General features: G+C 37.1%; 5 protein-coding genes across 5 annotated transcripts; 4 read left to right on the forward strand and 1 right to left on the reverse strand.

The window, feature by feature from the left end:
* Positions 1-12,729: 12,729 nt before the first annotated feature.
* LOC121423832 lies at positions 12,730-33,379 on the reverse strand. Its single transcript, XM_041619338.1, has 14 exons — positions 32,957-33,379; positions 29,429-29,556; positions 28,450-28,594; positions 26,941-27,044; positions 25,339-25,478; positions 23,057-24,173; positions 22,434-22,601; positions 20,841-21,103; positions 19,739-19,827; positions 18,582-18,710; positions 16,920-17,029; positions 16,269-16,324; positions 14,652-14,822; positions 12,730-14,066 (listed from the first exon to the last, which is right to left on the reverse strand). Exons 1-14 carry the CDS (start codon positions 33,065-33,067, stop codon positions 14,008-14,010), a joined length of 2,790 nt encoding a protein of 929 aa, XP_041475272.1. The 5' UTR covers positions 33,068-33,379; the 3' UTR covers positions 12,730-14,007.
* A 2,243-nt stretch (positions 33,380-35,622) lies between these two features.
* LOC121423967 (RNA exonuclease 1 homolog) lies at positions 35,623-56,763 on the forward strand. The gene is made up of 15 exons (XM_041619522.1): positions 35,623-35,853; positions 37,912-40,796; positions 41,238-41,324; positions 42,644-42,827; positions 43,165-43,280; positions 44,025-44,156; positions 44,580-44,829; positions 45,636-45,779; positions 46,333-46,446; positions 47,212-47,285; positions 48,492-48,602; positions 49,381-49,496; positions 50,341-50,479; positions 51,298-51,418; positions 56,168-56,763. Exons 1-15 carry the CDS (start codon positions 35,748-35,750, stop codon positions 56,260-56,262), a joined length of 4,674 nt encoding a protein of 1,557 aa, XP_041475456.1. The 5' UTR covers positions 35,623-35,747; the 3' UTR covers positions 56,263-56,763.
* Positions 56,764-67,886: 11,123 nt separating this feature from the next.
* LOC121423507 lies at positions 67,887-75,707 on the forward strand. The gene is made up of 3 exons (XM_041618857.1): positions 67,887-67,898; positions 72,507-74,053; positions 75,103-75,707. The coding sequence occupies exons 1-3, from the start codon at positions 67,887-67,889 to the stop codon at positions 75,392-75,394; spliced, it is 1,851 nt and encodes a 616-aa protein (XP_041474791.1). The 3' UTR covers positions 75,395-75,707.
* Positions 75,708-103,428: 27,721 nt separating this feature from the next.
* Positions 103,429-113,235, forward strand: LOC121424481. Its single transcript, XM_041620178.1, has 4 exons — positions 103,429-103,660; positions 108,182-108,383; positions 109,906-110,102; positions 111,253-113,235. Exons 2-4 carry the CDS (start codon positions 108,220-108,222, stop codon positions 111,327-111,329), a joined length of 438 nt encoding a protein of 145 aa, XP_041476112.1. The 5' UTR covers positions 103,429-103,660; positions 108,182-108,219; the 3' UTR covers positions 111,330-113,235.
* A 5,853-nt stretch (positions 113,236-119,088) lies between these two features.
* Positions 119,089-125,857, forward strand: LOC121424563. The gene is made up of 4 exons (XM_041620292.1): positions 119,089-119,412; positions 122,583-122,819; positions 124,402-124,598; positions 125,201-125,857. Exons 2-4 carry the CDS (start codon positions 122,632-122,634, stop codon positions 125,257-125,259), a joined length of 444 nt encoding a protein of 147 aa, XP_041476226.1. The 5' UTR covers positions 119,089-119,412; positions 122,583-122,631; the 3' UTR covers positions 125,260-125,857.
* The last annotated feature ends 18,322 nt before the right edge of the window (positions 125,858-144,179 follow it).

Raw genomic sequence — 144,179 nt, forward strand, 5'->3', positions numbered from 1 at the left:
CTTCTGACATTTTCTGAGTTCGAATTCAATTTTGCTCTGGGTCGAGCCGGAACTATAGATGCATGGAAATTCAGTGTACCGTCAAATATTCGAAGGTTTACTTCATTTTTTCACCTTATGGGATTGTTTTTTAATCTAAATTCTTCGGTTTGATGTTAAATAAAGTAATGAAAACTGAAAGCTCGCCCGCCCTCGGTCAAAATGGTGAAAAATCAGGCAAGGATATGCCGGCTTTCAGTTTGTTTTGTTCCCCTCTTTTTTAGTACCCGGGTTTAGTACTATCAGTAGTCCATTAGCCCTGCACTGCGACTACTGAATCAAATACAATAATGAATCATTTGTACCCATTCACGTGGGTAATTTATTAGTATCTAAGTAATGAATTGAATTGCATTGCATTACAAAAAAGAGTATCAATTCGGTGGAAATGAATTCGTTTTAAACATCCCTTTTCACATTTTCCTTTACGATACGGGAGCGTTCGGGAGGCAGTATGTGACATGTCCTAAAGATTTTGCGCAATAGAGAACCGTTGTCATGATATGTGAAATCCTTTAGTAATGCATCTCATTTCCCCAATCTTAAAAGCATTAAGATCAGCAAGAAAGGGCGATAATCGGAGGGGGGAGGGGGGGGTGGGTCAGGCTTTGTCCATGCTAAGTTTTAAAGACTGGAAAAGGAATTTTATATTGAATATTGATTGAGTTATGCTATAGCATCCCATTAAGGCTTTACAGGCTGTGAACTTACATTTCAACGATTCGAGTTTGAAAAAAATCCATATTCGGTTGTGATCAGTCGCTGTAAGTCCCTTCCATAAAATGCAGGCCTAAAATGTCACGAGTATTTCTTGAGATCTCTTATACCGTGCTTTCGTAGTATGGATGAAATATTCTGGTATATAGGCTATAATTACGTAATTTCCTTGGGAAAGCATTGTTGGAGTTGGATACATGGGGGGAATTTTTTTTTGAAAGTTTGCAACTTACTGAAAAATTGAAAATTGAGATGTACATTTGGAATTAAGAGTAATCATGGTATGATTGAGAAATAGTTCGTAATCTCTGTTCATGATGTTATCCCGTCACTTTCTGTCTTTGTATGATTAGGCCTATTTGGCATGTTAATTCTTGATTGACTCATAAAAATGCAGAATTCAACCTGCAAGGAACGTTTGTATGTCTGTCTCTTCATCTTGGAAACTGCCGATAAGTGATGTTTGGAAAGTTTTTAGGGTTATAAATGCGAAATAAAGAAATTTGAAATCAAATATGCAAAATAGCCAGATTTCCCGCTTAATTATTGGTTTCGACGCCCCCGACGCTGTCCTGTGCGCTAACAATATAAGAATGAAATGGATTTTTCAGTTATACCACTTATAACCTCTAATACTAAAACTGGTAATAGGCAAAAACCTTCTAAAATGCTCTTAGTGGAGCCTGGCAATTAGATAGAAGATGTAAAAAATGATATAGTATGTGTGGGAGTGGGGGGGGGGGGGCGTATTTGAAGAAATATTGACCCTTTAAATGAGTTCATAGCAAAGCTTACATGAATACGACAAGGGTAAACACAATTCATGCCATTGACACTGAACTTGAAGGCCTGCTTCGTTTGTGGATAATGTTTCCTCTGCATATCGAGTATATAGACCAAACGTCGAGCGGCACCAGGGTAATTTGATAGGAGGGGGGGGGGGATATGAACCCATGATGATCTTAAAATGGCGCTTGTTTTTTCTCAGTGACATAGTGGTTTATTATGAGTAGACCCGGACTTGCCTTCTCATTACCTACCCTCCCCACTGTGTTATATAATATTACTTCAAATGTCATAGTGGGGGTCGTCTCAACCCACCCCTCCCCTTTGATGCCGGTCCTGGATTCAATGCCGCTTTTGAATAACCCATAACCATGAAGACTTTCCAAAAATAAAATGTGTTATCATCTCAACACTGCTTAATGTATAGCTTTCTGGATCCCTACGAAATATTGATTTTTCAACCTGAAATTACATGTCACGTCTATGAATAATGTTACCCGGCCTAGCTGAAACGACATGTCATTTCCTTTTCCATAAGGACGAATCCTTTCAGAAAATTCTCTATTTAATAAAACATACTCCAAGGCCGTCGAACGATTTTTACGTCTCTCATGTTTTTTTTTTTAAATAAGAATTGCAAATTTTAAATCTAGAACCTCTGCCTTTTAGGCACTGCACCTAGCGCACTATATTCACCCACATAAATTATTGCTTAAAGAAATGAATTCTCAAATAACTGTCAACGAATATCAGAAGATACATTTGTAGGCGATGCCTCGAAATGGAGTTAATTTTCTGTCATGAATATATACATGGTTTCGGGCGCGATATACAAACAAGCCCCCGGGTATATATCGTAACAAGCTTATCTGTAGGCCTATTCATTTCTTTTTCTAATCCGTCATGCCGAAATGATCCACTATTGCAGGGCTCGATGATTAGAGTTTGATCCAGAAAAGACGCAATTTACAGAGGCAGTGAATAACTAGCCGTCCTTCTTTTTCAACGGAATCATAAATAAATTATGTAGGTTGCAAGAAAATTGCCATACTTTTCTGATTACGTTGTAATCGCTGTGTATCTCGCTCATCCCGAAAAGCTACAATGCGTGACATGATCATAATAATGAAATTCATGTCCATGGAACAATGTATTTTTCTCTTGAGGCAATATTGACATTAGAATGCCTTATACCTCTTGGAATTAAACCATATTGATGTCATTAATTGAGCTCCTATTTATGTGGGGGTTATTGACTCTGAAAACTCTGTTTGAGTTCACCACAATGAGAGAATGCGGTGTTTTTTTTTAATCAACGGTGAATAAAATGTGTCTTTATATATCTATCTCTGCTACATACTATTCTATAATGCATAGCAGAGAGAAATATGTAATAGGGATCAAGCATGGACCGCGAAACCAGTTAGGGGAGGAGTATTTTTTTCAATAAACATAAAAAACGGAAAAGTGATCAAGTTGTGAATTTCACCATCGTCGGTCCCCTCCTTTTTCGAATCCTTAATTTCAAACACGTTCCGCAGCTGGTAAGGCGTATGACCAACCCGGACGGGGCAGTTGCTCTCCGCGCTTTTTCATTTTTGTTTGTAAAGTTTCATTAAGTTTTATAAAGTATTTTGGAAAATAACGAAACATGGTGGGCAGAATACTCCAGGGTCGATTTTTGATATCTTTCAAACACGCCACTTCAGTCGCTTCGTCCACTCGCTTTTTAACTATGAGCATTTTAAGTTTTCAAGCAATATAGAAATCTTTAGGGTATTATTGTGTTCATGTATGAGGGAGAAATACATTGCGAAAATTCATTATCTTTTTTTAAAGTGCGTTAAAATGCCCCATTTTGTTTTGCTTATGACGAATATATTTTACATTGGCATAATGATTTGTATACACAGACCGGGGTCTAAAATGGGGAAAAAAAATCATGATTCTGTAGTCAAGCATTTTATTCATACAGCAGGTTATTATTTCTGTTTTCAAGGAGAGGCTTGAAGCTGATAAGATTAAAATCGATTCATTTTGTGAATATTCCTATTTTTCTTGCGGATGGGGAGGCGGGGTGGGAGACAAGAACATCCTTTACATATTATGTAGGTTGTAGGTAAAAACTTACATTTAGTGCGGTTGAATTTTATTTTGTTGATAAGAAGAATATATGCCATGCTTTGTTTCATCGTGTTCTATTGTTTATTCGTGTGCCAAACGGAAGCTAAGAGTTAATTTAGTAAATATATCATTCTATACCAACTGTGTGTTTTGATATTGATGCTTGTACTTAACTGTAAGTGTATACCTCCTTTAACTTTCATCTCCAATAATATATAAAACAAGATCGGCTCAGGTCGGTTTCCTTACAAACCGGCTTGCCCAGATTCCGGTTAGAACCGAGGAGCCACCATCCCTTTTTATTGGTAGTGAGAGTTCGTTACGAGACAGAAGGACGGTATACTTGAGAGGACGGCGCAAATCCACGCGCATAATCCCTCTGCGCATGGGTGAGCATAAAGCATTCCATATTCCCGTATAGTAAATAGTGGTAGTAAAATACGAGCTGTGATTGGCTGGATTTGTACCACGTGACCTCCCTTCAAAAAGTTATATTGTACATATGTACAATATAACTTTCGATTTTTGGATGGCAAAATCCATGATGGGGGGCTTAGATTGAGGGATCTATTTACTATAATAAATAGTGAACGTTCTATCATACAATATTACTGGACTATATGAACTCCAAATATAAAATTATCCCTCGTGCAAGCCTATTTCACCTCGGCCTTCGGCCTCGGTGAAATAAACCTGCACTCGGGATGATTTTATATTTGTCGTACATATAATCCAGTATATTGTACAATAGATTGTACACTATTTATATAATATGTGTTCATGACATTATCTATGTGAGATGGCGCACCAGCATTCACTCATGGGTTACAAAATAATGTTCTCAGAGTTACCGCCTTCAAGCTTCCGTTCAGAAAACTCTCTAGTGAAACTCCCAAGATCGAATAGTTCGATTTTTTTTATTGATAAAACATCCAACATAAATATTATGTCACACAGGGTAAATGGCTCATAAAAGTCAACCTAGTGCTTATTCTGCATAAATTAAGACAACTACAGATTGGCGACCCAACGTACTGTGACGCGCTTGTTTGACAGCAAATCTCTAAGTCTCGCACATGCTCACAACAACATTTTTGCGAAAATGACCACGTCGCAGAAGTTGCGTCTTACATCTAAAGCTCTCTAACATTAGGTAACGCAATTAACGCAACCAATATAAAATATTGGGTGAAATAAAACCACATGAATAATCTGAACAACTATGAAAGTGAGAATCGTCCCGACAATATTATACTTGTTCCATAATGGAAAAATTTATTCCTTAATGGAAAAAAAAACACCATGTAGTTTGTCAATGTATAAAGAAGAGGGGAGTCATGTTTCTGTAAAAAATAACAATCTGTTCTTGTAAAGCAGATTCAACTGATATCTATTGACGTGCCTTCTCCGGACAAAATAAAATTCATTGGAGCTCCAGAAATGTTATCTATTTTGTCGTTTGTTATAGTTCGTGTTACTGTGCTATTATTTAAGCCCTCCCATGGTAATAACATAATGAATTTTTTCTTTTTTTCGATTTATTCAAGATTGGCATGTTCACATAAAAGGACAAATGTCTCTTCTGCATATGCTAAAGTCACCGGAGGAACTAGACCGACCAAGCGGTTTATTTCCAATTAGTCTAATGCCAATTCGTCCAATTACCAACTCGTCTACTATCATTTGGTCTACCATCAGTTCATCCACAATCCACATGGTCTAAATGCCATTTCGTCCACTCATAATTTCGTCTAATAACCAGTTGGTCCAATAGCCATTTAGTCCGTACAGCATGTCTAATTGGACTAAGTGTTGATTGGGCGAAATGAATGAAACGTAATGGTCATAGACGAACTGGTGATTAGGCAAAGTGATTATTGGACCAAACCAAAAGGCTGTTAAACGAAATTTTGATGGATGGAATGGTATTCGACTAAAAAATGAAGGTAGACCATGTGATGAGTGGACGAGTTGGCAGTAGATGAATCGGTAGTTACTGAGCAGCATACGATAGCTGATGATCGGCCAGTTTTTAATCGATTTCGTTGTTGTGACTGCAGTATATTACCCATGCCATTTAGTTTAAATACCGTCCTATTGATCTTGAAATTGTGTTGAAATTTTTCTTTAAATTGTATATTATTCAGATTTCAGATTCTATCTTTTATTGATGAATATCTAAACCACAGAAATTTGCACTCCCTGGTATAATTATAAAGATATTACGAACAGAGAGATAATTAAAAGTAAACGAAAGACATATTTTTTGTGTAAACATAAATAATGATAATAATTACATGACTATGATGACGGCGGCGGCGATGAAGATAATGACGATGGTGAGGATGATAAAAATCATGAAAATTATAAGTTTCTAACATTTTCTGGAAACATATCTTTCCAATTTCTATGATTATCTATTGCTTTGCAGCATACAACTGTTCCGTGAAATTAAGAGAAACATTAAAAATGTCATAATTTTCCTATTCTACATCCGATACTGTTGAACATCATCTCATCAACACGACAGTGATGATATTTAACTTGATATTAGATGATGCTACCATACACACAAAAAATGTGCTAATCTAGCAATTAATGTGGTCAACCCTGGACCCTTTTAAATTGTGACTAACATTTTGTTAACAGAGTATATATGTAACGGGAGGCCGCGGTGAGATTTAACTCCGACAACCAACGAGCCATTCTATCTAAAGGCGACCGCCCACCTTACGACTGGTCTGCGACCCGATTTCAGAATAAAATGTAGTAGAATTTGATGCTAATAGGCCTATTGAGACTTGGAATATCTTCCTGTGTAATGTTATAAATCATCGTACGAATACATATGATCAAATTTGTGACTATGCTATCATCCTTCTTAGAATAAAAGCGTGATTAATATCCAGTCGAAGTGACGTCATAGCAGTCGTACGATTGGCTACGATTTGAAACTAATTTTGCCTTTACTCCAAAATAAGGGCTTGCAATTTTTCAAAATGGTTATAATACCATTCTTTTCATTAATGTTAACCTCGAGTAAAATGATATGTTCCATTGATATCTTCAGAAAATGAGTAAAATTCGATTTGTTCCAAAATCGGATCGCGAACAGTCGTTAGGTGTACGTTGGCCTTTAAATGCCCCCCAAAACACGAGGTATAGGGACCATATAAATATTCATCCAATTAATTGGAGTTTCTCCACCCAATTATCAAGTGCAGGTTCTCGAATTTGAACGGATTCATTACTAATCAAAGATGGCATTAATGGAGGTAATATTGAGGATAACAACAGTGACTACACAAAATGAACAAGGACAATAGAAGAAAAGGCGTAGATAACACACCGAGTCATATTCATATAATTTAAAGCTTGTATTCCATCAATCCAATATTTGAAATATTTTGGTTTCTTTTGTAAGAAATCCACAATAAAGTGACAATTTTGACATCTAATAAGGAATACAAGGCAAAATCACACTTCCCCCATAATACGGTATTCAGATCACTCGTGTAATTATGGTAATGCGGTGAACTTTTTGTTACTATAATCATTACTATTATTTTGTTTATCAGCGCAAAATATTGTATCATTTTAAAACTGATGGACGACGCCGGTGTATTATCCATTCCAACTTACAAAAGTTTGACCTCACAGAATATCATCTACGGTATTTGTTATAAATTTCAGTTCGATATCAAAACAAAATACGCTGAATTATCTGAAATATCTAAATCGCTTTTTCTGATTTAATAAGAAATGGGGGAGGAATACATACAATTTGATCAGTGTCTAATTCAAAGTTAGATAATAAGTATTATGCATTCATATTACTATTTTTATTCATACTAATTTTTGTTTCAGATGAGTCGAAGACTTCTTTAAGTCTTCAAGTAATCAAAAGATTTTTGGGAAAAAAGGACACAATAACAAAAAGTGGAACTTAAAGACAAATTAGAAATATTATTGAGTGTTCTCGCCTGCAACTCTTACCATCCTACATATATATATATATATAATTATAAACAAACTGTAGCTTTACAATAAGGGATGTCAATGAATATAGAATTTTCATTGTAGTTAAAAAAAAAACACAATTACTATTTTCAAGCTTTAAAATGAGATATTGCTTGAAATTTGGGGAGGCATTTAAAGAAAAAAAAACAGGGTTTGAAGTTTGAGATCTATTCAAGTCTGAGATCTATAGTACTTTTCAAGATCTGTTGGAAAACTTGGTAATTTGAAAGAATTGTTAAAGTAATTCTTGCTACGATAAATTTCAGAACTTTAAAATATTTTCACAACAGAAAGAAGAGGCAGCCAACTTTCATTTTGTTATTTTTTACTTTTGAAGCCTAAATGATTATTTTTATTCAATTTTATTACTATTATTTTTTTTTACAAAGAACCTTACCTGGTGACTTATAGTGGCTTTTAAGCTAAGAGTTCACATGATTTTTATGTTTGATATCAATGTTGAATTTAATACAAGTGGGGCAGATGGATAGATGCTGAAAATCGGGATATTTTCAGAATTTCCTATACATAGAACAGTGAAATATTTCTAAAATAGGGACACTGTGGTTGAAGTGGCTTTCTGTCTCACTCCAAATTCAGGGTCCCGTCTTACGAAGAGTTATACGATTGATCAGATCGACCTCAACTATATGGAAATCCATCAATGTCATAATTTTGTCTCCAGGAATTTTGCACAATGTACTTTGTAAACAAAGAGAAGCACACTGAATTTTCAAGAAAAAAATGAATGTATGAATATACATCATAGTAAGAATATATTTTGAACAAACACGCATTTTAGATGTTGGTGTTGCTGGCTTTCCATAGTTGCGATTGATCGGATCAATCACAACTCTTTGTAAGACGTGATCCAGGACTGAACCTGTTGACAGGTATGTATTTCATAAAAAAAGGCAATATAAAAGCCATGAACGCCATACAAGACTTCAACACACAACTCTAACGAATGCGAAATACCAAGTTCCCACTCTCACAATTTGCGCCAGTGGTCTAAATAGTGGAGCATGGCCCCGGGAAGCAGGTGAAGCACCCCAAGATTTACCGGCGGGGAAGGGGGATGTTATTCCCAATCGGCAACACCCCCTAGAAATGTGGTAGGTATGATATATAGCAGAAATGTAACCAAAATTGTGTGCATTTTGTGGTGAAATTTGCTTTTTTTTGCTTGTCCAATTTTTCCTGGACAAAAATCACCTTCATTTTGTAACAAACCCTTTATTTTTTTTGCTTTTCAAATCTAAACCAGCATCCCCTGTTAAAAAATCGCTTCCAGGCCCCCTGTCGTGGAGTAATCGTATTGATCATGTCAGATCTTATCCAATCTTAATGTCAGTCGTGACAATTGTGATTGAAAAAAAACGGAGAGCTCAATGTTTTTTCAATTAATAGTTCGTTCTTACTGCCATGCGATCCTTTACAAAAGCCACGATTGCCTTTTCATAACTGATCGCAAAATTTTTTTAGCCATTCAAAATTTTCCTGCGGTCAATATAATTGCAATGACTGATCTGATACAATCTGACAACCAGATCACTACGATTACTCCACGAATAAGTACATGTACACCGTTTAAATCGTGGCACTAGTTGTGACGGTGGTAGCTAGGTATTAGCTACAAAAGGCCAATCATAACAGATCGCACGAGAGTGACCTGGATATCTCCACTCGATCATGACACCACCTCACTCTAATGCACACACGCTCCCATACAGTTATATCCCAATGCCACCCACATGCTTACACAATAAAATACATTGGATACTGATAGTTCATGTGAGTATCAAGTAAATAAATTCATTGTCAAAACTTCAACATCAAGAATATTAAAACACACCTCATCTGCCAATGCCAAACCATTCTTTCCAGGTAGGCGTTTCATAAAGCTTTACCCACGCCTGGAACCAGTTCTTAGCTTAGGTCATAACTCAATTACATAGGGATGTCGCATAGCACAAGAAAGGATCACCAGTTGTGCGTAAAGTCATTCGTATCTTACGAACAGCTTTATGAAACACCAGGTATTATGAAATTATTTTCATAAGCTTGGGGTCCATTTTGTAAAGACTAAACAGTAATGGTGAATTTGCCATTATGGTAACTACTATGGAAACCTTGATTATGATTGGGTGCTGTGACCTGTTACCATGGTAATTGACATAATGGCAGACTGACAATGAAGTAAACTTTAAGAAACAGGTCCCTGGATGGTGTAATCTGTATTGAAAGTGAACCTTATAAAGCACACTGACAAAATACTAAAACTTTCAATGACAGTTTGGGCCATATCTGACTGATCTCACCATAAAAGAAGAAATAAATTGTGTTTTAAAAATCATATTGCAATTCTTCTCATGGGACATGAGTTGTGGGCTATGCTTTGGACTAAAAATGCCCTTGTTTGATTTCTTTTCCCCCTTTCATTCAAACCAACTTGTTAGGGTAGATTGGACCTCTTAAAACCAATATTGGTACCTCCTGGATCTATCACATTCCAGCATTTGAAGAAATTTAAATTATTTAATACTCTTTGGATACGAAAGGCTTAAGAACTGCACTCAACGCGCATGCTGCAAATGATATACCAGACCAATATCCAAGGGCAATAGTTTCATATATGGCATTAAAATATTAAGTTAACATAGAATCAATAATATAGTGCGAACAATTAGAATTACTCATGACATCAAATTCATAGTGCAAGGATGAAATCGAATTAAAAAAGCGTTCAGGTAATAAATAAAATATAGTTAAATAATTTATAATCTACATCAATTTCTGACAAATTCTGAAATCAAGATTAAAAGGACAATAATGAATACAGTTAAAACCTGTGCTTCTAAATTTCCACCACAGCAATAAATAATCAGTTTAAGTAATTTGGAGTGTAATCTTAAATAAGCAATGATTGGAAATGTCATAAGGAAAGATAGCACAATGGCACTTAGTTTACCTTTCCTTGATTACAGAGTGAAAAATTACAGTGTGACCCATACCTTGGAAACTTGGGGACTGTTTCATGAAAGCTGTCAGCACTGACAAGTTGATTTTCTCTAACAGTTACTACGGGAACAGTCAGAGGTAAATGCCCCTCAGCCAATAAAAATCAAGGATTTCACTGATACTGTCAGCTCTGGGGTCCGTTGCTGAAAGAGTTGCGTTTAAACGCAAGTCCCAAATGCGCGCTGTTGATTGGTTGAAAACCAAGTTGCGCTTGATTTTTAGAGTTGCGGATTGATTGCAACTCTTTCTGCAACGGGCCCCGCTGCGTTTAAACGCAAGTAAAAAAATCAATCGCAAGTCCCAAATGCGCGCTGTTGATTGGTTGAAAACCAAGTTGCGCTTGATTTTTAGAGTTGCGGATTGATTGCAACTCTTTCTGCAACGGGCCCCGTGCATATTATTCAGTGCTGACAATTTTTATGAAATAACCCACCTCCTTTTATGATAACTATCACAATCTCTAAATATTTCTTTATTTCAAATTAATAATGATGACACTAATGATGGGAAAAAATCTCTTCACTGATTTGTTCTTTTTTTGTAGGATGCAATGTGAACTTTTGATAACATTAACAATTATATTTCTATCACAAGCATCATTTCAAAACACGTTGTGCAGGAAAGGATTTACAGATGTCATACATAGACAGAGGCATATATGGACATTATGTCTCCTGGGGCAAATTCATGAAGTTGGGCTCATCTCAACTAGCCAATATCAGATTGAGGGTTTCACTCAAGTGCCAATTTTCGTTCAGAAAAAAGCATGATGCATTTTTACACATGATATTCTGTTGGTTCAAATGGTTCTTTAGTTATCACAAGATCAAGACATTTGAATTTAGGCAACAACCACCTTACACCTTTCAAATTGTAGCCCAGATCATTCTCACTTGTGCACACACACAAATAAAGTTTGAAGATGATCCCTCAAAAGGGTTCCAATGTATCTTTCTTGCAATAAATTACAGTAATCATGAAAAAGATATATTTTCAGGTATATTAAAATATAATGACCTTTGCAATTTTTTAACTTGACACCTTCTCAGATCATTGTCAGTCCAACACGCACACATGAAGCAAGTTTGAAGTTGTTCGCTCATGGCTCTTAGCAATAGCAAGAAATGTGAGAATGTGTGAATGGACAGATGACCTGAAAACATAATGCCCCTGGCATCCATCTACGGTGGGCAAGGCAATATAACATCAAAGTTCCCTTCAATACTTAATTGAAGATTTCCGTACTAAAACCAATGAAGAGAGAGCCTCATCATTCATTAAAAAAACAAAATAAAACAAGAAAAACACAGCAAATTAGTTGCCTAATCAAACTCACTCATAGACAAGAAAGCAGTTAAAAGAATTTGCAAACTTTGAAATACCCAAATAGTCTTCTTGACTGGCATTATGTGATATGTCAAAATATTTTGACACAATATTCTGCGTGTCTAATAAAGTCTTTACAGACGTACATCAATCAGATACGATTATTTACGTCTGGGACGGTCCTTTAACATCACCATCCGAGAGACATGATCAAGGCTCAAACCTGGAACTTCTGCGTCAATCTGTAACGTTCCCCAGGGATGTTGACGATTGAAAAACGCGACCTAATATGAATGCTTTATCTTCAATAGTTTAAAAACTAGATACCTTCTCTTGTCCACTATTAAATTTTTCAAGATTCAATAATGTCCATAACATTGGACTATTATTCCAGCATTCAAATCTTACAAAAGTGTGGTGGCATTACATTTTTTTGTCATCCAATGATTTTTAGTGCAAATTTAAAGTAATCAATAAGCAGATAAAGAGATAAAAAGTAGCAATATCAGTCAAGACAATGAATAAATCAACCTCAGGGGCCCGTCTTACGAAGACTTGCAATTGATCTGATCAATTGGAAAGTCATTATGTAAAATGCAAAGTTTTTTCTAGATATGAATGTATATCCATAACTTCATTGATTTCTTGACAGTTCGGTGTGTTCTCCTTCGTTTACAAAGGACATTTTGTATATTTCTTGGAGAAAAAAATTATGACAATGATGGATTTCCATAGAGTTACGATGATTGATTGGATCAATCGTAACTCTTTTTAAGACGGGGCCTTGATATTACACACAATGTTATATGTGTAAATTGCCGATTGGTATACCTGCTCCATACTTATTTTTTTTGGTCTCATTCCACATGGCCCAACTGCCATTAAGCCCATTTATAACTCTTTGTCTAATCTCCACTACGACTTTGCCCAGTTTGTCTATTATCCACTTGGGCTATTAAGCAGATCAAGCTCTGTTCTTGTAACATCACTAGCAAGTGTAAAAAGCGGAGCAGTTAAGAGATGGCACCCTACCCATCAGGGGTCAAAATGTTAAAATATTTGCTGTAATAAACTGTTTTGGTGACTGGATCAGGTTCAGCTAAATCCTAAAACCAGCGGAGTGTTTCATGATGCATATTGTCAGTGATTTTCACTGATAAATTTGCTCTGAGCCAATCAGATGCAAGGATTTCAGTAGCTTATAACGGGTGTCAATGAAAATCGATGATTATTTGTTTCATGAGATGCTCCCCTGGAATCCCTGATTCGTTTAAATGCAATGGGCAGGTCTGTTCAGTTTAATAACTTGATTCCGTGCAAGACTTTCAATCAGACTACTATCTAGACTCTCCTCAAAATTGACATTCTGATAAAAGAAGGCTGCTCAAGGAGCCTTCAAGAAATACCCTGCAGATGTTACAAGAGAATCAGATGATTTACTTTAATATCTTTGAAGATGCATTGGGAGGGCCACAAAAGCAAATCTTCATATAGTTCTAAAGACAACCTTAAAAATCCTACAGGCTCTTATACAGAATATAGTGAAGATGGTCTTGAAGAACATCTCTATGACTTTCTTGATGATCGTTTTGAATGCAATATTGTAGAGTCTGAGGATATTCTTAAAAAACATTGATATATGCTGCAAGCCCTTCTTACAGAATATTGTGAAGATACTCTTAAAAAATACCTCCTCAAGTTACTTGACGATCCTTCTGAACAAATCTTGAAGGGTCTGAAGAAATTCTTACCAACCTCTGTAGATTTCTTCAATGCTAACCCAAAGGCATTCTCCTCAAGAAAAACCTGATCTCTGATGACAGTTGAAAGGTCTTCCGAACATCCTGTGCCAGTCATCTGAAGGAATCTCTCATCCCAAACTTTAGATTCCTTCAGTGCTGTCCTGAGGACTTTCCAATAGAGATTCAGATGATAATCATTCATAAGACAGTTCTGAAGCATGCCTCCAGGACTTCACGTCAGGACAATAGCAACATAATGGAGAGGATCTAAAAGCTTGGTCAGTGAACGATCTGAAATCAAGTAAAGAAATAGTTACAATAAACATAAATAACACATGTAGAAACAATCTAAAATTGAGCTCGAATGAAATCCATTAAAATGACTACTCAAGTCTCTGTATTATATTGCAAGAAGGTAGAGAAATTTATATTTTTTCTGTATTTCTTTCTTCTAAACTTGGTTGGCACAGATGTCTCCTCACAACAAAAATCAGACAAGAGACAAGCAAAGAAGAAAGAAAATAGGGGGGGGGGAATCATCAAAATTTGTGACTTCTATTTCTTATTTTACAATTAAAATGATTAAACAAGTCCAAAGAAATCCTAAAGAATCAGCAAATAACAAATTTTAATGACTCATGAAAGAATGTTTTCCAGAATAAATTTTGAATTCAAGTATGCTTCATAATGATAAAATGCAGGTCGGACTTGCAAGCATTCTTCAAGTATTTTTCAGTATTCCTCACCCCTGCAAAGTTTGAAGGCAAACATCTCAAAACAGTAAAACACCAACAATGAGGTATATATCCAATTGCTTGAGAAATGGGGAATCGAATATGCTTTTAAAACAAAAAAGGTCACAGCATTTAGACTTACTCTTGAAGACTGCCTCATTGGTAAGTACATGTACCCCCTTGGTGTGGGCTTGAGGTATGGCCCATCTCCTCTGTATCCTTTGACATAGAGCTCTTCCAGGATTCCAGACCTTGCACAGCTGGGCCTGGTCAAACTCCTGCAGGGATTCCACCTCAAATGTCTGGTACTGACCTACACAGATGAAGGAAAAGAGATAGTAATTGAATTCAAGGGGTAAATTATGGTCCATTTGGTCTAAAGCCTTTGGCATGGTGCTCTGTCAATGGTCACTCTGCCAAGGGTCAAGACCTTGCACAGCTGGGCTTGGTAAAATGCCTGCAAGGATTCCACCTCAAATGTCTGGTACTGACCTACACAGATGAAGGAAAAGACATAGAAATTGAATTCAAGGGGTAAATTATGGTCATTTCATCAAAGCTGTTGACATGGTGTTCTGTCAAGGTCAAGACCTTACACAGCTGGGCTTGGTAAAATGCCTGCAAGGATTCCACCTCAAATGTCTGGTACTGACCTATACAGATGAAGGAAAAGACATAGAAATTGAATTCAAGGGGTAAATTATGGTCATTTCATCAAAAGCTGTTGACATGGTGTTCTGTCAAGGGTCAAGACCTTACACAGCTGGGCGGGGTCAAGACCTTTCACAGCTGGGCTGGGTAAAATGCCTGCAAGGATTCCACCTCAAATGTCTGGTACTGACCTACACAGATGAAGGAAAAGACGTAGTAAATGACTTCAAGGGGGTATAGTATGGTCCATTTCATCAAAAGCTGTTGGCATGGAGCTCTGCCAAGGGTCAAAACCTTGCACCGCTGCGCTTGCTCAAACTTATGCAAGTTTTGATAATCTCCCCTCCCATCACAAATTCAGCACAGTATGTGACCATCCACCACTAGATATACAATCAGTCAATAAAATAAATTGTGAGAATTTTATTATTTATTAACTCTTTGCACGCTGAATTAATTTTGGGTGATAATGACAATTGTTTCCATGTTATTTTCTTTAATTCAAGATATCCATACTGCATCATTGATACTTATTATTATCATATAGATGTCATCCAAGAACTGTTGTCTTTTATTAGCTTATCTAATTTGAAGGTAAGGGAGAAAACCACTTATTACGATTGTTAAATTCAATTGTATGAATCAGCAAAATTGCAGCATCAGCGCGCAAAGTGTTCAAAGTTTCAAACGATACCTAGGTTGTCAAATTTGATATACAATAACCTGTACAAGTCAAGTACTTGATTTAATGAAGATTTTCACTGAGAACTGTAAAGAATGAGACAAAGTGGTTTGAAGCTTGGGGCTCACTCCAAATAGCAATGTGCGTACTGTGCAATCCAGCTCAATCTTCCAGTAGTACAGAAAAAATGAGGGGAAAGATATCTTTTCATCTTGACATTGGTTCAATTAACTTCAAATTCAGACAGATTTAAGGGAGACATCATATCTCTTTTATATGAGCTTACTTGATAATAATGTTATGTTTGGATACCAAATTACCATTTCAGTTAATTACAGAAAAATAAAATGCCTGGTAACTTATTGCTGGTTTTGAGGTTACGGATCACACATGTACAGTACTTCGGACTGAGATATATAGCCATACCTGTTTTGAGGTTCCATGCAAACTTGAATCCAGTCTGGTACATCTGTGGAGTGTCACTGTGGAAAGATAAATTACAGCAGTATATAACATGTAGTTGAGCATGATTATTTATACATCGATTAGTAGTATTACAAACAGACGAATGCAATTATCACTTGTAATGACAATAGTCATGACAAATTTCAAAATTCAATTGATAAACTTCGAACTTAAACTTTCACTTGTAGTGACAATAATCACTACAAATTTGTTGATATCAGAGCAATGATGTCATCAAATCAGCCTAGAAAGTTTAAGTATTGTACAAAAGGCAGCATTGTGAACTGGTAACATAGAAAACAAGTACATTATCACTACTCCAGTACAGGTATACCAGTAATAAAGCCTTCCTACAAGAACCACCCAATAAAGGACAAGAAAAAAAGGTGTTCATGAACAGGTTCCTGTCTTACATGTTTCAATGTAGAATAACATTTAGGGGAAACCAAAATTATGGTCTTTATACAGGTAGGTGGCCATTAAATGGGTTTTATAATATAAATGCCTACCATTATCAATATAAGCAAGGAATTTCTTCTAGTCAATTCAAGAGTGGCATTTCTTCAAGAATATCTATTTTGTCAGGCAATACAAAACACAAAGATAACTTACTTTGCGGGGTCATCTTCAAACTCGAAGACATCTTTGGGCTTCTTGGGCTCCGGCCAGGCACGCACAAGGCACTTGATCATCACTACAACATTGCAGGAATCAGCACACACCTGGGGAGCATTTCACAAAACATATGGTCAGTGAATTTCACAGACTAATTGTTACAAGCTACTGTTAATCCTTGCATCTGATTGGTTGAGAGAAAGAAATATTCAGTGAAAGTCACTGATAAACTTTTCATGACACACTCCCATGGGAGAGCATTTCACAAAACATATATGGTCAGTGAATTTCATAGACTCATTGTTACAAGCTACTGTAAATCCTTGCATCTGGTTGGTTGAGAGAAAGAAATATTCAGTGAAAGTCACTGATAAACTTTTCATGACACCCTCCCTTGGGAGCATTTCACAAAACATATATGGTCAGTGAATTTCATAGACTCATTGTTACAAGCTACTGTAAATCCATGCATCTGGTTGGTTGAGAGAAAGAAATATTCAGTGAAAGTCACTGATAAACTTTTCATGACACACTCCCTTGGGAGCATTTCACAAAACATATATGGTCAGTGAATTTCACAGACTAATTGGTACAAGCTACTGTAAATCCTTACAACTGGTTGGTTGAGAGAAAGAAATAGTCAGTGAAAGTCACTGATAAAACTCTTTATGACACACTCCCTTGGGAGCATTTCACAAAACCTATATGGTCAGTATATTTCACAGACTAATTGTTACAAGCTACTGTAAATCCTTGCATCTGATTGGTTGAAAGCAAATTAGTCAGTGAAAATCATACACTTTTCAATAAAAAAATTCATGAAATACTTCACTACCAAGTAAGTAGTACAGACAAGAAGCCGAGTCTGGTAAATTGCCATTTAGGTTGAAAATGAATGTGACACATGACTCTGAAAAGACGTCTCCTAGAGCATAGCACTCCTAGAAGAGATCTTCCTGGAGGACAAGTCTTCCGGTAAACAAATTCAATTCAATTTAAATATAACAAAGACTATATAAAACAAGTTTAAAGATTTAGCATGGGAGCAACAGGTAATTCTTGCTATCAACAATAATAGAAAATTCTCGGATGTACATGTAGCTCATACTGTCCACTTGTATGACCCAGTAACTTCCGTTACCTTGAAGGTAAGACTAGTATACATCAAGACGGATAACACAAGTAGCAATATAATAAGAGATTGAGAATGCAGTCAAAAACTAGACTAGCTACGGTACAAATAAACTGTAAGTTGTTGGGTCACACATCACTGAACAAGAAATGGAATTTCTAGTTCAGTGCACAAAGTGAATGGCAAATTCAAGCCATGCACTTCGTCCGGGAACTTTTTGGTTATTGCTGGAAAGGAGAATGGGCAGCATGTCATTCAGAAATCACCATCACTTGCAAGAGGCAACAACTTTCCTCATCACATACCTCATCAGTATGGACGTTAATCCATGACGTCAGAGTATACTATTCAAGGGGAGGGGTCGAACCACTGTCCACCCCCTCCTCCCCCCTTGAATAGGTTCACCCACTTGGATTTGTGTTAGTGCTCATTAAAATTCAGCACCATTGTGACATCAGAAATGGGGAGGGGGAGGGGGGGTGGGGGTATTGTAACTTGAAGTAGGCACAGCCTTTTCTTTTACTTACATCTAGTACTTGCATATCATAGTCTGTGAAAGCAATGTAGCGTCGACCCCAAGGGGCCACTGTTCGGATAGCTTCACACATGTAATGCTCAGCATCCATCGTCAGCTGCTTTACCTCCACAAATGGACCCTGCGGAGGGGAAAAAAAGTCGGTCATGAAAGGTTGTCTTTGTATCTCTCTGATGAGGTATGTAAAATGAGTACACTTTAAAGCCTGTGTATAGCTTTGGTAAAGGGTCAATAATGTGATTGATAATCGAATATCATCTAATATGACAGTCTTACTGAAGCGTAGAGACCGTTAGATAGTTTTCCAACTGCACTTCTCTGAGAAAATTTCAAATATTCAAATCTTGGATATATAGCACCCTCTCTCGGCAATGCTTGTTTTAAATTAAAAAATGGGCATTCAAGCACTTATCATATAAATTTAGTGATTAGATATCCAAAAGTTACAGACAAAGAACATATCTTGAAAGTTTCAGCCCATTCTATGATTTGGAATAGGATTTAATTGAAAGACAAAAACACACATATTTTAATTTGATCGGGTGACCCGATCAAGTTAAATTTCCATGTAAAATCGCAAAATTTATCCTGTAAAACACATTTTCATTTCATATCCTCCACATCATAAGTGTTATAGGGCATATCCATTCATATTAGCTAGCAATGAATTGGAACAGTGATAGGTGCATTTTGGTGGATGTACCAAAACTATACACAAGCTTTAATCATGTGTAAATATCGGTGTTGAATAAGGAGAAAACATACATTATCAGCAGTAATCATCATCAAGCCATTACTGAAATAATATATTCAAGTCCAATTCAGAATCATTACAATGATATAATTATCAATCATCTGAATCATCTTTACGAACATCATTATTAACATGTAAATTCTTCTCCTCCCCTTAATCATCATCATCATCAAGCATTATCATCATCCTCATCATCATCATCCATCAATCATCATCACCAAAACCGCCACCACCACCATCACAACCATCATCATCACTATCACCATCATAATTATCACATTCAGCATTATCATCATAACCATACCACCACCACCAACATCATCACCTTTATCATCATCATTATCGTCATCCTCCTCCTCAACTTTACAGCCCTTATACCATAAGGCTCATCTTACCTCTTGTGGAAGGTTCCGATTGGCTGGTAACATTCTCATATTGTTGGACCCAACTACAGTCAAAGGTAGCATACTGTGATAATCAAAACCTGTAACAAAAAGAGAAATCAAACTTAGAATCTAGATATATTTATAAGCAAGTTTTCGTCTCGGAATAGCAGTATCAAATCAAACTAATATAAAGACCAATACGTGCATTCAAGACAATATGCATGCTGCCACACTGTTCAAATATAAACAAAGTCTGAAGAGAGTAATCCTTCTACTTAAAACATCCAAGAAAGGAAAAAAAGCATTTTCAGAGGAGAAAATCACTTGGACACTGTTTCATGAAAGCATGTGATTGTTACGACTCTGCAAATAGCATAGAAACCATGATTTTGACTGCTTTTCCTCTCTCGAAATGGTAGTTAACCAGAATCTGGAGGTGAATGAACACGAAATGGTTTTTAGTTTCAACTTCCTATGATTTTATATGGGTTTCTCATTCATGAACAACTGGGCCCCCGTCTTACAAAGAGTTACGACTGATCCAATCAATCGTAACTCTATGGAAATCCATCAGTGTCATAATTTTGTCTATAGGAACAAAGAGAAGCACAGTGAATTTTTAAAGAAAATAATGAATGCATGAATATACATCATAGTTTGAAAATATTTGGAACAAACACGCATAATACATGTTGACGCTGCTGGCTGTCCATAGTTGCGATTGATTAGATCAATCAAACTCTTTGTAGAACATGGCCCTGCTCTCCATCTAGCAACAGACAGGATAAGTGAACCTTTAGAGCTGGGCTGATGGTACTTCATCCATGGAGTAGTGGTAATCACCATCATTATTTTGCTCCCTCTCCTTTTCTTCTTCCTTCTCCTGATCTTCCTCCTCAATGTAATCAACATTTTTATCACCATTATCCTCCTTCTTCTTCACTTCCATCGTTCTCAATATCATCACCCTGCTCCTACTCAATTATTTTCTCCCCTTCTTCCATATCCCTCCTTGTCCTCCTGTCATCAACTACTTTCATCATCAAATCCCTCCTTTCTTCATCACCACATATCCATGCATTAAATGCATAAAATTCATTTCCAAACTTACTATCACTTTCAATAGGTTCCTCGATCGGGAACAACCTCTCCATGTAGCGGCGGACGGAATAGGTGAACCTTTGGAGCTTGCAGGTGCATTCTCTGATGGTGCTGCGGCCGCTGCCCTGGGAGTGGTAGTCAAAGATCCCATGATGGTACGGGCAGGTGTGGTCGATCTCGCTGCCGATGTCGTCCTTGTCGTTGACATCGTTGAGACGATGGAAGGAGATGGAGCTGCAGGTGCTCCAGTTGTCACCAGGGAGCCGACTGTGCCTGAAAAACAATGAAATAGAAGAGAGTCAGGAGATCATGGTGGCGTGCCAACTTTCAAGGAAGCATGTCATGGACTGAGTAATGCAGCTATTTACACGCGACTCTTGACCCCGGACATGGTGCGCCATGGGCGAGCCATGTCCTGCTCACTGATGACTCACAGTACTCTAAAGGAAGCAAAAAGTCAGTCATGTTTAGGACCTTCGTCGATGGTCAGTCAAGTACTCTGTATAAGGTGCATCGGAGGTGTGTCCATGTTGATATATCAGTCATTTTCACTGACTGAGGGTGCTTCATGTACCATAAATGTCCTACTCGCATTGCGACAATGGAGCACCATTCCACCACATTCCGAGGGGTTCTACCCTATACTTGGTATAATAGTATAATTCTCTTTTACTCCAATGCCCAGATGGGGCCCCGTTTCATAGTGAGTTACAACTGTTGTACCTCTGCCATTATGGCATCTACCATAGCAATAGGGCTCAGCAGCCAATCAAAATCAAGGTTACCATGGCAGTTGCCACAATGGCAATCTTTATGAAACGGGTTCCTTGTCTCATATCCATGTTGTCTACTTACATTTTACGACAAATTTTGATTCATAAAAAATTCATTTTACCGTACAGACAAGTGGTGTTAGGGCAAATGGATGTAGACAAAATGGCTAATGCCCAAATGGGAATTGCTTGAAATGGAACATAGGCCAGAACTTGTTGTAGAGAAAATGGGATTAGACCATTTGGGATGAGACCAAACAGATAGTGGCCAAAATTCTCAAGTCAGGTTTAACTTAGACCATGGTCTAACTCTGTGCCAAAATTTATGGAAAGCCTAAAATATCAAACTTAACCTTATAACGTATGTTTCTTTTGTTTACTGCACTCATTCCTATCTCTTGAATAGTGAAGAAAGCTATCTAATTTATCCTTCGGAAACAATTAAGAATGATTTGAGAGAAAAAGTGGGCTGACACACTGAAGTTATACCCTTTGAAGCTTTCAGTTTAAATCTACTTTGAATACATACTTTTTAAAGACTTTTAAATTAGTGCCACGATTTCCAGCAAATTTATCATTTTTTCTTTGCCTTTTCTGTCTCCTTCAAAAGCGCATAAAGATGCATTTGGCAGAGATATGCGCTATATAAGCATGTTGGTAATATTATTATTACTATTAGAGATTTATGCCACTATTGGCTATCCATAGTTAAACCACAACTTTAAACCAAAGTTGAAATTAAACTGGTCCCCACAATAGGGGCCAGTGAATGTAGACTAATCAGCAATTTTTTTGGTCATTAGAAAAGTAAAGCAACAGGTCAGCCTTACCGACTTAATGGAGTTTGACTCCATCGACTAGGAGTGGGGCAATTGCTGGTAGGCGGGCTGAAGTCATCACTTTCTAGACTCCGAGGTGAGAGACCATGGCAGCCTAGATGTGCATCATACAGACCAGCCATGTGCTTGGAGCTGCTCTCTGCCATCTGGTGATGATACCTGGCACAGAATTGGGACAGAATGAAATGATAATGATGGGTTGTTCCTTGGATTAAGGCACAAGATTACAAGATAACAATGCAACAATGTATAGCAATGTATCAACCCTTTCATTTCACAATGAAGATAAGATGTGGCTAAGTTTTGATGTGTTAATGTAAGAAAGGACTCTTATCATAGCAAGTTTTACTTGGACATTTTGCAAGGATTTTTTGCAGTTCACACTACTTTTTACCTCTGTTACATGTTCATCATGTTATATTAGAGGCAATAGACTCTCAGGACTGAAATTGCCTTTTAACTTGTTTGAAAAGTAAGATAGCTTGGGACTTCCTAGGATGAAATAAACCTACCTGTGGGCAAAGGATTGCAACGCGATAAACTGTACCTAAAACTAAATGTAATAAGCTATAACTGAAAGCAATAATCTGTTGTGCACATGTAATGGAATGTACCTGGATTCTGGGTCCAATCCGTATGAGTGAGGGACATGCCTAGGACTGCCCTGCAGAGGATGAGGGTTGCCAATCTTGGGTATTGCATTTGTAGAAGATGAGGTTAAGGTGATGCATATTTCTGAAGGATTTGGAGCACACTTGGATTGCACAGTTTTACTATGGTCACTTGGTGAGACAAGCTTCTCAGATGAAGTTGATGCTTCATGCTCAGGTGAAGCCAAAAGAGTTCTGTTTGATGCATTAGGTGTCAAGGATAAGCGTACGCTAGAAGAGTCTGAAACTTTGGAATGTGTGCCTTCCTTGTGTGGCACAGGGATCTTTGGTAATCTGCTGCCATCAGTAACGTCCACATCAGCCGATGATGTACTCTCGCAGTCTGTCTCCTGTGTAGTCGGCAGGTCGACTGTTTTTGTCGTAAGTTCCTGAGGGGATGGACTGAATAGACTTTTTCCTGAATGTCCCTGAAGTACTTTGGTTTGTTTTGCAAATTCGCAGAGGTCTGCTCCTTCAAATTCCTCTTCATCAAGGATGTCAAGGAAATCTCTTGAGCTGATAACCGAAGGGGAACTGCTCCTAGGAGCTTGAAGACCACTCGCAAGACGTATGCCCAGGAGGAGGTCCTCTGAGTCCGAGCTCTCGTCATCTAGGCCGAAGTTGCAGAAGTCTGTGATGGCAGTGGAAGACTGTGAATAAATAGGCACTGTACTGATGTCGTGTCTCCGGTCCGAGCTGTTGCGCTCGTCCCCTGGAGCAAATCCCTGAGAGTTGGTGGAGGAAGAGTGTAACCAGTCTCTACAGCGACTTCCTCCACCACGTATCGAGCCCACATCCGATGCCCGCGTTGCAAAGGATCTTGCTGAACTGTTTCCTGGAGAGTACAGGCTGCTGCAAGGTGATCCTTTGCCAAGGCCGACAGCAAGGGCTATGATGGAATAACCTGTATTGAGTACTGTGACTCCGTCCTTGGAAAGGCTGTGTTTTGGGGAGAAGGACGGAAAGGGTGGGGCAAGTTCATATTTGGTGTGGACCGCGAAGCCATGCTTCAAGCATGTCGGTGCTGCTGGAGTAGGAAGTTCCTCCTGGAATTCTGGAGGCAACCAACCTGGGTTGAAACCTGTGCAAAAAAAGATAGTAAAGCAACAGGCATAAACTAATATTGTATGCATGACAACTCAAAGTGGTGAGCTATATAAAATACTACAGACCTTTCAAACAGCCCCCATGCAGGGAGTATTGTTTATTTGGACATATAAAAGTTTGATTTGTTTATTTTGAATAATTTATTCATTGATTGATTGATTTATCTATTCATTCACTTATTTGTTTCGTAGCTATTATTATTATTTGTCATCATCATCAAGTTATAATCGTCTTTAATACATGTACATCCTGCATTGCATTGTCTTCATTTAAGACTGGTTGGAAGTAAAGTGCAATAGATCCAAACGACAATATAACAACAGTCAACAGTAAACAAAGAGTTTACAAGAGAAAACCTCATTGTATAGAATTAAATAGGGTAATGGGGAGGGAAGACATGTTCATGGGGGGGGGGGGGAATAGTAACAACTTGCCGCTGTGTTGGAGTGAAGGTGAATTTGAGGTAGAAAAAGATTGCATAATAACCAGGGGGGCGTTTCATGAAAGGACTTGTCGGACATTTTATCCGACAGTTACCATAGGAACAGTGCCTCTCAGCCAATCAAAATCAAGGAAAGATGTCAGATCTGACAACTTGTCAGATGAAAATATTGATGAAACGCTCCCCAGAGGTGGCATTTGACTGGAGATGGGGAGACAACTATGCAAGAGGTAATAGTGGTGAGTGGAGATCAGGCAAAAAAATTATTTCTTTCATTTCGCAGTCACACAACTAATTGCCTAAATCTGCGATATTGGATAAACTTAAAATCAGAAAGTTTGTGTACAAAACAAATAGAGAGTTGTCCACAAAATCAGCCATCTTGAAGCAAGTTTGCCAATTTGAGGATCCCCACAGAATGTATAACAAGACTTTTTAAACGTCCCTAACTGGCTTATTGCTTAACCGATTTTGATGAAACTTGTCTTAAATTGTTCCTCTCATTTTACTCTTTCAAACAATGTTGCTACTTCTCGTTGGTTTTGGTTTCCTTTAAACAATGCAGTGTTTGGGGGTATTTTGCAGGTTCTTTTCTATTTTCAAGGGCTCTTTGGGGCATTTTGGGGACAGAACTGCACCAAGATTCCATTTTTTTTCTTTTCTCTGGTTATGATGGCAAGTAAGAACATGTATTTACCTGAAGAGAAACCAGTTGCCATGTCTGATGTGTACTTGAGGTGGAGACAGTGCGGACAAGGTTCCATGGATGGCACTGCCGTGATGGTCACATAACATAGCAGCTTCTCCTCGTCTAACAGAGGTTTGGTCGAGGTGGAACTGGTATAAGACAAAAATGGAAAAAAGGGTTTAATGTGTCGATTACTTACCTTCTTAATCATACACTTCATCAAATTCTACTTCCAGGGCTCCGTAACATGAATATTAGTGATCAATCGCTAAATGAACTGACCAATCAATATCAATGTTACACGCTCATTTGGTTTAGAATACTGACCAGGGACCAATAAGTGCGGTTCTTTAACATTTGCAATGTATTGCAAACCTTTGTGTTATGGAGCCCAGGTGAGTATATCATAAGGCTGTGAAGTTACAAGCGACTTTATGAATGACCGAGATCCTTTCTTGTGGTCATAATGATGTACACTACATGCTCAGAGGTATCGATTTAGTTCGTAAGGAAGGGTCACCAGTAGTATGGGCAGTCGCTCCCAACTTACAAACAGCTTTTTGAGACACCCACCAGCTGTGGTAACAATCACAGAATGAGTTAGAAAAGATTCCAACAAAATTACCAACCAAGTGTTTGTAAAAGAAAATTATATAATCAATGGATTCAGGTACAAATAATTACTTGCTTAATAGTCTAGTCATTATTTGAAGTAAAAAAAAAAACCCTCAGAGATACTCCTGCAGAAGTCAATTTAGTAGTTTTGGCCCTATACATAACAGCATTGCAACATAAAAAAAATAAAAAAGTTAAAAGAAATATATACATGTATAGTGGAAAGAGTTATAGTACAGAAAAATGCCCCCAAATCACATGTATAGTATAAGTATCATTACTGAATTTGTAGATTAGTGCGAATGAATGTAAACTCAATTGGAGAAATGGCAAGCAAATATATATTGCATAACCATGGATTCGCAGGCTGATATATTGCAAAATTGGTGTCAAAAAATGATTGAAACTTGTACAAATATGAAATAAGCTTTCAAGTCTCCTGCTTTGCCTGTTGCTGGCATATCACATGAAACGTAAAGACTCTGTAAGGTTTGTGTGCCACTGCAGCAATAAATGTACAAAAAAATTGCAGCACATAGTATACAAATATACCAGGCTTTGAGTATGTATAGCAGGAATTATTTGTCAGAGGTTGGACTGGCATTATTTATTAATTTTGACAGTACATCTGAGGAAATAAAGGCTTGGTATATTATATCCTACATTTAATCAGTTAGAACAGCAGGCCTTGATTGTCTAGTTCATGTACTCGTAGTTCATACGCTCATTGGAATGTGCTTGCACCATCCCTTCATGGGACCTCGCTAACCAGTGCGCCCAAGAGATGATCTGTGAAATCAATGATGGAATAGTGCACCATTCCATCACTGACGTCACGGAATAGTAAATTTTCTTCAGTGGGCGTTTCATCTTCAACATCATCGCAAAATAGTGGGGATATGTTTGGTCACATGATGCTACTTAAACCAATCAGCATGCAGGATGTACTTATGTAGGATGTAAGAAGAATCATTCCAATCACACCACAATACTTACCACCCATACACCATGACTTTAGTACTGTCACTGGGCCAACTACATATAGCTATGTAGAGATCTTGTTGGATTTCTTCCTCTCCAAACAGCCCAACCTCAGAAACCTTACAAACAAAGAAATCATACAACACTTCAATGAAAAGGCAAATATAAACATAAATTTTCATACAAATACACTGGACTCTTTTGTCTGGCTACGACACTAAGGGTCTTTTCACGCGAGAATCTTGAATCACTATTGTGATGATGATTGCAATTCGTCTCAATGTACCATTCACACGTTCACTAAAAGAAAACTGTGATTTGAATTCGGATTCCTGACCGAAGGCGGAATTGTGTCCTTGTTGACTTGTCAATCAAAGCACGATGAGTGCATGACAATTGTATTATCAACGGAAGTGCTTGAAAGGTCACGTAAGCTCCACCCCAAAAAGATATTTTAGAGGTCAACCCTTTCAGACGTAAAATTTGTGCCATAATTTGAGTGGAACTTAACTGGAATTCACCTCCAGAGTAGAATTTGTAATTAGCATTCTTGATTCTAGTTTCAAACGTGCTAAAAATTTGTCATTAGAATAATTTTTTACAGGGATCATCATTCAAATTACGATGTTGGTACCGTGTGACAGGGCGGTAAGATATGGATGAGGCCTAGCTGATGTGGCTGTAGAAAGGGTGTTGAAATATACTCTTCAAAATATACTACTGGTACTAGTGTAAAAATGAAAATTGATTTTGTGAGGGTGCTAAGAAGTCTATTGTGTCAAGAGATATGGGAAGAAATAATATTTTTCACTTACATTGGCTATTTCAAGGGTTTCAGGAGCTAATCAACCTAAGCATCCACTTTTGTTTTACTGGCACTGAGTGGCTGAGAAGTAGTTTTTGCTCAAACACAATTTAGTCATATCCTTGATTATTCTATCATCAATTGATCCAACAGGATCTTGTCCAGAAGAGGGTTTATTTATTTATTTATCTATTTATTTATTTATTCATTCACATTTCACCAGGTTAGCTCATTCAACAAAAGTTGATCTTTCATGAGGCCCTGGATAACAAACAATACAACTATATACAATTAAAAACAGTCAATTGTGAAAATACATATACAATCATCAGTCCATATGATATTGTTAAAAATACAGACGTATAAAGCATGATATAGTGACTAAAGTAATAAAGTGATTATTATAAAGTAATACATAAAAAAAAGAGATGATAGTTAATAGCATCAGTCCTAAAAAAAGGGAATGGTATTGCATCCCAGTTGATCGGCCTAAGCAAGATTGAAGAAATGTCTTTTAACAGAGAGTTTGAAGTTGTTGAGGGTTTTAAACATTTATTGTCATGCAGTGTCCGCTATTGTTTGTCTATTTGTTTCCCAGCTGCTGTCAATCATCTCCTTAACTACAAAACCCCAATACCAACACTTATTCCTTACTATACCACATAAAGCCCACAGATTTTTGTACCCCAAAATGGAACACTTTTCAAAACAATACCCACCTTTTCCATAGTTTGGTAATGGTTGAATCTCCACCAGTGGAGTTGATAGATGTAGACAGGGAAGGCTGTGTGTTCGTCTGTGTCTACATTGAGTGTGTAAGAGAGGACAAAGTTGCCATCCTTGCTGAACCCCAAGAAGACATGTCTGCAATGACATACACATCAAGGATCATTATGAAAATAATAATAAAAGAATAGTTGAAGTAGACAAAATGGTTAAAGATAAATGCCATTTATCCAACAGGATCAAATAAAATGACCACCAGATTGTTTGACTATATGAATACAAAATATGTGCCAAAAGGCTCCAGGGAAAAACTATGTAATTACTGAGAAAAGAGCAAAATAAGCACGGAATTCCATAGAATGATGGGTATATTTCCAAGCAATATTAATCCATTGCCCCATGCATACATTTTTGTGTTAGTGATCATCAGAATTATCGGTTTACAGCTAAAATTTCATGATTTCACAAAGACGAGTTCGTTCAATGTACCAGATCTGGGTCTACGGTGGCAATTAACCTTGATCTTTTCACAATGAGATTTATGATCCCAAGGAAACAACTGCTTGTGTGTAATATGAGGTACATTCATACCAACTCAAGTCAGTAAATGAGGATAAGACTTTGTGGGTATTAGATCAATTGTAGTGATGACCAAAAGGTAATCAGACCAAATTGCTAATCAACCAAATGAGTTTATCACATGTGGTATGACACTACCTGAAAAGGAGACTCAAGGGAGTATAAACTTATGGGTGTAAATGTGCATGTGATTTTTTATGTAGGCCTATATTTATTTGTAGGCCTTTTGTTGATGCTTTCTAGCAGTAATTTAATTTGATATCTGTACTTCATTTTCAAGCATGTGCTGCTTTTAACATGTCTTGTGTCATTTATCTGTATTTACTGTGCATTTCTTGATTGTTAGGTTTGCCATATAAATTGAATTGAATTGCATTGAAAATGAAAACTCACCCTTCCTCAGTAAGATAGCGATCATCGATGATGGCTTTGAGGGGTATACCAAGACGGCCGGGGATCTTTCCGAAGAGAGACCGGCATACTGGGTAGGTCTGTCTGGTGGGTTGCAAACATCCTCTTAGCTGAATTGGGAATTAAAAACAATTTTTTCTTTGTTAGTTTGTTTATTTGAAAAAAAAAATTCAAGAGGGTGCCTGTGTAGTAATAATGTCAGAAAGGCATTAATAAGGGCCCTCGAGCTTGTCATAAAGCTATACAATGTACAGCGCGTCCCAGAAAAAACGAAACCGAGATTTAGCGATCATTTATCATTACTTAATCATAAATAAAATAGACAAATGACCTACCAATTTAAAGCTTAGAATCTCCCCTTTCATCTGATATTACTTATATTATTTTTCATTCACGCATGAGTGAGCAAATACAATTTGAAGAAAGGATATCAAAAACTCATTTGGCGGGGGGTATCTGGGTTTCAAAAAGAAAACCACATTTTTGAAAAGTTCAGTATCTCCTCTTTAATTTGATACCTGAATTACAGAAAATGGTCAAGAAATAACAAAGTTCTAGTCATTTGAAATAAGGCTTGAATTTCAATAATTTCATAAAATGAAGAGCTGGCTTTCAAACTCACTCGACACTCCGTTTTGTTGGCGATCAGCCATGCATTAAATCTTTTGTTCACCATCGAAAGCTTCTGTGGGAAACCGGTGAAAACACGTTTATCTCGTGAAATTATGGAAATACAAGCCTTATTTCAAATGACCAGAACTTTTTTATTTCTTGACCATTTTCTGTAATTGAGGTACCAAATTAAAGAGCAGATATTGAACTTTTCAGAAATGTGGTTTTCTTTTTGAAACCCAGATACCCCCCGCCAAATGAGTTTTTGGTATCCTTTCTTCAAATTGTTTTTGCTCACTCATGCGTGAATAAGAAATAACCTAGGTAATATCAGATGAAAGAGGAGATTCTAAGCTTTAAATTGGTAGGTCATTTGTCTATTCTATTTATGATTAAGTTATGATAAATGATCGCTAAATCTCGGTTTCGTTTATTCTGGGACGCACTGTATATTTTGTTACACAGTAAACAAAGATATCTCAGAGTGCTACAATGCAGAAAGTGGCATTAGTGGTTGTTAAAAATCTAAAATGAAAATTGTTGAGGAAGGCTCAGAAAAAGCTTTTTCCTTTTTTTTTTCAAAGTAAAGAAATTGGTTAACATTGATTTGATTTGACCTAAAAACATGTGAGCAGCAAGATCTAATTTGACACTCTTGCAGCCTTGTCTGAGATATGTTATAAAATCCTAAGTCCTAAAAACATGGGCCTCCGTTTAAAATGAGTTTATTTCACTTAGGCCTAGATCTAGTAAAATGCTTAAAATCTAGACATAACATCAATAGGCCCATATTGGGGATGCGTGTACCCATCAGCGATAACACTTAATGCCGTAATGAGGTACCATCGGGGAATGGGGATAATAGTCATAGTCAGAAACTGTCTGATAAATCTCAAGATATGATGGATATTCCTACCGGTACTAAGTTACAGGGGAACACGTAGAGGATGTTGTTAGATCATAAGACCAACACTTCTTCACTGCGAAAATTTCAAATATTCATTTTTTTAAGTGGGTCTGTGAGCACTTGTCTCATAAATTTACTGCTTGGATATTCATAAACTCAAGAATATATCTTGAAAATTTCAAACCACAGAAAACAAAAAGATGCAAGTACTTTGAGCAGTCAACTGGTTGAATGATTTCTTTTTTACGAAATCATGAAATTCATCCTGTATAACACTTTTTCTAGTCATAATCACATCTTTAACATTTAGGCCTATTTAAGTTAGGGCGTAATCATTCATAATACTTATAGTATGATGGTGGTCCCCAAGTTTGCGCACCTAACGATTCGAGTTAAGATTTAACATAAATTTATTTTTATTTCACAAAACCTTTCAGTTGATCTTGTCTTGTCTTTCCATTGATGCCCACAATCATTATATTGATTAATATGGCATATGAATGTCAAGATTGACTTGACCTGAATTTTGCCGGGACCGGCAGGTGCAATACACTGGGTGAACACCCTACTCTTTGATGAATAGTGTATTTGTTTTAACGTGCATAGGTTGTGACTCTCCTATAGTATACAAGGGACCAACATTTGCGTCCTTTCTGATGGACGGGAGTGTTTTCCAACTGCATTCACACCTGCACTGAATACAGAGGTGAGGCACGCTAACAGGTGCTATAGCACCTGATTTTTTTGTTAGACGCGTTTCGGCATGAGCGGGACTCAAACCCCTCACGTTGAGATCTACGATCTTATCCGAAACATGCGCTCTAACCGACTGAGCTACGCTGCCTCCCAATAATGTTGATAATGTTCTTTAATATCATTACGAGTTGGAGTGCCAAATATCTCATAAAAATATGAAAGAAATGTATGATTTTCTTGGAAAAAACCTCGGGCAGTCATTTTCAGATTGAAAAAAAATGGAGCCCCATGTCTGCCACCCATTCACTTTGCAAGCGATTCAGGGATTTTGATGAGAAAGGCTGCATTTTGAGGCCATCACAATGCCCAAATTTCATTACTTTTCGACCATTGTGATTGTGAATCGGATTTTGTAATAAACATCTACATGTATCTATTTGCATTAGATGTGTAAAGTTTGTGTTTGTTTTACTACAAATTAGAATCGTGCAGATACGCAGACAAGGGGGACTGCGCAGACCTACGGGAACTTGCCATACAATGGCTAGTATATCATAACCTTGTTCATTAATAAGTGGTAAGTACTTCAGAATAGGCCTAACGCGAGATAGGGCCTAATCCTTGGGCTATAAAGCTTGGGGCATTTTTATTTATTTTTTTTTTTGGGGGGGACTACCACTACCAGTACTGTACCAAGTCAAAACAAGATTAGAAATTAAACAAACGTAAACTTAGACTCTTAAATTTCAAAATCTTTTCTTATTCAACTTCAAGTATCAATCAGTTTTGAACTATAAAATATGAATAAATTTTGGTTACATATAGACCAAAAGCTTCGGTCTCTGTTATGTTGGTTGTTCAGCTGAACTCTGTTGGCTTCACTCACCAAATACAGAGACCGAAGTTCTAGCGCGATCTGTACAGGGGACTCAATGGCCATATGTTTATGTACTTAAGATCGGATAAAACGGGGAAGTGAATTTGCGCGACAGCCTAAGGTAAGTCACAGTTTTAGTTTCTTTTGACTTGATTTTTCTGTTTTTTGGAAATTAATGCCAAGAGGGAATATTAATTTGCATTTTGGTAGCGTTAATTTTCAAAATTTTTATTAAAGACAAAAATTGAAGAGCCCCGACAGGGGGATTTTGCATTGCAAGTCCCCTTATTATTATTATTAATGGTGGCTGCACGATAGCGAGCCGTCTGTGTATGAGAAATTAAAAAAAATTTTAAAAAACTCCTCGAAACAGACGGCTGCCAGCTGTCTAGGTTAAATAGTACTATTAGTAGTATACCTCACGCATACGAAGCCTTTGAGTGACATTGAAAGATGGTCGAACCACTTTCCGAGTGTTCGTCAAACACGGAAAACCCTTCACTTTGCGACCTGTCATTTTCTGCGACATGGTTTCAGCGAGACGACTGTAGCTGTCGGCACAAGCCGGACCTTTTGGCGTACAAGTCAGACAATTCCCGCTCAGGCCCTTCCCTGTTCACCGGGCGTTTGCACAAGACGATTTAGTGATGAGTATTTTAGGAATCCTGAATGCTCTCTCCTGAATAACTAGGTCAGAACTAAAGCGTTAGATCATCTTGAATCTTCCGATGAATAAAAGTATATTTTTATTCAGCGCAAAGTCATATTTCTATCTAAATTTATACCACAACCGACTGGTTTGGGTCGTCGAGCTCGAGTGAATTGTCAATCGCAGAAGAAAATTCTCGAGATTCTCGAGAAATTTGCTCCATAAGACCCCCTAGCTATGCTAAAAATAAGTTGCCTATTTCAACGGGGGGGGTCCGGGGTTGGGGCCTGCGAGGAAAGACTTTCAAAACCTCCCAATTTTTACCCATTTCCCCATGTTCGCATTAGACCCCCTAAACACGAGTATCTAGGCAAAAAAAAACGGGGAAAAGGAGAAAAAGAGGGAGAAAGAAAGAAAAACATAATGGGGAGGAAGAAATTATTGTTTATCATATTAATTATACTATGTTATATTACATTACATTTTATTACATAAGAAATATTTGTCATAACTTTATGAAAAATAATTTGCTTAGGGATTATGTGTTTATCATTCTAGGTGCTCACATTGTCTGTTTAGTTCCTGCTGTACTGGAACATTCAGTTTTCAAGTCAACATACACCAAATAGGACTATATAGTTCCAGGTATTATTTTTTATGTAGTGGCATTATGCTTTTTTCCATGATTACCTAAAGAGATTGCCCCCCTTCAAGGTCTGAATAATAATATTTCCAATCCGTACTTACATTCGCGTTACTAGTAGTGGATATGTATGCTCTTTATAAATTCCTAAAAACGATTTTAAGATGTCCCAGTTTCTAATCTGAATATCGAAAAATTTCAGTTCGCGCTTCGCTCTCGCATTATTTGTGTAGTGAAATATTTATGGTCTTAAAGGAAACCAAAACCCAAGAAGAGAAGCAATCTTATTGGAAAGAGTAAACTTTAAAACAAGTTTCATCAAAATCGGTTATGAAATAAGCAAGTTATGGGAGTTTGAAAACTTTTTTTGTATTTTTTATGGGGATCCTCAAATTGGCAAACGTGCTTCAAAATGGCTGATTTTGTGGACAACTCTCCATTTGTTTTGTACACTTATTTTTAGATTTTCGTCATTATCTTTCAAATTGCATCTTGCCTCCTTCTGAGCACAGCATATATCATGGGGGACAAGATAATTCACACCACGTATGTCAAGGTCGGGAGGAGATAATGTAAAATGTGTAAAATAATGGGGAAAATCAGAAAATTTGTGTACAAAACAAATGGAGAGTTGTCTACAAAATCAGCCATTTTGAAGCACGTTTGCCAATTTAAGGATCCCCATAGAAAGTACAAGACTTTTTAAGCGTCCATAACTTGCTTATTTCATAACCGATTTTGATAAAACTTTTTTAAATTGTTCCTCTCATTTTACTCTTCAGTCCAAAAAGATTGCTTCTCTTCTTGGGTTTTGGTTTCCTTTAATGAATTTCTACGAATAAGCATTAGAATGCTCCTCTTCGGGTTTGAATTTCATTAATTTTCAGCTCGCGCTTCGCGCTCGCAATATTTTATTAGTGTTATACATATCATGTTCATGATTACAATGTCTACAAAAAGTTTTTTTTTTTCATGGTATCCGCACCCCACCCGCCAATGTAAGTGCCCCCCCCCGGGCTAGGGACAAAAATTTGTGAATAAAGCCAGCGAAAAACTTGTTTAGGTTTTTTTTGGAAAATCCTTTGTTATGCGTGTGTACAGCGATATATTTGACCCCCCCGGGGTTAATCCCAGCCAATTAAAGTCGGGGAAAGATCCGACAATTTTGTCTACAGGACAAAACGTTGATAAAACCTCTCCTATTTTATTTTTGGTTCGGTAGGCGGTCATTTCGGCATGAAAAATCTCGTAATCAGCGTTGTTACAAGTTATTAAAGGTCTGTGGCGTAATCGGCTGCAGCGGTGTGCCGAACGAGCGTCAAATATGATTATTTTGACAAATGTTAATGCCTTCCATGATATTCTATTTAATAGGTTACCATCAATACTATACTGATCATTTCACATTTGTTGTATGACATGAAAATATCGTAAGAGTGAGCCTTTATCGCTCAGTTAAAGTTTAGAACTGCCGATGTCACTGCCTTCACCAGGCCCGGTGTTAGAGGGAGAGTCGGCCACATCATCAGTGCAAGGCACGGGGGAGCTCCGGCCACCTGAACAGGAAGAAGTCTGTTGGCGTGGAAGGCCTGAATACCGTGTGTGGGAATGACAATTTACATGATTGACAAAGACTGAGTCAGTGAATGAGTGAGTGCCTTTACAAAATACCAAATTGCCTGGTTTGGGTCTGGTAAACTCTTTGAAGATGCCACAAGAACTTTTATAGCCATGAACGGCATAGCTGGCTGGTTTTGCATTGATGCTAGTTGCTAGCACTTTAGCAGTACAGTCATGACAGTTAAACAACAACCGTCCATGACAACTGAGCTGACCTGGTTCTTCTGAGTTTGCTTTGTCCTTTGACTTCAACCTCATTCATCAACAGGATCAAGTTTACTTCTACTAGTTATAAAAATGTTTCCAACTGCGGGCCTTTTTCGAGGTGTTCTTTGCCCAGAGAATGATGAAAGTAAAGGAAGATGCAAAAGACCATACTGTCACTTCAGACATGTTCGCAGAGGTAACTTACTATTTTTTTCAATTCTAGATTTTAGCTTGTTGTGTCACAGAGGAATTTCTCAAATTCTTAGACAAGTCACGGTAGCCCAAATCCAGTCTCCTTTCTCATGTTTTCCTTGGGCACTTTAAAAAAAGCATAGATTAATAAAATTATGTCTATTTGCCCTGAAACTCAGTTATGATGTGGAGAATGTGTTTTATATGATAATTTTTGTGATTTCATATGAAAATTTAATTTCATCGGGTAGCAGATCCAAATGTTTTGGACCTCGTCCCCTACACAGTATTTTCATTTTCATAATCAAACGCCTTTTAAAGTAGACAACCGAAGAATCAAAAGTATTTTATAATGACTTTTTTTGGTCATCATTGTAAAGGGGAAGTATTACTAATCAGATATATAACTTAACCTTTTAAAATAGTGATTAGAGTTCGCAGAAATCAGCTCTCAAAAATGACTTATTTTCATGGCATATTTCTGCCTTCGTCCGTCCTCTGGCGAGCTCCAGCTGAGTGACGTCACACCACGAGCAGTGAGCAGCTGAGCTGACAGCAGCCCATTGAAGACGATCTTTCCAATCAGCGTTTTTTGCTCTTAGAATAGTTTATTCCTCTCGAGATTGGTCTTATTACATAGATAAAAGTTTGAATTTTCTGAACAGTAAAATGAAATGCACATTTAACATATTTTGGTAACCGATATTTAGCTTAGAAAAAATTATTTGTTTTCAAGAAATATACGTGAATAAACAAAGCATATTTTCACTTAGAAATCATGCTTGCACCACATTGATATTATTATCAATATAAAGCATAGACATTCGTCTTCACAACTGAATAAAAATTATGAAATTTAATTACGTAGCAAGTTCAGGAACCACAAAAAAACACGGCAATATATGATCGCGAAATGATTGGAATTGCACTTGGATTGCCGAAGCATTGCGAGGCAACTGCAGCGAACGCACTTTGTTCATATATCGTTATGAACACGGTCCATATTAAAACATGGTCTGTGGACAAATCTGTACGCACGAAGATTTTTTTGAGTGCGGGGATCCTGGTTCGAAACTCTGATTTTTTTTTGGTTCTGGATTTTTTTTTTTAATTATGTTCCTTCCCCATTCCTATCAGCTCTTTTTTCTCTTTTTATTTTCATGTGAGATTCAGTCCTGTATTTATTAAATCTTACTTCTTAATTGCTGCTTTTGATTTTCAAGTTCTTGATTAGATTCTCTACTTATATTATTTGGGCAGCGACTCACTCACTCACTGACTGGAGTGGAGCAACACAATGACGACTGCAGTGGACAAAATTGGTCTTTACAGTCCACAATTCAATAAAAACGGGCAAAGGAACACAGTTCTGAATCACGTTTGGTCTGAAGTTGTCGAAAACAGAAATTGAATATCACATTACATGAAGAAAACGGTAAATTCGGAAGATATTGAACAGGTCAGTAAGGTGATTCAGTGCATGATGCACAGAGAGATGATGAGCACGTCGATTGTGTGACGTCATAATTCTCGACCGTTTTCGGCTGCGTGATTGTCGGTCTGGGGGGCTGAGAAGGGTGTCTAATAATTTCATTTCTTGCATTTCCACGGCATCTATAAGACTTTTTAGTGACATATTTGTGTATAAAAAGACAATACCTTTCCATCCATATATAATTTGTCTATAATCATCACTTTCGTGAAATTTTCTTCGTGTGTCTCCTTTAAGCTTAGGTTGGCTGGAAGTTTGTACCACTTCATCTTTCTGTATCCAATTACAGAATCAGTCTGCAAGATAAAAACTCCAAGTACCATTTAACATGTTAATGAAAAATTAAGACCTTGGCCAAAAATGGCTCTACATGTATAAAAAAAAGAAAAGAAATAAACTGGATTCAGTTTGAATTTTTAACTAATGGCCACTGTGAGTCTACAAAAATAGCACATAGTTATCTAAGTAGTAGAGAAGAGGGCTGAATATTAGAGAGAATACTGCATGCATGCAAATCTGTGTGCTCTTAGGCGTTTTTAAATATGAATTTTCTTTCTTTTTCTTTTGCAGTTCCACCTGTGGAAGCTGCAACTGAGTCAAAGAACACTGAGGAACAGAAGGCGGCAAAAACCAGGCCCGCCATTGAAAGCAGCAGCCTTCCATCCCACAGGAGACATAGAGACAGAACTCCAGCCACCAAACCTATCCAGTATGTCCCAACACCGTTGTTCCTCTGCAAGAAACCTTCGAAGGATGCCTTCTTGGAAGAATCAACGGAAGAAGAGGAGCAGGGTAGTAAAGATGAAGAGGTTGGTTCAGGTGAAGGGGTTTCCGCTTACACCCCAACCCCCCTGGCAGAACTGGAGGCTATGGACAACCCTGATGAAGCAATTGTTCCTGGAGGTGATGATATGCTATTAATGGAAGCTGAAGCAGAAGATTGTAGTGAGGATCAGTCAACAAATACCACTAAAGATGATTTCCAAGAAATGCCATCTACTGATGAAAAGAACTTGAAAACAGAACAGCCTTCTGTTACTGAAGAAGTGGAAGATATGGTCATAGAAACCCATACATATGGTGGAGTTACTGTGACAACAAGAACTCCCAGGAGTTTATGTCAACCTGACCAAGCATTTGTGGAGGAAGACGAGGAGTACAACCCATTTTCTTCCAACTTTGATTCTGATGAAAAGATTAAGGTTGTAATGAAAGGAAATGTTTGTGAAAAGGGTAATGAAAGTTACAAAACGACATCACAGTCACTTCATAAAAACAAAGAGGTCATCCCAGAAACGTATCTCCCAGAAGCCAACTTTGATCCACTTTCAAAGAATGATGCATACCCTTCTTACGGAATCTCAAATGACTTGGCGAATGATTTTGATGCAAATGAAAAGGACTTCAAAGGATATTCAAACACTGCTTCATATTCCTACAGTGATATTCCTCCCATGACAGGTGTGGATTTCCATCCTTACAGCTACACTTCTTCAGACAGTCATTGCATAAATGATGTTCCTCCAACATATTCAACATCAGGGCATGTTGATGACGACTCGGGTCTTTCATTGGATATTGAAGGGAGCTATGATATGGAAAACCTTGAGCAATATCATGAAGAAGAAACAACCAAATTGGAGTTGAAAAAGAAATTTGATAAGACAAATGCAAATGACAAACTGTCTCAGGTTAAACGCCATAAAGTTCCTGAGGAAAGTGAGAGTAAGACAAAATCCATTGTAGCCAAGAAAGTAGTTTTGAACAAAAAGAAAGAACTTTTGAGCAAAAAGAAAGAAGTTTCTGGCTCATCTAGCAAATCAATGACCCCATCCATAGGAAAAACCAGTGCTGCATCAGGGAAATCTGTTAAAGTGACTTCAAAAGCAAAGCCTAGTCAAGAGAAAACTGACCCTAAGAAGTTGACGCCGAGCAACAAGAAAATTACGGAAAGCAAAAGTGGAGTGAAGACCCAGCGAAGAGAGGATGATGCTAAGAGCGGAAGCAAGACGGTCAAGACAGATAATAACATTAAACCTTCAGAGAATACGTGTATGTCTGATGTGAAGATTTCAGAGAAAGAGAAGGTCACAGAAAAGTCCAAACCAAAAGTATCAGCTGAGCAACTGGCAAACTTTTTCAAAAAGCACCAGGAAGTGAAAGGATTGAAATCAAAGGGTAAACAAAAAATTGGGGAGCTTAAAAGAACTACTGAAGATAACAGCACCACCATAAAAATAACAAAAGAAAGCAAGTCTTTGAAAAGCACTTCTAAGGGATCAAGCAGCCACATGAAAGAAATAAATCATAAAGAAAAGGTCCACAGTGCTGATGCCAAAGTTGGCACCAAGGGAAAGCAAGAGTCTCCAAAGACGACTGGAAGGGATCGTAGTCTTTTTCAATCACTTGGAAAACCACCAACAAAAGTTTTGCCAAAAAAGCCAACTATCAAAGAATGCAACTTTGACATGTTTGCCATAGCCAATGACTCTAGTTCTGATGAAGAAGGTGCAAGATCAAAAACATCTTCTAAACAAAAAGCTCCTGTATGTAGTCCTCCAAGAAAAAGATCAGTGTCACTTGATAAGAACAGACATGCTAGTGGAAGTGATAGTGCTGGACAGAAGAAAAGATCTGCTTCCCCTTCCAAAACAAATGATCCAAAGCGTTTGAAGAAATTGTCCACTTCACAATCAAAGAAAGAAAGCACCAAAATCATAGAGCTGGATCTGTTTGGGGACGATAGTGATGGGGAGTCGGATGAAGTCACTTTGATATCTAGTGATTCTCCCAAAAAGATTCTGAAAAAGTCAGCAGAGGTTCCTAGGATCAAGAAGCAAAGCTCTTCCTCAACGTCTGATCTCCCAAGGAAAGTGGTTCGTTCTGGTTCAGGAGAGGTACTGTCAGCTGGAAATTTCCTTCCTACCACCAGCAAAGTCAAGTCTTCAAGTGTAAAGACTTCTAAGGTTGGCCCTTCCAAGAAACCATCAAGTTCTGTAACACAAAAAACTCCAGCAAGTGGACAGAATCAAGTGTCAAAAGGTCCCCTGCTCAAGATTAAAAACTCCATTGAGAAGCAAAGTAAATTTGGGTCAAGTCTCGATTCCAAAATCACCACCCAGGAGAATCGAAAGCACCAACTGGTAAAAATTCCGTCACGTGAGCAAATGCACGTCTATTCTCTCTCTGATGATAGTTCAGATCTACCCAATGGTCTTGTATCAAGTGATGACGATGAGAGCGGTGATGACGATGCTGGGTACGATATGGGAGGAAGCAGTAATGACACTGGTAACCAAGAGGACGGAGAGGGAGATGAAGGTGACAATGAATACATGGCAGAGATGAGGAGGTTCATGGAGGAAAGCTCTTCAGAAGATGACATATCCGATGAGTGTTATCGCATTTTCCAGGAGGAGCAGGCGAAGGCAAGGTCAAGGGGTCAGTCGTCAAAGGTGAGATCATTCTTGCACACTTCAAAATCACTCAAGTTGGGTTGTTTTAGTAAGATTTTGGATGTTTTTAAATTATGTACATGTATGGGTGTAATAATGATGATTATGATGATGATGATGATAAGATTTAAAATCAGCTATATCCGATCTGCAGAGTCCTTAAAGTGCAATGAAAGAAAGAAGAAAACATTGTATGTACAGGATAGTGACTCGAGGACAATGAAGAATTCAAGAAAAGGAAATATTGAATAGGTTCATCTTTGCATCATAAGGCAACATATTATGTCACCCCCTCCTGATGTGTTACTTGGAACATGAATGTGTAATACTGTTAGACTTCAAGTATTATTCAGCATAATGATTCAAAATTCCTTTTAAACGAATAATTGATAATGTTTGTTTTCACTGAAGAATCGAATATGGTTACGTTTATCTCCCTAGCTTCCAAAACGAGCAGAAGAGCGAAGTTCCAATTCAGCTCCAGTTTCTTCTGGAAAGCAGCGGGTGGCTCATTCTTCCAAGTTTGGAGTAAGTTTTATTCTTGATGTAGGTGTCAGGCGCGTAAAACATTCCCCGTAGACTTGTGTGTTCAAATGGCACGTAAAAAACTTCATAAAAAATAAATGTGAAATTAGAGGGTTGAATGTTTACTACCTTTGGATAGGATATATATCTGACATTCCATTTCTGACCAGAGAAGGGTATCGTAGCCAGCTCATTTTAAAAAATAAATTGCCATTTATGAAGATAACTATGATGGGATCGAATTCATCAACTGAAACCGTAAAATGGCCCCAAATTACTCCGCCAGTCACAAAGTAGTTCCAAATCATTGATATTTTTTTCCAATTTAGGCAAAGGAATTTCAGTAGTTACCATTCTAGAATCAGTGTTAGATTTTGAATCATATATATACACTTATGTCAATAAGCAATATCAAATTGAAAAAATTCGAATGGGTCGGGTCGAACGAATATCTTTAGCCCTCCTGATGTAATTAGAGTCGTGGCACCTGTAATCATTAATTTCTCAAGTGCCAGGGAATTTGGCTCTTTGAAAAGATTTACCAAATCCTACTTAAAATTTTTTTTTTACCAAACCCCGAATCGTGTTTACTTAAGAAATGCCAACAGTTCCCTATGATAAATTGTAGTTCTTGTAGCAAATTCAATGGACGATAGGGCTCAAAGTGATTGCGAAAGGCTCTGATAATGCACCTAAAAACTGGTAATGGTGTATGGTTCCTTTGCCAAAAGTCTTTGCTGAGTCGTTTAGCAGGGATTCCACTACATTTATAATGGCACGGTGCATCTTTTTATATTTAGCTTCCTGCACTGCATTCCTCATTACTTTGCCTATTTGGATGATTGGTAATGAAAAGCCGTTAAGCTGGCCACTTGTGGGAAAGACACTGCTGATTTTTTTTGACAAGGTGTCGTGTGGTCCGGTGGTTACAGCATTGGACTCATAATTGCAAGGATGTGAGTTCGAATCCCAACTCTGCCATTGTCTCCATCTTGATAAATGGCCCGAGAGTAATATTTGTCGTCTATAACGTCAGCCAATATGACTGATAAACCAAGAAGCGTTATGTTTCCCAGGTAATTTGGTTACAAATACCGGTATTTACCAGCTTGGTGTTTACCAACAAAAATCCATTGTGCTGAGTACCTATGGCTACGGGAGTAATAAACAGAATCAGAAATCCTTGGAATAACCATGATGATTACAAATTGATCTGATTGTTCTAATAATCTTTGCATGATATACATGTAGACATAGAGTGAACCAACTGAGAGATGTTCTGAAATTCTTAGACCAGATTTTATTCATTTGCCTTCCAACAGGATGTGAAACGAAAGCCGACCCCCAAGAAGCCCGCTAACTCTAGGCTCAGCGCAGCTCAGATGTGCCACAATCGGTATCTCATGATGGAGCGTAGGCTAGAGAGGGCGTCCCAGGAGCAGGATGATGGGGAGACCACCGCTGGTGCTTCAATCACAGGGAAGAAGAGAGTAGCTCATCAGCCAGGTTTGTTCCAACGATGTAAATTTCTGGGGGTGGGGGGAATTGTGTGACAGTTGTCACCACTGACTAAATTTTCAACTTTGATAAGATAGTGAGTCTTTGGTTTCATTGGCTGAGAAGCTTTATAGGGCTTTTAGGTTGGAAATAGGATAGAAATAAAGAATAGGATTTTGTTTACAATTCAGGTTGGCGGTCTGCTTTGTAGATTGTATTCAAGAGGCCTCATTGGCACTTGCAATATATGACTTGTAGTTATCTTTGAATTTGAAAAAGCAAAGCAAACCTGACATTTCATTTCAACTGTTTCCCCACGATTCTATCTATGTTTGTCATCGTATAGTCTCGACCAACAACACTCTCAAGCACCTCACATTAGGGGAGTCCTCCTCTGAGAAGAAAACCACTACTGTCATGACCTCAAAGATGGGTAAAAGGACAGCTCACATGCCCAGGATGGTAAGATGATGATGGTGATGCAAGTAGTGATGATGATGAAGACGATGATGATGGTGATGATGATGGTGGTGGTGCTTTTGGTGATGGAAATGATAATGATGAATGATGACAATGGTGATAACGAGGGTGATGGCAACAACGATGATGATGATGCTGCTGATGATGTTGATGATGCTGCTGATGATGTTGATGATGATGATGATCATAATGTTAATGATGATGGTGATGATGATGTTGATGATGATAATGATAATGATGTAAATGATGGTGATGATGATGATAAAGATGATGGTGATGATGATGATGGTGGTGATGATGGTGATGATGATGGTGATGATGGTGATGATGATGATGATGGTGGTGATGATGATGGTGATGTTAATGGTGATGATAATGATGGTCATGGTGATGATGATGACGCTGCTGCTGCTGATGATGATGAGATAATATGATTGGGATGATTAAAATGATGGTAAGGATGATGATGGTGGTGACAATGTTAGTAATGGTTATCATAGTGATGGATAGTATTATTGATGATAATGAGGGTAATGACATTGATGATGATGATGCTGCTGCTTCTTATGATGATAGTCTGGATAATTTGATCTTGATGGTGATGATATGGTGATGATCATGGTGATCTAGGTGATATTGATGATGCAGTTGCAAGTGTCTTGCAGCACCCCGTTCAGTGATATTCCCCGCCTTGATTCATCTTCTGAAACTCTCCTTGGTTATCAGGTTTCCAAGAGGCCAGTGATTCCTACAGATTATGGCAGCAAGGTTCCTATGAACATCAGACAGCGATACCTCAACGTATTCATTGATGAACTCCTAAAGACTTCAGAGGATGATAAAGATGCCTTTGATAAAGTAAGTTCTCGTGCATTCCTCACACCTTGAGGTAGCAAAATATGGATGATTCTCATACAGAGAGTAGGTCTTATAAAGGAAACCTATGAATTTTTTTATTGAAAATCAAAAACTGGGTGGGAAATTTCATCCTTGAAACAAAACAGAATACACATTTACACTTGCAATTTTCTGTCCCCTCTGGATAGAACATGTTGCATTTTGATCCTTGAAGGAGAAGTAAGTTTACCAGAGATAGGTTGCCTAGAGCATCTACCTGAACCTGTGCACTCTTCTTCAAGTTGCATTTTGTTTTATCCATGTACTGTTGTGTCTTTACACCTTGGAAGAGCAGAAGCTAGTGTGTCATATGTCTTACACATATGTGTCAGTACTCTTCTTCTTACAGTTCTTTACTTTGTCCATGTTCTGTTTTTTCTGTAGGCCTTGGAAGAAGAGAAGTTAGTTTATCAGAGATCTTCCACCAAGAACATCTACCTGAACCTCTGTGTGAATGCTCTGAAGAAGCTCAAGAACCAGACAGATAGCAGGATGCAATCCCCTCCATCCACCCCGTCTGTGCTCTTCCCCTCGAAGGTTGTCTCCCATGAGGCTGTCCTAGGTGGCAAGCTGGCCGCACAGACCTCGTACAGCATCCACAAGCACTCGAACCTTGACAGTGAGAGCTTTGAAGGTAAGTTTCCATGAAATATTTGTTTTGAGAGTATGTGGCAAGCTGGCCGCACAGACCTCCTACAGCATCCACAAGCACTCGAACCTTGACAGTGAGAGCTTTGAAGGTAAGTTTCCATGAAATATTTGTTCTGAGAGTATGGAAGCGTCGTGGTGTAGTGGTTCTGACTGTCGTCTTATAATCAGAGGGTCTGGGGAGCGTTTCATGAAAGGACTTGTCAGAGGTTTTGTCCGACAAGTCCTGTTTTATCTGACTGTTCCCATGAGAACAGTGCCTCTCAACCAATCAAAATCAAGGAAAGCTGTCAGATCTGATAGCTTGTCAGACAAAACCGTTGATGAAACGCTCCCCTGGTGTTCGAATCCCACCATGGCCTAGCATCCTTTAGCAAGGCATCAATCCATGCTTTGCCAACCTCCGCCCATTTGTCAAATGGGTTCCCATAGGATGCAAAAACCTACATGTATGTAGAATGCAAAACAATTTAATTTGGAAACTCTTGTTGGAATGCTCATAAGGGAAGTGAGCAAGATCATTGTGTGCATGCAATCGAGGATCCAATGACACTGGACAAGGGTAATAATATATCTGTGAAGTGCTAGAGAAGACATTCAGATGTACTGTGTGTTTTATAGAAGTGGAATGTTATGATTATTATCACTGAAAAATATTCATCAAATTTTATAACCTGTCAAGACCTAATTTTAGTTTATTAAATGCTGTTCAATAGAATCATATAGTATTTCTACAATTTAGGCATGGAGGTCTTGGTCACATTTTTTTCCCCCATTATTTTTGTCTCATAGGGATTCATTTGTATGATAAGCTCCAGCGTTACATCCTGACAGAAGTTCAACTGCGGGAGAACGGTTACCCCAGACCATCGGACATCTCGGGTCAAGCAATCCTGTTCAAGGAAGAAGCAAACAAGAAAGTTGCCAGCAGTGATCGTAAGTTTCTTACTTTCTTCTTCTTTCATAAAGTTAGCCTTGTGTTAGCGACTACCTTTCTATAGCAGCTGCCTGCCTATAGTGACCACTAAAACTGATTCCCTCGACACATGGTGTAAGAACCTGTCTATAGCGTTCACCTGCCTATTAAGGCTTGGATTGTCACTGTAGACAGGTGCCAGTGTATATGATCTGGTAGTATAAAGTAAAAGAAATGAGGGAGTAATAGATATAAGAAGGCAAGGGTAGAAAATATACATAGCTGGAAAAACATAAAGTGAGGAGGGGGGGGGGGGGTTTATTAAAGCTGTTTATACGTTTGTAAGTTATACACTGCCTTATGACAACCGGTAAAATTTTCAGTGATCAAAATCAAGTTTTCAATCGTTTCAATCGTGGGTACCCAATGGATTAATTCCTTGAACGTACTGAATCCTAGAAAGATCTGCTCGAGTAAAGCAGGGGTAGCAGTGTGCCCCTGAAAGGATTATGACCCTATACAAATACCTATTTTTCATTATTATCAATTACGATTGTTTGTTCTCAATTGTAGCAAATCAACAAGTGTGCTGTCGATGTGGGGCGACGTACCTGAGACTTCCCAACGGAAAGTACATCACCAGGGAATCTTGCACCTATCATTGGGGCAGACCATGGACAAGAAGGAGTAAGTACAGATTCTCATCAGGAGGAGGATGAAGAAGGAGATCGCGATGATGGTGGTGGTGATAATGGTGATGGTGGCGGTTGTGATGGCAAGAGATGATAATGATAGTAGTGGAGATGATGATGATGATGGTGGTGGAGATGATGATGATGGTGATGATGGTGATGATGATGATGATGTGATGATGATGATGGTGATGGTGATGATAATGGTGATGATGATGATGATAATGGTGGTGGTGGTGGTTGTTATGGCAAGAGATAATAATGAGGATGATGATGGTGGAGATGATAATGATGATGCTGCTAATGATGATGATGATGGAGATACTGTGAATGATGTTGATTATGATTATAATAATGACGAACACCCTCATGATGATGGTGATGATTGCAATGTTGTAATGATGAGTTGGTTAGGCTTATGCTGATGATAAAGCTAACAAGAAGTAAGTTGATATACAATGTATTTCAGTAGAAAAACAGTTAAAAATTTGGCATTTATGTTGGTATGGGATGGTATGACAACACAATCTTGAATGTCTTTTCTTCCCTAGCTTCAAAACCTACAGTAAGTTAAAAAATTAATCTAAGTCACATCAGCGCTACATGTAGCACGACACCAAGTGAGATTTGTCCCAGCACCTGCTTCAGTTTAAAAAGACCAATACAGAAATTAACCAGTACTTGTGCAAAGAATGTGTTTTTATGATGACAGATACTTGGATGTAACTAATGCTACTCACGATTTGTTACTTTTTTTCAGTTGCTGGGATGATTGAAAGTCGTTTCTCATGCTGTTCTGGTGATATGGAGACCAAAGGATGCTGTATTGCAAAGGTATGCCATTTACATTATCTTGTTAGGAGGAAATTGACAAATTCTGTCTATGTTGATCATTTTATTAGATATTATAATTTAATGATAATTTGATACAGCTGGGGAGCTTATTTATGCCCCCTCAGACCTTGGCTGTTGATGCACGATTGTGACAGAATTTTGCATGCAGATCACCAATGATGTAATCTCCAACATTACATTACTAAGTTTTGGCTACATACAGAATTGCATTGGATTTGTAAATGAGACCATGTTTTAGAGCAATTATGGGTCTGACATGCACTTACAAAATGTTCTTTATCCACTGTCACCTTTATAATTTTGATTCTTGTTTTCCCACATATAATGTATTCACATACTCCCCTCCCTGGGGAGCATTCTAGCAATTGGCAGCCAGGGAATATTTTTCATTTGTTTCTGCTCTTTATTCACCACCACGTTCACAGTTTGGATTCTGGTTTTTCCCATATACAAAGTATTGACATATTCCACTCCCTGTGGAGCTTTCTAACAATCAGGAGTTACTACCTTCCCTCTGTTCTGTTGTTAATTAACCATCACCTTTACAATTTAAATTTTGGATTCTGGCTTTCCCATATATAATGTATATCGTACACATATTCCACTCCCTGGGGAGCTTTCTAACAATCGTCAGTTACTACTTTCCCTCTGTTCTGTTCTTAATTAACCACCACCTTTACAATTTGGATTCTGGCTTTCCCATATATAATGTATATCGTACACATATTCCACTCCCTGGGGAGCTTTCTAACAATCGTCAGTTACTACCTTCCCTCTGTTCTGTTCTTAATTAACCACCACCTTTACAATTTGGATTCTGGCTTCCCCACACATAATGTATACCATACACATATTCCACTCCCTGTGGAGCTTTCTAACAATCATCAGTTACTACCTTCCCTCTGTTCTGTTCTTAATTAACCATCTCCTTTACAATTTGGATTCTGGCTTTCCCATATATAATGTATATCGTACACATATTCCACTCCCTGGGGAGCTTTCTAACAATCAGCAGTTACTACTTTCCCTCTGTTTTATTCTTAAACAACCACCACCTTTACAATTTGGATTCTGGCTTCCCCACACATAATGTATACCATACACATATTCCACTCCCTGGGGAGCTTCCTTACAAGCAGCAGTTATCACCTTCCCTCTGTTTCTGTTCTTTATCTACCTTTACAGTACCATGTAACTAATAACAAGGAAGGGAACCTCTTGGGCTACATGAAGACGATCCCCAAGGACATCCCACGGAATGGTCATCCGGGCATGTACTCCCTTGATTGTGAAATGGTAGGTTTCACTTGAGTTGATCCAAAAAGGCATCGACCAATCGAGATGACTGTTGCATGCACAATTTGCTAGAAGAACCTACCAAGAACCAATCAAAAGGGTTCAAATAAAGTTGTACCACACCTGGGGGCCGTTTCATAGAGCTGTTTGTAAGTTAAGATCGACTTTAAGAATGACTGGTAATCCTTTCTTGTGGTGAGCAGTATACATCAAAATGTTCATTGTTGAATATTTAGCACATAAGAAAGGATTACCAGTCGTTCTTAACTTACGAACAGCTTTATGAAACACCACTTGCTTGATATTCACTTCAAGCTTTTATTATGAGTAGTGGTGACTTTAGGATAATTGGCATAAAACTATTTAAAAGTAGTCTCCTAAATGTCTGGTTTTCATCTTGTGAGGATTACTGATTTTCTACTTACATTTCCGTTGATTATTCAGTGACATATGCAGGTGATCAAGTATTAACAATCACTTGGCAATGGCCATAGCTATGGCCATTCATATTGCAGCACTCCATTACAATGCACACAACTCTGTCTATATGCATGGTTCTATATGGAAATGGTATCTCAAACACTTCTTACTTAGTTTTTGTGTCTGTTATATTCAATGTCTAAGCCAGTTCTGCTCAAACAAATATCACCTACAATAAAAACTACTATTAAAATTTAAAATCCAGGTTTTTTTTTCGTGCTGATGAGAACCAAGGTCCCCACTATTTAAGGTTTATTATAGCTGTTTTGATTCACCTTCTTCAATTTTTATGTTGTAGTGTTACACATCAATGGGTCTTGAGCTAACCAGAGTGACGGTAATCGATGAACATCTCAATGAAGTATACGATACCCTGGTCCAGCCTGACAATGAAGTGGTCGATTACAACACGAGGTATGTAAATCACGATCTTTGCTCTGCCTTTCTCTCTATATCTGTAATTCAACAGTTTCATATTCTATATTGTACAAGTTGATCTTTGTTCATTGTGCACCTTGAGTGCCATTTTCAACAGATGCGAACGCTATATGAATCTTAAATTGTCATTATTATCTTTGACGAGAGTTAGGTAATAAATGATGTCTTAAACATATTTGACATGAAATTGATTCAAAATGGCCTTGTATATTCTTACTTCCATGAAAGTATCCATGCGAGACATCTGATAAATCACACATTTTCTGATGCCGTGAAGTCCTATCACTTTGTTCCATTCAAACCTTGTGTGTGACTTGCGAATGACCACTTTTGCTACCTGCAGGTCCCTCGCATTGACAGTATCTTGCACGCAGTTGCCCTCGGGTGTGCACCCAAGTCTGCTTTGCCCGAAGAAAAGTTTTGAACATGATGAAAACTTTCTCGCGGATGATTGCCCCAACTCCCCCGCATGGCTTGCATGGAACGATGTGACAGGGTCCTTAAATAATTGAAAAAATATCACATATCTGGGGCCCGTTTCATAGAGGACTTGCAACTGTTGTAACTTTGCCATTATGGCAACTACCATGGTAACAGGGCTCAGCAGCCAATCAGAATCAAGGTTGCCATGGTAGTTGCCATAATGGCAAAGTTACAACAGTTTCAAGTCCTTTATGAAACAGGACCCTGCTGTCACATGCAATGCCATGGCCATACTGCATTGCAGTGGTGCATGCATCTTACCGGCGCCAACCACCTTAGTGACAACACTGCCTGTGCCCAAGTTACTAGTAACTTGATAATGTTTTTTCCTCTACAGATTCAGCGGTATAACAGAGGATGATCTGAAGCATGTCCGGACCAAGCTACGGGATGTGCAAGCAGTCTTGCTCAATATGTTCTCTGCTCAGACCATCCTAATAGGGCACAGCCTAGAGAGCGACTTTCTAGCACTGAAGGTAAGAATGAATTACTTTTAAGACGTGATGACTTCAAGGACTGGCTAGAGCAGAAGGGCGGTAGGATGCTAGTGAGGGGTGATTTTTTTAAGTCGGTGCAGCCAGCATATTGACTTCAGCTCAAGCACATGTTGTGGGAAATTTACATAGCTCATGAGAGTTGATGCTCTCCAGGAACGGGAATGGACAAATATATAAATTTGAATGCCCTTATGCCAGTCAGATGACAACCTTGTTAACAGAAGGAGCTTTTTTTAATGGATTGAGGGTTATACATACCATAACTCTTTTTAGTGTATTAATCAATAAACATGGAAAATGTTTAGAGGAAATGGACATCATGAACCATCTAAGAAAGGCAACAAATTGAGTTCCTAGAGCACCCAGTTGGCAGACTTCTTGAATAGTCCACGGTAGTTGCATGTGTTACACAGAGGCCATGCCTGCTAGAAGAATTCTTAATTTGTATAGAGGTTCCCTTATTACAATATTCATGATTTATATCATGAATTTTTATTTCTGCATATGAATCAAAGCTGCCAAGAAGTACAGATTTTCAGTAATTAGTACTGAGAAATGAGAAGAATGGTGATGGTTTCATGCAAAATTTTTAAAATTTCAGTTTTATGTGCTGTCCCATGGTATTTTTTACAGCTTTTAACGTAACGTAAATGTTCTTGTTCAGGTTGGCAGCCCTGCTGTGGACAAAGTAATTCTCTTTCCCGATCATAGTGCCCCTCCCCCTCTTGGTTGCGATATATTTTTTAAAAATGATTGATTTGATGAATTTCTGAACCATGATTTCCTTTGTTTTTCAGCTGATGCATAGCACAGTTATCGACACCGCGATCGTCTTTCCCCATCGCCGAGGGCCTCCCCTCAAGAGGGCGCTAAAGACTTTAATGGCGGAATACCTCAATAGACTCATTCAAGATGATGGTAAGTATACATAGTGGCCTGTATTCTGAAATCCATTTTAATATGGATGGCCAAATGTGACTCTTGTCTTAACAGTAGAGACTTGACTTATCCTCACATATGACACTCAAAATGTTAATAACTGTTCGAGAATAAAATGGTTTTCTTCACCATTCAAACACTGGGAAATAACAAAGAAAGCATAGGAAATGTACAATGTAAACAAAGTTTTAACTTTTTAGGTTACCATATTTTTAGTACAGACTTAGACCGTGGCCAAAGTTTTCCCGGTATGTGTTTCATAAAGCTGTTCATGAAGTTACACATGACTTCACGCATGACTGGAACATGTTCTTAGGTCATAAATCAATTAATACTGGAATATTACATACCACAAGAAAAGATCACCAGTCATGTGTAAAGTCATTCGTATCTTACAGACAGCTTTATGAAACACCCACCAGACTTCAGACCATGGGCAAGTGACTGTGCTATGCTGTATGGTAATTGATATTTTCAACCTTTCTTTTTGTAATTTTTGTGGATTTTTATTGATAAAATTTGAATCTGAACATAATTCTGTCCCTTTATCAAACAGTGAGTGGTCATTAGAGGCAGAGCCCAGATATTTTGATGCAGGGGGTGGGGGAAGTGACCTCACAAGGAGTTTTGAAAAAAAAAAATTGATCCCCACCTCTGCACACCCCCTCCCACTGTGGTGCTGCCAATGAGATATGATGAATAATTTTGTGACTTCTGCTAACATCATGTCACCACTATTTTAAAGAGAAATTCCAGTAGTTGCAGTAAACACTGATTTCATGAGAAAGTCTGTAAAACAAGGCTTAATTGTCAGTATATCATCGAGGATCTAGATCTGGTACAGTTACATTAACTGAACTTTGTGAAATCTTGAAATCTATGCTGAAAAATGTTCACACCGAAGATCCCCAACACAGATAAGCCCACGTGGGACAATGTATAATTATTGCTTAGGGCGTCGGGCCCGACGCCCTACCCGATTCCTGTGCTTATTTGCTGATTTCTCAGCAATTACACAATTTCTTCCAGAATTCTTTGGCACATGTGTTTTATTTATACAAACAGACACTTTGGTGGTCATTTCATTGGATTCTGTACGAACTCATTTTGATATCGTTACCAAAACTAGCATTTACCTTTAACAGTCTTGCCCTGATGCGCGCACAATGGACAGCACCCCTGATATTTGTGGACGCACAAGCGATTGATTTTCTGTCTTGCCTACTCCACTCCATCCCATGCTTTATAAATGGGTTTCATACCCCTAATATGATTATAAGCAACAATATTCGTGCCCTGGCAATGAACATTAACTGAGACTTGAGTATTGTAAGATAAGTTTCTTTTGATCTGTTTTTAAATGTTTTTATGTCCTCGCTATGGAGTTCCCTCCCATGAAAAATCAGGGGCTTGTCTTACAAAGAGTTACGATTGATCCGACCAATCGCAACTATGGAAAGCCAGCAAAGTCAACATATAAAATGCATGTTTGTTTAAAAAAATTCTACTTCTGAATGTATATCCATAAATTCATTGATTTCGTAACAATATGTTGTTTTCTCTTTTGTTTACAAAGGACATTTTGCAAATTTCCTGTAGACAAAATTATGACACTGATGGATTTCCATAGAGTGAAAATTGATTGGATCAGTCGTAAATCTTTGTAAGACGGGGCCCTGGGATAGCAAGTGTGTCGAAACATTTAAGATTACGCTAAGAACTTACCCAACGAACGTAGAGGGCAGCAACACACAAGCGTGTTGCTCTAAGGAAGGTCAACTCGATCATGCATGCAACTGAGCTGCGCGCATATTTTATTCATGACAACGAAATCAAATGCCGATCAAATACAACAACAAATTAGTAGTGATCAAGAAACGAATATGAAAGAATATGACTACAACGACATCAAAGATAACATTAAAAAATATGTTGAGGGATATACATAAATATGAAAACATACTTTGATATTTAAAACTTTACAAATGCAAGTTATAGGAAACTAAAATCATTACCAAATCGGTGATTGTTGTTATCAGCGATTTCACCAGACGGCTGAATTAGGTGATTTGCGCCGAGACGATTTTGTGACCACTCGCAAAGCATTTCGGGATTGAATATGTCCCCCTTATTTTCTCTGGGCTCTTCGCTGAACCCATCATCATTCTATGCTTAAGCTACATTATGCTCCGTCGTCTGCTTAGATTTCAACCCCCTAGTCTAGCACTGGTACTTGTTCTGCTAGCTAGGCGTCGATCAGCTTTTATCTGCAGTCCATATAGGCCGTGACTCATTTATTTATTTATTAGAGCAGGCAGCAATGCCAATGGGTATTAAAAAAATAATTCACGTATCTATCAGTAGTATGTTATTTCTTTTCACCATTTTCCCCAAAACTTATAAATTTAGAAATACATTCCAATCAGTAATAAGTGAAGTCTACATCTAACCTAGATCTTGATCATGTTGATCGATAGACCAAAAGCTTCAGTCTCTGTATTTTGGTTGCTCTGCTGAACTGCCCTGGCTCACTCACCGATGGAGATTATAGTAAAATGTCAGAAATTGTTGAATAAATCCCCAGAAACGACGGTTATTCCTGTCTAGTTGATCGATAGACCCAAGTCTAAAGATCTAACTTTATTTGTCTAACTAGACAAATGCTCTGACCAGTCTCGATCTGTTTGTTGAAGATGTTGTTCCACACTGGATATCTAAGTAGATCTAGAATATATATAGATCTAGCATGACTTATAGTCTATGCAACAATAAAAAAATACTAAAATAATAATAAACTCAAAACAGATGAATTCCACATTGTCTTTATAGTATAGGACGCCTAAATCTAGACCATTTGAGGGTTGGTCCATGCAAGCTAAGTTTGGTTCAATTAAGGCCAGCCTGCATGGGCTAGCCGCTAGGAGGTTATGATTTTTTTAGTCCGTTAAATGCCTACACAATAGGCTACAGGGTAAAGTCTAGATCTAGAACTAGAAGATTTAATGGTTGACAAGTTACCGTTAGGCCTTACCGTTAGGCATGAAATCTTTAAAATTCAGTTAGAAAATGCATAAAAATAAAATCACGACGAGCTCAGTCACTTTGCTCTTTCACTTTCGAAATTTCTCCAAAAAAATACGCGTTCTGCCAGCCAAGCCAAGGCCATGCAGGCCCAGGAAAATTTACCAATTCTTGCAATATGGCAAACAAATTATGTAAAAGTCTTTGATTGCACAGAATCAATGGTCAAATTAAGATATGGATGCTGTCTATCAAATCTACTTTCTGCCCAAAATCATAAATTAAGATGGTGTAAAATCTATCTAGCTCCCATTTCTTCTAGTCTAGGCCTAGATCTAAGTATAACTAAGACGTCTAAGTAAGGTTAAGTCTAACGCAAAACGATGATGGCACTCTGCAAACGATTTAACATTGCAATCAATTTCCCAGAATTGGCTGATTTTTCTTAGAAATTATTGAAGAAAACCAGGGAAAATGTGAATAGGTGGCCGTTTATTCAAGCTTTAATTTGGCTTTGGAAGTTTGGTTGCTCAATGATTATCGACCTTCGACGCGACGCAGCGCCTGGCTACGCAGCTCAGCTGCAGCGCGCAGCCAATGCATTGCATCCGATGCATGGGTTTTTTTTCGACGTCCATAGTCTAGGACTCAAAGTTGAAATTTAGACCCGGATTTCGGGGATTCGGCGACTTGTATTAAGATTTATAGACTTAAAAGTCAAATGCAATTTAAAATTTGAAATCTGACCTTGAACAATCATCGTTGATAAACATCAGCCCTGAAGCAATTGCACTTCAAATCAGACCAGGCAAATTAGACGTCATTGTGTATGTTGCTAGAAGATCTATGACGAGTCGACTGAAGCCCCAGCGCATCATCAACGTTACTAGTAGCTACGCGACCGGCCCAGACTCGGCGCACCCAGGCCAGAAAAATGACCTCGATTATTACGGTGGTTGTCTATGCATTTATTAGTGGTGCAGCGAAATTCAGCAGAGGAAAATAAGAGATAAGAGGTATCCTCGTCATAGACTTAATATTCCAAAATGAGAAAAAATGTCAAAATCATGATTATTTAAGCTAAATAATTTCTTTAAAAATAAAAATATTTTTGATATTTCTCCTTAGAATAACCGACCTAATAATTGTTCATTAAAATATTTAAAATTAACAAATGAAAAAAAATCAACTCGACAAAATTCCGAAAAGTCCCCCTTATTTTTTAGAGTGGTCACAAAATTCGAGCGGAGTTGACCTTCCTTAGAGCAACACGCTTGTGTGTTGCTGCCCTCTACGTTCGTTGAACTTACCTCTATATCAATGATGGTTTTTTTGTCATTATTTTGGTTTGCTCCCCCTTCACTTCTGCACCTTGAGCATCTCTTACGAGATGAATATGGGGCCTAATAAATTGCATTATTAAATCATGTTTTTCACACAACAGGGGCCGTTGCAGAAGGAGTTGCAATCAATCGCAGCTCTAAAAATTCACGCGCAACTTGATTTTCAGCCAATCAACAGCGCGCATTTGGGACTTGCGTGTAAACGCAACTCTTTCTGCAACAGTCCCCAGTTGTTTTATGATATATTATTCTGTTCCATCCGTCATTGAATTCAAACATTCCAACTGAATGAATTTTAGATATACCCTAATTTACGGGCATTATATTTCAATCTAAATATCAAATTTTGTTCTCTCTGTAACAGTTGGTGGGCATGACAGTACAGAGGATGCCAGGAGCTGCATGGAACTCATGATCTACAAAGCCAAAGAAGATGCCAAGGTCAAGAGGAAGAGGTGACACCAATCGCTCCTCTCCGAGATACCGTCTTCTGGATGCAACCTCCTATTCTCTTTCTCAACTGCTGTATTGTCAAGGTCTACTCTCTCCACCTAGGTGTTAAGTGGGCACCCAGTATGAGGATTCAAAAGCAAATGCTGTAAGCCTATAGAACATTTTGAGCTTTGAAGCTCAAGCCAATGTTGTATGCCTAATTTATTTGAGCTTAGAAGCTCTTGCTTGATTACTCCACAGGGAGTGGAGTAAGTGAGTAAGACCATGCAAGCCAGAATCTGATGCTGGGTGTATTCTGTGAAGCACCATGAGATATCATCCAAATGTATGTAGCACTTTCTTGTAAGTGGAATATCATTATGTAACATTATCCACCTACATCACCAAAGGTCACAAATTTCAGTCCCCTTTTTTATCGTAGGCCTGTTGCACAACAGAAAAACTTGTAATTTTTTTGCTGGAGTTCTTCAATATGTTGTCGATGGCATAATTTTGTTTGTTTTTGGTTTTTGTCTCACCTGCGAAGCAAAGTGAGACTATAGGCGCCGCTTTTCCGACGGCGTCAACATCAAATCTTAACCTGAGGTTAAGTTTTTGAAATGACGTCATAACTTAGAAAGTATATGGACCTAGTTAATAAAACTTGGCCATAAGGTTAATCAAGTATTACTGAAAATCCTATTAGAGTTTCATGTCACATGACCAAGGTCAAAGGTCATTTAGGGTCAATGAACTTAGACCATGTTGGAGGAATCAGCATCGAAATCTTAACCTGAGGTTAAGTTTTTGAAATGTCATCATAACTTAGAAAATATATGGACCTAGTTCATGAAACTTGGACATAAGGTTAATAAAGTATCACTGAACATCCTGCATGAGTTTCACGTCACATGACCAAGGTCAAAGGTCATTTAGGGTCAATGAACTTTGGCCTAATTGGGGATATCTGTTGAATTCCCATCATAACTTTGAAAGTTTATGGATCTGATTCATGAAACTTGGACATAATAGTAATCAAGCATCGCTGAACATTTTGTGCAAGTTTCAGGTCTCATGATTAAGGTCAAAGGTCATTTAGGGTCAATGAACTTTGGCCGAATCGGGGGTATCTGTTGAATTACCATCATAACTTTGAAAGTTTATTGGTCTAGTTCATTAAACTTGGACATTAGAGTAATTAAGTATCACTGAACATCCTGTGCGCGTTTCAGGTCACATGACCAAGGTCAAAAGTCAATGAACTTTGGCCGAATTGGGTGTATCTGTTGAATTACCATCATAACTTTGAAAGTTTATGGATCTCATTCATGAAACTTGTACATAAGAGTAATCAAGTATCACTGAACATCCTGTGCGAGTTTCAGGTCACATGATCAAGGTCAAAGGTCATGTAAGGTCAATGAACTTTGGCCATGTTGGGTTTTTTGTTGAATAACCATCATATCTCTGTAAGTTTATTGGTCTAGTTCATAAAAAGTGGACATAAGAGTAACCATGTATCACTGAACATCTTGTGCGAGTTAGAGTAGTATTCAAAGTCAGCACTGCTGCTATATTGAACCGCGTGATGCAGGTGAGACGGCCAGAGGCATTCCACTTGTTGTTTATTTGCCACATTTTTTTCAATGGCGAAAGTTTAATGCACCAGACCCTAGGGTGCAAGGCAAAGGGTTGTAAAAGGAAGAAGTATTGATATATTTTTTCTCCCCATTAATTGCACCTGGTTTGTGTGTCATCTTGAGGCCAAGAAATGCACTATTGAATGTGTATTTGTACCCCCCCCGCTAAGCAAAGTTTGAAGGGGTATGGGAACTCGTCAATGGTTAGGCAGTTGATTGTTCCATCCATTGCAAATCTTGTGTCTCAAACTACTTCCTCAGTTTTCACCCAGTGCTCACGAGACTTGACCAACTGCATTACCATGGTGCATGTAGTTTCATGTATTTTATTGTATTTTAGTGCGTACAAAATTGAGTTGCCAATTGCAAGGCAATGGCATATCACAGTGCTGCCATTTTTACCAACATAAGTCCATTTGATTTTAAGGCAGAAGTATTCAGTGATAATTCTAGTTTTATTTTGGCACATTCATACTTCAGCTTTACAATATTTGCTCATTAAAAAAGTAAAAGATATTCTTCATTCGATGTGAGATGAATGGATGGTTCCAGAACCATAAGTCAGCTACAATGAATTGTATGCAAAGCAAATGATCTTTCATAGTAGGCTTCAACCTTTTTTCACGATTATGTGATCATTTACTCATTATTAAGCTTGACTTATGCATGAAAATTGCAAACATAGTAATGCACATTTGTGTGTAAAATCAATTTTGACTATGCATTTTAAAGATGTCAACTGTATATATGTATATGTATCACTGAGAAAGGTGTGAAAAGGAAAGAAAGCGATTAGTTTGTTGTATTACCATCTTGTTTTGTTTAAGAAGGTAGGGGCATTCATTGACTTCCTAGTGGCTGATTGATTTATTATAAGATAGTGATTATATGTAAAAGGCTTTCAAAGAGCCTTGTAAAGAGAATCATGGAAACAAAAAATTACTAGAGATTAAAAGTGCAATGGAAAGAAATCAGAGATATTCCTGGGGGAATCACACAGGTATATTGCTGTTCACTTGTGCGATGAGGGCCACGTCTTACAAAGAGTTATGATTGATCCGATCGATCACAACTATGGACGGCCAGCAACGTCAACATCTATTATGCATGTTTGTTCATAATATTTTCTAGCTATGATGTATATTCATGCATTCAATGTTTTTTTTGAAAATTTACTGCGCTTCTCTTTGCATACGAAGGACATTGTGCACTTTTTTCATAGAAAAAAATTATACGACTGATGGATGTCCATAGAGTTACGATTTGATTGATCAGATCAGTTGTAACTCTCTGTAAGACGGGGCCCAGGAGAGCATTTCATGAAACAAATTGGTCAGTGATTTTCACTGACAACCGTGATAAGCTACTAAAATCCTTGCCTCTGATTGGCTCGTAACAAATTAGTCAGTGAAATCACTCTCTGTTTGCTTCATGAAACACTTCCAAATGTTGTGGACTCCTTGCTGCAACAATTGGTCATTGACTTTCACTGACAATCTTAAGCTCTGATCTACTGGCCCCATCTTACAAAGAGTTATGATTGATCCCATCAATCGTAACTGTATGGAAATCCATCAGTGTCATAATTGTTTCTACAAAACATATGCACAATGTCCTTTTTAAACAAAGGAGAACACACCAAATTGTCAAGAAATCAATAAATTTATGGATATAAATTCATAACTAGAATTGTTTTTGGAACACACATGCATTCAATATGTTGTTTTTGCTGGCTTTCCATAGTTGTGATTGATTGAATCAATCACAACTCTTTGTAAGACAGGGCCCTTGATCTAATCAGATGTATGGACATTGATAGCTTATCGCACTTGTCAGTGAAAATCACATGCTATTTGTTACATGACATGGTGTGGTGGTTCAGTTGGTAGAGCATCCGTCTCACAACCGGGAGGTTGAGGGTTCAAACCCCGGCTGCGTCAGAGCATAAGACGTTAAAAGATGGGAGTAGCTGCTACCCTGCTTGGCGTTCAAGAAATAAAGGGATAGAGCCTCGTCGATCTGGCGCTGCAAAGCGGCTGCTGGGTCCACGATCAATTGGGCAAAGCAAATTTTCAGAGTATTTCATTCTATGTCTATTTCAAATAATAAAATATTTATTTTCATCATTTTTTTCATTATTTTTTTCATGAAATGCTCAACTGTATTTTCATGAGATTAAAAAAAATCAAGATTATGTTTTGTTTACAAGTTGAACACTTGTGTACTGTAGCTTATACCTGTGGAAGGCCACCCTTATATACATGAGTGGTGTCTGGACTGTGGGTTACAGCATAATTAGGCGTTTGGTCACCCTTGGAAAGCAATGAAATTGATAGATAAAAATTCTGTATTTTTTTATTGAAGCACTTACAGAGGAAATAAACTCTATGGAGCTCTAGCATACAATTATTCCCCTTCCATATGAAAGTGTGCATGGAGAGAGTCCCGATAGTCCAAACTTTTCATTAAACAATCAGAAATATGATTGTTGAATTTTGTTTTAAAAAAAAAGTATGAAAGAACAAGAATGCTTGGAAGTATACAATGCACATTGAGTTTCTTTGCAAACATTGTGGTATGAATGTTATTGTAAAGACTATCAAGAATTATCTATAATTTTATTGGGTGTATACATTATTGTATGACTGATTGAGAGCAGATTATGGCATAAGTTGGCCTGCCATAGTTATCCATTTGTAGTCTATTCTGAGCTTTGTGAACCCCATCCCCCTCTCGCAATCGTTGGAGCTTCTTGGTGTAGTTGATCCGTCCCTTGTCTTCTGATTAGAGGGTCGTGTGTTTAAAGCAGATACGAACCAATAGCGCCATCTTGAGTCCTCAACTCCTCATACCTGGCCAGTTTCTTGACCCGTAATGCTAGTGTAGTCTCGTAATATAGACCCACTTGAATGAGGACATGCTACATAATTAACTACTCAATACATTTATACCGCGATAATTATGTTACCAAGTAGAAAAAATTACTTTTCCTCTCAAAGCATTTTAATTTCTCTATACAAATATAATGATAGGTCAATATATTCTATGAAGTATTAGTCGATATCTGAAAACTTCTATTTGAAGACTATGTATTTATAACGCAAAGTCGATGAGACAACACACAGTTCACTCCCCCTTTAAATCCCACATTTGCAACAACATCCTTTATCCTTTGGTGAGATGTCAATCTACACTTTGACACTTTCCACCCAGGCGTGAAACTGGATACTCAGCGGGCCAATTTAGTATGCCTACTATTTGAACTCGGAAAATTTTGCTGGAATGCTCCCAGGGAGCGGAGAATGTGCATTTATGTACTTTGTGTCTGGCAAGCCAGAAACCAATGGATTGGGTAAAAATATGTCTGTAAAGCTTTTGAATACATCCCGATGTATTGATTTGAAAAAATATTGTCATTATTAATATAAGAATGACTTAACTTGCGTGATAAAATTAATATGGATTTTCGCCCACCTCTTAATACACAGTTTAGGTCTTGGCAAAAAATGGGCATTTATTACAGACATATTATTTATGTACACAAAGTATATGTTTACTCATCATTGTGAAAAAAGTTGGTCTACTTTTAATTATGTTTTTATGTTTGATTTGATCATACATTAATGCTTTTATTTTATTTTTTCACTTCTCTCATGATTATAATTTGATCAGTAAACAACTCTACTTGTAATTTTCTTGATTCATTTCAACTTGCCATGTGATTATTTATTTTCAAAACTGAAAAAAATAAATGCAAATGCACACCATAATGTCTTATTTATTCATTCCAATATTGGTGTTTTAAGGACAAGGATAATGTTTATAAAGGGTCATTTTGGCTATAAAATGTGTGTCGAAGTATACAAGTTGCATTCATGGGGAAAAGTAGAAGTTCTATGCCTGTTCTCGTGGATGAATGCAAGACGAGTGATGGAACTCTGCTGGAAGTGTAGCGGTTTGGGGGTCTTTAGGGGCGTGGAAGTGGCGTGATGAGCCCCAAAATTGAGGGTGCGCGATGTTGTATGTGTGGCAAAATTACTTAAAAGTCCTGAGCGAGTGAAGCAAGCGAGCAACAATTTTCAACTCTAAAAAAATGAACATCTAATTTTGCGATGGATTTTGACATAATATTCAGAAAATAATTTGTCATACCCCTTTTTGTTTAATTTTTTGAATCCTTTTTTATGTAGTCATGAAACTTTTGGATGCTCATGACTCCCCAAGCGTCTCTCTCTTTATGCTAGTAGGGTGTGTGTGTGTGTGTGTGTGTGTGTGTGGGGGGGGGGGGGGGGATTGGGGAGTAGAAAGGGAAAGAAAAAGAGAGAGAGATGGGGGATAGGAAATGAAAGAAAGGTGAGGGATATAGAAGGAAAATGAAAGAGAGATTGGAAATGGGGGCAAATTAGGGGATCAAAAAGGAAGAAGGGGTGAGAATTTGAAAGGGGGAAAATAAGATAAAGAAAGAGATACAGAAAACGAAGGAGGGATAGAAAGGATGTGGAAGGAAGAATTTGGAAAAGAAAGAAGGGAAGTGAGAGAGCTTTGGCATCAAAACGACCCTTGGCAGGAACAAACAAAAACATACTATATCTTCACATTGTCGTAAGTCTGTGAATGGAGAGATAATTTCCTATCTAGTCTTCATTCTGAATTTGGGAACCCCCATTCTGGCACCCTCGGAGACCCGTCGACTTTCGATTTCAAGACCTGGATTCCAGCCAAGAATTAATATCAATAAGTAGATATTAAAGGAATATCAGTTCATACGAAACTCTTCCATAGGTACATGTAGGCCTACCTCTCATATAAAAAAAGGTAACCCTTTCTCCATCTCTCTCAATCGGTGGCACAATGGGCCGAAAGTTTTGAGGGGGCCAGAAGTATGCCGAATTGGGAAAAATTTATGAAAAGTTGCAAGTGAAACGGAGCGAGCGGGCAAAGATGTCGACATTTTATTACAAAAATCATTTTTTTACAGATTTTTACAAAGTCTTCAGAAAATAATATCATTTTCACTCTTCTCTCTTTGCTTTTCTTTTCGTTTCCTTGTTTTTTCTTGGTCGTGAAAATTTGGGGGTAGGGGCAAGCACCGAAAGACCCCATCTGTACGTCACTGCTCTCAATATCCCCCCTTTCATTCCTTCAACAAAAACGTTTCTATGAAACTGATGGGATTTCTATGGTTCCCGCTCTATCACTAGACTAACATCTTAACATCTCACTACTTGGAACCACTTCGAAAGAAAGACCTACTGCATATGTTGAATCATTAACAAGCCCGGAGGAAATATTCATCATACAGTTATGAAAGTCTGTATTTTGATTACCCCTCCCCCATGAATTTCACTTTAGGCTAATCATTAGAGGTGATCTGATAATTATTATCTCTGGAGTATTTAATCAACACTGATTTCTGTCAAATTGTCGGATCTGGCAACTTTCCATGATATTGATTGGCTAAGGAGACTGTTACCATGGTTATTATAACTGTATAGCTGACGGGTAAATATGACTTGTCCGATAGAAAGTCCGACAAGTCCTTTCCCTTGGTTTCTAAACAGTCAGCAACGACGATACAGGGGTGGGGGAGGGGGCTATGAATTTTCAAGGATAAAAGGGGAGGGTCCCTGTGAATTTTCAATGTTAAGGAGGGGAGAGGGGTCCTATTTCTCCTGCTTTTCAAATGAAATAACATAATGACGTAATCGTTTGGCATTCTTAATTGCCTCCTATCAGTCTACCGTGGCGCCGCCTTTACACAAAGTAGTAAACACGACCCAAAGAAAAGAAGGAGAAATTGGAAAAAGATAAAATACTAAGGAAAAAGGTATTTGTATTGCGCAAGCGTTTTTAAACAGACTTCTACGCGTTCTAAGAGAAACTAGTTTCCCTCTTATAATCCACTGAAGTCGATGAGACTAAACAAAACTTTATCCCCGTTTTTATTGATTTAGAGAAAAGAGTTACAAATCAGTCACAAAAAACAGAAAAGATACAAAGGCAAGAATAAATAAAAAAACAACGACAACAAAACAATGAAGTGAAGCAGCAAGCAATGGCGAAATAAAGATATGTTACATCAACCTTCAGTTTCAAATAACAAATCAAACCTCCGTTTACTAAAATGTTGCATTAATTTCCCCTCCCCTTTTGCCACTCTGTATACCGGCTTCGTTATTGATGTTCAGATATGTCTCTAAAACCTTGAACATCTGCAATTCTTTTTTCTGAAATGGACATTCATAAATATACTAATTTAATGTAAGGAATATATATAATAGTAAACACTACAAGGAAAAAATTTATCTCTACTGAGAATATCTCAACATCTTTTGAAAATTTGAAACATTCATGATCTTATGGATTTTGTTGCTGGCATACAATGTTTTATCCCAAATCGGTACGTTACACCCAATGAATACATGAATAAAAGTTTCCGGTTCAGTGTTACAAAAAGAGCATTTAGAGGAATCTTTCTTTTTTATGTTGTGCATATTAAAGTTATTCAAAACAATAGCCTGATTTATACAGAATCAAAACACACTTAAAGGATAAAAAATTATCTGCCTCTTATTAGTTAGTATATGTAATATAGATACTTTACTTTAGTTCTGACAAAATTTTGAAGAAGGGTACAGTTTATTACCATTTTATGAAATAATTTGAAAATATTTATTAGACAAAATGATATAAATAATTATAAAATAGAATACAATTATTAGATTCAAACAATGTAATTCATACAATTGTATTTAAAAAGTGCCTGTTATCTTTTCTTTCTTTCTTTCTTTCTTTCTTTCTTTCTTCACAATTAAAATTACTTGTTAGTTGGGCCAAACCTATGAGCACGAGAGTATATCGATCTGACAACTTTATGTTGTTTTGAGAAAATGGGAAAGGTGGAAGGATTTTAGTACTACAGTATGTTCCTGTGTAACAATGCTGCTAGATTTTAATTAAAAAATATGACGTCACGGAGAATGATAGAAGGGGAAGAAGAATAAGACTAAGAAGAAGAAGGGGAAGAAGATGAAGTAGTAGTAGTAGAAGTAGTAGTAATAGTAGTAGTAGTAGTAGTAGTAATGCTGTAGTAGGAGTAAGGTATTTTTATTCAATCAAGAAAACTGGCAAAACAGTCCAAAGACTGAAAAATCAAGTGAACAGTAAAACAAAGGCAAAGTACAATATAAAGATGAAATATAAGCAAAAAATTACAACCAACCGATAATCATATTACACAATCCTAAAAGATATAAAAAAACAATGAAAAAAAACTTTAGAAAGTAACATATTGATCGATTAAGCATGTACAAACGTCAAGAAGTGTGAAGGTGTAATTCGAACAGAACGCAACTAGGGCATTAAATGCTATACTACAGAAGAAGGAGAAGGGGAAGAGGGGAAAGAAGAAGAAGACGACGACGAAGAAGACGACGACGAAGACGACGACGAAGAAGAAGAACAAGAAGAAGAAGAATGAGAAGGAGAAGAGACGAAGATTGAAGAAGAGGATGATGAAGAAGAAGAAGTAGAAGAAGAAAAAGGAGAAGAAGTAATAGAAGGAGAGGAGGAGGAGGAAAATGAAGATTGAAAATAAGATACACATAAAGGCTTAAGACTGCACCCACCCATTGTTACATTACGAAGAAGAGTGGTGACTTTCATTGTTATTTTCATTCCAATTATAAATACACCTGTATACATCAACTTCTCTCCAAATCGTCAATGGGATAATTGGTTTACACCTCTTTTGACTTGACAGGTGTGAAAATCAATAATAGCTTCGGTACATACACAATAAAAAAAGCTTTATACAACCCGGTTCACTATGAACCGATCAGGGATAGTTTAATTGTTAAACAAAATGCTTAAATCTTAAAATGCAGTCTTAAATTCTGATGTCTTCTGCTTAAAAGATGAATATTGTAGGCTGATTAAGCTGTCATCCGTTCAGAAATAATTACATGTAGGCCTATATAAAAAATCTTAGTACATACAATATTCACATGAATCTGCCTGTATAGTCGGATACATGTAAATCTGCATATTGGTGATCACAGTTTTCTTTTTTTTTCATGTACAGACTCACAATGAAAAGATTGAACACCCCACACTGCAAAACTCCGGTATTGATTTAACACCAGCCCGGAATCTATGTCCACACCAGAGAAGTATTGAAACAACACCAATTTGGATTAAACCCGATGCTGTTTTAATACTAATTGGTGAAGTACAAACACCTATCTGGTGTTAGTCCATAACGAAACTGGTGTTGTTTGGTGTGGACATAATAGATTCCGAGCTGGTGTAAAATCAACACCAAAGTTTTTGCAGTGCACCATTATTATGGTACATTAATTTTTACAAACGATTTGACAAACATATATATAGTTTGTATACCAAAAAATCATAGGCACAGCTGTCCTAGGTCAATATGTATTGTTTTCCATATACGTAGCACTTGATTAAAAAACAAAACAAAACAAAATATAGCACAGCAAAAACTGTGGTGTTAACCCATGTACACACCAGTCATTTTACACCGATGTTAATTTGACAGTGTTATTTTAACACCAATATGTGTTATTAAAACACCTTTGGTCGTTACATTTACATTCTTTGGTGTTATGTTCAATATTTAGGGTGTAATTTTAACACCTCAGGGTGTGGTCCTCTATTAACACCAACTGATGTCAGTTTTAACACCACAGTTTTTACAGTGTACCAGGAAAAAACACGAAGCTCCTTAATGGTTCTTTGATTTAACTGTGTTTTTTTTGCCGTTTCTATTTCCCTTTAGGTACATGTTTTGCTATTGAAAGCAGTCTGTGCGGAACAATTATTATTTGACAAATCTTCTTTTTCAAATAGGTAACATGACAAATTCTGTCAAAGTAAGGGTTGTAAATAAATAAGTATTAATACATGAATAAAAAAATAAAAATCAAACAATCAATCTTTTCGATAACCCAGTCCCTCAAGTATATGCTTATGTTCTACCCCCAAATCAGTCAATCAATCAATCAATCAATCAATCAATCAATCAATCAATCGATCAATCAATCAATCAAAACGCCGAAAATTGATTAGAAAAGGTGAATTGATTTCCATGTACTCTCCAAATTTTCGATGCAAAATCACGTCATCGTCAGGGATACAAAACTCACAGTGAAAAGATATTGAAATAATGGATGCATTCATGATTATGGTAGTCAGGGAAACGCGCAGGTTAAAATCATCATCATCATCATCACAAGCATGTAAGGCGCAGGTTGTAAACATTATTTCGTGAGGAAATTGTCATAATCACTTGACGATGACGCAACCACAATCATCATCATGAATATGCATGAAAAGAATAAGATAATCGATAAATGCCTATTATGTAACCAATTCAATTCAGTCTGATGTCACGTCTATTTTCGTTGAAATCAAGTGTTTATATGTTCGGAGGAGTGTAAAATGTATGCTAGACAAGAAAGAATAATAGTACCTATAAACTAGTTACAAAGTACATACGCAATAATATCTACAACATATGTTTTCATATGTTACCAGCTTGCTCATACTAAACTAAGAGACTACCCTTTTCAAAAGAGTTTCAATAAAAAAGTCACTTTTTGCTGTATAATTTTTAGAGACTGTCTTTCCCCGTAATTATAATATAATCGTACTGTTTGTTTACCTATCTTTCAAATAAAAGGGAGAGACAGCGAAATATCAAAGTTATTAACAGCAAAAAAATATTTACAAGAGCAAAATCATCGAATCATCGATGCCAAGTTGAAAAAATGGTTTGTAATAAATGAGTATACTCAGGATTTTACATCAAAATGCTACCGACAAGTTGGCCTTGATGATGACGTCTGAAAAAAAAACAATTAAATTGATTTGACACGATTATCTTCGTGATCATAATAATACTAAAACCACGGAGTCAGGGCTATTACTCAATAATCATGACAATACGCGAAGGCGCGTCTTGCCCACTGAAAAGGTTGGAAATCGATTATGTCGTCAAAGGTAGGCCGAGAAAAAGGAAAACCTTCTATTGATTTTCGGAGATTTTCCAAAGAAGATCCAGGCTTACCCCCATTTACCACTGTGGTATAATGCTTTTGGAGTGTAAAACGACGGACTGGCGAACAATCTCTCTTTTACCTGGACGCTCTATACCTATTCGGGCGTATCGAATTTTGCAGTTGAAGTCTTTTAACGACGATCCTCCTGGTGTTTATCTAGCCATAATGTCATCACAATAAGTGCACACTTTTCTGTAAATTTGACATAATAGACGTGTAGAAAATAGCTTAAAATAGCTACAGACTTCTGGGAATATTTCTTTTGGGTCCAGCACTTCGTTACTCCTCGGACCTAAACGCTACTCAGACGACTATAGGATAATGATGCTATCTATCTTTTAATGACGCCAAATGTGGGCCCGTGGATTAAGATGTGTTTCTTAGCTGTAACATCTATTAGGAAATATAAAAGAGGATAAAGTAATGGAACATCATGTATGTATGTATAAGATCAACAAAACTGGGATATGATTCATTTCCCCAAAAGGTAAGTAATTTGAGTGAGTACGGAATGTTGTTAGATGAGCATTCGAAGCTTTCACATCTATGGGAGAAGACCGCTCTCCCCATGATCCCGTAAATAGGATCGATTCTAACAGTTTTTTTTTTATATTTCAGTACTTTTACATGTCGACTTTGATAATTCATCACTTGAAAAATAATCTAATAATAATGACAGGAAGATAAAAAATGGAAGTGAGGCGACACGAAGAAAAGGTTATTTTATTAGTACTAATATTGTTATTGTTTTTTATAATAAGAATTAATTTCTAGAATTAATGTCATCTTCATCAGTCATCATCATCATCGTCATCATCATCATTATCATCATTATTTCATTCGGCATAATCAACTTTTGCCATATTAGGAGAAGAAAATAAATAAGGCGAAGAAGAGGAGGATGGGAAAAGGGGAAGGAGAAGAAAAAGAAGGAGAAGAAGAAGAAGAAGAAAAAAAAAGAGCAAGAAGAATAATAAGAAGAAAAGTAAGGAGGAAGAGGAAGAGGTAAAAAGGGGAAGATGAAGAACATCGGGAAGGAAAGAGAAGAGGAAGAAACTAAATGTAAAATGACGGATTGATTAAATGACACGAGACATACATTTTGCCTTTAATGCCCACAATCGCTTAATTTTAACGAATTTATTCCAAAAATATATCCCTTTCATTATCATGATAATCATCATTCTTCGGTTATTCATAGGAAGTGATTCGAAACACAATAGTTTTGGTTGCTCGTTTCCTACCACGCTCTTTTACTATGCACACGATTGAAGAAGGGGGTAATTACGAAGCTCATATAGTGGTTACTTCATTGGCTTCCCCTTGCAAACACTCGTCATTTCAGAATTTCACCAATGAGTATTTCTCATTGAAAAAAAAAGAAATTAGCTGCGGCAAAGGATAGAGTGTATTTTTTTTCTTGTTGAAGAGGCAGGTTCGGGAAGGAGGATAAGCTCCGCTTGCTCGCAACGCCTGCACTTCCTATTCCGAAGATTGTGACGCCATGCGAGTATACATGAGTACAGTTTCGTTTGCATGTTCCCAGACTGAGTGGTATTCCAACAATAAACACTGACCATGGATGGTCATCTTGCAAAGACGTAGAACGATTAAGCAGGTAAATTCACTTCGAAGTAAACCCTGGATATCATATAGGCCAACTCGACTCGAGTTTGGAATTCGGACGTTTGGCTGATTAGTGAAGATGCATCAAGGTGTTTTTGTCCGGTCCTTTGTTTGTCCCCCACTTTTTAATATTCTGTTAAGGTTGCATACACTATTTTATCCATTGTGACTTTCATTTTTTGGGGGTATTGTGCCATTTTGACGCAATTGTCTTCATTGAATTGCGAAAATTGGTGGAATTGTGGAAAAATAAATGAATTGAACCGAATATAGATATGGTGTAATAGACAACCACAGTCATCTGTTTGTTGAAAAAAAAGAGTAAAGATATTTTAGAGATGGTAATATGCTATCAACTTTCATCATAATGAAAAAAAAATCAATAAAAACCGTTCCCTCCGTCCCCAGCATGTCCAGAGACCTGTTACATAAATAATTGTTATCATAGCAGATGCGTATTTCATATATAAAATTTCCTATCTGCCAAACATATCGATTAATTTCAATAGCTCTAAAATGTTATTTTAATCTGAATGAATGGTGATGAAACGGGTCGCGTTTTTCTGGTATATAGGTGTCCTTATCCCGTCTTGATGATGACTTTAAAAAAATCTTTGTGATATTCGTACCATGACTACAAAAAAATCAAGAATTTATTTATCAACTCATTAATTGAATTTTGAATATCCTCTGCTACTTGTCCGAATATTCCGTTTCAACTATGAAAACTTGCCCTATGACACAACTGATGTACAGTTTTCACATTGCACTGTTTTTCCTTAACCTTGGAAAAGTGATGGGGCTAATGGGAGGGGGTGGTAGGTCTTAGCCCTACCAATTTCCAGGGGTTAAGCTTAGCCCACTTCGTTTTCACATTACCCTTTAGCAAAGTGGGCTAGCACGGTGAATAGTACGGTACTATCTGGCCCTGCAAAAAAAAGCAGGGTTAGCCGGGTGCTAGCACCACAATTGCGGTGCTAAGAGATGCAGTGTGAAACGAAAGTGGGCTAAAGAAAGCGGCACCAAAATCCTCAATATTCATGAGCTGGGCGTTAACAACGTCTAAACAAATTGTATGGGGTTAAGAAAGACAGAGTGAAACGAAAAAAAATAGTTTGTGGTTAAGGATATTCCGGGGTTAAGGATAGTATGGGGGTAAGGAAATGCAGTGTGAAAAGCATGTTTACTTTTAATATTTTGCTCGCTAGCAAATGATAGTGTATACTGAACAAAAACTCGACCCTTCATGCCACTCGTGAATTTTCTTTGTCTCATAGGTCATTGTTTGGTAATTCTATTTGCATTTCTATCCTGGGAGGATCCTTATATATACTTTTTATTTTGTTTTGCACTAGTATTCATTGGATTTATATCAAGACACACAGGCATGGATCATTGCAAAATGTTATACCATAACAACAAACACTGTTCATAAAGACATATAATTACATGTAATCTTAATTCCGAAAATTAAAAACAGGAAAAAATATCTTAAATTGCTGAATGAAATGAATGAAAACAAGTATTTGAATTAAAGAGGGAATTCTATCAATCATTATTTTTGTGTGTATGTGTGTTTTCATAATGCTTATTAAATTCATTCAGTTCAAATCATGCTAGTTACTAATCATCATTATGGTCAGACAAATGTCGATAATATATTTCATAGAATATATGACCTACATGAGGATGTGTCGTATATATAAATCAAATAATGAAATCGTTATATCGAGGTCTTTACATTTAGACTAGTCCATGACCAGCCGATGCCCATCCATCCACTCTTAGAGATATGAACCCGTTATTAGTTGAGATATATATGTTTCCACATCACAGCAGGAATTTAAATGCCCTTGACAGGGAATAAATCGATATTATTAAAAGGGGTCTATATCACTACCCTCGTGTCTAAATACAGACTTGAAGAAAATATACAGTAAGCACAATCCTGCACTTTTAAAGCTTGGCAATCTCTGTTATCATCAACCGTTTTAACCTTTGGTAAAAGCATAGAGATAGAAGTTCACTTTTGAAATACCATACATAATTACAATTCAAGATATCAGATAAACTTCTTTGTACATGTTTGTTTATTCACTCATTCAAAATTGGATAAACTGTTAAAAAACGTGATTTTACAGAAAAAATTGCAAAAAGCAATAACAATCCTTTATATATATTCATAAAACAGGATTTTTTTTTTCTGCAATTTAACAGAACAGGTCTGTTTAAAAAGGGGAAAAGGGTGTTTTATTGAAGGAAATTTGTAAGACTCCATGCACAGAATACCAATTTCCTGTAAGATTACGCATTCTGGTAATATTAGAGGTGTTCCTGAGACTCTGCTGCAGGAACTTCTTTTATTTTAAGGATAAATTTTCTAACAGTGTACTGAATCGATACCACCACACTACATAAGTTATTTATCGTTTTGTAATATTTATAAACACATTATTATATTTGTTGTTTATTTTGGAATTTTTTTAATGGAAAGACAATGAACAAATATCAACGAAAGGATTGAAGTCTTTTGTTTTGTATTTCTTTTTCATCTTACTTTTTTTTTAAATTTGCGGTGGTGATTTTCCATGATTGATTAAGTTGCATGAATACTTGTTTGTAAAATCTGCTCTTTTTAATTTTTTTCGATTGAGCCATGCTTACTTTACTTTTGTTACTTGAAATGCATTAACTTTTTCATCTGTCTTGTATCTCATTGTAGGTGTAATAAAGAGCCCCAACAGTCAATCATGGAGTGGACAAACACAACTAGAGTTGATGAGATCGAAAGTCAACCCTCTAGACGAATCGAAATCTGCGATAAGTAGCCATTAGCGCAAAGACAAATATTGTGACAGGGAAAACATTTGAATCAACAGTTAACCCATCCCACACCGTGCTCTTCAAACACTTCGGATAATAGAGAGGAGCGGTAGCCATGACTTCTTCTGTTGGTTCTGTTGTTGACCCTACGGCCTCCGAGGTCATCGATGCCTGTGACGGCAGCATGGGGGCGCGGCCTGTGGACGGTGAGTGCTGCGAGGATGCAAAGTTGGAGACGAAGGTAATACCAAGTCTGCCTACCTTAGCAGAGCTGCCCGATTACACGCCAGATGAATGGACAGAAGAAACGTCTTCAGCTATGCCGCGAAGTGATACGAAAGCGAGGCCGATCCGACCGGGAAGAAAATACAAACCTGCTTCTGTTCAGCCGTTCGGAAATGGACACCATGAACAGATTCATCACCAGACGGGCGTTGGCGTCGGGAACAAGACAGCGTCGCCATCGTCGTCTCCGTCATCGTCTCCGAGAAATTGGCAGTCGTCGCTTCGAAATGGACCCAATGACAGTACGACGCCTTGGAAGAGCAGTCTGGCAAGTCCAAGGATACAGTCGACGCCGCGGAGTCCTCGACTCCCACGCAGATTGCCGTCTATCACTCGATCGGACTCACAAGAAAGTGCCACAAATTTTGACGTTGATGTCGGGGATTTTTCAAACAAAAAAGAAAATGCATCGGGACTAAAGGACGAATCTTTAGATAATGCTGATGCTTTCTCGGCTAACCCAATATCTCCTCGTCCACTCCCGACCTCATCAATTTTCTTCCAGAAAATAATGACGGATTTTCATGATCGACCGAGCTCATCCCTCGATACAAGTGGCCCTGGCGACCTCATGGTGAGGCGGTCTTCGTTAGTTCGGACAACGCTGTCTCCGCCGCTCTTACAGATAAAGGAAGTACCCGACGATGAGCTTTCAGGAATGAGCGATCTGGGGTTGGACATCGAATTAGCCCCACCTCCTGGAAGCGTGGATGACCACGATGAGAAAACACAGGTTGGTGAGTCGACGTCGCATTCGTTTGGAAATAATAAAGAACAAAATAACTGTACGAATAAAGATATGTCTCTACCAGTGTGTAAAATAAATCCAGACAAGTTGGGTAAAAATCACGTCAAAACGACGTCTCCACGACGCCCGCTAAGGTTTTCGATGGATAGCAGACTTTCAACATGCCCGATTAATGGCGATGATGCCAGCAACCGCTCTCAGTCAGTGTGTAAAGTAAATGAAGACAGTGAAAATAACAATCACATCAAGACGACGTCGCCGCGACGTCCAATCAGATTGTCGCTCGACAGCAGTCTTTCGACATGTGTTATCAATGGTGACGACGCAACTGAGAAAGGTATAGTCATTAGCGTCCCTACCGCAGATAGCCTGCAGTCGACCGCGTCGCCCCGATTGAGGAGGCGGTCACGTTTACGCTCTCGAGAGGCTACGACGTCGATAAGCGGAGACAGCTGTACGGGCTCATCCGAGATGTCGTCGTCGCCGGACCGGTCGTCGAATCCGAGGCGGAAGATAAGTGAGCAGCACAACAAGCATCGACAGACATGTCCCATCAATCCCGTTCGGAACCAGCACAATCATATTGACATGAAAACAGCGGGAAACATCATCAAGTACGTATCATGTTTCAATAACTTTTATCAAGTTTATTACTCACTGTTGGTTGAAACCTTTTACCAACACGAATTGAGCAAAATCGTAACTTGAAGTTGGTCGAAATCTGGCTATCCATCGGTCATGTTGGTATTCTGATCGACAGTTTCCTAACATGCCAACTAAAAGAGTTGATTAAAATGTCCAGTATGGGGTGCCTACTTGTATGTGTTTCTCTAAACCTTGTTTGGCAACCCAAGACATGTAATATATTTCATTTTATTTGCCTGAAAATAAATTCAAATTAAATCAAAGCAGTAACAATATTGGTCACATTTTTATCCAAGCCCGAGTGAGTCAGTCTTTTACCATCTGTTTTAAATGTTCAATAGCGTCCCAACGTTAGCAATTCTCCCAAGTGTAAGAAGGTTTGAGAACCCATTTATGGCCTATAAAGTCAACATTAATGCTTAGGATCCCCTAAAACAAATGGTGTAACTTTTTGAAAGAATATATTCACCAAAATATTCAGTCCTCGTTGCCTTGGAAAACAAACAAACACACTATAACGCTTATTATGGGGCGCTTTAGCATTCTCTGAAAAGAAATGGAATGATTTTGTACACACTTTTGGTGAATTTTGTGAAAATTTTAAATAAAAAGTTGCCCCCGTTGTGTATGGTCATGGCCATTCATCTAAAGGATAACATTTTCATGTCAGTGCAAGACTCCCTAGACTTCCTTTAACATGATCACCTTACAAATTGGCTGATTATCAAACTTTAAATGACTGACTATGATTTTAATGTCATCATTATATATCATGCCCTAAAATTACGATATCGCTACAGGGGAAGGGGTTGGGCATTTATTCCGCTAAAATTAACCGCCCTGCACCTATTTCATGCCCACCTAGTTTTGGAATTTATTAACATAATTGCGATTTAAAAATCTAACCAATTTTCAATACAGTGTCGATTCCACTGGAAGAGGGACAATGCTCGACATCGCATCTGACGTTTATTGTATCATGTCGTAAACAATTCTTTATTTCCCCCTCCTTGATCAGATTCATCACTGCTGCATCAGCTTCGTCCAAAGCCCCGGGTCTCAACCGCAACCAGCAGCTCCTCCCGTCCGACGTTCGCCTTCCCGTTGTCGACCCCAGCGGCCGTCTTCTCCATCGGAACCGTGACGAGTCAATGCGGCTGGTGAAACAAGCCGTCGATCTCAATGTAGAGAGCGATGAGAAATCGGACGTTTACAGTTGGGACGAGCTTCGTGATTGCCGCTACCTGAGGACGAAGAAAAATTCGCGGGAATCGAGACGGAACAGTCTGCTCGGGTTCAATGAAATATGAATCATTTAAAAATAGTTATAGTTATCTAAGAGAACACTTCTGCGAGATAATTTGTCACGTAATTTGTAAAAAAAATCGGCATTACTCCGCATGCTCGATCTATAATGCAAATCACAAATCAGAAAAAAATAGAACCAGTAGTATTTGAACCTGCCATCTAATGCTTTCCGGGCAGCGAATCAACCACCAGGTTATTCTGGTTCACGGCTAAATCAAAATTCCGAAAATTTGTTTACAAATCATAATTTCCTCATACTAAAGTCTCTTTATTTACTAATTTTTCACTTGTTTTTTTTTGTATGTCAGGCATGCATTGCTCACTTCTCAAGAATGATTTTGCCAAGTTGGCAGGTTGGTGTATTCACAGTTAATCCAAGCTTTCGGTTGATGAAACAAAATCTTAGAGTGCAAGTATCAATGATATTTCCGATTTTGAGTATAATTCTAAAGTTATGATAATCACATAATCCTATGAAATTCATCTTAATGAGAGATTATCTCCCTCCAAAGACTGGCGATCCGTTGGTTAACATAATTGATTACTTTATCTTTAAAACCTCTCAAGGTTTTATGCAGGTTCTTACTCTTGATATGAATTGAATTAAAGATTAAAAATTGTCCGATTACTACGACATTCAAATATATTAAGGCTTTGCATAGTTTTTGAAATATTGTGCAATGAGATAATAGAAAATATCGCAGAATCAATGCCGCACTTCTTTGAATATTATAAATAAATCAATTCAAATCAGAGTAGATTTGATGAAAAGAGATTGAAAAAATCCTTGATTTTTACCATAGACAGATGAGTTTATGTGATGTACAGTTGTGCTCCAAAGTAGTGAACCTCATCACAAAGTGTACTCTTTCATGCTGAGTGTTTAATGTAGACAACAACACTACAATCTGACAATGTACCTCGTGGCCCGAGAAACTAACTTAATTGAATGTAATATATCATCTGACTTCACAATTACATATCTAAAACAAAGCAGAAGTTGAACACTTTGAATATGCTAATTTTTTGGCGGGATCACTAACTTTCGAGCACCACTGTATGTAATACTGTTACCGCTTCGCGCATATCAATTTTTTTTTGAGATACCAAGCAAAACCTTACAATGCCATAACCCTCTGATCGAGACCAACATCCGTTTTTGATGGAATTGTCAGTTTTTATGCTTGAATTTAGTCAAACCAACTCGTTGTTGGAGTTTTCTTTTATAATGGTAGCATATAGTCTGAGATACTAAGTATTCTCGTAAAATGACTTGATATTAAATCTTGAGATCTCATTTATACTACGGACCCTATACAAGCATGGGCACAGGGTCCATAATGTTAAACGGCAAAATATGTACATTCAAGTTCTTCAGAGAGGCCTCCGCACACCTTACGACTGGTCAACCACCGGATTTTGCAACATGTCGCATCTAGCAGGTGCTTAGCTTTATATTCTGAAAATGCGAATGAAAAGTATATTTTATTTAAGATTCAAAATATCTGTAAGAATACTAATATAACAATTTTTGATGAGTGCAATCCTTTATTTTGGAGTAAATGCCCAATTGGTTTCAAAACGTAACCAATGATTGACATGACGTCATTACGACTAGATTTATAAGGGTACTAACATAGTCACAGATTTGAATATTCGTTCGATGATTAAGAAATCTGAAGAGTAAGAATGTCCATGTTTCAATGTTCTTTGGCAATGTTCACATCAAATTCCATAATGTTTTATTCCCAAATCGGGTCGCAGACCAATCGTGAGGTATGCGGTGGCCTTTTAACATTTTTAAAAAAATGACGATGTTCACAACGATTTGCATTCATATTGGACATCGGATAAAGCGTTCGATAGATAATAAAAAATAGAAGAGGTCTTAAAAGTTTATGAGATAATGATTGTTGAAATATTCTGTCTGACAGAAATAAACGAGTAATTATTCTTTATAACATGATTTTGAATTAATATTATTGTCTCGAACTGGGGTCCCATTTCATAAAATGTGCTATAATAACAAATTCACAATATTTGTAACAAATTTTCTATCAGTCAATCATTGAAGGACTTTGTTATTACATGTGTGCACGTTTAATGAAATAGCCCCCAGATCTTTTCTTTTGAAATCTCTTTATTTTCACTCATTTTTTCAAATACCTTTTTTTTTAAATCTCCACCCGCCATCTCTTGTCTCCTTCCTCACGCGAGTCTGTTAAAACATGTATTAACTTTTGGCAACATCAAAATTTCAGATTTCTAAAGTGGGAATTCATTATCAGATTGAATAAAAGATTATGCTTTGTGGAAGTTAGATACGATATAAGATTTGGGTCCCGTTTCATAGAGACTTATTATATCACAATGTAATTTTTAGTCAATCACATCGAACGATTCCAGTAGCTTTAAACTGTGACTGCGACTTTATTGTTATTATACTGTATAATAAGCTTTATGACGCGGCTCCACTTAGCTGACCAGGGCCCTGTCTTACAAAGAGTTGCGATTGATCCGATCAATCGAAACTTTGGAAAGCCAACAAAGTCAACTCAATGTATGTTTGTTCAAAATATTTTCTAGATATGAATGTATAGCCATTAATTCATTGATTTCTTGACAATGCGATGTGTTCTCCCTTTCTTACAAAGGACATTTTGCAATTAAGAAAAATATGGCACTGATGGATTTCCATAGAGTTTCGATTGATTGGATCAATCTTAACTCTTTGTAAGACGGTGCCCTAGTATACAATCAACCATTGAACAATGGGATTCCTGTTTTTTTTAAAGTTATTTTTGTGTTTTAGGCATTAAAACCAATCATCGTATTTATCAAGAATCAGGTATGGGTTGAAATATCAGTATACAATCTTCGCAAATCGGTATTTTCGTGATATATACCTACAACATCACCCTGACGGAATAATGATTCAGTTACTTTTTTTACGAAAAAAAATCATCATAATTATCAAGAGTCAACACGGATCAAATATGGGTTGGAATTTCTTCCCATATTAGAGTTGTACTGATACCATGTACATGTATAATTATGTAGGCCTACAGCATGCAACGGAACAAAGGGTTTGACAGGGTTTCAATCGAGAGAGGTTTCTTATCATTTATAACAGTCAACTATATTTTAATCCGATTTGAACATTCGAATCATAGGCCCGTATTCTGAAGTCGGGTTTAACTCAAGTTTAAAGTTGTGGTTTAAGTATGGGAAGCCAAAAGTATCACATTATTTTTTTCAATTTGTATGTTTCTTATGTTTACTGTGCTCTTTCCTGATTCATCGATGGTGAAGACAATCATCTATTTATACTTCCTACACAATTATGAATGATTTGAGAGCCGAATGAGCTGAAGTATGATATCTCTACTGTTAGTGATTATGTAACAATTGGCTGTCCATACTTAAACCACAACTTCAAACCTGAGTTTAAGTTAAACCCGACATCAGAATACCGGCCATATAGTTTAATGTTATATTTCCCTCTTCCACGGTTCGTCATCTTTTAATTTCATTACAACATAATGCATTCATAAAAACAAACAATGGAATCATGAACTTCCTTACTAATAAAAGCTTTTGACGACAATCATTCAAAATGACTATTATTTAAAAAAACAAAGACAGGCTTTAATAATTCATTAGCGGATACAGTACCCAAATTTAAGGTCACGTACAGGAAGGAAAACAAGGTTCAATGCTTTGTTGGCCCCTGGATATGACATCATTGAACATTTAGGGAATTTTTCTACCGAAACCCCGTTTTGTCATCCTTCCAGATAAAAGCTTTAGAACTCATTCATGTATACCTTATTTCCGGAATGGATATAATATGTAGACCTGACTAAATCTTGAAGCCAGCTGAAACAATATTGATATGATGCTGACTATAGATAGGCCCGTATTCTGACCTCAAGTTTAATATAGATTCGGGGAGCGTTTCATTAACATTTTCGTATGAAAAGTTGTCGGATGTGACAACTTTCCTTGATTTTGATTGGCTGAGAGGCAGCGTTTCTATGGTATCTGTCGGATAAATAATAGTCAATTTTTTATAAAGCGCTTTTCCCAGAATGGCCCAAAGCGCGTTACAGCATATTATTACCCCGGTCATTGGATTCATTTCAATCAAGCACGAAAAGTGCACAATTTCCACTCCCTGGGGAGCATTCCTTGCATTCATCGCAGCCACATTATGGCGCTGGCAAAATCAAACATACAATATCTTTCGCATCCTACCGGGTACCCATAATTTAGCACCTGGGTCGAGAGTGGCAAAGTGTGAAACGCCTTGCCAAAGGACGCTTGACCGCGGTGGGATTCGAACACACGACCCTCTGTTTACAAGGCGAGAGTCAGAACCACGACACCACGGCTCTTCCAAAATAGGCTTTGTCGGATAAATCGTCCGACAAGTCCATCCATGAAACGCTCCTCTGTGTCCCGTCTTACAAAGAGTTGTGATTGATCCGATCAATCACAACTATGGACGGCCAACAACGTCAACATCTATTATATTTTCCAGCTATATATGAATGTATATTCATGCAGTCATTGTTTTCTTGAAAATTCACTGTGCTTCACTTTGTTTACAAAGGGCATTGTGCAAATTTCCTGTAAAAACAAAATATGACGCTGATGGTTGTCCATAGAGTTACGAATGATTGGATCAATCGTAACTCTTTGTAAGACAGGACCCAGGTCTCAATTTGTCGTAAGTCCATGTTCCAACTATGAATAGCCAATGTGACAGGTATTTCTTACAGTGCAAGTTCAATTGTCAGCTCATTTGACACTAAATTTATAACTAACTGGGAACAATGACAACTGAAATACGTAGTGCAACCTATCATTAAACCGTAAGGAAAGTGCTAAGTGACGGTAGGAAACATAAAAATGTAAAATCTTGACATATTTGGATTCCCATAACTTTAATCCAGAGTTAGACCAGGGGGCCGTTTCATAAAGATGTTCGAATGTTAAGAGTGACTTTAAGAACGACCGGTGATCCTTTCTCGTGGTAAATGGTATTTACCATTGGTGATTATTTAATAAGGCGTAAGAAAGGTTCACCAGTCGTTCTTAAAGTCGCACAGGTCTGGGCCTATAGTAAAGAAAAAACGGACTTCAGCATATACGGTCCGTAAAACTTGTACATTATGTGAAAATACACGAGGGAGTTGATGATCATTCAGTCATTTCACTCGCAATATCCGGTTTATTTCACACTGCCGAAACATCTCCTGTGGTGTAGCACCTCCTCTCGTTTCATAAAGACTTACTATTACGACAAATGCACAATTTCTATAACAAACTTACGTATCAGCCAATAAAATTGAACGATTACAGTAGCTTTTAAACATCATTGATAATTTCTTATCAAAACAAGTTTTATGAAGCAGACCCCACTGCCAAGATAAGCCTTTTACGCAGGTCTAGCTGCGCATGGGACAACCAAGGTGGTTTTTATCATTATGACATTCACTGTAAAAAGTATTTCTGATGTGATGATTACACATGGATTCCTTTAAAACATAATTTCCATCACAGCTAAGCTAACGAGGTAAAAAGTGCTGAAAGTCATTGGTATTTGACAATAGCCCTCAAATTGCTCTAATAGCATGCCAATTAAGCGTACGATACAACGATTTTCAAACTTAATCACCGATCACAAATATGTCATGAAATTCTTCTCGTTCTATCTTAGCCTATGAAAATGACAGGGTCCTCTGTCGGGAAAGCTTACGCAAAATCTTAATTAAGAAAGTTAAGGTGCTGATCCTCTTGAAGATAAAGGTCATTGGAGAAAAGTTCATCATGAGCTATACCTACGAGTCAGCTTATTGGCGGAAAATTCCACATTAAGTTGCGCATATCTCTTTGACAGGAAATTAAAGAAGCGGGATTCTGATTGGCTAGAAGTTCTTGGGTTGCATTCCTGATTGAATGAAAGTTTTAAGCGCCCGACTGTAATTGGCTGAATGTTCTATACTAGGATTGCGCTGTGGTTTGGCTACGGGTTCATGATATGGTTTGGGTTTCACTGCACTAGTTCGCAAATTTGAACGGCTGGTAGAGCGGGCGAAGGAGGAAGGAGTGATTGCAGTTGGGATTAACTTGAAAACAATGTTAGTCTAGAGACATCACACATGATTTTTTTTCCTGCAAGTTAACTTTTATGCCTCAAGTTAACAAGTTAGTGACTAGTCCGCAGACACAGACACTGATTGAAACTTTGATCAATAAGTGGGTCTCCACTTTTTCTTCAGTATACTAGACATTATAGGCTGCACATTCAGACCCTTAACTCTATAGTGAAGAGTTTACACAGCAGACTAATAAGTGACTTCTATGGAAGCTTAAAAGTGCCACCGAGATGTTGAGATAATTATCTCGGGAAGTCGACATCTTGATAGCAAAAGATAAGATGACGAGATCCTGGATCTCATCATGTCGACATCTTTTAGAAGAGATGATGAGATGACAAGATCCTGGATCTCATCATGTCAACATCTTTTAGAAGAGATGATGAGATGACAAGATCCCGGATCTCATCATGTCAACATCTTTTAGAAGAGATGATGAGATGACAAGATCCTGGATCTCATCATGTTGACATCTTGTAGAAGAGATGATGAGATGACAAGATCCTGGATCTCATCATGTTGACATCTTTTAGAAGAGATGATGAGATGACAAGATCCCGGATCTCATCATGTCAACATCTTTAGAAGAGATGTTGAGATGACAAGATCCTGGATCTCATCATGTTGACATCTTGTAGAAGAGATGATGAGATGACAAGATCCCGGATCTCATCATGTCAACATCTTTTAGAAGAGATGTTGAGATGACAAGATCCCGGATCTCATCATGTTGACATCTTTTAGAAGAGATGATGAGATGACAAGATCCTGGATCTCATCATGTTGACATCTTGTAGAAGAGATGATGAGATGACAAGATCCTGGATCTCATCATGTTGACATCTTTTAGAAGAGATGATGAGATGACAAGATCCCGGATCTCATCATGTCGACATCCTTAGAAGAGATGATGAGATGACAAGATCCCAGATCTCATCATGTTGACATCTTGTAGAAGAGATGATGAGATGACAAGATCCCGGATCTCGTCATGACGACATCTTTTAGAAGAGATGATGAGATGACAAGATCCGGGATCTCGTCGTGTCGACATCTTTTAGATGAGATAATCTGACAAGTTGCTTGCACCTGCACGCATTAACACCGACAGGAATTTGGTTGATATTCGATTTTTGATATTCTAACTGTGAAGTTGGTTCGATATTCAAACGCGTGTGAATTTGGTTAATTTTTTATATTGAAAATTAGGGGCTTTCAAAGCTAAATAGGGGGTTTAACAGGTGCAGCACATCTCGGGCAACCATAAATACACTGGCTTGCCCTATTACGAGGACATTTAGGGGACAAGGTCAGTGAATAAAAGGGCATGAAATTTTTAATTTTTGATTTTTTTTTCGAGGGACCCCTAGAGATATCCCGACGGCTTAGCCAGGGTAACCACGTATCTGAACTTGTAGAACTCGACTCGGGCAACCAGATAAACACTACCTTGACCCGGTGCATGCACATTTAGGGGGCTCAAATTAACAAAATTAAAGGGAATAAAGGGCTATTTAGAGCATTTTTTAACTAAAAAAGTATTTTTTCAAGAGGCCGGCCCCAGGGATATCCCGACGGCCTAGCCATGGTAGCCACGTATCCTAACTTGTAGAATTCGACTCGGGCAACCAGATAAACACTAGCTTGACCCGGTGCATGCACATTTAGGGGGCAACTCGGTAAAGCATCTCATGAGCAGATCTTAATCTATTATACTCAGTCCTCATTCCTCCGCCAATAAAATATTCCGAAAGCTGAGTGACACATGTATTTTTCTTTTATTTGCACAAAATATGTTTAGTGGTTGCCCATTCTTTGTTTTTAGAATCAGTCTAATCATTACACATACTCTTCATTGTAATCAGTTTACAAAATTAAAAAAATGAGAATTGGTTGGGTCGAATGAATATATTTAACCTTTTGTTGTAGATCGTCATATCTTGGAGAAAAGATGTCGACGTATATCGATAGAAAACGTATTGTCAAAATATAAAATATGAGTATAAAGCTCCTCTAATCTTTGAATGATTGTCATGAGACATTTTCTTTTGCATATGTATCTTTCAATTCAATTAACCAGCAAGGAGTAATAATACCCCTCCAATAAAACTTTCATGAACGAAAATGTCTCTTTTATACAATATCGCGTGACTAATTTCAAAGCTCTTGATTGATTGATCGACTAAATTTCCAAAGCGACTATCACATAATTAGAATTTAATTTCAAAATCATTTTAAAGGCCAAAATTTTCTAGCTCGCTTCGCTCGCTTGCGACTTTTTCAAATTATTCCACATTTGCTATGTTGTCGTGCCTTAGCATATTTCGTTTATTATCCGCAACTGCGTTGAACTTAATATAATTGTGGTGTATGTACCCGCGATATGATAAAAAAATTGGCCATCTGCAAATATTTAAAAATATCACGAGGTTCCGGGGGCTCCGCCCCAGACCAGTGGCGCCACCGAATGGGGAGGCCCCAGTGAGTTCCCCCCCCCGAAATTTGAAGAAAAAAGTGTGTTGTAAACGTCATAATTCTCCAAAAATGTTTTTTGTTCTTTAAATTTTTTTTTCCTCCATTCAAAATGTTGCTCGCGCTACACGCTCGCAGTTATTAATGATTGAGATAAGTAAATTATCTGTTCACATGGGGCTTAAAAATCATGTTATTAGAGTTTTCATTATTCGTTTTAGCGAGATACATATCCTGCGTATTCATAATTTTCATAAATGAAATATTTCCAGCTAATTAGATAGCCATTCAGTTCATGATTAGTATTACAAAAAGTGCTTAGAACGTCCAGGTATCATCCCGGATATCAAAAATTTTCAGCTCGCGCTTCGCGCTTGCATTATTTATTTGGTGAGATATCATCTTTATGACCCGATCAATGCAAACAGCTAATCCTTAACAGGTCCCTTTTTCAATTCAGTATAGGGACTATATTTTCGAGCTCCTCACTCGATTTTTAAAAAATTGTGTGTCACCACCCCCGGCCCAAAATGTTTGTTTTTCCTCCTCCTAGGTTAAAAAACTTGGTGCCATCATTGCCCCGGACCCGATCCGCATAGCACTCCCCCCTCAAAAAAAAAAAATATGATGTCATTTTCTGCATACCATGTCAAAATCAATCTCAAAGTTAAAGGTGATTTTTTTGTCTCGCTCACTTCGCTCGCCTGAGATTTATGAAGCAAATTTTTGCTGCGTGCGCCATGGTGTGTCCTCTCTTTTTTGTCCTTATCACGCATTGAGCTTCGCCCTTATGCTCGGGGCATGATTATAAAATATCCTGTTCATACAATGATACGATCAACCCATCCGTTCTCCCTTTCCTTTCTCTCCCTCCCCCCCCTTTCTTTCCTATTTCCCCCTTTCGCTTCTTTCTCTTTTTTCTATCTTTCCTTGTTTTTTTACTGTACCCATTGGCGGTACCAAGGGATGGGGAAAAAGTCAGGACCGTGGTTCCCCATGCTTGAAATAGCCCCATATTCCTTTAATTTTGTTAATTTGAGCCCCCAAAATTTGCATGCGTCAGATGAAGCTAGTGCAAATCTGGTTGCCCGGGTCAAGATCTACAAGTTAGGATACCTGGTTGTCCCGGCTATAGGCCGTTTGGATATCTAGGGGGCCACTTAAAAAAAATCACTTTATTAATATAAAAAATGCTTGATATAGCCCAATATTCCTTTATTTTAGTTAATTTTAGCCCTCAAAATGCGCATGCACCTGATCAAGCTAGTGTTTATCTGGTTGCACGGGTCACGTTCAACAAGTTAGGATGCCTGTTTGCCCCGGCTATGCCGTTGGATATCTCTGGGGGCCCCTTGAAAAATATACTTTTTTAAATTAAAGAAGATGCTCTAAATAGCCCTTTATTCCCTTTAATTTTGTTAATTTGAGCCCCCTAAATGTGCATGCGCCGGGTCAAGCTAGTGTTTATCTGGTTGCCCGAGTCGAGTTCTACAAGTCAAGATACGTGGTTACCCTGGCTTAGCCGTCGGGATATCCCTAGGGGTCCCTCGAAAAAAAAAAAATCTCATGCCCTTTTCTTCACTGACCTTGTCCCCTAAATGTCCTCGTACTAGGGCAAGCCAGTGTATTTATGGTTGCCCGAGATGTGCTGCACCTGTTAAACTCCCCTATTTAGCTTTGAAAGCCCCTAATTTTGAATATCGAAAATTAACCAAATTCACACGCGTTTGAATGTCGAACCAACTTCACAGTTTGAATATCGAAAATCGAATATCAACCAAATTCCTGTCGGTGTTAATGCGTGCAGGTGCAAGCATCTTGTCAGATCATCTCATCTAAAAGATGTCGACATGACGAGATCCGGGATCTTGTCATCTCATCATCTCTTCTAAAAGATGTCAACATGATGAGATCCAGGATCTTGTCATCTCATCATCTCTTCTACAAGATGTCAACATGATGAGATCCAGGATCTTGGCATCTCATCATCTCTTCTAAAAGATGTTGACATGATGAGATCCGGGATCTTGTCATCTCATCATCTCTTCTAAAAGATGTCAACATGATGAGATCCAGGATCTTGTCATCTCATCATCTCTTCTAAAAGATGTCAACATGATGAGATCCAGGATCTTGTCATCTCATCATCTCTTCTACAAGATGTCAACATGATGAGATCCGGGATCTTGTCATCTCATCATCTCTTCTACAAGATGTCAACATGATGAGATCCAGGATCTTGTCATCTCATCATCTCTTCCAAAAGATGTCAACATGATGAGATCCAGGATCTTGTCATCTCATCATCTCTTCTACAAGATGTCAACATGATGAGATCCAGGATCTTGTCATCTCAACATCTCTTCTAAAGATGTTGACATGATGAGATCCGGGATCTTGTCATCTCATCATCTCTTCTAAAAGATGTCAACATGATGAGATCCAGGATCTTGTCATCTCATCATCTCTTCTACAAGATGTCAACATGATGAGATCCGGGATCTTGTCATCTCAACATCTCTTCTAAAAGATGTTGACATGATGAGATCCGGGATCTTGTCATCTCATCATCTCTTCTAAAAGATGTTGACATGATGAGATCCGGGATCTTGTCATCTCATCATCTCTTCTAAAAGATGTTGACATGATGAGATCCAGGATCTTGTCATCTCATCATTTGCTATCAAGATGTCGACTTCCCGAGATAATTATCTCAACATCTCGGTGGCACTTTTAAGCTTCCATAGACTTCTTTGTCTCTCAACATGGCAACTCCGAATATTTGCAGGCTACAGGAAGTTGGTGTTTTTGTTTTTTTCCAAGTGTGATCATCAGTTATCAATCACCATTTTTTTTTAGCAGATGAAATATTTTGTGAGTTTTAGGAGTGAGTAGTCAATGGTAGAAAGATGATAAGCCTTTTCGTTTATATGATGATATTTTTTGTTATTAACCAACTAGATTGTAGAGCAATTTTCAACATTTTTACCATATTGACACGCATAAAGGTATTCCAGCAATTAATAGTCGGTACGCTGCCCTCTTTAGTTCATCATTGTATAGATTTTACTTTTTCTTTACAGCCAATGAATCTTATTTTCTCTCAGGATGCAGCGGCATTTGGAACTGGAAATCCGTGACATGGTCCAGTTCAATTTGTCTTCGGGGGGAGGAGTTGCTATAGAGAGGGGGCAGGGGTTCGCCAAGTGATTTACAAGTATTAAAAAGAGGAACAAACAAAGAAATGAGTATAGAGGAATAAAGAGTATGGAAAAGATAAAGGCCTAATTTAGTTTTTGTGTGTCAAGTCAATGAGCTTAATACCCCATTTCGTTTCTGAAAAAAAATGAAGAATAAATAAAGTAGGCCCTGGGGCATAAAACGCAATCATTCCTAAAACAAAGTGGGTTTTAAAAGTCTAGATGTAGAGCAGTGGTGTACCTAGGATTTTTCACAGGGGGGGGGGCAAATTCGTCTGCCCCCCCAATAAAAGTCTTCAACCACAATATAGGATTTCGTAACAGAAAAAAATGACAAGCAAACAAAAAAGGGTCTTCAAGCTCGTCAGGGGGGGGGGGGGCAGATTGCCCCTCTGCCCCCCCGTAGGTACGCTAGTGATGTAGAGAGGATCCCGCAGTGAGTCTTATTTTAAGGTCAAAATCCCGCCGGGAGTACTCGAGGAGAGGACAAACCAGAAAGTGAAATCAGTAGATACATTCAAATCCTTAAAAAGATATATAGTAAAACATTTCGAAAAACAAAAACAAAAAAAAATAAGGGGGTTAAAGTTGAACTCGTGCTGGAGACAGATGAATCTCCCTCACCGCAGGGAATCGATAAAAGTGGTATCTTGGAACAAATATTGAAGGAGGATGAGGGGGGTGTCTTGTGATCCCATTTTCAAGAAAATTTATGCCGATGACGTAGTTAGTTTGGTTGAACAGGTGATGAAGTGTAAAGCCTCACATTGGCCGATACGTCGAGGCGGTTGGGGCATCCTCTTCGAGGAGCTGGAAAATAGTACTTTCACTGGGGGGGGGGGGGGCGGGAAATTGCACACTGGTTTTGAACCCGTGTCGCTTGAGACCAAGGGCCTGCTTCATAAGTTTACAATAGCAGTTCAAAGCGGAAATCATTCACTATGATTGGTAAACTTGTAATAGAAAAATTATGAATTTGTTATTATAACAAGTCTCCTTTTCACTGAGAAATAAATATATTTTTGAAACAATGTGGAATAGCCTAAGAAATGTGAAATAGTCTACGACATGTAAAATAGGAATAACAGATTCCAGAGACAAATAAAGAGAATCTTAAACTGGGAATCCACATCACTCATCTTAGCAGAGTGCATGATGTCGTAATACTTTAAAATGATTTCCATTTAGGGGAACGAAAGTACAAACTCGATACTCTTAAGATATGGTAATGCTAAATACTTTACTAATGAAGAAATAAGAGGAACTGTTTCCCATTTCCTCATCAAATCCGGGGGAGAGATACATTCCCCCGACCCCACAGATCATGTTACATTAAATAAAGATTGATATTATGTATTCATGTTCAAGATAAGGAACAAGAATAACATTTTCTTAAAAAAAAATCATCACCATGTTGTTTTGTTCCGGTGCGGAGGAGGAAGTACAATTTTATCTCAATCTGAAATTCATCCTTGGCTAATCAAAGATATCCCTGTTATAAGTGGAAGACATATCGAATTTACGGATATTAATTTTAGGACTGTGGTATCTCTTTTCTCTCCGAGCCAAAAATACATACTTCGGGGTTATTTTATGATATTGCATTTTTTTTTGCGTCACTCGTGCAAGGTCAGACAGATAGTCAAGTGTATATAATTTCCTTATATAGTATACATACAGCAGAGAAATAAAGAAATTTAAAAAAGTGGTTGTGAAACAGGTGCTACAAGCGGGGGGGGGGTCGACTGCGCATTATAATTACGGCAAGTAGTAAAAAAGGAAATTTAAAAAAGAGAAACGAGGAGAGGAGGGGAAGAAAAAAAAGAAGAAATAAAAGTATAAAAAGAGATTTACTGGTCATGTATCTCTATATTACTAATGTAACTCAAGTGAAAAAGTATCACAGCTTTATCATGTTTATAGGGAGTCTTACCTCCCCCCTTTAGAAAAATCATAATTAGATAGCGCCACCCCTTGTCTGCAAATAAAATGAAAGCGTCTTATAGATTAATCAAATCAGTACATACATCAAGGCTAATATTTGGTCATTAACCATGCAGGGGGCGCACGTTGATCCCGGGTATGTCCACCGCAAACATTTCATTTTGGAATAAAAAGTAGCAGAATTTGGTGTTAATACTGAGGCATGGGTTATCTTACTGTGTCAAGTTCAAATTTTTTGTACGAATACATAATCATGTTCGAATGTGTGACTATGTTATCATCCGTATCAGGATAAAAGCGATTTTGATTTGATTTGATTTGATTTTATTGTTTTCTTCTGCAATTACATCATTCGTATATAATACATTTTCCATAACATAACAAACATAGTATATTGAAAACTTTTTTGGCATGAATCATAACTAAGTGTACTAAAATTATCATTACAAACAAAACTGATCTCATACCAAATTAGTTAACATTTACAATTTGCAGGAGAAGGATTGTCATCATAAGCAGATTGCTTGAAAAAATGACAACCCCAGGTTAAAACTCATTGATTCATATAATACATTAATACAGCAGAATCGATATACAGTACATTTCATGAAAAACAACAGTAATATAATTTGAGCAATGAAGATGGAGATGATAGGGATGAAGATGATGGTGAAATGGTAAAGATGAAGGCGATGGAGAGGATGATGATGGTGATGATGCTTTAATGATGACACATCGACACAGAAATTTTACTTCAAATATTCTGATATCAACATAGATTTAACGTTTGCCTTAAATGAGTAAAGAGACGTGGATCTTTTTATAGATTCTGGTAGAGAGTTCCACAAATCAGGACCATGGTGTCTTATGGATCTCTGCACAATAAGCAATTTGGGGTTGATTAAATGGAAATTAGAAGAGTTCCGCGTAGGGTATGAATGGATAGATGTGTTCATAGTATAAAAATTGTGAAATGAAGGTGGGAGCATGTTATTTACGTATTTGAACATAAGCAGTAAGCTTTGAAATGAATTTATGTCAAAAATAGTTAGAGTCTTTAGTTTATGGAATAATGGATTTGTGTGTGATAAATATTGCGAATTAGTACAAATTCGAATTGCTTTTTAATTTAAATATCTAATCGTAATGACGGTCATAGCAATCATAAGATTGGCTACAATTTGAAAATAAATTGGCCTTTACTCGAAAATAAAGGCCTGCAATCATAAAAATTGTGATATTGATATTATTTAAGTTAATTTGAACCTCAAATAAATAAATACTTTCAATTCACATTTTAAAAAATGAGCAAAATGCATTTTTCACCAAAATGGGATCGTGGACCAGTCCTAAGGCACTTTCAGCTCAATATGGGTTGCCGTAACAACCAAAATAATACAGTTTTTGTTTCAAATTGTGAAAAAATCCAGAAAAAATGGAAGAAAGTGAAGAAAGAAAGAAGAAGAATGTAAAAGGTGTCGGTCATGTAACTGTATATCACCCCGATATTGACTTGAAAAGAAAATATGACGTTACGTTGAGGGCGCTGTACAGTAAATGACTCGAAGAGACGAAAATACAATTAACTTTTCAAATTTAGCCCAACTTGGTGGAAGAAAGACGTAATATACAATTTATATCAACAATTACTAAAAGACGTAGGTGTATGATGATACAATTCCTATTTCTTTATGTTTTATTTTGTCCAGAGCGCCTTCATTTATTAAAACAAATTACCAACAGTATTCTCCCTATTGTTACTGCGATCGATATAGTCATACACATTGCCCCAGTTTAATAAAATGGTACAGAATCAATTAAAACCAGGAAATTGCTAATACGTCCACGTTAAAACGACAATGCAATAATTTCATTAGAATAATACACATTCAGGGGCAAGACACTGGCGCACTGATGGTCTTGTGGGTGGGGATGGGGGGGATGTCTTGGGGCCAAGTGCCCTCAACAATTTAATTTACTAATGCAAAAAAGAAAAAAAAAGAAATAAATAAATTAAAGAACATAAAAGGGTTACTTCAAATTCGTCTAAAGCCAATTCGTCTAATTGCCAACTCGTCTACTACTATTCGGTCTACCATTAGTTCGTCCAAGACTATCCTCATGATCTAAATGCCCATTCGTCCACTATCCATTTCGTCTAATAACCAGTTGGTTCAATAGCCATTTAGTCCACATAATATTTGGTCTCATTGGACTGTTAATTGTGCAAAATGAATAAAATGAAATGGATATTAGACCAGCTGTTTATGAGACGAAATGGTGATTAGACGAACTGATGATTGGACCAAGTGGTTATATGGGACCGAACGGTTGTTAGAAAAAAATATTGATGGACAGAATGAATGAAAATGAAAGTAGACCATGTGGTTAGAGAACGAGTCGGCAGCAGACGAAGTGGCAATTTAACAATAAAAAAATATGATACTGCTTTCTGAATATTATGTTTATCGAGAGTATCACACACTTAGGCTATCATGGTTATTGAATTAAAGATGTAATTTTTTATCGCTCTTTTTGCTCGTTTGCAGTTTGAAAATGAAAATTTGCCCCATTCGCAGGGCCTAATGTTTAGTCGCCCCAAAACAGTTCGGTATTGCGCATATCGATAACAGCTGGAAAGACAGGTGAAGGAGATAGTAATCATGTACATGAAAAACAAGTAGAAAATCGGATAGGCCTATCGTTTTTTTTATATACAATGAATAGCCTCTAGAGAATTAGTAACGAAATATAGGTGAATGGTGGCCTCATTGGTTCAAGTTCATTTTTTTAAATATTGCGATTCTCAAGTGCAATGGCAAATAATATGTCATCAAAATTTATTGCCTAGATCGAAACATCACTCGGACACACACATGCGTTCAATTTTTTTTTTTCTCTCGACTTATTCGAATAGAAAGGCATGCACTTACTTTATCGTTTCTCTTTTACTCTAATACGTCACTATTTATCAGTATTTGAATTTTCATTTGTCTCATTTCATATTCGCAAAAGATAAAGTATATTAGTGCTATATGGGATATAAGGATATCATATGTAGAGAAAAAGTTTTTGTTTAATTATGTCTACTTCCAATGTATAATAATAATTGTATATCTTATGAGCATTGCATTTCGGTGTATATGTGTGTGTTTGTGTGGTGGTGAGGGTATAATGCAGGTGCAGATGTTTTTATTTATGTTTCTATATTTGTGTATCTACATTATGGTATTCTTTATCAGCAGGAATAGAAGCACGAAAACTTTTCTCTTCAATTCTACCCCCCTCATTAATTTTGTACCCTGTGCATGCACATTGGGTCATTAAACAAAGGTGGAGGTGGAGCGTGGGATTAAGAGGGGGGGGGGGGTGTCCTGTCCTCGCCTGTATGGGCGTGTTCACACAATCCTAAATTCGCCCTTCTTCCGACATTCCTGTACCATTGACCCCTATCCACGATGTTGTTCAGACCTGTGCAAAATGTTGTAACACGATCAGAAGTGGGTGTCACACCACATCAGACTTCCATCAATTAAACACAGGCAGACGGGCTCTTCCAAACGAATTATCGTCGGATGGGGGAGATATCCTTGCCCGAAATGATGAAAGTACATAGGATATTATTCATGCTTGCAAAGCATTGCCTACTAAACCGCCAGATTTTGAAATTTCCTGTACAATAAAAAGTTAAAGAGCCCGATCGCAAAAGGGGTTATATCCAATATCTCTTGTACGCAATGTGGACAACAGAACCTTGGCCACGTTTGCGATATACTTCGTCTGTTTGACATGATTTTGGTCTCATCCCACTTGGGCTAATCATCTACAATCAATATGCCGGTATATTTCCAATTCGTCTAATGCCGATTCGTCCAATTGCCAACTCGTCTACTATCATTTGGTCTACCATCAGTTCGTCCGCTCACCACATGGTCTACTTTCAATTAGTCTAATGCCATTCTGTCTAATAACCAGTTGGTCCAATAGCCATTTAGTCCATATTCCATTTGGTCTAATTGGACTAAGTGTTTATTTGTGCAAAATGAATGAACATGAAATGGATATTAGATCAACTGGTTATGAGACAAAATGTTCATAGGGGAAATGGTGATTAGACGAAGTAATGATTGGACCAACTGATTAATGGACCAAATGATTGTTAGACCAAATGTTGAAGATGGAATGGCATTAGACTAAATGAAAGTAGACCATGTGGTGAGTGGACGAATCGGCAGTAGACGAATTTGCAATGTATTAATATGCCTCCTTATCACTTAGTGTAATATTGACAGGCTCATTTGCAATGTCGTCTAAATATCACTTTGTCTAGCAGCACTTCGTCTATTTGATCATATCAACTCTATTGAGAAGCATTTGACAAAAATAATGATAAATAATCCAAATGGAGATCATAACAACTGGGCATTATAGGCTAAATGAGGATTAGACTATTAATGACAATTAGTTATAGACCACTTGTAGATCAAATGGGTCTAGCCCATGTGTAACTGCTGGTAGACCAAGTGAGTATATATAATTTTATCATATTTGATGATTGTACATAATTAATATAATTTACTACTGCAAATTTTATTTAAAAAAAATGGATGAACATTAGCTAAATGCTCGAGGTCATTCATTTCAGTGTTACATTATTATAAATATTACGCGGATTATAAAAAAGCTTCCAAAAACTTTTTTTGCAGGATCGGCGGTACAGGAAGGGGCACCTATTTTAATTTTCAAATAACGGAAAAAAAATAAAGATTTAACGAAAAAAGGGTAAAACATAAAATGAGCATAAATATTATTATCGTTCGTCCTATGCACTACATCACCCCTGTCATGCTTTTTTAAAACTGCCATCACTTACAGGCAGTCTTACCCCCTCCCACACCCTCTTATTTTGGGGCAATCCCTTTCACATGTCACGAAATTATTGACTTCAACAACTGAATAAAAAAGACAAAAACAGGAGGAGTACGTTCGAAAATCTATTCAAAATAGCGAAAGTGGAGTTAACTCCTTCTGGACGGTAAGCGATCAGTTGCCCGGAACCAATCACTGACCGGCTGAGGAAATGAAGTTTAAGTAAGGTCTTTAGACACCGTGCATCATATAACAAATGTCTCGACTGAACCGAGACTGGAGGACACCAAAGGGAAGGGTGTAGATCATCCCCCCAGGAGAGTCAAGGATAATTAGAATAATGTATTGCACAATCTCAGTCAGGTGAATCAAGGTGGTGTAGGTCATAGACCAGCACGAGCGTGTACCTCAGGGGGAGGAAGGGGGGGGGGGGCGCAGAATGCCCCTGGCACAATTTTGATGACCCTTCATTTATTGTCAGAAATTTTTATTAACGGGGAAGTCTTCTGTATAAATGTCGTTGAACATTAACCTTTTTTTTTCTTCAAATTTTAGTTGTCACATGTTTGTCTTTTAGCTGGAAAGGTTTTCTGTAAATCGTTGCCCCCTTTTTTTTCTCATTTTTAAAGAAAATATTTGCCCCTCCTGACGAGGTTTTCCAGATACGCCACTGCGGGGCCAGTCACTTCTCCCAAAGAGGCTCATGTGTAAAAATGCGAATTGAAGTAAAAAAAAAAGTTATTAGAAAAATAGTGTAGTTCATAGATTACCATTCATGTACAGAAGAGATGTAAAAGGGGAGGGGGGGGGGTCTGTTTCGTTTTGCCACATGTATGCAGACAAAACTAACCACAGATTAACCAAATCAATTTCCTTATTACTAATGACATACCATCGGTCGGTCTGGGGTCGGTTTCGTGAGTGTCACATGAGCTTTTCCAAAGCCAGCAACCTATGCATGTATAGTATTACTAATTTACTCTGCAAACTTCTCGAGTTGCTGAGCAAGTCGTCATAAACGAGGGCCAACTGCATTCTAGAGTTGGTTTACTTTTTAATGTACACATAATTTACCCTCTACCATATGACTGATTTCATAATATTTTAATTCTTGAAATTATTTCGTCACATTAGCGGTCGAGGGGAATTCCCGAGAATGACCGGACATAATTACCGGTCTGACTCCGGCAAGTACCACGTGGTCTTATTCTACTTTTTCTAATATCCTTTTGATGCGTGAAGTATTAAGTTTTTTTTAGGTTTTATTTCATTGTAAGATAAAAACTAAAGAGAGAACCATTGATATTAAAATTATATGGAAGATGCGATCATCAAATTCGAAATTACTAAAGCCCATTAGAAAAAAATATAATAAAATGTCTTAAATGATTTTTTTTGTCTGGTCGCAAAAAAATTAAAATCGATTGAGGAGAAAAAAAACTGAAGAAACAGCCCCCTTTATACACGAAACCCCAGGAGTCACCAAGGTGTATTGCCTGGAATGGGAAGGGACATCATTAGAATAGCAAGGGTATAAGTGATCGAGTTATACATGGTAGCTCCCTAGATTTACAATATACTCTTCTTTCTCCGTTTTTCCTCTCTTCTGCTGAAGCAAATCAAGTCATTTTCTTTGTCAGGACTCCCGGTTTGCTTCTACTGGGGCTGCGGAAAGATTTTGGAAATGACGGGGGGGGGGGGGGGAGCTGACCATGCAAAATACAAAAGCATCAAGAAGGCATTTTTACGTCTTTTACATATATTAACCGATGATGGGGGATGGGGGGGGTGTGAATTTCCTTCATCGGCTGCTGCCTTAAACTTTGAGGTTTGTATGCCCCAATTATGAATTCCTGCGTCCATAAATGGAAAGGGTTCACCTGACTGACGAAATGTGTCGTTATTATAGTCATAGTAGCAAGAGGAAGATATCTTGTCACAGACATGTCCTTTCGATTTCAATGAATTTGGAAGGTTTGAAAAAAAATAAATGGCCTTTTATGAGCAGAAATGCAGATGTCATCAATCAATATCACTGTTAGACATTTTATCGAGGAAACCCGGTTCGGAAATTAAACATCAAACCACATATCTAATTGCAGGCAGCTAAACTGTGCATTCATTCATGATCACCATCTTTGTAATCCTGTTTTCTTCTTCTAAGAAATTTGTTAACATTACAAAGATTTTGACGAAAAAAGAAATCCTGAACTTTAAACACTGTAAAAAATATATTGGGTAAAATTTTAATCAACACGAGGGTAATTATGTGCCCAACCAATTTGGGGCAATATTTTACCCAATGCGGGAAGCATATTGTCCAGTGAGCTTAAAAAATAAGCAGCAATTACTTTAGAATGGGCAAAAAGTTTTATCACACTGAATAAATAAAAATGCCCCAAAGAAAATGCCCAATGTTGGTTGGACACAATCAGGGGGGGGGGGGGGGGGGGGGAGGCTGGCCATGCAAAATATCACAATCATCATATGGTAATTTTAACGTTTTTTTACACGGTTTTGGAAAAAAGAGAGAGGCTGAAGCCCCCAGCCCCCCACTTTCGCGGCCCCTTCACATAATTACCCTCATGGAGCATTTTACTAAATATTTCTTTTACAGTGTATGGATTTAAAATACGCCGGTAGGCAGGTAGGAAAGCAAACATAAATAAAGTTGGTGCAGAAACTTCAGGATAAATGTGACTGAAAAGTCAGCACTTAATTTCTCTGCTGGGTACTGTAATATTGCATAAATCCTGTAGAATATGGAATAAAATTCGTATTTCCGGTCACTTTATTTTTCCCTCAAAGTTTTGAAGCTCTACTTAGCAATTCTAGGTGCTCCCCCCAGGGATTTATTTGTAAAGCAGAAACACAGGTAACATATGGGATCATATACATCTCACTTAAACACATTTTATCATAATAATAAAAAGTTTATTTCGAAATTTTCCTGTATGAATCATACTCGACTTTTGAAACTACATGGTCAATTTTGTTAAAACGGATGAATAAAATATTTTAACTCTTTGAAACATATTTCGGAAAAAAGCTTTAACACTTTAACGTTAGTGGGTAAAGAGTTTAAGATTTTCAGATTTGATTTCATGTCAAACGTGTCAAGTGATCAGGTTTTGGATCAGAGATGTAATAAACCAACAAATATGAGGGGGTCAGATATGACTTACGGGGCAACATTTCTGGAAACGTGCTACGATAAAATATTTGACCTTTTTAAAGAAAAAGTCTTAATTTATGACAGATTTTGACATAACATTTAGAAAAGAATAAAATAGTTCACACCTTTCCCTTTCCTTCCTTTTCCTTCACTTTTTTTATACCTTTTTATTCTTGATTCGTTATCTTTTTTCATTTATTACTATTATTTATTATTATTATTATTATAATTATAATTATTTTTTTTGGGGGAGGGGGTGGTTCCAAGCCCCCCCCTGTACACCAGTGTCCCCCTCCTCCCCGGACGCTTATGACCAGCAAGCCCCAGGTAGATGTACAATTTTCTTTACCCCAATCACCGTTACTATACTAGTAATTTACAGTGAAAATCCGCGGCAAAATTTATTAAATTATCTTAGTAAAATACTCTCAATACTGTTTGCATTCACATCATCCTACAGGGCCAATGCATTACCCCCATTCATTTTTACTCAGAGACCGTGCATCAAGGCAAATCTCATTCTTGCTTCGGTTCGGACAAAGGGTCGAACGTACTAGAAGCACACAATTCAATAAATTTCTGTTTTGGCGACTCCTTAATGAATACATATACGAGCCGTCTGCGCCGGTGACTCATTTAAGGGGCTTTTTACAAATTAATGTGCTCGTCCTGAAAGCGATTTCATATTCCATCTATAATGTTCCTAAGTGGCCACGGAACAGTAGTATGCCTTCATTTCGGCTGCCATAAATAACGTGGGATTTTGAAACGTGGAGTACTCTGGTTGCCGACAGCAATAAGATCGGATTCGAAGACATTCCGAGTGACCTTTCACAGTAAGGTCCTAGTCACACAGGCAGGACCAACTCCATCTCGACCAAATGTATTACATTATTTCCAATCGGATTCCGTAGGTCGGTTTGGATGGATTCCGATAGTGTGACTGTATAATTACCACGTTCAGCAATATGAACTGTCTGCATATTCCATAACTGACTGCATGAACATGATTGTAGTTACTTGCAGATATCATATGGGTCCGACCTTAAAACAGTCCTTATCGCTATCATCATCATCATCATCACCATCATCATCATCATCACCGTCATTATCATCATCATCATCATCACTATGATCATCGTCATCCTCATCTTCATGATCACGATCATGATGATAATCGTCATCATTAAAATCGTTATCACCGTTATCATCATCACCATAATTACCATCATCACAATCCCTTTCATGATTATTGTTATCATCATCATCATCATCAGCATCATCATCATCATCATCATCATCATCATCATCATCATCATCATCATCATCATCATCATCATCATCATCATCATTATTAAAATCATTATCACCATTATCATTATCATTATCATCATAATCATCATCATCATCTTTATAACCACGTGCATCTTCATTCTTCACCATCATCATTATCACCATCATCATCATATTAATCATCTTATTCATCTTAATCTTAATCATCATCATCGTCGTCATCATCATCATCATCATCATCATCATCATCATCATCATCATCATCACCATCTCCATCACCACCACCACCACCACCATCATCATCATCACATCATCATCATCATTATCACCATCATCACCATTCCCATCATCATCGTTGCTATTAATTATCTTTTCCTAATATATATTGAATATACTTATTTGATTGTAATGTTCTTGGAATGGGTCCCGGGTCAGAAAAAAAAAATGATTAAGGTTTGATATGGCCACGTTTATTGATAATTTAGCCTTACTATCCTCTATTATCATGATTATGTACATTGTTTTCAACGACTGAATCAACTTTTCTAAGGCTCTCTCACGTTCGATCGCCGCATTTCTCCGCGTATTTCACATCCCTTTTTGGACATCATTCTGTCTTCCAACTACTAAAGTATGCTCGCTCGCTTCGCTCCCTCGCATTTGGATATTAGCTGTATAAACAACACCGTTACAATAGCCATCGGAAAAAAAATGAAATAGGCCTGTAACTGTCATCACCAAAAGAGAGAGATGGTAGTACCACGTACAAGATTACATATCCCAGGATATAGCCCTTGATGTGATACGTGGGGAGCCGTGGTCTAGTGGTTCTGACTCTCGCCTTGTAAACAGAGGGTCGAGGGTTCGAAGCCCACCGCGGTCTGGCGTCCTTTGGCAAGGCGTTTATCGACACTTCGCCACTCTCGACCCAGGTTGTTAAATGGATAACCGGTAGGATGTGAAGGTCATTGTAGCTTGCCAGTACTGTGTGCGCCTCACCGGCGACTGTGGGGAATACTCCCCAGGGAGTGGAGGATGTGCACACATTGTGTACGGGAATGACTGATTGAATCCGATGACCTGGGTGATAATATAATCTGTAAAGCGCTTAGACACGTCGTTCCGATGTAGTAGCGCTAAATAAAAGCGGATTATATATTTATTATTATTGCATTTTATTTTTATCATTATTGCATACTTGAAATACGTGTTTGGACACCATTCTGTCTTCAAGTTTCAACTACTGAAATTTTGCTCGCCCTCTTCGCTCGCTCGCAGATTAATATAAACTGCATTTAGTAGTTTATGTCACAACAAAATCATTACAATACAACCTTAAAAACAACCATGGTAGGCCTTTAACTGAAAAATTGTAATATTATGTACACGGTTACATACCAACGCGATTTTGGTGTCCCCAAAATTTTGAAATTTCAGGTCGATTATTATAAACTGCTCGGATCAGATTTACGCCAGTGGATATGACACAGAAATGAAAAGATCTGACGACCAACATGACCAAAAATGATCGCATCGGACTTTGATTTTGTTTCTATTATTTTTTTTACCTGGAGTGTAGACCTTCACAACTTATTTCAGGGTAAAATCTGAGGCCACGCTCGAACTCGTCCCCAGTATAGGCCCTACTGCAGTGATGAAAGAAAAACTGTTTTTTAAATAATAATCGTGTCAATTGTCATCATATTTTCGCAAACATTTCCTACGTATCATCATTGTTTTGAATGGGGAATACCCACCGAAAATGGGGAATTCAAGAGCCTTACGTAGTCCTATAGTCTAGTTTGAGAATCATGTGATTATATTTATCCATACCTATTATCCATGCATTCTAAAGAAATTAAATTGAATGAAAAAAATAAAACATGGATTGCACTGGCAATTTCATTACAACGGATTTAAAATAAGGAAGTAATAAGATTTTGCTTATATTCACGAAACAGTGCACACAAATTGTGGTATGCAAAATGAAAGAGTCTATGGTCACTATATCTTTCAGGAGAAGAAGATGGAGAGGAGGATAAGAGGAGGGGGAGAGTAAGAGGGAAGGAGGAGGAGGAGGAGGGAGAGGCGAAGGAGGAGGAGAAGGAGGGGAGGAGAAGGAGTAGGAGAGGAGGAGGAGAGGAGAGTAAGACTGAGGAGAGGAGGAAGAGGGGGAGAAGGAGATGGAGAAGGAGGGGGAGTAAGAGAAGGAGGAGGAGGGGAGTAAGAGGGGAGGAGAAGGGGAGGAGGAGGAGGAGGAGGAGGGGGGGGGGGGAGGAGGAGGAGGAGGAGGGGGGAGGAGGAGGAGGAGGAGGAGGAGGAGGAGGAGGAGGAGGGGGAGGGGGGGGGGTAAGTGGGGGAGGAGAAGAGAGAGGAAGGAGAGGATGAAGAGGAGGGGGAGGATGTGGTGGTGATGAAGGAGGAGCAGGAGAAGGATGGGGGAGTAAGTCTCAGAATATTGCAAATATAGGTTAAGATATCGTTAGAGATGAGGAAAATGGATTAGTCATTGAAGAGGTGAAGGAGGAACATATCTGAAAGAGAAGGAGAAAAAGAGAGGAAAGGAAGAGAGGAAGACAGGTTGCCCAATTTTGGGGCTCATTCACCACTTACCATGCTTACTGAAACCTAATACCTCGTGCAATGATTAATGGTGTGACCCGTCACCTCTCATTTGGAGGATAATTACAGTGCTAAAGTCCACCCCGACAAAAAGTTGTTTTTAATAGAAATAGAAAAATCCAACAAGCATAATAATGACAATTTCATCAAAATCGGATGTAAAATAAGAAAGTTAGGACATTTTAAAGTTTTGCTTTATATTAGAAAGCAGTTATCATGCACATCATGGTCGGTATGCCTATGAGGAGACTGATGATGTCATCCACTCAATTTTTTCTTTTGTATTTTATTATATTCTAATTTTCTCCTCATTGTCAAGTGAAACGATGATTAATTGCTCCCTGAACATGAGGAATTGGCATTGTTTAATATCATACGGTTCAGCCAAGTTGGTCCTTATTGTGAAATCTATAAAAAATGAAATATTTTATAATTCAAACAATAAAAAACAAAAGAAAGAGTGAGTGAGGGATATCATCGACTGTCTCAGTTGCATGTCACTGAGTTGTGCTTATCACTGTTTTGTGAAAAATAAGCGAAACATTAAAATGTCATAACTTTCTTATTTTACATCCGATTTTCATGAAATTTTCAGCGTTATGCTAGTTTGATTTTCTCTATTTATTTAAACCAACATTTCTCTGGGGTTGGACTTGACCTTTAAGATGAAAGTGAGCTAATAGAAGGGGAAAACCCACAATAAGCCTGACGAAACGGAAGAGTAAACCACTTCTTGTCAGAGGAAGATGTTGAAATCATCACTCATTATCCAGATGGCATTGGCACTAGAGTTGTGGCGGATCTCTGAACGACCTTGTAAGAGGGGACCCGATCAGACCTTGGAAGGAGAGTGATGCCAGGAAGGGGAAATATATAGAGTTTATAATTATTCACTTGGTCTAAACCCATTTGGTCTAATGTCCATTTCATCTACACTACAGTAGTCTATAGCCACTTAGTCTAATTCCCATTTAATCTAATACCTTGTTGGTATAATTTTTATTTCGTGCCCTTGTCGAATTTTTACTTTTTCAAATGAAAATTTGGTTTCTAACAATCCATATACCCACAGACGAAATGCGTATAGTCTGAGTACTACTCTCAAGTAGTTGCACACCTTTCAAACATAAATTTAGTAACTTTGTTGAAGCAGTAGGCTTAACTCCGTGCTTCAAAACTTCTATATAGAGTCCTTGTCTACCAAATTATTAAAAACAAAAAATAGATAAAAATGCTTCATATTCCACCAATATCATTAACAGACATGATTAAAATAACATGGTTACTACAACGCCTTCAAACTTTCAAGGTAAACCAAACGCTACTAGCGATGGGGGAAATTAACAAAGTTCCAGTTTCTCAGAAAATTGTAAAATATTTGACCTATGCATTCATTTTCCACCAGACACATACTTTTTCACACCTTTCTGTGAGAAACCGATTTTCACATGGAATTCACAAAAATTGGGATGCTGCTCGCATGCAACGTCACAGAAACAAAACATTAAAAAAGGTCTTAAATTTTAAAGATTGTCGTCAAACCTTCAATATATTTATGATTTTTTCAATAAAAACTAATATGTTGGCAGAATCATGTGTGAATGCGAGGGTTTGGTCGAAGTTTAGATTTTTACTTCGACGACTTTTCTTTAAGCCTGTGGTAATAGGCCTATTCATTAAATTTGAATCAATTAGTTTATTTCATTTCTTTATCAATTTTCAACATAAAAATCAGAAATACATATCTTCTTGATTGACGAAATCGTAGCATATTCAAGATTATTTTTTATGAAACCAGGATACCTCATAAAATCGTGTCACTATACAGATCATTGCAAAATGATGTCATTTCTATTAAGTATTATAAAAAACTATTAAATATCTGAGATTAGGCAAGAAATGAATTAAAAGTGAAGAAAAAATGGGATATTTACCTAAGATTGATTAATACCTCATATCATCACGGGGACCAATATTCATGATTTTAAAAAATACCGGGATCCATCACTTATGAAATCGTAATTTTCTCAAAATATGATTATGAAATTATGAGTGCCTCCGTCTAGAAAAAGTGGAAAGTCTCTGAGAAGAGCGAAAAAGAGGACTTTAATATGAGAAATACGAATCCACTTCATTCCAGGGTACTTGAAATTCCACTTTCCCCCATGCGCGATGATACTTCGAGGGGATTCCCCGCTGTAAATACCTTACACCATAACAAATACTACCATGTGCTCCGGCCTGAAGTGCCGAAAACTTTGCAATCGGGTTGCGAAATCCGCTCGGGCCAGAGGGTATAAAGCAGGATGAAATGGTCACCATAGCCACATTGAGATTTTGGCAACTACACCCATCACCAATTCTTTGGAACTGAAACAGTTGAGCCAGTACAACCGAGGAACAAAACTGAAACAGCACTATCGAACAGAAAGGCCTATATTGTTCTACAATTTTCCGACTAAAGTCACCAAGCGTTTGCTATCTTCCTGTATACTATAGCTTGAGATCTCTGCACCACCTGCATCTAAGGTAATTCAAATATATATATATTTTTTTTCATATAGAGTAAATGTATACTACCATGATTGAATACTCCCCTTTCATAAAAGTTTATTTTTTCGTAATTCATACAAGACCTCTTACTAAGAGTGAAAGACCAAGACGTTTAACCTACACCATCGGCATAGCACATTGCTCAGGTGTTAGGTATGATTTAAATTCAACACCCAGTGGCACTACCCAGTGGTGTTGATACATGACACCCTTGGCTTTTATTTCAGCGACTTTGTAATCTTCAAATTCAAATATGTTAACACCAATGACCCATAGGTGGTTCAATTTCATCATATTTCCCCTAGTTTTACTACAGTGCTCCCTTAATGTACGAGAGTTCTGACAACGGTTTATTGTAAAGTTCTACTTCTTTTAAAAGATTGCCGAGTGATTTTTTAAACTAATTTTTATATATCTTAAGAGGCTCGCGTATAAATCGTAATGCCGCCCCTTTAACGCCCCCAGTGCCCCTACAGCCACGCCATTACTCAGACTTCGCTGTCTCACTTTTTATACTAAACGGACAGACACCTTTTATTCCTTCCTTAACTTTAGACATGCCAGAAGAAAAACAGGATTGAAGGGGAAACCAGAGGGTTGTCATATCGTCCAAAGGTTCAAACATATTGAGGGGACAGTCACACTCAAATGATCTAGCCAGTATTACTGACGTATACGCCTGGCAAGCGAAATGGCTTTTATCATGTAATCTCATCCTTTTTTTTTTAATATATAGAATTAACCATTCTAACAACACGAATGATTTCTTGATATAAACAATTCGATTTCTTGATTTAAAAAAAAATCGATATCTTGATAGCATCATGTAGTTCATCCCTTGATGTTTTAACATTTTATTTTAAATATAGAATTACATTTTAACAACACAAATGACTTCTTGATATTAAGAATTCGATTTCTTGATAGCAAGTAATAGATTTCTAGATACTAAGTATTTGATTTCTTCATATCAATGAATATAATCAAATGAAATAAAACGGCTTGCCAAATGTGCGTACGCGTATTCTGGTTAAATTGGTGTGACAGTCTTTCCATCATTGCATGTAAAGTAAAAACAGCTTGTGAAATTGATTTAAAAGGTTACTTTCATGTAAAGAAGAATAAAGAAAAAGTTGACACAAGAGACATATCGATTAGGCCAAATCATGTCCATGATCCCTAACCTTCCAATCGATACTTTGCGAAAGGTGTTTTTGGGGTTTATTTTATTGCCAATGATATAACGGTAAACTGGTGTTGGTATGGGGAGGGGTAGGGGGGGGGGTAGTGGGATCTCAAAACATCCCAATTTTTATCTCCCATTCATATCTTGCTCATTGTACCACAAATCTGTAAAAAAGATAAATACTTAATATTTTTGGGATTTCAATTTTGCTCGCTCGCTAATCTGAAAGTTCTTTCTTTCTTTCTGACGCGTGACGTCAATCTATTCAGAGGAATGATGAGATGGAATGGGTGTGAGGGTTAACACTCATACATGAATCATGCTTTTTCTTAACTTTATTTCATAAAGTATTTTTTCCCCGATATTTCTAGGAAAGTGTAGGAAAACTTGATTTACCTAATGACGTATATCGATTTAATACATAATTTACCTGAAAAGGTGATTCTAATCATTCTTCACGCAACACCGCTTGGGACTAGCGGACAGATGCTGGATATCATATTTCGCATATGGAAATGTGGAAAATAAATCCGCTATTCCCGCTCTTATCCCCTAAAGCCAAATACACATGTACGTTTCGAAAGTTTCTCTACTTTTAAAGAAAAACCGCAAATCATTTACTGGGCCTATTTTTGTTGATTTCTTTTCTATGAATTGTAAACGAGGAAATTATCGAATTGTTATTACTTTGTAGGGGGCGTAGCCTTGGAACATAATTGAAATCAAGAAGTCACTTATAAAAAGAAGACCCCCACTAAAATTCATCTTAAAAAGGAATTCGGAACCTGACTTCGAACTATACCCAACTTAAAGGACAAGTCCACCCCAACACAAACTCGATTTGAATAAAAAAAAAATCAACAAGCATAACACTGAAAATTTCATCAAAATCGGATGTAAAATAAGAAAGTTATAGCATTTTAAAGTTTCGCTTATTTTCAGCAAAACAGTTATACGAACGAGCCAGTTACATCCAAATGAGAGAGTCCATGATGTCACTCACTCACTATTTCTTTGTATTTTATTATATGAAATATTAAATATTTTGATTTTCTCGCCATTGTCATGTGATATGAAGTTTCATTCCTCCCTGAACACGTGGAATTCCATTATTTTAACATTTTGTGCTTCAGGCAAGGAGGTCCTAATCGTCAAATTCATAAAAATTGAAATATTGTATAATTCAAACAATAAAAAACAAAAGAAATAGTGAGTGAGTGACATCATGGACTCTCTCATTTGGATGTAACTGGCTCGTTCGTATAAACTATTTTGTTGAAAATAAGCGAAACTTTGAAATGTCATAACTTTCTTATTTTACGTCCAATTTTGATGAAATTTTCAGCATTGTGCTTGTCTGATTTTTCTCTATTGATTCAAATCAACATTTTTCTGAGGTGGACTTGACCTTTAAATGATATTTTGTTCGTTTTCTCGAAAAGCACGAAATAATAGACACTGACAGTTGATGTTTGGGAAAACATTGATCCCTAGTATGGCATAGTTGCCACAATAATCGGTTGGATATCAGTTTTGTCAGGCTTTTCCTTTGTTGTCTTTGTTTTTAAAGAAGGAAGGGCGCTTAAACTGGCAAGAGTTTAATCATGAGCTCCTCACTTCTCGCATATCTGGGAATAACGAAAGATAGCATTAGACCATAATTATAAAAAACGACTACCATATGTACATTATAATGATTCATCTACAGTTATAGGATGGTGTAATAGATTAATAACATTTTGAAGGACATAAAAACGACTGAGACTAAAACAAGAAAAAAAAATCAGAATTGATTAAATTAAATTGAAGAGGATATTACTTTCGGAGGCCGAAACTTTTCAACAAAGTGTTTTTGCGGTTTACTTTTCCAACTTTTTAAAACCAATATTTCATTATTTTTCTTCTATTACTCGGGTGGGTGGGGGAGGGTTAAAAAATTCGAACCCCTCAGATTCTCCTCTCATACGTCAATGATCAGGAGTTCCAGACAGTATTACACATTTTTGAGGGACGAAATTTGACAATACATCGAAAAACTGTTGTTAAATATATTTACGTCACACGCTTGACATGTGGCTATCCATAGTTAAACAAATGAACTTTAAATCCTCTATTTCAAGTCCTGGTAGCCCCATGTGAGACGAAAATATTCAACATATCGGCCTTTGAAATTCGATACACATCCAGATTAATGTACGTGGAAAATAAGAAACAAGGGGCGGATCCAGGATTTTCCGACGGGGGGGGGGGGAGTATATTTTCCCGAGGCCCCCCCCATAAAAAAAGAAAAACATACAAAATGATAAGGTTTTTAACCAAAAATGAAGATTATTTCGTCCACTAGAAAATCTGAAAAGCAAAGAAAAAAAGGTCTTTACTTTCAAGGGGGGGGGCACACTTCTGTTTTAACGGCATTTTTACATTAAAGATTTAAAGTGTACCTCTCAAAGGGGGGTGGGGCACGGACCGGCTTTGCCCCCCTCCCTGGATCCGCCAGTGTAAGAACCACATTGGAATAACAAAAATCAAGAGATATTTGACATGTGAGATTCAAATTATTTTTTATGACGATATTAAAATCGCTGTCAATGGCATCGATAGGAGGCGAGTGCTATTGAAAATAGTATATTTTCTCTACTTTTTATGGTAAAGCACAATACTAAAAGTACTATGTATAGCTGGGACGCATTAACATGTCGTGGTAAATGCATTCATAAATAATCTTGACCCCATCTCTCCCATAGAGTTGGTTCGACCCAATTTCGGAGAAGAGTGCGTTACAATTACTTTACCCCCCTTAATGTATCATTTCCTTAGAAGTTCATTCAATATGACCTAAGCACAAATGGGAGTTCATGGCCAGAACCATAACTCGGGTTCCTCGCGGTTGAACATCCCGCATCCGAGGTTACAAACCTTCACCAGGGAGTCCAACATCCCCACTCCGGGAGATGATAAAAAGGGAATGCAGCTTCGGTGTGTTGTTATCCATCCACGGAGTCAGACACCAACCCGCCGCATCTTTTCTTTGCCATCAGGCCGCGGCGGAGGATGGGAGATTGATATATCATTCGCCACGTTAAAGGATACCGAAGGATTACGGCCCCTGGATAATAAAGCAGGCTTGTGCAAGGGATAAATCAATTTACATGTGCGTGGCATACGCGCTGGCAGGGCTGAGGTTGAACTTGTCTCCGCTGTATGGAATATGGCTTGATGCCGACCGAATGCTCTACCGCTAGAATACCCGACGTTTTACCCGACAAAGCTAATGTCGTATTTCGTTCAATATCTTCTCTTCTTATGTTCAGATATCCCTGACTAGTATTGTGAGTAAGAATAAGGAAACATGTACCATCAGACGATTACGAACGCCTTTGCCTCGCTGATTTTGGCGGCAACACTACTTTCGACGATGATGTTATCGTCACTGACCGAGGCTTGTGGTTCGAAAGGAAGCTCGGATGTTACAACACCCAAGCCTCAAAGAGGTGGTAGACCTGGCGTACAGAGGTAAGATCATGAAGATAGCACTCTTTGAGTCACCGGTGTACATATAGGGGGGTGGGGGGGGCTTAGACACCCTACAAATTTTAATGACCGGAAAAAAGGGGAAAAGAAAGAAAACGAAAAGATAAAAGGGTAAAATATTTCATTATTTATTTCAATATCATATCAAAATCTGTCACACTATAGGCCTAATATATATATTTTTAAAAACATATGAATCGTGTTCCATACCCCATGTCTGGCCCCTGAAAATTGTCGGTTCATGGTGGCCATTCACTCGAGGTTTTTATTTTCGCGTTACAGAAAGATTGGGGCAAAATCAATCAAAATGAACGTTGATGCCATCCCCCCTTGGTTCAAAGGGCCATCTCGAGATGGGGTGGGGGGGGGGGGGGGGCATATTTATCTGTGGCGTATCCAGGCAGGAGCCCATGAAGTGCCGAATTTACTTTTTAATTTTTTTTAGAGTGGATAAAACACATAATATTTCACGGTTTCTAATGACATTGAATATAGACAATATTGCGTTCGTTCAGGGAGCAAAACATATGGGACTGTTGTTAATGTTGAGACGTCGCGCGTCGTGCTCTAGTGGGAAGACTCTCGTCTTTCAATCCGAGGGACGTGGGTTGGAGTCCTAGCCATGGCGTGTTTTCGTTCAGCAAGAAATTTATCCACATTGTGCTGCACTCAACCCAGGAGAGGTTAATGGGTATTGGGTACTGGCAGGAAGTAGGCTAATTCCTCAAAAAGCTGTGCGCAGCAAAATTGGTAGACTAGCTTAGCCGGGGTAATATAGGATCGCCTTGGCCCAGTATTTTTCTCCATATTGATTGTTGTATTATATTCTAAGTTTTTTTTCTGTATAGTAAATTTTATTGCCTTACATTTTCTCATTATGGAGAATGTCCTGGGCGTATATTGTATTCCTTTAATGTGCAGATTTGCAAATAAAGTGATATATATAAAAAAAAAATGAAAAAGCAAAGCGATGCAATGTTTGACAGTAGATAGGCTTGTATAGTTGGCTGATGCAGTGACATTCAAGAATGCATTCTCGCATTGATGTCGTCTCCCTATTAAATGTACAGTCACACGTAAAATCACATCAACAAAACCGACTACAGACCGATCAAAGCTTACATCACGTTATTTCGAATGGCATGCATCGGTCGGTTTGGAGTCGATTTCGTTGGTGTGACAGATTTATGTTGCAGTCAAACCGATGAAACCGGATCCAACCGATCAAAACCGGTACGTTGATTTTCAATGTCATTACCATCGGTCGGTTAGCAATCGGTTTCGTTGGTGTGACAGGACATTATATTGCAGTCAAACCGATAAAACTGACACCAAACGGATCCAAAATAGTACGTTAATTTTCAGTGTCATTACCATCAGTCGGTTAGGAGTCGGTTTCGTTGGTGCGACTGCGGTATGACCGTCTCCCGAACTTCCGTTCAGAAGCGTGAGTTCCCTATTTCACAAAGACGTTTGATCACGTCTTCCTCAATTTATGTTTCAGACTTCGGCGCGAGTTGGGCATGGATTGGAATGACGAAACCATAGCCGCGTCGAACCCGGAGTCGATTTTGACAGACGAGCTCGTTCACCTGCTTGAACAGGACATCGACGACGGGGAGGTCACCGTCATTGACTGGGTCAGCGAGGGACATTCAGTTCATGATTTTTTGAAGCTCTTAAACATCTTCGACAAGGATGGTGAGTGGTAGTAACGTTGAACCCGTTTCAATGAGTTGCAATCAAACGCAACTGTAAAAAAATCGAACACATATATTTGTCTCGCCTAAGCAGAGCACGAGCTTGTATTGGGGACTTGAGGTATTAGTATTGTTATTGTTATTATTTTTGTCATTATTAATATTACTTTGATTACATTTATTATCACTATTATCATTATAATATCATGACATTATTATTATAATATTATTATTATCAATTTCAATTTATTTGCTCATAAAAAATCCATACAAGAACACTATATTTATATACAGAGTTTTGTATTCACAAAATAGAAAAACGACAACAACAATGACAACAAATAAAAATAAACATTGGATTGAATTATAATATGATACTATTATTCTAATAATATTATTATCATTACTTTCCTCCTCATTTTCATCATTGATCATCATCACCACCACCACCACCACCACCACCACCACCACCACCACCACCATCATCATCATCATCATCATCATCATCATCATCATCATCATCCTCATCATCATCATAATTGATACCAATGTTTATAGTTATCATGCTTATATTTTAGTATCATTCGTATAACCCCATGAAAATCATCATCCCTGTCGCTATAGTATATGTTTTAAATATATACCCACACGTTGTGGCCCGAATATATTGTTTCTTAACCGGCTCAGTGCATACATATCTCTTCTTAGATTTATCCAATAAGTACCACCCACGCGCAATATGTCAATTTTGCTTTATTACGACATCTCTGTTTTTATGAAGATGGAAATCTACGGTCTATCTTTTTCTATAGCACTCTTTGGATAACGTGGTACGTGTTATTTTTATGTAGTTAGAGATGTTCACGTTTAATAGTTCTAAAAGTTGAAAGGCCATTGCTCATTTTAATTTATGGGTTAGTTTTGTTCTTTTCGTTCTCCCAGACTCTTATATATTCCACGTTCCCCCATTTTTCTTCATCCCATTCTTCTTCTTCTTCTTTTCCTCCCTCTTCCTCCTTCTCCTCCTCTTCTTCTCTTCCTTCCTCTTTCTTCTTCTTCTTCTTCTTCTTCTCCTTCCCAGTGTCATGTTCCCCTCTCTCTCCATCACTCCCCCTCTAACCCCATATCTCTCTCTTTCTCTCACCATTCAGGCGATGATCGGATATCAATATCCGAGATTGTCAACGTGATCAAAGAACAAAGTAAACCAAGTATTACGCTTGTCTGAAACGACGAAACCGGAACTACTGTCCAGATACATCGTCTGCTTCTCCCGGGATCTCAGACGGTCACACCAATGAAACCGACTTCAGACCGATCAAAGATATACATCATTTCAAATAGCGTATTATCGATCGATTTATACAGTTTCGTTGGTGTGACTGTAACATATAGCAGGCCTGCCTGTTAAAATACGACGCAAACATGAAGCATTTTGAAAAGAATGGATCCCAAAGATTCTTGCACAACTCTTCGAAAAACCACGGAGTTTTGATACATCCATGGGAGCACCTTGCACAATTATTAAACTATAGATATTAATATTTATCCAATATTAGATGTAAAAGGATATTTGTTGGGTAGAATAACACCAAATGCTCTGGAAACCTTTAGTAATGAGCCTTTAGTAATGATATATGTGTATGAAACGTTGACATGAAATTTACCCAACAAATACATGTTCCAATTTCACACAAGAATTAGTAAAATTTTACAATTTGCTTTTCTTTTGTAGTGTATGTATATAACTGATCATTGATTTTTGTCACCAGAAATTCTAAGAAATTAAGGAATACTTGGTATTTTCTATGTTTTATGTATCTCACTCATCGCTCTAAGAATTGTAGTTAAATTCCACAAAAAAGATCTTCAAATCGCCGACTTTTAAGACATTGCTATAACAAGTATATTTCCGTTATTGCAAGGATTAATTTTGACCCAAGTTTATTTTTTTTTCATCCACTGTAGACATTGCATTGTGAATAGAGACAGACCAATCCCAGTCGCTTTATTGTCCTTTTAGTGAAATATTAATTTGGTTAGGCCTATTTCTTTCTTCGTAAAAACATTGTCTTTTTACAGGGAAAATTAAAAGGTCATTAAAAGGTCTTTTAAAGATGTTTAAAAATGAAATAACCTCTTGCATATTTTTCTCTTAAAATTCCTTCTTTGATACGGAGAAGACACTTCTTTCTAATTTCGGTTCAGCCCTACTTCAATTAGATCATTTTCGTCACCTGGAATTACAAATTTGCATATTTATGCATAACCCTGCCCCATTATAATAATAATCATCATCATCATGCAACTGTTATTTATAATTATTCGCAAGAATGTATATCCGTCTGCTATGTGACCTGTCTGTTTTTGACGTCTATAATCTAGATTATAATGAATCAAAACATTCAAATATTTTTTTTTTATATTTAAAAGTCATTATGCATCCATTCATCGGAATCCTAAAACCAATTATGTGGCAACAAAATAATTTATTTATGTACCATACACGTAATAGCCTAAAACAACTTCCTCATTTGTATTAAAGTATTCCTATACATTCCATGAGGACTTGTCACTCTTCTTCTTCTCTATAAGTACAGGCCACCGTCTGGCGTATTGTCGTACTCTTAGTCCTTTGAGAAGTAAAATCAATATTTGGGATAAAATGTATAGGACCAATTTACACGTTTGGAGTGATTTTTGCGATCGCATGGGTTCTCTACGTTTGTATGCATGCCATATATGTTTTTTTGCCAATTTCAAATCCAATCTCGATGATATTTGTACTGTTCTACTTGTTTGATATTGCTTGAAACCGGTTCATGCTTTTTTAATTGACTTGATCTTTAAGAAGCCTAAAATGCTGAAATAAAGACCCATGCTAATGGAGGGACCCCCCCCACAAATATATAAATATGAAGGTGATATAAGCCTTGCAATGATCAATGATCGATATAACAGTCCTATTATTTTTGTTGTTGTTGTAAATGGTACTACGGAAATGATGTTTCTTGATATTTATGTATATATATTTATTGTATTCAATGTAAGTAACCTTAATTGAAATATGAAAAGGCACGTGAAGTACAAATTGGAATAATTTGAATGATGATGATTTTTTTAAAATAAACTTCTTCGATAAATCAGTCTTCGTTTCCTTCCATTCTTATTGTTACCCAACATTACAACGGATTCAGAGGAAAAAAGAATCGTGTAAACATTGGGATGTGCGTACATTGTAGTTATTACATGGAGCTATTATAACTGCCATACATACATAGAACATCATGATTATTAACACACATACATGTACACCCACACACACACACGGGGGTGGGGGCAAAAAAGGGGGATGAGCTTGAGGGGGGGGGGAGATGCGTGAGAGAGGATGGAGAAAGAGAGGGAGAAGGAGAATGGAAGAGAAAGAAGGGGGATGATAGAGGTGGAGAGAGAGAGAGGGGGGGGGGGAGTTGAGGTGGAAAGAGAGAGGGAGAGAGAGGTGGGGGGTTAGAGGTGGACAGAAAGAGGGAGAGAGACATGGGGGGGGGGGGTAATGACCCGAAGGGGGGGGGGGGCGCAGATACCCTTTAAAGCAATAAGCGGTCTTAGCCCTATGAGACTTCCTTGTTTTTCTTTTCATCGTGTATATAAATACATAACGATTTACGTCATGAACGTTTTTAATAAAAAACAACGTAAGAAAAATAATTGTAAGAGTTAAGTCTATCTATATTTTCTTAACATAATGGCAATATGTCAAGTTTCTGTGTTTCTTCTCTTCTTAAAATGGAAACACTTCGATATCATATACTGTATCTCTTCCGATTATATCCGGAATTGATAACTTTGAGGAACTCGCATTTGGTAAAAATATTGAACTAATATACGGAAAAGCAGATACCGCTTAGATGATTGAGATTAGTAATAATTAAAAAACAAGATTAATAATACTGAAGGGGAAAAGTTATCATAAATTTCAGATTTGGTTTTGGGAGAAACAGAAAATCGGAGGATCAGAATTAGCAGAAATGAACTTTTCACCAAAGTGATCAATCCGCAAATCGGCAACTTGAGGAGATTCAAATCTGTGCCTCGTGCACGCATCTTGGCCTTTCCAATTAACGATCAATGTTGAAGTGCCTGAAAATTTTTCTCTCAAGGCACTTATAAACAAGTACACATTTTATCACACATTTCAAACACTTCAAGATTAAAATTTGAGTATTACCAAAATCACTGATTATTTTTATTATTACTACAGAGGAACTGTAACCATGGTAACGCATAATGTACTTTTCATGATTTTCAATTTGAACATGAAAAAAGAGACCGAAAACAAAAGCAAAACAAATCCCCCAAAAGACCAAAAAAGGCAGGAAATGCTGCCTAAGATTAAGAAGGTGTTATATGCATTAGATTAATAAGTGTAATTTTCCCATGAAATCGATAGTTTCATGGAATATCATGACAATATTTAATGAAGCTGTTCCCTCGTCAGTGAAATTAGATATATATCTCCTTAAGGGACAAGTCCTCTCCAACATATTTTTGATTTGAATAAAGCGAGAAAAATAATCCAACGAGCATAACACTGAAAATTTCATCAAAATTGGATGCAATTTATGACATTAAAGTTTGACTTAATCTCACAAAACAGTTATATGCACATTCTGGTAGGTATGTTAGTGAAGAGGGTAATGACGTCATCATCCACTCATTATTTCGTTGGTATTTTATTATATGAAATATTCTTATTTTCCTATACAGTACGTTGCTGATGTAAATTTGAAAAGTAAAAAAAAAAATGGAAGTCAAATTGGTCCCGAGAAATTTGAAAAGAAAAAAAGAGGGGGTGGGGGGGGGGGGCGGGGGATTTCAGATTCCACTGCAGAATAATGGTAATTTTTGGATACTTTTTTGTATTTTTACACATCTTCCAGAATACATGGGGATGCTGCCTATGGAGAATAATACATGCAGCACCCCCATGGAAATTTTGGAGGGTGCTTCGGGCGGCACCCTCGCTTCCCAGGGCCATGCTGTAGATTAGGTATTACCATTATTTGAACATTAAAAAAAAATAAGTTGGTCCTTAATGTCAAATCTGAAAAATTGAAATATTGATTTATTTCGGAAAAAAAATCAAATGTTGTATAATTCAAACAATAAGAACAAAAGGAATAGTGAGTGGTAGACATCATTGACTCTCTCATTTGCATGTCACTTAGTTGTGCATATAACTGTTCAGGGATAAATAAGCGAAACTTTAAAATGTCATAACTTTCTTATTTTACATCCGATTTTGATGAAATTTTCAACATTATGCTTGTTTGATTTCTCTCTATTAATTCAAATAAACATTTTTTTCTGCGATGGACGGGATTTTAAAGAAATTTATAATATCCCCCCCTCAGTTGGTGAAAATATTGTACAAGAAGTTTTAAGGAAAGCTCTACTGACTTGTTTTCTCTATAACTTTGCATGTATCTATATCAAAATTACTTTGTTCCATTTGCGTCCAAAATCTTTTGTCCCATTTCTTCTTAAAATTGAAAACTTCCGGAGGAAATTTTTTTTCGAGATAAGATTTAATTTCAACAGATCTATTTCCGTCCAGTATATGAATTACATTCTAAAAATAGGTCCCATATGACACCAAGGTCAGAGAGAACGTGAACTCGGGGCAGGGCGTTGTGGACGAGCAGAGAGGATGGGGGGGGGGGGGTAAAGAAAAAGGAAACCGGTTCAGGAGAGGATAGAGAGAAAGTGAGAGAGAGAGAGAAAGAGGGGGGTGTAGTGTTTGTGTGTGTGTATGTGTGTGAGAGAGGATAAGAGAGAGAAGGAGAGGGAAGGGGAAAAGAGATAAAGAAGAGAGGCGGTCAGGGCTCCGGGATGTTTATTATTATTATTTATTTATTTATTTTTATTGTGGTTCCTGATATAAAGACAAGGTACATTTTCCCATCTTTTCACATCTTCCAGATTACCTTGGGGTGCTGCCCATGGAGAATAATACACGCAACACCCCCACTTCCCAGCAGGGCCATGGACATGATGGAGGTGGAGAGAGGGAGAGAGAGAGAGAAGGGGGTAAAAGTGAGAGGAAGGGTGGGAGAGAGATAAAAAGGAAGGGAGATACAGATATATAAAAGTAAAAGGGGAGGGGACTACGTGAGCGCGGGATGGAGAGATAAATAAATTCAGTGAGAGACGGGGGGGGGGGGGGGGACGGTAAGTTAAATGGGTACTGGAGGAAGAATAAGGGGGGGGGGGGGTGAGGAGCAGGGGAGAAAGACTGGTAGGATGGGATGGGAAAGAAAATATTGTGGTAGTGGATCGAGAGTGACAGTCATGAGCCATCTGTATAAAGCTTTGCACTTTTGTTACCTCCAGCCAAAATCGGTGTACTGACTGATTTATCATGTAGGATGATATTAAACGGGGTCTCCATCCACGCTTGAGAAAAGAAACTATCGAGGAGAAATTCGAGAAGGCATGTATATTTTTACCGTGAAATTATTAGCACAATGACTTATGACCGAACTGTGTCCACATAATGAAAATAAAGAAATGAGAGAAAAATCACTGAAATTTGACAAAAATCCACCTAAAGTGATCTCCAATCGTGTCGTGTAGACTCTAAACGCCATTCATCAGAAATCAAAAAAATGTTTAACAGATTTATATGCCAAGTGCACCACCTAAAAGTTAATATGAATAAATGGAGAAAAATAAGCATAAATTATCACTGATAAAAATGGTATCATGAAAGTCGGAAGCAAAATAAGAATTTTATACCACTGCACTTTTTTCTTGTTCATTCGCAAAAATTGTGGGAACTAATGACATACCTTTCTACTTTACCATGTACATGTAATATTGTATTTTCGATTTGTAATAGGTCCATGATAAATCTTTGCACACTGTTAAAATAGAAGGACAAAAGATGTACATTAAAACAGACATTGGGCAAGATACTGTCTACACAACTAGTGGTAAAATCTGCCCAAATTGGGTAATATAAACTAATAATTGGGTAATGAATTTGCTCAATTGGATAATGATTGCCCAGGATGTATCTATATTTTTTACCAACATACATTACCCAACACAGTAGACAGTATGTTGCCCAATGTGGGCCACGTCTTAAGCCCGGTGCATACACAAAATGCAATTCGTTGCGATAGGAATTTCAAAGAAATTGCAAAAAAACATTTGATGTGAATATTCCAACCAATAAAATATGAGAAATCAGAATTCAGAATCGTGATAGGACTACTCAAACCGAATTCAGTCAAGTACGAGCTTCCCTGGAGGAATAAAAGCAAAATCAATTCCAAATCGTAATGACGTCTCATATCTCCTGCGACTTGGAGCCGATTTGGAATTTATTCCGAACACATGGCTCGCCGATAAACCAAATTATGATTTTGTTATTTCTAACATTTTGCCTAACTTCACATAAAACAATTTTCCTTCTTGGAAATGTCACTTTAATGCAAAATAAGATTTGTTTAAAAATCGCGCGTCATCGGATCGCATATAGTGTGCGCTTTACGAAGAGCTGTAATTGATCCGATCCATTTAAACTATGAAAATCAATGTAAAACAAAAATTCATTATTGGAAATGTAAACTGGTTTGTAAAGAAAACGAAACACTTCGAGCACACAATGATTCTAGATGCTGCCGTTGCTGGCTTTTTAAAATTTGCATCTTATTTTATTATTTTGCAGTTTTCAGAGTCATACTTTTTCGAATTTTCTCTTTTTTTGCTTCGTAGATTTGACTTGAGGTACAAAGATTAATTTAAATATTCAATGAGAACTCATTTATAAAACGTCGTAAACCTTTACGATGTTTTTCATTAAAATTTCATGATAAATCGTAGAGGAATTCATTGGATCGTACTATAACCGTATAGTTAGCATAGTTAGCATAGTTAGAGCTTATTGCTCTATTTCTTCTGTCTTGCGCAACATATCCTTTACAACGAAGACCTCTTTGTGTGAAAAGCTTTGCATCATTTCAGTAATTATGTTTGCATCAATATGATTTTTTTTGGTTCTCTTTTTCTTTCCTGTAATACATGCATGTACGCATATAAGAATAAGTCAACTATAATTTCTTCATTTCAAAGGGGATCCACACTTTACAAGCTTTGCTTTTTAGTGGATCCCCCTCGTTTCCATTTTTGCTCTATATTATATTGTTTTTTTTTTGTTTTACGAAGTAAGAATGCCCTTCTATAAAATTGTACTTGATTTGTATTGCTTTATATTACTTTGCATTATGTTTTGAATGGAAATGAAATAAAAGAATTGAATTGAATTGCCAAATCGAGCCCGTCGATGAAGAAGATATGAGGAGTTTAAGGGGTCTGTATATACGTGGGAGGGTCATCTATGCCCAACGTAATTTCAGCATCACATTATGTGACCCGAATGCCAATTGGGGTGAATGATACATGTTTCCGGCCATGTTCCACATAACTCTTCCGACTGAAAGTTCATGAATGTTATAAAAAGGAAGAAAATAACAACAAAATAGCATCTCAACCAATCACAAACTGCCATGTTCTAATATAAGGTCAGTTCAGGTTGAAGTTATAGGATGCTTTACAAGATAAATCTGTTAAAATAATCTAAGATGTAGAAAAACGATATCCACCTCCGCGAAGCACTTGTGATTTTCGAAAAAAAAATATTTGTTTCCATTATTCATCATCCCACTCTCTTTCTTTGGTCAATCATCTTCGACGGCCCTAAAAGCAACAGAACGCTTCCTCCCTTGAGAGTTTTGACGTCACGATGCTGATTTAAAACTTCCACTATTTTATTAACCGGATTAATGACACACACACGAGTGTGTCAGGCTTCACTTCGCGGGAAAGCCCCAACCCTTGTCGACAAACCAGTCATCGGTTCCAGGCCCGCTGCCAATTTCCGAGCCAAGGATGCCGGGGTATGGGTATATATTGGATCGGATCCCTGGCTGAAATCATTCAAAGACTTCCAGAGACTTCCAGTGACAGCGTTCTTCATCACGAGACACATTGTATGACTCAGCTTCCAGCCACGTGGAGCCAGGATTGATACTGACCAGACAATATCAGGTGAATCCTGAGAGTCCCAATTTTGCCGATATTCTATAAGCACCAATCATCCATTACCCGGATCGAGCGCCATCGGAATTTAAACATCGACTTCGATTTTGGAGCGAATCTACCAAGAAGATTCCTAAGGATTGAAGAACAGTTTCTATTTTGCTTCATCATCGACTAGTCCAGATAGACACTCTCTTTCTCGCAAGGTAACTAATCTTTTTATCATATTTTAATATTTCATGTTTGTGGAATGTATATAAGCCGTCGGGCCTTAATCTTTCATACATGAGGCCCGGACATGAGGTTACCAATCTCGGAGACAAATTCCTGCATGTTTTTGAAAGGATCTCATACGCCCCGTCATTTACCCAAAGAGAGCTCTCGATGCCACCGGTACACCAACGAAACCGACTCCAAATCGTCCGATTATGAAGTTTGGAAGTAACGCGTGATAGCTTTTTGTGGGCACACAGCAAAAACGCTGTTTAAAAATTTTTTTTACAACGCTGTTTACTATATGAACCTTACATTAATTGTTTAAACAGTTTAAACAAGTGTTTAAATCTTTTACAACAAAGTTTAATTTTCAATATCTAATCTTCAATAAATTAGACATGATTGTTTAAACGGTTAAACAAATACTGTAAGGTTCATATAGTAAACAGCGTTGTATAAAATCTTAAACAGCGTTTTTACTGTGCACGTCGTGGTATGGTGGTCGTGTGTTCATGGTGTTCGAATTCCAGTTATGGTGTTATTCCTTTAAACCTAATTCACATTCCCCATGTTCCCCCTCCGCCGAGTCGAATACAGCCGTTTTAACATTTTCTTTGTACCATGCAGCTGCATCGATCATGGATCGAGTTATAGGTCCCTGTTTCGACTAACCGTACGACCGCCATAGGGGAATATGACTGCAGCATTAGCAAGACATTTATCAACACCGTTATTCACTCGACCCAGGTGAGGTGAATAGGTACCTGAGCAATTGCTTAAATCTGAGCTCCGGTGAAAAAAAAAGAAACCCTGGTGAGGTTGGGTAATAATAGCAGCACTTTGTATATCCTCAGGCAAATTAAAAGCTCTATATAATTGCAGCTGTTATAATTATTAGTACTTTTTCGGTCAGGAGTCGATGTCGCCTGTGTGACCGTGGCATAACAGATAAAGCCTCGTTGACACTAACAGTTACACGCATTTTCTGTGTTCGATGAGCTCTAAAACACAATTTATTCATCTTCGCGTCAAGACGTCTAGGCCTTAAAACGACAAAGATGGCTGCTATTAATACTGGGTTAGATGAGCTTTAATTCCACGACATTCAAACTTTATAATGAAAACATCATACCTGCACTTAGCAAAATGGGTGAACTTTTAAAACAATAGGCCTAGGTACTTTATTATTGTTGGGGGCACTGTCTATTGCGAGGCACTTGAACCGACACTTGCAAAAAGGAAACTCAACCTGGATGTAATTCAAATCGAAAGATGAAAATTGATGTAGCGTGCTCCAACCAGAATCATGCCTTCGACACTGTTAAAACTCCGGTGTTGAAATTCCACCAGTCAGTGTTCTAGAAATCACGCCTTCAGGTATGAAACATATACCTGGTGTTTGAGCTCAACACCAAATATTGTTAAAATACTAAACATAATGTGTTATGATGACACCTATTATTGTTGAACCCTGAACCCTTGAATGAAAGTCCTGAGTGAATCTCTAGCTGGCATTGCCGGGACTTATGTTACCCGAAGTTTATCCCGGGGGAAGTCTATATCTACCCGTAATAGTTGTTGATATCACTTCCAATAAACCTCTGATTTCTTCATTACTCCATTCTCGAGTCAGAAAATAAAGTTAAAGTGATCACGTTGTGGATGGATCAGCATGGTGTCTATTGAAACAAACGTTAGACGGGAGAGGGTAATGGGGCTACAACGAGGTCACCTTTCTCTGGCGATGAAATAGGTCAATAAACCTCCCACCAGTGTTCAACTGTCTCCACTCTTGAAATTTAGAGTTGATAAAAAGTTTTCTCATGTGATGCGTAGCTACAGGTGTTAGGCTTCCGTGTGTTCACCGCAGGTGTGACATAAAAAATTGGCATTATTGGCCCATTTTCTTTAAACTGTTTTTCACGATTCTGTATCACGCTAAGTTCAATAACACGTTAAAGAAGAATATGTGATTGGTACATTGTAGTAGTATAGCATAGTTTCTCAAACCAAATTGATCAAACTATAAAATGTACATTGCGTTACGTAAAAATACTTCAGAATCGATGATTGTTGTGTAATGGACTTTTAAGGACCAACAGGGCGTGTAATTAATGTTCGAGAACAGTAATGTGAGCTAGGGACCCGGGCCATGCAGGGTGCGAAGCAACCGAACTTTGTTTATGGGGTGTAGGCCCTACACATTTTTTAATTTGGAATTGAAAGATTTCATGCGTAATTTCGTTGGATTTTTGCTAAAATTGTCAAGAAAATAGTTTTTTTATAAAGAAAATGGAGGAAGGGGAGCAAATGTCCCCGCTGCATTATCATTATATGGCCGTAGAATTGATCGGTAATCCGTTCCTCTTTTTTTTTTACTGAGTGTGCAATGATCGGAACAGTTATTCGCACTCTCATAGCTTGGAAGTCCCTGCTCTGACCAGCCCCTTTCTGTATCAAGTCAGATGTGTTATCACAAGCAGGCAAGATTCAACACTAGATCGAAAGAACAGAACGCAAGATATTAAACAGCTTTTCCGAAGTTATATTGAAATTACACGTGTAAATGGAATCTTAATATCATTATACGGGAGGGGGGGGGCAATGACTCCTTGTAGGTTAATGTATTTGACCTCGACGTCCCGTGTGTGTACTGGTTATTAGTAACAAGCTCGGAGAATACGTGTGGCAGATCATGGACCTATACCAACTAGCGACTCTTTGGCGGAGCTCTAGGATGAAAGGGGCACATGTCCCTATCTATGAAAATTTGAAATGCGACTAAAAATGAAATTAAAACAACAGTATGACCCCCTCCCTGGTGATGAGGAGGTGAAGTTACTTATAGTTTTTTTTATTCGAACGTCAACAATGGGCGGGCAAACACCAGCCCCCCCCCCAATTCATCAATATCTGAGTGTCCCCGCCGCCCCTGCTCCAGAACGGACAGAGGAGCATTCTTCCCTAATTGGCAAGCGGTTCATCTATCTTTTAACACGAAACAAGCCAAACAGCACCAAAAGACAAGAGCGGCTATTCGCGAGTTTGCAATCCGCATTGCGGCGCTGTGGCCAAATAATTTTATCTGCGGAATTATTTATCCATAGCCTCCAGACTACTTCATACAACCCTGTACCGTTTTCATATTTTATGTCTTCAGGTCATCATACCAGTCATCTTCGTAGCTGACCAACATCTCGCGGAGCAACATGTACCACAAAGCCGTCAACGTTCTCGTCAACACGCTTATCGCGGCCACGTTACTGTCGTTCAGCTCGTCATCATTGACGCGGGCTTGCGGATCGAAGACGAAGGTGGTCGATCAGGCCGAACCTACCTACGATGTACAGATTGATGTGGTGAGGGTACGACACCAGAGCAGACACACCGGTGTAAGGTAAGAACATTCTTTCATATTCCCCATTTTATTTGGCAAGTTCATTCCTTGAACGGCGTTGGTAGTCCACTTTGGGTGCAACTTTGCACCCTTGGTGTACAGTTTTACCTTTAAATGAGGAAAAGTGCAAATTACGACCATTATTAGCAGCTTCTAAAATGCATAACATGCACTTCATTTCAAATATATAGAGAATGATTATACGAATTACGGACAAAATTCTGCAAGTTATAATAGGATAGAATGCTTTAAATTGGTATAAATAATTGATCGATTTTTTTTAAGCGTGAAGTTATAAGGGTCTGAAAAACATTCAAACTTCGAACGCGATTATCTCGAAATCATGTTTGAGCCAGTTCGTATTACCAACGACGACGTATGCGTCTTTTTAACGCAGTAATATTATTTATGCACCCTAAAACGTGCAAAGGTTCACACTTTGGGTATGAAGCCTACTTGCAAAATATAAAAAAAGGTGCAAGATTGCAACTCAAAATATTGCACCCCAAAAGATGTAGCCATTGATGAATTTATCATGTTAATGATGCCTTCAAACTTGAGGGGGAAATTACAAGAATAAAACTTCACATCCAGATAATTTATACAAGTTCGTTTCTCAAACTTTGAAATACTTTCTTCTCCCTTCCCCTATTCACCTCCTTCATTTATTCCGACTTAAAAAAATGTGCCATGTCGTCAGTCAATTTCCGCCCTTTTTTGTCCAAGAATGGTTATTGTATTGTTTGGGTGAACAACTCCGAGAGAACTTTTCACATTTTGAGACTCATTTTCCGGTAGATGACAGTCCCTAGATCTTACGACTCCCGTCCAAAGTTAAACCATGATATATAGGCGAACTTAAAGGTTTCATAAAGTGATCTTGAACTATGAAAGGAAGGGAACAAATAGGGAAGTATATTATTGATTTGGCTTTAAAAGACACTCATGAGCTGTAAGGTCTCTATACCGGAGGCAGGGGTGAATACCACCTCTTTGTTTGTGCTCCTTTCTTCCAATCCTTTCTCTCCTTGATAGTATGTGCTTATCATGTAACTTCTTTCTCATTTCGAATTGGGTCGGGGGAAGTACCTGCAAAAACTCCGTTGTTGATTTAACACCAGCCCGTAATCTATATATGTTCACACCAGAGAAGTATTGAAACAGCACCAGTTTGGAGTAAAACCGATGCTGTTTTAATACTAATTGGTGTTGTATAAACACCTATCTGGTGTTAGACCAAAACGAAATTGGTGTTGTTTAATACTTCTCTGGTGTGGACATAATAGATTCCGGGCTGGTGTTAAATCAACACCAGAGTTTTTAGAGTGTAGGAGATACAAGGAGCATAATCATTACAGTGAATCAGGCTTATCCCGACACAAGCCCTTACTTTCTTCTTCCGTACACATGACATAAATGCTGCTGTATTGATTGATATTCATTATGTTTTTTACTGTAATATATTGATTTGTATATTTTATATGAAAACATGTCAATTAAAAAATAAATATTTTCTTGAATTGAATATTTTTGAAGGCGTTGGAAAATCAATATAGCCATTCAATTCCTCCCACCAATTTAGATTCCGTCGAGGTGTAGAAGTGGATCAGGAGAGCGGAGAGGAACTCGGGCTCACGACACCGTTATCGATCTCGAACGCACAAGTCTTCGATGTACTTGATCTGGATGTCGACGATGAGGTATCAGTTATAGAATGGTCGATAGAGGGCGGTTCAGTCGCGGATTTCTGGGCGCTGTTGAGCAAACACGACAATAACGGTGAGAGTGATTTCAATTTCTACAATATTTAACTCTATCTGTTGAGTAATTACTTTGCCCAATACTGTGTAAAAGGGGAACATGCATGTTTGTTGGGTAATGTTTTTTTCCAAGATTGCGGCAAAATGCATGTTTTATTGGTAAATTTCAACAAAACATTGGGTAACTTTTTTTTTACACAATTTTAGGTTTCATTTTTGCCAGCAAACATACATGTTCCTTATTTACCCAATATTGGGTAAAAATTTTGTATAGTGGACGAAAAAAATAATTATGCACTTGATTTACCATCACGATTTAGATTCAGAATCCAATATTATGAAATATGTCTTAGCCTAATTTCGATTCTAAAATTCTATCCTGCTTTTCATCTAATAACACTTAAAGGAAAACATGAATATTTGCAAATAACTTGGGCATGCTTAAAATAGGGACGCGAGAGGGAGACGTCCCTGATTAACTGAGGCACAATTTTTGTCTGCCTTCTGTGGTTGACTTTATTTGCTTAAATTTTTACCAAAAATATCTAATGATTGCTATGTGAGTGCAATGTATATTTTCGGAATGTTATAATCAACTGCACTTTCTTTTTTTTTGTGCAGCCGATGAGATGATTTCAAGAGAGGAATTCGCGCCAGTGCAAGTCCAAGTACACCTCTAACGTCGGAACAACACAATTTCGTTAATTTATATATAGAATTCTTTGAACATTCTCCCTCTCACTCAAAACTTTGCTGATTTTTATTGATGAAGACTTCATGGAGAGATCGTCCACGTCTATGCTTTGTGAAGTATGATTCGAAACGAGCTGGAGGCCCACACTCCAATATCGTTTTTTTTTGTTGTTGAGAAAGAACACAATGTCACAAAGTGTATCCACCAAACAGTGGACTATAATGAAGATATGGTCTACGAAACACCGTTAAACTGCGCAGTGTCAAGATGATTTTCCAGTTTATTCCATAAAGAGACTGCACTGCAGCTGCTGCAGGCAGGGTTGAAAATTTCCCTGAAATTTAGGTATTTCAGCACAGGTGGGGAATACTGGTAAAAGCTTGTAAATGCTAGGGGATACTTTAAAGGATATACATAAAGGTACAGGAAAAACTTAGAATATGCTTGAGAACACGTGGGTGATACCTGAAAATATTTCAAGACGTGTAATATTTCGTATTTTTCTGCATTTCCAACGATACCCCATTTCCCTTGAAAAAAAATAAACATCGAGAGGGTATTTGCCGGTATTTATCCCTAGTAGGCATACACTGCAAAAACTCCGGTGTTGATTTAACACCAGCCCGGAATCTACATATGTCCACACCAGAGAAGTTTTAAAACAACACCGGTTTGGTATTAGTCTAACATAGGTGTTAAATGCAGCACCAATCAGTTTTAAACCAGAATCGGTTTGATTCCAAACTGGTGTTGTTTCAATACTTCTCTGTTGTGGACATAATATAGATTCCGATCTGGTGTTAAATCAACACCGGAGTTTTGCAGTGCAGGGGACAGGGCAGCTGACCTATATCCATTTCTTAGTTTTCCACAATACTTTTAATTATCGTATTTTATCCTAAACAAAGTTGGATTTTTAGCTAATTTTGAAAAAAAAAATGTAACCATATGATTGTAAATAGAAATCTATTTTTGCCCTGAATAATCTTTTACACATCGATGTGAATGCATAATTGTATTTATTATTGTTTTATTTTTATAAAGATTGCTTATTTAAGAAATACATCGTGCACATAGTCCTATTAGTATTCGATCTTCAGGCTTTCAAAACTATCTAAAAGTGGTAAAAAAGTAACTACATTAATCAAGGCCTTCATTATTTATTCATCAATCCAATAAACAGGATTAATAGAAAAACATGAATCTTCTGAACTTGAAGATTTTTATGCATGTATTATAACTTAATAAAGTCATTCGATTAACATCTTTCGGAATTCATTCGCTATGATATTTCAGTGACTTAAAGTAAATATCCAAAAGTTCTAATTTAATATGAAAAAGAAAAAAATATACGAAAGTACTATAAATTATGAAGACCAGTGTATTTTTCTCTGCGACAAAGTCTAATTATTATTTGCATGTAAATACAAAATATTTTTTTCTGATATCTGAATAAATATTTTATTCGAGCTTTTCACGTAAAACGTATGAGATTAAAGCTACCCAGATAAAATGGAAATAACGATGTTGTAAGATACTGAAATAATTATCATAACTCAAAGTATACTTATTTATATGAGCTCTATATAATGTATATAGTAAACACGCTTCTTTATGTTTACATAGCACAGTTTACTATGGACTGGTCAAGGTTTGTTTGAATTTGAATAAAAAAAAAACTGTAAAAGCGATATTCAGTTTTCAATATTTATTGCTTAAGAGTTGCTTTAATCTTTGAAACAATATTTTGTTTTTTGTAAGGCATTGTTTGTATATGGTTGCAAGGGAAAAGTACACTTTGATAAAATGGTACTTTCTACGACTTGGCGATGAAAATTTTCACGCTCGTGATAAACATACCTCGAAAATTTCGGGTAATTTTAATCATGTTAATGTATTTTTGTACATAGAAAATGACTGCTTTTTGGTTTGTTAGTAAAAGAAATTAAAATAAATGGAGGATATCTATCTAAATATTTTTGTATATAAAGTATTTATTGTAGATTCTATTTAACAAAAAAAAAAAAAAAAAACCGGTATGCTACGGTAGGAACTAATCGTACAGGAAAGTGATACAAATTTAATAAACGAAATGAGACTTGATACTAATGACATGAATGGAGGTTTCTATTGTGCGGATTTGGGTGATGCCATGCAGTGAACTTAGAAATTGTTTTTAGTTCAGTTGGCGATGCTCAAATGTACATGTATATATATACTTTCTTGCACACTGTCACGTATCTAAGAGCGTTATGGCAAATGTAGAAATGGCAATGTCACCTGAATTGAATGACAAGTATATATTTATCAACGCTGTTGTAAAACCACATCGTTATATGACGTTTAGTGATTAATATTAGAATATTTTTGGAAGAGAACTTTGGCATTGTTATTATATTGACACAAGTGAACATGTAATGACCAAGATTCGTAAACAAAATAAATGAATGAAAAAAAAGTTTCTGACCCGATTCTGTATCGTGTTTGTGCCACTCTTCCTACCGAGTCGATTTTGCCTGCAATGGTCGTGAAGTATTTTCTTTAAATTTCCAGAAATATCCTTTTCGTTTTGAGATAGGTACAAGTCATACTGAAATTACTATCATGACTATAGTAAATGTTTATTAGTAGTCTTTATGGGAATATTGTTGGTGCTGATATGCCCTATATATTGATGTTCAAAAGTGTGGATTTTGAAATGAATGAACCTATTGGATTTTAGATTTCATATTTTGAAGGTTGTTATATTTAAAAAAAATCAGCAAGCACAAATGATATAGCTTCATCAAAATAATTACATAATCATAAAAAGTTATTGGATAACAATTTTATTCAAAAGAATTTACAATAACAGTTTTGTTTACATAGAATTTCCTTTATGTTTTGGGGCAGGATAGCATCAAAGACAATGAGATAGATACACTAATAAAATATTTTAAACAACGTTCTTTACTATGTGAATTGCAAGTAGTTGTTTAAACACTTTAAAGAAATGTTTAAATTCTTAAACAACCATGCTTGAATTATTGATAATTAAGTATATGAATTTAAACTTTGTTTAAAATTCTAAACACTTAAAAAAATGTTTAAACAACTACTGTGCGATTTACAGGGGAAGCAGGATAGAATGAGGGAATAGAGAGAGAGAGAGAGAGAGGGAGAAGGGTGGGGGAGATTTGGGGTGGCGCTATGAGAGGAAGGAAGGGTGGGTATTAAGTCCGGGGAAAGTTTAGTATTTGGCAATGAAAAACTAAAATCTAAAACACCCTCTCCCCGAAAAGAAAATCGAACCGATTAAAGAGCAAACACACCCAACACCCTCACACACGCGCACACACATGCACACCCCCTACATAAACTAAACACAAACAAACAAATAAACAAATAAGCAAACAGACAAACAAATGCTCAATCAAACAAACGAAAACATATCATCAGTCCCAATAATGTGTGAGAAAATATTCAACATTTTCTCTTTGTCATTATCCATTCCGCTTCATTGCGTCCGTTGATCTGTCAAAAGATGGCGGTATGCAACTTACATGAACTGCGTCTTTGACCGTGTAAAAGGGGGAAGTTGATCCTGAATTATAAAAGCAGAACAATGGAGAGAAAATGGTGTAGCTAGGGCCGCGAATGGGGGGGGGGGGGTGTTACACCCACAAATGTAATAATCGCCCACAAATGTAATAACGCCCACAAATGTAATAACACTTTACCCACAAATGTAATAACGCCCACAAATGTAATAACACTTTACCCACAAATGTAATAATTTTTGATCGCCCACAAATGTAATAACACTTTACCCACAAATGTAATAACGCCCACAAATGTAATAACACTTTACCCACAAATGTAATAATGCACTTTACCCACAAATGAAATAATGACTTTACCTACAAATGTAATAAATTTGAAGTGATTTTTGGCGAATTCGTTCTAAACTAATATCCTATAGTAATGCGTTCATATAGCACAAAAGTTCAAGTCTTTTTCCAGACCCGGTTTTTCAAAATTATAATATACGTCCAAAGTCTTTTTACCAGACCCGGTTGTTTAAAAATTATAATATACGTCCAAAGTCTTTTTTCTAGACCCGGTTAATTCAAAAATTATAATGCAAGTCCAAAGTCTTTTTTTTCAGACCCGGTCGTTTCAAAAGTTATAATATACGTCGGTGAGGGGTAAAGACAACACTCTAAGCCCAAGCATTTCAAGTGGGTTTAATTTTGAAGATTGGTCTCAGCTGTCATTTTTTTCAATATTTCTTTATCTTTAAAATAACCGGGTCCAGACGAAAGACTAAGCATAATACTCGTGTTATTCCACAATAATAAGAATATGAGTCTTTTGTTTTTAGGATTGTTTAAATCATTTTTAAATCAACGGGTCTGGAATAAAGACAACGCTCTAAACATGTGCTTTCCTACATGCATGGTCTTAATTTGGAGGATTGTTGGTTCTTAGATTCGTTGTTGGGGGTTGAGTTTTATTGATTTTTTATTCCTGAAATAATTGTGTCTGGAGGAAAGTCGATCTTCGACAGTCGGTCTTCATGTTGTTCCACAGTAATTAGATTATTGGGTATTCGTTTTAGAATATTTGTAAAAACTATTTTGTTTTTCAAATAGTAACCAAGTCTGGAGAAAGGATGTCTGCTTTACCCACGCGTTATTACAATGTTTTGTAGGGGTAGTAGTATTATTTAAAAAAGACATATTTTTACTAGGTGAAACCTTGGAAATTTGGTCTTAGATTCGAAGTTTTTCAGTTACTTTTTTTAATAGCCGGGTCTGGAGGAAAGAGTACGTTTTAAAACTCGTGTTATTCCACGAGAATAAGAATATAAGGTCGTATGTTAGAAGATTTTTTTCGTAACTGTTTTAGGTCTGGAATAAAGACAACACTCTAAACCTCTTTTAAAACAGGTTCTTAGGTTGAAGGTTTGTTTGGTCTTAGACTTTGATTTTTTTAAATTCTTACTATTAGCGTTTTTTTTTGAAGAAAAAATGGTCGGGCTGAAAGACTACGCTATATCCAGCATTAATAAGATTATGGGGTCTTTATACTATTTTTAAACTGTTATTCATAATGTTTAAATAACAGGTAACCGGGTCTGGAGAAAAGACTACGCTTGATTCTCAATTTACTCTTAGTGCATATATTCACAATATACACCGTATAAGTTGAAACAACAACAAAGACATTAATTCCACCAGTTTTAATTAACTGGGTCTGGAGAAAAGACTAAGCTCGATTCCCATTTTTTTCCACAGGAATATCAATATCGTATCTTAGCTTGGACTTATATTATACATTTTGAAATAACTGGGTCAGGAAAAAGACTTTGGACTTATCAAAATTCTTGAAACAACCGGGTCTGGAAAAAAGACTTTGGACTTATATCACAATTTTTTAAACGACCGGGTCTGGAAAAAAGACTTTGGATTTATATTATAATTTTTGAAACAACCGGGTCTGGAAGAAAGACTTTGGACTTGTACTTTGATGTTTTATTAACCCGGTCTGAAAAAAAGACTTTGCACTTTTGTGCTATATGAACGCATTACTATAGGATTTTAGTTTAGAACGGATTCGCCAAAAATCCCTTCAAATTTATTACATTTGTGGGTAAAGTCATTATTACATTTGTGGGCGATCAAAAATTATTACATTTGTGGGTAAAGTGTTATTACATTTGTGGGTAAAGTGTTATTACATTTTGTGGGTAAAGTGTTATTACATTTGTGGGCGTTATTACATTTGTGGGCGTTATTACATTTGTGGGTGCAACAGGGGGGTCTTCCGCCCCCACTTTTTTCCAAAATCGTGAACAAATACGTAAAAGTGACCATATGATTGTGATATTTTTACATGGACAGCCCCCCCCCACTTAGAAAACCGTTCCGCGGCCCCTGTGTAGGTTTGATGGAAATCCGTCTGGCTGTAGATATTGAGATATTATTAATAAATAGAGAAAAAAATCACAGAGCAAAACGATGAAACTTTGATCAAAATTGGGCTACAAATAACGAAGTTATTGAATTTAATAGATTTGCGTTATTCCGGTGAAACAGTTCTAGGCTTGTCTTTATGCATATTCTTTAGGTTGACTTATGTCATAACCCCATTTGTTATTTTGCATTTTATAATATGAAATTAGGTTTATTAAAAAATTCTAACAAGAACTAAAACAATTTAATCGTCACCTGATTAAGTGCATTAGTTATTTCTTGCTGCAACTTATTTCATCATTATGGAGACACATCATTTACACATTTATGAAAAAATGAAACAATTATGATTTCACATCATAGCATAAGAAAGAAGAAAGTGGGGATGTGTCATCAGCCCACCTAATGAGTATTCCTGAAGATATGCCTAGAACTGTTTCACAAGAAAAAATGCAATTATTTAAAATTTTAAAGTTTGTTCCGATTATGCAGTTCTGATGAAATTTTCTCAGCATTTTGCATTGTGAATTTTACTCAATTTATTTAGATCTAAACGTCTTATGGGTCTGTGAAGGATGTCTGTCATGCACACCCATCAACCATTCTTTAATCTGTTTTCGAGACAGCTTATGTATACCCTCACTTTTCACGATCATGCAATCCCCACTGAAGTCAGCCAGCCTCTTGCTCTGGGTCAAAATCGCGGGGGGGGGGGCACTCGACAAAAAAGTGGTAGGGGTGTGCCGCGGGCGAGACAAAAAAACGGGGGCCTTGCATGGAGCGGGCTTAATGTAAAAAGGAGGGTCATCGGAACGGCTTTGGAACTACAAATGTTTGTGAAAAACGGGGGTCCTTGCAAAGGATCGCCAGCGTGTGAGTGCGTATAAGGAACGGGCGTGCGTGCATGATGCAGCTAGCGCGGCCTCCGCCAAGTGCGCTTGGGCAGAGGCGATGGTCGGACAGCGCTCTGCGGCCGCTTTTCACCAAAATTGCAGCTCATTGTAGCACATCAATGCCACCGGAATCGCGTAACAAAAAATACGCGAAGCTTGGAGCGGATTTCTTTCTTCTCTTTTTCTTGATAAGAAGAAAATGCTATGCTTAGGAGCGGCTTTCTTTGTTCTTTTTCTCAAAAAGACAAAAAAGCTATTCCTTGGAACGGAAATTTGAGTGTAAAAATGGGGGTCTCCTCCGCGGCACATACCCGCTATGCATTATATATCTGAGTGCCCCCCCGGGGTCAAAATAAATCCGTCGTAAATAACTGTCCATCTTGCACACGTCCTTTGAACGTAAAAACCACAATTTAAATAATTCTTATCTTTTTGTTTAATCACTTCATTTCATAATGAATCTCCTCCCTCAAAACAATCAACCTGACATTTTTTTTTTCTTTCGAACACCCCTTCTATTTCCTTCGTTCTTTCTAGCCCCTTCGGTTTTTTTTCTTCCTCTCGCTCTCATTTTCTTCTTAAAATCTCACCCTAGTTTTTTTTCCATCTGCCTCTCTTTCTAACTCCCACTCTTTTTCTAACTCCCTTTTTAAAATTCGATTTCTCGTTCTCTCTTTTTGTCTGTTTCTCTGTCTCTCTCTTCCAAAAATCTTTTTCTCTGTCTCTTCGTCTCTCTTTCTAACTCCTCCTTTTCTCCCCCTTTTAAATTCGCTTTCTCGTTCTCTTTTTTTTCTACCTATCTCTGTCTTTTGGGTCATCTTTCTATCTTTTTTTTACATACATTCACGCATACACACACACACAAAATCATACTTGATCCATCACAGAAAGCATATTTATTTTTAAAATTAATAAAATAATAGTGAAATCAAATTCATTTTGTTTCCATACATAACATTTTGAAATACATTTTATTGTTTTATAATATTTACAGCTCTTTGGTATTCTTGTCATTAGCTCATTAAAAACATGTCTTTTCCCGTTCGGTGATTGTTTTCATTGCTCTGTTGAGGTACTTCTCGACCTTTTCTGGCCACGGAAGCCACAGACAATCTTTGTGGCTGAGTTGGCCTCCCGAATCATTCTGGCGCCCAAAAAAGGATGCCGATGCCAATCAAACATAAATGCTACAAGCATTAGGGGGAATACATAGGCGGATCTAGGGGGGGGGGCGAGGGGCCCGGCCCCCACCCCTATTGGCGGAGCAAAAGAAAAAAGGGGAAAGGAGGGAAAAGGGAGAAGAAAAAAGAAGAGGAGGAAGACGAGTGAATACAATAAAATGAGGGGAAGACTGAGAAATAAAAAGAATCTTTCATATCACTGTATAAAATTTTCGCTCGCACTTCGCGCTTGCATTGCCTGTTAGGTGATTTTCATATCTTGTTCAATATGGAGTTTAAATATCAAGTTTGGAAGTCAATATACAAAACACATTTCACCTCGGAAATCGAACTTTCATTATTTTGTGTAATTTACAAATTGTTTTTAAAAAGTGCTCTGTAAAAATGTCAGTTTTATGGTCTGAATATTAACATATTCTTCTCGTGCTGCGCGCTCGCAAAATTTGATTTATCAGGTACCTATCATTTTTGTGTACTCCATAAAGTTGTCAAAATATCCCTGATTGTGAAAACTTATTAGCTAGCGCTGCTCGCTCACATTTTGTTTGGCGAGTTATGGATGTCTCAATATTGATTATACAACAAACTACTTAAACTCCACTTTTCATGACAGTTTTTATTTTCAAAAGTTTTGGCTCGCGATTTGCGCTTGCATTAATGGTTAAAATATATTAACTTGATGCATCCTATTATTAATTACAAAAGTCCTTAAAATGTCCAGTTTTAAAAATATCCGCTCTCTATTGAGTGCGATCAATATCCACCTCACAATTTTCCTACAAAGTGTTTGAGATATAAAACTGAAATTGACTCTTTTTTCAGATCGGAATATCAAATAGTTTAATTTCGCGCTCCGCGCTCGCTTTGATTTTAATGATAAACGATGTATTTAGAATGCCTTGATTCTAGGTCTGAATATGAAACACGCGCGCGCATGTTACTTTATTCAGATAGTCAACCTGTTCTCTTTATAAACAATTTTCTGCTCGCGCTTTTTGCTCGCATTATTAAAGGTAAAGTCCACCTCAGAAATATGTTGATTTGAATTAATAGAGAAAAATCAGACATGCACAATGCTGAAAATGTCATCAAAATCGGATGTAAAATAAGAAAGTTATGAAATTTCAAAGTTTCGCTTATTTTTAACAAAATAGTTATATGAACGAGCCAGTTACATCCACATGAGAGAGTAGATGATGTCACTCACTCACTATTTCTTTTGTTTCTTATTATTTGAATTATACAATATTTCAATTTTTATGAATTTGACGATTAGGACCTCGTTGCCTGAAGCACAAAATGTTAAAAATAATGGAATTCCACGTGTTCAGGGAGGAATGAAACTTCATTTCACATGACAATGACGAGAAAATGAAAATATTTCATGTAATAAAATACAAAAGAAATAGTGAGTGAGTGATGTCATCAGTTCCTCATTTGCGTACTGACCAATATGTGAATATATAACTGTTTTGTGAAACGAAGCGAAACTCTAAAATGCCATAATTTTCTTATTTTAGATCCAATTTTGATGATATTTTCAGTGTTATGTTCATTGGATTTTTCTCTTTTTATTCAAATCAACCCTTTGTAGGGGTGGACTTGTCCTTTAATGTAGGAAGATCCCCTATTACTCATTCTTTTCATGATTTACAAAACTTGAATAGAGTGTCTCGTTCAGCAGGTCTAAATCTCGAAATTTCCCGCTTGCATCAATTGTTTAGTTATATCGCTATTCTGTTTAAGTTACAAAAATTACTTAGAATTTCAATTCCTTAGGCAAAAATGTCAAAAAAATTCAGCTAGAGCTTCACGCTCGTATTATATTTCCCATCAGTACGTTTCTGCTCGCGCTTCACGTTCATAGTAATTATTTAGTTGCACACATGCACATCTTTTTCAGGATAACAAACATTGCCCAGAATGTTCAAAATTTTAGAAAAAATACATAAGTTTTCCAACGAAAAATGTAGCTCGCGCTCCGCGCTCGCATTACGTGTATATAAATAAGGATTATGCTATTATATATTTATGCTTTCATAAGAATATAAACCTAAGAAGTGACTTTCTAGACTACCCCTTCAAAGAAACCAAAAGTTCTGGCAAAAATCATCTTTGAGCGGCCGATCGGGGAAAATATGGCTGAAAAAAAAATCTACAGAACCGCGAGTAAGCGAATCTAACGATCATTATTCGCCTTAAAAAATATCCACTTTTGAGACAAGTTTTGAAACAATATTCAGAAAAAACATCATATCAATGTTTAAACAAATGGCTAGTTTGCAATGTCTGGATGTCTATAACATAATTGACGGCATAGAACAAGTACAGCTTCTGATTAGGTCAACGCGTTTCTTTTCTATCTTATTCATGTAGTAATGTGCCATAATACTAGACTTTATAATTTTGTGATTATTTACATTCTGTTCTCTGCCCTTTATTATGCAATATGATGCATGCTGTAACGTTGTTGTTGTTTTCGGAATTGGAATGAAATAAAGATTGGCTCACATGCTTATATACTTTTCCTTCTGACAGGCACTGACATGCATTCTTCATGATGTGAAACACACAAAAATGAAGAAGAGAAATCTATCCGTTTCAAAATCAATATGGCTAATATCCACTATCCATTGGACTAGCAGCGAATATAAATATCGTTAACCCGACTTTGTGGTAAGACAGTTACTGATGCCCTCCTGAAGGACGAGTCTTTCCCGTTTGATTAAAAATAAAAAAAGCATAACACTAAAAATTCCATCAAATTTGGATGTAAAATAAGAAACCTATGTCAGTTCGCTGAACTTAAAAAAACAAAAACAATTATATGCACATTCTGCATGTCCTGGTCGGTGTGCAAATGCGGGGTCTGATGACATCTTCCACTCACTGTTTCTTTTGTATTTTATGATGTGAAATATTTCGATTTTGAGTCCCCCTATTGTCATGAGAAACAAAAGTTTATTTCTTTCAGAACATATAGAATTGCCATTGTCTTTACATTTTGTGGTTCATCCAACTTATTGTCAGATCTGTTAAAATTTAAATAATTCAAACAATAAAAAACGAAAGAAATAGTGAGTGAGTGACATCATCGACTCTCTCATTTGTGCATAACTGTTATAAACGAAACTTTAGAATGTAAAATTTTTCTCATTTTACATCTGATTTTGATGAAATTTTGATTTTTCTCAATTGATTCAACCTAACCCTTTTTCGGGAGGGGGGGTGTTGCACCCACAAATGTAATAACGCCCACAAATGTAATAACGCCCACAAATGTAATAACACTTTACCCACAAATGTAATAACGCCCACAAATGTAATAACACTTTACCCACAAATGTAATAATTTCACCCACAAATGTAATAATGCACTTTACCCACAAATGTAATAATTTTTGATCGCCCACAAATGTAATAATGACTTTACCCACAAATGTAATAAATTTGAAGGGATTTTTGGCAAATCCGTTCTGAACTAAAATCGTATAGTAATGCGTTCATATAGCACAAAAGTGCAAAGTCTCTTTTCCTGACCCGGTTAATTAACAAATTATACTATAAATCCAAAGTCTTTATTCCAGACCCGGTTGTTTCAAAAATAATAATATGAGCCCAAAGTCTTTATTCCAGACCCGGTTGTTTAAAAAATTATAATATAAGTACAAAGTCTTTATTCCAGACCCGGTTGTTTAAGAAATAATAATATGAGCCCAAAGTCTTTATTCCAGACCTGGTTGTTTAAAAAATTATAATATAAGTACAAAGTCTTTATTCCAGACCGGGTTGTTTAAAAAATAATCATATGAGCCTAAAGTCTTTATTCCAGACCCGATTGTTTCAAAAATTATATTATAAATCCAAAGTCTTTATTCCAGACCCGGTTGTTTAAAAATAATAATATAAGTCCAAAGTCTTTATTCCAGACCCGATTGTTTCAAAAATGATAATATAAGTCCAAAGTCTTTTCTCCAGACCCCGTTGTTTCAAAAATTATAATATAAATCCAAAGTCTTTTTCCAGACCCGGTTGTTTCAAAAATTAGAATATAAATCCAGTCTTTATTCCAGACCCAGTTGTTTCAAAAATTATAATATAAGTACAAAGTCTTTATTCCAGACCCGGTTGTTTCAAAAATTATAATATAAGTACAAAGTCTTTATTCCAGACCCAGTTGTTTAAGAAATAATCATATGAGCCTAAAGTCCTTATTCCAGACCCGATTGTTTCAAAAATGATAATATAAGTCCAAAGTCTTTTTCCAGACCCAGTTGTTTCAAAAATTATAATATAAGTCCAAACTAAGATACCATAATGATATTCCAGTGGAAAAAAAAGAAAATCGAGCTTAGCCTTTTCTCCAAACCCTGTTATTCAAAAATTGTAAATAACAATACAACAACAACAACAACAACCGTATAAAGACCCCATAATCTTATTAATGCTGGATAACATGGACATATAGCGTAGTCTTTCAGCCAGACCCAGTCATTTGTTTTTCAAAATAAGGCTAAGAGTAAAAATATAAATAACTCCAAATCTAATACCAAGCAATCCTTGAACCTAAGAACATGTTTTTAAAAAGAGGTTTAGAATGTTGTCTTTATTCCAGACCTAATTATTACAAAAATTACGAAAAAATCTAACATAAGACCCTATCATATTCTCTTGGAATAACATGAGTTGTAAAACGTACTCTTTCCTCCAGACCAGGTTATCTAAGAAATGAATTAAAAAAGAAAATAAAATCTAAAACCAGTTTTCAAAAGTTACACCCAGTAAAAAATATGTCTGTACCCCACACCCAGATTCTTTTGTATAATAATACTAAGACCCCTACAAACATTGTAATTATGCATTTGCAAAGAAAACGTCCATTTTCCAGACTTGGTTATTATTTAAAAATAAAATTGTCTAAAACAAATACCCAATAATATAACTACTGTGGAATAACATGGAGATCGATTGTAGACTTTCCTCCAGACACAATTATTTCAAGAATAAAAAAACACTAAAACCCAACCCCCAACAACGAATCTAAGAACCAACAATCCTCCAAATTAAGACCAAGTACAAAAGCACATGTTTAGAGCGTTGTCTCTATTCCAGACCCAGTCATTTAGAAATTAATTCAAACAATCTTAAAAACATAAGACTTTGTGATATTCTTATTCCTGTTGAATAACATTATTATTATGCTTAGACCTTCGTCTAGACCCAGCTATTTATAAGATAAACAAATATTGAAAAAAAATCAAAGCTAAGACCAATCTTTAAAATTAAACCCAGTTAAATGCTTGGGTTTAGAGAGTTGTCTTTACCCCACATCCAGTTCTCTTAAAATACAAATTAAGCAAAAGATTAATCTAAAAACTTAGACACCAGCATCTCCCAAACTATAAAACCCTGTGATAAGGCATACCGTAAGTTGGTATACAACTTGTTTTTGTTTGATGGAAGTGAAATAAATAAAATTGAATTGAATTGAATACCACAAAAACGTCAAATTAATAAAAAGAGTAAATATTCAGATCTGAATGGTACGCGCCTTAAAAACCCAAAATAACAACAACAACGTTATTCTACATTAATGATATTGTGGCGTCTTGGTTAATATTGTTTGTCTGTTTTTATCGTTTCTAATAATTTCCTATTTTGAAATAACTGCATGGGTCTAGAGCAAAGACTACACCATATTTAAAGACTGGGCGTTGTGGCGTGCGCCTGTAATCCAAGCTGTGGGGAAGTTAGAAATTGATGCAGAGGGTCGAGGTTCGAGCCCTGGTCACGTCTTTCGGATGGTGACGTTAAAGGTCGGTCCCAGACGTAAATAATCATATCTGATTGATACACGTCTGACAAAACTCAAACACACACACACACTGGTCGTTGTGGCGTGCGCCTGTAATCCAAGCTATGTGGGGAAGTTACAAATTGATGCAGAGGGTCGAGGTTCGAGCCCTGGTCACGTCTTTCGGATGGTGACGTTAAAGGTCGGTCCCAGACGTAAATAATCATATCTGATTGATACACGTCTGACAAAACTCAAACACACACACACACGTTTGCCCCCTGGAAAGATTAAACCTCAAGATGTTGATGGACCTGAATCCACCGACGGGACAGCCTAACTCCGTAACTCTGGTACGGGTGTGGGAGGGGGCCCTTCTTTGTTTGCCTGTCTCTTTTTCAGTCATTTCAAATCAGTTTTTTCCCTATCTTATCACTTCTTGATCACATAAATCCCCTCTCTCTCTCTCTTTACTTACTTAACGGGTCAATATAACCCCAGAAAATATATCTTAGGCCACTGAGATTATTGGAATTGTAACTAATAAAAAGAAATGCTGAATGTATTACAAATGGTGCTTGGTACACTGAAAATTTAAAATACCGAAGAACTTGTTAAAACTTTATCCCCTCGTGCTAGAATGATTTTCTTTTATATAATATCTCATAGATCGTCGATCAACAACCTTATCGTTTACGGGAAGTAATCCCCATATTGTGTGCTGATATCTTATTCCTCAGTTTTTTGTTTTATATGTATTTAAAGGTTTTGTGTTTTTTTTCATAAAAAAAGGAATTAATATACAAGAAATAATAATAATAAACAAGTGGAATGCCTCTGACCGTCTCACCTGCATCACGCGATTCAAAATAGCAGCAGTGCTGACTTTGAAAACTACTATAACTCGCACAAGATGTTAAGTGATACTTGGTTACTCTTATTTCCACGTTTTATGAACTAGACCAATACACTTACAGAGATAGGATGGTAATTCAACAAATACCCCCAATGTGGCCGAAATTCATTGACCTCACATGACCTTTGACCTTGATCATGTGACCTGAAACTTGCACAGGATATTCAGTGATACTTCATTACTCTTATGTCCAAGTTTCAAAAGTCAGATCAATAAACTTGCAAAGTTATGATGGTAATTCAACAGATACCCCCATTATGGCAAAAGTTCATTGACCTTTGACCTTGGTCATGTGACCTAAAATGCACACAGGATGTTCAAATGATACTTGATTACTCTTATGTCCAAGTTTTATGAACTAGACCAACATACTTTCAAAGTTATGATGGTAATTCACAAAAAAAAAAAATTCGGCCAAAGTTCATTGACCCTAAATGACCTTTGACCTTGACCATGTGACCTGAAACTTGCCCAGGATGTTCAGTGATACTTGATTACTATTATGTCCAAGTTTCATGAATCAGATCCAAAACCTTTTTAAGTTTTGATTGTAATTCATCAGATACCCCCAAATCGGCCAAAGTTCATTGACCCTAAATGACCTTTGACCTTGACCATGTGACCTGAAACTTGCCCAGGATGTTCAGTGATACTTGATTACTATTATGTCCAAGTTTCATGAATCAGATCCAAAACCTTTTTAAGTTTTGATTGTAATTCATCAGATACCCCCAAATCGGCCAAAGTTCATTGACCCTAAATGACCTTTGACCTTGGTCATGTGACGTAAAACTCATGCAGGATGTTTGGTGATACTTGATTAACCTTATGCCCAAGTTTAGTGAACTAGGTCTATATATTTTCTAAGTTATGATGATATTTTAAAATCTTAACCTCAGGTTAAGATTTTGATGTTGATTCCCCCAACATGGTCTAAGTTCATTGACCCTAAATGACCTTTGACTTTGGTCATGTGACATGAAACTCTGATAGGATGTTAAGTAATACTTGATTAACTTTATGGCCAAGTTTCATGAACTAGGTTCTTATACTTTCTAAGTTATGATGTCATTTCAAAAACTTAACCTTAGGTTAAGATTTGATGTTGACGCCGCCGCCGCCGTCGCCGTCGGAAAAGCAGCGCCTATAGCCTCACTCTGCTATGCAGGTGAGACAAAAAGAAGTAATAAAAATAATACTAAATAAAATTGTTACCCTACTTCTCATACAGTGGTTGGCAAAAATAGTCAATCATGACTTATTGCCAAATAAAAACATGGAATGGAATGGTTATCCCCTCTTGTTAGAATGTTTTTCTTTTATATAATATATCATAGATCGTCAATCAACAACTTTATCGTTTTCGGGAAGTAATCCCCCTATTGTTAACTGATATCTTATTTCTCAATTTTTTATCATATGTATTTTAATGTTTTGTTATTTAGTTTTTTTCATAGAAAAAAGGAAGGAATATACAAGAAATTATTTTTTTTTTAAAGGACAAGTCCACCCCAACAAAAACTTGATTTGAATAAAAAGAGAAAATTCAACAAGCATAACACTGAAAATTTCATCAAAATCGGATGTAAAATAAGAAAGTTATGGTATTTTAATGTTTCGCTTCATTTCACAAAACAGTTATATGCACATCTCGGTCGGTATGCAAATGAGGAACTGATGACATCACTCACTCACTATTTCTTTTGTATTTTGTTAAATGAAATATTAAATATTTTTATTTTCTCGTCATTGTCATGTGAAATGAAGTTTCATTCCTCCCTGCAACACGTGGAAATCTATTATTTTAACATTTTGTGCTTTAGGCAAGGAGGTCCTAATCATCAAATTCGTAATAATTGAAATAATGTATAATTCAAACAATGAAAACCAAAAGAAATAGTGAGTGAGTGACATCATCGACTCTCTCGTTTGGATGTAGCTGGCTCGTTCATATAACTATTTTGTTAAAAATAAACAAAACTTTGAAATGTCATAACTTTCTTATTTTACATCCGATTTTGATGAAATTTTCAGCATTGTGCTTGTCTGATTTTTCTCTATTGATTCAAATCAACATTTTTCTGAGTTGGACTTGACCTTTTTATGGTTGCAGGGTCTTTGTTTTGTTGTTGTTGTTGTGTTTTTAATGACTTTTATAACTGGGTCTGACAGAAAGACAACGCTACATTTCCATGTTATTCAACATAAAGAGGATCGTGGGTCTTTGTTTTTTTTATGATTTTATGATTATTATAATTTTTGAAATAAATGGGTCTGGAAAAAAGACTTTGGACTTATATTATAATTTTTTTAATTAACCGGGTCTGGAAAAAAAAGATTTCGCATTTTTGTGCTATATAAACACATTACTATAAAGTTTCAGCTTTTAGTTACCGGTCTGGAGCAAAGACTATGCTTGATTTTCAATTTACCATTAGCGTCTGGAGAAAAGACTAAGCTCGATTCTCATTTTTATTCCACTGGAATATCATTAATGTATCTCATTTGGGACTAAAATTATAATTTTTCAAATAACCGGGTCTGGAAAAAAGACTTTGGATTTATATCATGATTTTTTTAAACACCCGGGTCTGGAAAAAAGATTTTGGATTCATATCATGATTTTTGAAACAACAGGGTCTGGAAAAAGACTTTGGACTTGCATTATTATTGTTTAAACAATCGGGTCTGGAATAAAGACTTTTGGCTCATATGATTATTTTTTAAACAACCGGGTCTGGAATAAAGACTTTTGATTTATATTATAATTTTTGAAACAACAGGGTCTGGAAAAAGACTTTGGATTTATTTTATAATTTTTGAAACAACCGGGTCTGGAATAAAGACTTTTGATTTATATTATAATTTTTGAAACAACAGGGTCTGGAAAAAGACTTTGGATTTATTTTATAATTTTTGAAACAACCGGGTCTGGAAAAAAGACTTTGGACTTATATTATCATTTTTGAGACAATTGGGTCTGGAATAAAGACTTTTGGATCATATGATTATTTTTCAAACAACCGGGTCTGGAATAAAGACTTTGGACTTATATTATTATTTCCTAAACAACCGGGTCTGGAATAAAGACTTTTGATTTATATTATAATTTTTGAAACAACAGGGTCTGGAAAAAGACTTTGGATTTATATTATAATTTTTGAAACAACCGGGTCTGGAAAAAAGACTTTGGACTTATATTATCATTTTTGAAACAATTGGGTCTGGAATAAAGACTTTGGGATCATATGATTATTTTTGAAACAACCGGGTCTGGAATAAAGACTTTGGGCTCATATTATTATTTTCGAAACAACCGGGTCTGGAATAAAGACTTTGGATTTATACTATAATTTTTGAAACAACAGGGTCTGGAAAAAGACTTTGGATTTATATTATAATTTTTGAAACAACCGGGTCTGGAATAAAGACTTTGGGCTCATATTATTATTTTTGAAACAACCGGGTCTGGAATAAAGACTTTGGATTTATATTATAATTTGTTAATTGACCGGGTCAGGAAAAGAGACTTTGCACTTTTGTGCTAAATGAACGCATTACTATACGATTTTAGTTCAGAACGGATTTGCCAAAAATCCCTTCAAATTTATTACATTTGTGGGTAAAGTCATTATTACATTTGTGGGCGATCAAAAATTATTACATTTGTGGGTAAAGTGCATTATTACATTTGTGGGTGAAATTATTACATTTGTGGGTAAAGTGTTATTACATTTGTGGGCGTTATTACATTTGTGGGTAAAGTGTTATTACATTTGTGGGCGTTATTACATTTGTGGGCGATTATTACATTTGTGGGTGTAACAGGGGGGGGGGGTTGCATTTGACCTTTAACTTAACAAAGCCACCATCCTTTATCTTTAATAGCGGATTTAGATAGACTCAAGATGAGCAAAGGTCGACTGTTATGCAACAGTCCCACAAATAGAACCGATCACAGCCAGACAAAAATCTCTACGTTCTTCCAATGACATACGATCGGTCGGTCTAAAGTCGGTATCGTTGGTGTGACTGGAGCTTAAGGATCTTGAAACAAATTCAATATTTACCCCCATGTGACGTTTAGGTATCCTGGTTTCCCCCTAGCTTTTACCGCCCTATAGTTAAACATCAACACTTGAAGCAGTTACGGGGGCAATTAATG

This window comes from Lytechinus variegatus, chromosome 11, assembly GCF_018143015.1.
Source record: "Lytechinus variegatus isolate NC3 chromosome 11, Lvar_3.0, whole genome shotgun sequence".
Taxonomy (NCBI): Eukaryota; Metazoa; Echinodermata; class Echinoidea; order Temnopleuroida; family Toxopneustidae; genus Lytechinus; species Lytechinus variegatus.

Bases quoted from the DNA above. Each gene is read 5' to 3' on its own strand.
- LOC121424563 (XM_041620292.1), top strand. From the start codon at position 122,632: ATGTACCACAAAGCCGTCAACGTTCTCGTCAACACGCTTATCGCGGCC. The intron at 122,820-124,401 runs GTAAGAACATTC...CCACCAATTTAG, and splicing joins AGCAGACACACCGGTGTAAG to ATTCCGTCGAGGTGTAGAAG. The intron at 124,599-125,200 runs GTGAGAGTGATT...TTTTTTGTGCAG, and splicing joins GAGCAAACACGACAATAACG to CCGATGAGATGATTTCAAGA.
- LOC121423832 (XM_041619338.1), bottom strand. From the start codon at position 33,067: ATGTCGCAGAAAATGACAGGTCGCAAAGTGAAGGGTTTTCCGTGTTTG. The intron at 22,602-23,056 runs GTACATTCCATT...ATTCTGTGCCAG, and splicing joins GGATTGGACCCAGAATCCAG to GTATCATCACCAGATGGCAG. The intron at 14,067-14,651 runs GTAAGTCTAAAT...ACTTGATTTCAG, and splicing joins CAATGAGGCAGTCTTCAAGA to ATCGTTCACTGACCAAGCTT.
- LOC121423967 (XM_041619522.1), top strand. From the start codon at position 35,748: ATGTTTCCAACTGCGGGCCTTTTTCGAGGTGTTCTTTGCCCAGAGAAT. The intron at 40,797-41,237 runs GTGAGATCATTC...TTATCTCCCTAG, and splicing joins CAAGGGGTCAGTCGTCAAAG to CTTCCAAAACGAGCAGAAGA. The intron at 41,325-42,643 runs GTAAGTTTTATT...GCCTTCCAACAG, and splicing joins CTCATTCTTCCAAGTTTGGA to GATGTGAAACGAAAGCCGAC.
- LOC121423507 (XM_041618857.1), top strand. The intron at 74,054-75,102 runs GTACGTATCATG...CTCCTTGATCAG, and splicing joins ACAGCGGGAAACATCATCAA to ATTCATCACTGCTGCATCAG.
- LOC121424481 (XM_041620178.1), top strand. From the start codon at position 108,220: ATGTACCATCAGACGATTACGAACGCCTTTGCCTCGCTGATTTTGGCG. The intron at 108,384-109,905 runs GTAAGATCATGA...TTTATGTTTCAG, and splicing joins GGTAGACCTGGCGTACAGAG to ACTTCGGCGCGAGTTGGGCA. The intron at 110,103-111,252 runs GTGAGTGGTAGT...CTCACCATTCAG, and splicing joins AAACATCTTCGACAAGGATG to GCGATGATCGGATATCAATA.